This window comes from Heptranchias perlo, unplaced genomic scaffold, assembly GCF_035084215.1.
Source record: "Heptranchias perlo isolate sHepPer1 unplaced genomic scaffold, sHepPer1.hap1 HAP1_SCAFFOLD_44, whole genome shotgun sequence".
Taxonomy (NCBI): Eukaryota; Metazoa; Chordata; class Chondrichthyes; order Hexanchiformes; family Hexanchidae; genus Heptranchias; species Heptranchias perlo.
In genome coordinates, this window is record NW_027139453.1 from 3,905,544 (window position 1) to 4,049,722 (window position 144,179).

The 144,179-nt window shown below is 43.4% G+C and overlaps 2 protein-coding genes and 2 non-coding genes across 4 annotated transcripts; all 4 read left to right on the forward strand.

Annotated features, from left to right (window-relative positions):
• Nucleotides 1–34,033: 34,033 nt before the first annotated feature.
• Nucleotides 34,034–34,123, forward strand: trnar-ucg (transfer RNA arginine (anticodon UCG)). The gene is given in 2 exon segments: nt 34,034–34,070; nt 34,088–34,123. It is a non-coding gene; the product is annotated as a tRNA-Arg (tRNA).
• Nucleotides 34,124–39,157: 5,034 nt separating this feature from the next.
• On the forward strand, nt 39,158–39,230 carry trnat-ugu (transfer RNA threonine (anticodon UGU)). The gene has a single exon. It is a non-coding gene; the product is annotated as a tRNA-Thr (tRNA).
• An 8,612-nt stretch (nt 39,231–47,842) lies between these two features.
• Nucleotides 47,843–61,186, forward strand: LOC137312887 (probable G-protein coupled receptor 139). Its single transcript, XM_067979265.1, has 2 exons — nt 47,843–47,957; nt 60,276–61,186. Exons 1-2 carry the CDS (start codon nt 47,843–47,845, stop codon nt 61,184–61,186), a joined length of 1,026 nt encoding a protein of 341 aa, XP_067835366.1.
• A 23,888-nt stretch (nt 61,187–85,074) lies between these two features.
• LOC137312842 (probable G-protein coupled receptor 139) lies at nt 85,075–103,048 on the forward strand. The gene is made up of 2 exons (XM_067979243.1): nt 85,075–85,273; nt 102,150–103,048. Exons 1-2 carry the CDS (start codon nt 85,075–85,077, stop codon nt 103,046–103,048), a joined length of 1,098 nt encoding a protein of 365 aa, XP_067835344.1.
• Nucleotides 103,049–144,179: the final 41,131 nt, after the last annotated feature.

Consider the following 144,179-nt stretch of genomic DNA (forward strand, 5'->3'; position numbering starts at 1 on the left):
GGTCCCAGGTGATGGTCAATACGACGATGTTGGTGATGACGCTGAAAAGATGTTTGAAGCCAAATGTTGATTTTTGACTTAAAATGGTATCACAGCAGCGCTCGTGAGGGATTTAAACCCTTATTTCAATCAGTGAAAATACCGAAGCGAAAATCAAAACTCCTAATCCGATACGCACTGCTCCACTAGGATCCTCTGGTCACTGAGTAGCTGTTGAGGAGATTATGGTTTCCACCTGCTGACAAGGAGTTGCTGATGGACATGTTTGGGCTGGAGTGGGGGCCAATGGACGACGGAAGGTAACAGTCTATAGAGTGGGACAGTTGGGAGAAGTGGATAAGTGGGAAGTCGTTGAAGCGACTGGAAGTGGAGAAGAGATTGAGCTTGGTGTTGGGGCAGCTCGGAGTGGTGGGGAAGTGTGAGATGGAGCTGAGGCAGCTGGAAATGAAGGATACGTTGGTGTTTGGTTGGAGTTGATGGAAGTGATGGGTAGTGTGGAATAGCACAGGGGCGGCAGGTAACGGTGGATAAAGTGGAGGTTGAGGAACAGACGATGGGGAATGTTCATGGAACAGGGTGAACGACAGGCGTCAGATGGACTGGACTCTTTCTCTAATACTGTAACTGCAGCGGAATTGCCTGATGGTCCCAACTCCTGTAAAATCGAGAGTGTCTGCCTAAAGCTGGACCATTGTTCATCTATAATTCCGCTGCAGCGCTTTCTAACTCCTCCACCCCACGACTTCTCTTTAGCAGAACTTCAGCACGTGGAATCCAACTTGATCTAACCTGTGCAGCAAGTGTCTCAGCTTTATCTCTTTTCTCTACATTTATATTGAACTTTTTCTCTGCCTTCCCCTTTTCATCGTGTATTTCCATCGCTCTATCCTCTTGTTGCTGTTTATTTCATTCCTTCAATCTTTCTCACTCCTTTCTGAGACCATTATTGGACGCGGATCTCAGCCACGAACAACAATACAATTTTGGTTCCAACCTTCCTCGAGATCTGCAGAATGTCCTTTTTAATGTTCTAAACTAACTCAGTCAGGCACTTTGTCTTTCCCAGATGATCACTGATCCTTAGAGATGTCTCGCCATGATTCACCTAGTACACATCTATATATTCGCCCAGATCTTCCACATTCCCCAATCAGCTCGAAATGGGTCTGACTGGAGATGACCTGACCCAAATCAAACATTCAAATACCCAATGAATTCCAGTCCAGACAGCTCGCCAGTTTGGTTGGGTTTGTGGGATAGTCGTTGATCTTTACCATTAGTACAAATTCAGGGGCTAGTAAATAGTGTGACGTATGGTTAATATATTTTCATCATCAATTGAATGATAAAACCCATCTTATACCCAGTCCTGTTCATAATCTTACATTCCCACACACTCTCCAGATTACCTGGTCTTATGGCAATAGCATTTCTCATCGGTTCCTGTCAACTGTTAGTTAATAATGTCTGTCATACACGAGGCCCTGACCTCGTCCTGTATGTGACCTCCAACAGCTGCAGCAAAATTAGTTGGAGTGTGTGTGCTTTGCATCAGGAAATGCTCATTAGCGCCATTTGAGAAAGAGCGACTTGTATTTATTCCGCGCCTTTCACGACCGCAGGTCGTTCGACAGCGCTTCACAGCCAATGAAGTACTTTGGAAGTGCAGTCATTGCGGTGCTAATGTAGGAAACGCGGCAGCTAATTTGTGCACAACACGGTCCCACAGACAGCAACGTGGCAATGATCATGTTTTTTAGTGATGTTGGTGGAGTGATAAATATTGTCCAGGACTCTCCCCTGTTCTTCTTCGTTATCGCGCGGTGGGATCAATCAAGTCCACCTGAGAGGTTTAGCATCTCATTCAAAAGACAGCAGCTCTTGACAGAACAGAACTCCTTAGTACTGCCCGTCCGACAGTCCAACGCTCCCTCAGCACTGCCCATCCGACAGTGCAGCGCTCCCTCAGCACTGACCCTCCGACAGTCCAGCGCTCCCCAGCACTGACCCTCCGACAGTGCAGCGCTCCCTCAGCACTGCCCATCCGACAGTGCAGCGCTCCCTCAGCACTGACCCTCCGACAGTCCAGCGCTCCCTCAGCACTGCCCCTTCGACAGTGCAGCGCTCCCTAAGCACTGACCCTCCGACAGTCCAGCGCTCCCTCAGCACTGCCCCTTCGACAGTGCAGCGCTCCTTCAGTCCTGACCCTGCGACAATGCAGCGCTCCCTCAATACTGACCCTCCGACAGTGCAGCGCTCCCTCAGCACTGACCCTCCGACAGTGCAGTGCTCCCTGAGCACTGCCCCTTCGACAGTGCAGCGCTCCCTCAGTACTGACCCTCCGACAGTGCAGCGCTCCCTCAGTACTGACCCTCCGACAGTGCAGCGCTCCCTCAGGACTGACCCTCCGACAGTTCAGCACTACCTCAGTTCTGCCCCTCCGACAGTACCGCGCTCCCTCAGTACTGCCCCTCCGACAGTGCAGCGCTGCCTCAGCACTGACCCTCCGACAGTGCAGCGCTCCCTCAGTACTGACATTCGACATTGCGGCGGGGACTATCGGCTCGGGTGGAACATCAACCAGGATTGAATTCTGACGCTGGAAATTCTTCCATTCATCTCAATTTTTAATGAATTTACCAATTATAGTAATGGGATATTCCACCACATTCTTCAACTGCTCTCTGAATTTAGTCTGGGTCACTGCATAAATACAAGTGTTTGTGCAGCAACTCAGGAGTTGGAGCATGAATCCAATTTCTAGTACAAAAAGAGGTGGTTCGAAAGACATATAACCAAGATACCACATTCGCTGCGCTATCGAACACATCATAAATAGCGCCCATAACAGGATGAAATTCCCCGAGATAACGAACAGTAAAATGATGGATTTCATTCGGCTCACCATCTCTCGGTCTCTGGGGCTCTCCCCACTGTCCTGGCCCCGGAGTCTCCTGCGAGCTCTGCTGGCCACTAAAATGTGTCTGACGGTGAAAGCATTGAGCAGCAGAATCAGAACAAATGGGACACACGGATTGAGGATATAATGAAGGAGTTCGATTGCTGTCCATAATCCTGAAATCTTAACAGGGACGCTCACATAACAAAACCAGGGGTTATTATAAATCGTGTGCCAAGGTTGATACATAAAGTACCAGAAAATGTTATTTAAACAGCTCACCACAGTCACTGTTCCGAGAATCACAGCCGCCGTCTTCTCGGTGCAATATTTAGTTTTTAGCTTCTGGCAGCAAATGGCCACAAATCGATCAAAGGTGAAACTAACTGTGAACCAGACAGAACAGTCTGTGGCTGCGTATAGCAGGACGGCGTGAATATTACACACGGGAATGAATTGCACAATGCGTATTTGATGGTCAATCGGAATCTGCCTCAATATCAGATCGGTGATAACGACCAGTAGATCCGCCGCTGCCATGGCTACCAGATAGCGAGTGACACATTTGGAGAGTCCGCACGTTCCTTGACACATAATCTTGATCGTCACTAAGTTAACTGGTAAGATGAGAAATAAACAGACACATTAACAGAGCAGGATGAGAACGAAATCAGAGGTTTGATTGAGTTGGGGTGAAATTTCCAGACTTGTTCTTGCTTCCAATGATGGAATTGAATAACTTTCATTGTGAACGGGCTTTCAGCTGGAGAAAGGAATTACAATGAAAACTATAACTAACTGCTCAGTGATAAATTGTAAAACGAATCCGGGAGTGGGATTAAATCATGGAAACATAACACGGTGTCAAATTAACTGTTAATTAAACAGGACATTGCTTGAACTTCAACTCAAATCTGAAACTTCAAGTCCACTGAATGTAAAATATTTATTGAGAAACATTTAAAAACTCCTTCCAATCACAGAATCTTCAATCGACTTACAAACAATCTTCACTTTAAATAATGTAATGATATGACCAATCATGTTTTGAGAAGGGTCCACGTCCGAACTGGTGACTTCTCTCTTCTCTCTGCAGATACTCGGGGTATTTATACCGACAGGTGCTGGTGTATACTGTACAATCTGGAATCGGCCGCCCTTTATACACTCCGAGTCAATGAGTGGGAAACCGGCCATGGTGTACAATGTACAATCTGGAATCGGCCGCCCTTTATACACTCCGAGTCAATGAGTGGGAAACCGGCCATGGTGTATAATGTACAATGTGGAATCGGCCGCCATTTATACACCCGAAGTCAATGGAATGGAAACAGGCAGTGGTGAAAAATGTGCATAGAAGCATAGAAATATAGAAAATAGGAGCAAAACTTGGCCATTCGGCCCTTCGGGCCTGCTTCGTCATTCAAAATGATCATGGCTGATCGTCTAACTCAGTACCCTGTTCCCGCTTTTTCCTCATATCCCTTGATCCCTTTAGCATTAATAAATATATCCATCTCCTTCTTGAATACATGTAATGACTGAGCCTCTACTGCCTTCCATGGCAGAGAATTCCACAGGTTCATCACCGTCTGAGTGAAGAAATTTCTCCTCTTCTCTGTTCTAAATGGCATACCCCATATCCTGAGACTGTGACCCCTGGTTATGGACTCCCCAGCCATTGGGAACATCCTCCCTGCAGCAAGTCTGTCAAGTCCTGTTAGAATTTTATATATTTCGATGAGATCACCTCTCATTCTTCTAAACTCGAGTGAAAATAGGCCAAGTTGACCAAATCTCTCCTCATACGTCAGTCCTGCCATCCCAGGAATCAGTCTGGTATACCTTCCTTGCACTCCCTCCATGGCAAGGACATCCTTCCTCAGATAAGGAGACCAAAACTGCACACAATACTCCAGATGTGGTCTCACCAAGGCCCTGTATAACTGCAGTAAGACATTCCTGCTCCTGTACTCAAATCCTCTTGCAATGAAGACCAACATACCTTCCGCCTTCCGAACAGCTTGCTGCACCTGAATGCTCGCTTTTAGCGACTGGTGTACAAGGACACCCAGGTCTCATTGCACCTCCCCTTTTCCCAATCTATCACCGTTCAGATAATCATCTGCCTTTCTGTTTTTACAACAAAAGTGGATAAGCTCACATTTCTCCACGTTATACTGCATCTGCCATGTTCTTGCCCACTCACCCAACTTGTCTAAATCACACTGGAGCCTCTTTGCATCTTCCTCACAGTTCACATTCCACCCCAGCTGTTTGTCGTCTGCAAACTTGGAAATGTTACAATTAGTTCCCTCATCCAAATCATTGATATATGTTGTTTATAGCTCGGGTCCAATCACTGATCCCTGCGGTACCCCACTAGAAACTGCCTGCCACCAGGAAAAAGACCCGTTTATTCCTCCTTTCTGTTGTATGGAATCAGCCGCCCTTTATACTCCCCGAGTCAATGGATGGCAAACCGGCCGTGCTTTATAATGTACAATGTGGAATCGTCCGCCGCTTAAACACCGAGTCAATGGGTGGGAGAACGGCCGTAGTGTATCATGTACAATGTGGAATCGGCCGCCTTTTATCCACCCCGAGTCAATGAGTGGGAAACCGGCCGCGGTGTATAATTTACAATGTGGAATCGGCCGCCCTTCATACACCCCGAGTCAATGGATGGGAGACAGGCCGTGGTATATAATGTACAATGTAGAATCAGCCGCCCTTTAAACAACTCGAGTCAATGGGGAGAGACAGGCCGTGGAGAATAATGAGCGCGAATTCCAATTGCCCTTTTAGAACATCGCAAATGATTCACATTATAACCAGCTGTGTGAATGCAGATTTCGTTCTTTGTATTTGATAATAAGATGAATATAATTTACCACCTTGGGGTTTAACAAAGTATCTGAACCCGACTCGATCAGTTCTAATCTGTGGTCCTTTAACAGTTGGTGAGATGTGTTTAAGTGCCTGGACCCGACGAGAGCAGTTCTAATCTGGAGCCCTGTAATCCTTGGTGAGATTTGATTCTGTATCTGAACACGACTAGATCAGTTCAAACCTGGAGTCCTGTAACTGTTGGTGAGATTTGATTAATTGTCTGAACCCGACAAGATCAGTTCACACCTGGAGTCCTGTAACTGTTGGTGAGATTTGATTTAGTGCCTGTACCAGACTTGACCAGTTCTAATCTGGAGTCCTGTTAATGTTGTTGAGATTTGATTAATTATCTGAACCCTACGAAATCAGTTCTAATCTGGAGTCCTGTTTCTGTTGTTGAGATTTGATTAATTATCTGAACCCGATTGGATCAGTTCTAATCTCGAGTCCTGTAACTGTTGCGGAGATTTGATTAAGTTTCCAAACCTGACTAGATCAGTTCTAAACTGAAGTCCTGTAACTTTTGGTGAGATTTGATTCAGTATCTGAACCCGACCAGATAAATTCTAATCTGGAGCTCTGTAAATATTGGTGGGATTTCATTAATTGCCTGAGATAGATTAATTATCTGAACCCGATTGGATCAGTTCTAATCTCGAGTCCTGTAACTGTTCCTGAGATTTCATTTAGTATCTGAACCCGACTCGATCAGTTCCAATCTGGTGTCGTGTAACTATTGGTGAGATTTGTTCAATTGTCTGAACCCAACGATATCAGTTCACACCTGGAGTCCTATAATCGTTGGTGCGATTTGATTAAGTATCTGAACCCGACTACATCAGTTCTAATCTGAATTCCTGTAACTGTTGGTGAGATTTGAATAAGCATCTTAACCCGACTAAATAATTTTTAACCTGGAGTCCTCTAACTGTTGGTGTGATTTGATTAAGTGTTTAAACCCGAATCGATAAGCTCTAATCTGGAGTCGTGCAACTTTTGGTGAGATTTGATGAAGTATCTGAACCGGACGAGATAACTTCTAATCTGGAGTCGTGTAACAGTTGGTTAGATTTTATTCATTTTCTGATCCCGACTAGATCAGTTCTAAACTGGATTCATGTTACTGTTGATAAGATTTGATGAAGTGTCTGAACCCTACGATGTCAGTTCTAATCTGGTGTCTTGTAACTGTTGGTGGGATGTGATTAAGTGTCGGAAGCCAAATAGATCAGTTCTAATCTGGAGTCCTGTAACTGTTGGTGAGATTTGATAAAGTATCTAAAATCGACAATATCATTTCTAATCTGGAGCTCATTAAATTTTGGTGGGATTTGATTATTTCCCTGAACCTGACAAGATCAGTTCTAATATGGGGACCTGTAACCGTTGCTGAGATTTCATTAAGTGCCAAAACCCGACAAGATCAGTTCTAAACTGGAGTCCAGTAAGAACATAAGAACATAAGAACATAAGAAATTGGAGCAGGAGTAGGCCAATCGGCCCCTCGAGCCTGCTCCGCCATTCAATAAGATCATGGCTGATCTGATCCCAACCACAAATCTAAAGAACACAAGAAGTCGGAGCAGGACCCGGCCACACAGCCCCTGGGCCCTCTCCGCCACCCACAGGGCATTGACCGATCCGAACTCAGCTTCATGTCCAATTTCCTGCCCGCTCCCCATAACCCCTAATTCCCTTTACTTCTAGGAAACTGTCTATTTCTGTTTTAAATTTATCTAATGATGTAGCTTCCACAGCTTCCTGGGGCAGCAAATTCCACAGACCTACCACCCTCTGAGTGAAGAAGTTTCTCCTCATCTCAGTTTTGAAAGAGCAGCCCCTTATTCTAAGATTATGCCCCCTAGTTCTAGTTTCACCCATCTTTGGGAACATCCTTACTGCATCCACCCGATCAAGACCCTTCACAATCTTATATGTTTCAATAAGATCGCCTCTCATTCTTCTGAACTCCAATGAGTAGAGTCCCAATCTACTCAACCTCTCCTCATATGTCCGCCCCCTCATCCCCGGGATTAACCGAGTGAACCTTCTTTGTACTGCCTCGAGAGCAAGTATGTCTTTTCTTAAGTATGGAGACCAAAACTGTATGCAGTATTCCAGGTGCGGTCTCACCAATACCTTATATAACTGCAGCAATACCTCCTTGTTTTTATATTCTATCCCCCTAGCAATAAAAGCCAACATTCCGTTGGCTTTCTTGATCACCTGCTGCACCTGCATACCAACTTTTTGATTTTCTTGCACTAGGACCCCCAGATCCCTTTGTACTGCAGTACTTTCCAGTCTCTCGCCATTAAGAAAATAACTTGCTCTCTGATTTTTCCTGCCAAAGTGCATAACCTCACATTTTCCAATATTATATTGCATCTGCCAAATCTCCGCCCACTCACCCAGCCTGTCTATATCCCCTTGCAGGTTTTTTATGTCCTCCTCACTCTCTACTTTCCCTCCCATCTTTGTATCATCTGCAAATTTTGATATGTTGCACTCGGTCCCCTCCTCCAAATCGTTAATATAGATTTTAAAGAGTTGGGGACCCAGCACCGACCCCTGTGGAACACCACTGGTTACTGGTTGCCAGTCCGAAAATGAACCATTTATCCCAACTCTCTGCTTCCTGTTTGATAACCAATCCTCCACCCATGCCAGAATATTACCCCCAATCCCGTGATTTTTTTATCTTAAGTAATAATCTTTTATGTGGCACCTTGTCGAATGCCTTCTGGAAGTCTAAATACACTACGTCCACTGGTTCCCCTTTATCCACCCTATACGTTATATCCTCGAAGAACTCAAGCAAATTTGTCAGACATGACTTCCCCTTCATAAAGCCATGCTGACTTTGTCCTATTAAATTATGCTTATCTAAATGTTCCGTTACTGTCTCCTTAATAATAGACTCCAAAATTTTACCCACCACAGATGTTAAGCTAACTGGCCTATAATTTCCAGCCTTCTGCCTACTACCCTTTTTAAATAACGGTGTTACATTAGCAGTTTTCCAATCTGCCGGGACCTCTCCTGAGTCCAGGGAATTTTGGAAAACTATCACCAAAGCATCCACAATCCCTACTGCCACTTCCCTCAAGACCCTAGGATGGAAGCCATCAGGTCCAGGGGATTTATCCGCCTTGAGTCCCATTATTTTACTGAGTACCATCTCTTGAGTGATTTTAATCGTATTTAGCTCCTCCCCCCCCGAGAGTCCCCTGTTTGTCCAGTGTTGGGATATTCTTAGTGTCCTCTACTGTAAAGACTGAAACAAAATATTTGTTCAGCATTTTTGCCATCTCCATGTTTCCCACCATTAATTTCCCGGTCTCATCCTCTAAGGGACCTATGTTTGCCTTAGCCACCCTTTTTCTTTTTATATAACTATAGAAACTCTTGCTATCTGTTTTTATATTTTTTGCTAATTTCTTTTCATAATCTAACTTCCCTTTCTTAATCAATCCTTTAGTTACTTTTTGCTGTCTTTTGAAGAATTCCCAATCTTCTATCCTCCCACTAAGTTTGGCTACCTTATATGTCCTTGTTTTTAGTCGGATACTATCCTTGATTTCTTTACTTAGCCACGGGTGGCTGTCATTTCTTTTACACCCTTTTTTCCTCAGTGGAATATATTTATTTTGAAAGTTGTAAAATAACTCCCTAAATGAACACCACTGCTCATGTACCGTCTTACCCTTTAATCTATTTTCCCAGTCCACTTTAATCAATTCCGCTCTCATACCATCATAGTCTCCTTTATTCAAGCTCAGTACGCTTGTTTGAGAATCAACCTTCTCACCCTCTAATTGGATATGGAATTCAACCATGTTGTGGTCGCTCGTTCCAAGGGGATCCTTAACTAGGACATTATTAATTAATCCTGACTCATTACACAGGACCAGGTCCAAGGTTGCCTGCCCCCTTGTAGGATCAGTTACATACTGCTCAAGAAATCCATCCCTGATGCACTCAATGAACTCGTCCTCAAGGCTGCTCTGCCCAATTTGATTTGTCCAGTTAATATGATAATTAAAATCCCCCATAATTATGGCTGTTCCCTTATTACATGCCCCGACTATCTCCTGATTAAAACTTCTTCCAGCAGAGTTGCAACTATTAGGAGGCCTATATACTACGCCCACTAATGTTTTTTTTTCCCTTATTATTCCTTATCTCCACCCAAACTGTTTCATTATCTTGATGCTTTGTCCCAATATCATTTCTCTGTATTACAGTGATTCCTTCCTTTATTAACATAGCCACCCCACCTCCCCTTCCTTCCTGCCTGTCCTTCCTGATTGTTAAATACCCTGGCATATTTAATTCCCAGTCGTTGTCACCCTGCAGCCATGTGTCTGTCATGGCCACAAGATCATACCCATACGTAGTTATTTGTGCCGTTAACTCGTCCATTTTATTACGAATGCTACGTGCATTCAGATAAAGAACTTTCAAATCTGTTTTGTGACGCTTAGTTCCTGCTTTTTCCTTTTTTAACACTTTACCTATTACTCCATACCTTCTGTCCCTTCCTGTTACGCTTTCCTCTCTCTCCCTGCTCAGGTTCCCAACCCCCTGCCACTTTAGTTTAAACCCTCCCCAACAGCACTAGCAAACACTCCTCCTAGGACAGCGGTCCCGGCCCTGCCCAGGTGCAGACCGTCCGGTTTGTACTGGTCCCACCTCCCCCAGAACCGTTTCCAGTCTCCCAGGAATTTGAATCCCTCCCCCTTGCACCATTCCTCTAGCCACGTATTCATTTGAAATATCCTCCTATTTCTACTCTGACTAGCACGTGGCACCTGCAGCAATCCTGAGATTACTACCTTTGAGGTCCTATTTTTTAATTTACCTCCTAACTCCCTATATTCTGCTTTTAGGACCTCATCCCCTTTTTTACCTATATCGTTGGTGCCTATGTGCACCACGACAGCTGGCTGTTCACCCTCCCCCTCCAAAATGTTCTCTAGCCGCTCCGAGACATCCTTGATCCTTGCACCAGGGAGGCAACACACCATCCTGGAGTCTCGGTTGCGGCCGCAGTAACTGTTGGTGAGACTTGATTAAGTATCTAAACCCGACTAGATCAGCTCTAATCTGGAGATTTGTAACTGTCGTTGAGATTTGATAAGTGCCTGAAGCCGAATAGATCAGTTCTGACCTGGCGTCCAGTAACTGTTGGCGACATTAGATTAAGTTTCTGAACCCGACCAGACCAGTTCTAATCTGGATTCCAAAAACTGTTGGCAAGATTAGATTAGGTTTCTGAACCCGACTAGAACAGTTCTAATCTGGAGTCCTGCAACTGTCGGTGAGATTTGACTAGTGTCTGAAGCCGACGTGATCAGTTCTAACCTGGAATCAGTAACTGTTGTTGAGATTAGATTAAGTGTCTGAACCCGACTAGATAATTTATATTCTGGAGTCCTGTACTTGTTGTTGAGATTTGATTAAGTGTCTGAACCCGACCAGATCAGTTCTAATTCTGACTTCTGTAACTGTTGTTAATCTTTCATTAAGTGCCTGAACCAGACTAGATCAGTTCTAACCAAGAGTCCTATAACTGTTGATGAAATTTAATTAACTGCCTGAAGCCGACTAGATTAACATTAATAATAAAAACGGAAAATACTGGAAGTACTCAGCAAGTCACACAGAAAATACAGTCACACAGTTAAACAAGATTTACAACATGAATAGCAGGAGATAGTTCCTTACCCGGGATCCCGACAGCAGCCAGGATAGGGTAGTATATCTTCTGTACGGCATGAACGGCCGCAAGTATCTGAAACTCAAGGAACATTCTTCCCCTCTCCTTATAGCCGCTGCTCCCAGCTTTTGCTGAGGGTGAAGCTCTGACTGATACCATTGAGTAATACATTGAGGTAAATCCCTGACTTACATCAGAGGGAAACCCTCCAGTGACTCAATTAGGGTCCATGGAGACTGACATCAATTACAGTCACTGAACAAACACATTCTGTTAACCCGTTTTAAACCAAGCACTTTTTATATAACTAAATATAATTGTACAGAGGAACTGCCCCAGCACGATATATTAATATTAATAACAATGGGGAAGGACAAACAATGTGAAACCCACATTCTGATCGCACTGATTGTCACCTTGATTTCTTCGACCTTGCTATCTCCCGTGGCTTCTCTAATTCCATTTTCCCGGTCACATACATGGACATATCAGACCAATAACCTGCATCCCTCACCATCCACATCTCCAGTTCCATTCTAACCTCACTTCCTTCTGTGTCCGCCGCTGGAAAAAGTATTCTCTTGCCAAGTCATTTAGAGCGACACTTTAAAACTCCAAATTTACTCGCCTTTAGTTGTCCGTTTCCCAGGATATTTCTCCAGTTATCGATCTGGTCAGCCACTCACTCATCTACACCTTGATGTCCTTAACCCCAGTAAAACCCTTACCCTCTTCCACGCTGGTCAGTCCCCTGGCACATTCCTCATCTTCTCTCCCTTAAGCCACAGAGTAACGAATTGGTTCAGCCATCCATTGACAGATCTGCCTCGACCAGATCAAAACCTATCGGGCTTTGCTCTCCTCTGCTAAAACATCCCACTACTCCATGATTATCCCGGGACACAAACATAACCCTTGTCTTCCTTTCTCCACTGCCAACCGTCTCGTTAAACTTCTCTCCACTGCCCCTCCATCCTCCCCATTAACAACTGCAATTAACTGACGGGTTTCATTGTCACTATTCAGAACATCCATTCATCTGCATCTGGGACATCCCCCTTACCCATCATGAGAAACTTCCCCCAAGGCTTCTCCATCATTTAACCCTGAACCTGGCCCTTTCTCTCCTTTCTAATTCCACACCCTCTCCGTCTCATAATTCCCATGGGACCAAACTCCTGTACTTCAGATCACTAAACGTCGGACCACCCAACTTCCTGGCCCTCAAGTGAACAATTATTGTCAAAGGTTTCCTCTCCTCAAATCCAAGCCCGTCTGTGCCCCAACTCCCTGTTTGAATCGCTCCAATAAGATTGGCGCCCCTGCAGCAGGACTGAAACGGCCCAAATCAATGTTACAAATGATATCTTATGTGACTGTGACCGTGAAGCACTCTTCCTCCTCAGCCTTCTCGACCTGCCTGCAGTCTTTGACAGGCTCGACCACACCCTCCATCACCGACGCCTCCCCTCCGTTGTCGATCTAAGTTGGACTGCCCAAGTTTGGTTCCACTCTTGCCGATCCAATCATCTCCCGTGTATCTTCAGCAATGCATTCAATTCCCAATCCCGTGCCGATATATTTGGAGTCTCCCACGGATCTACCCTTCCCCCCATCGCCCTCATATGCACGCTTCCTCTGGTTGAGATCATGCAAACACATGGGCTCAGCTCCCACATGTACGCTAATGACACCGAGCTCTGACTCACCACCAGCTCTCTCGACCCTATGAACTACCTCTGTCTTGGCAGACTGCATGACCGAAATCGAGACTTGGATGAGCCACAATTTACTCCGATGGAATATTGGAAAGACTGAAGCCATCGTCTTCTGCTCCTTCTGCAAACTCCGTACGCTCGCCAGCAATTCCATCCCGCTCTCTGGTCATTCTGTTAGGTTGGAATAGGATTGTCCGCAATCTATTTGATGCTGGGATGAGCATCCGACCGCATATCATCTCCATCATGAAGGCAGCCTTCTTCCGCCTCTGTAACATCACTTGTACCTAAATTCGCCTCAGCCACCTGCTCCAGGATCATTCATCTCTGACACTGTCACCTCCACACTCGAATATTCCAACGGTCTCCAGGCCGATCTCCCATCTTCCACTATCCATGAACTCGAGCTCATTCATAACTTTGCTGACCATCACCCCTGTGCTCGCTGATCTACTTTGGCTCCTTGTCCCGTAAAGATTAAAATTTAACATTGTCATCCTTGTGTTTAAATCACTTTATAGCCTCACCCGCCCTATCTCTGTAAACTGTTCAACCCATACAACGACCTGATAAATCTGTGTTCCACCATCTCCGACGTTTTGTGGACCACCCCTTCCCGGCTACCCACCAATGGGGGCTGAGCATTCAGTCGCCTAGGCCACAGGTTCTGGAATCCCATTCATGAACCGTCCTTTCTCGTCACGTCGCTCTTCCACATTTGAAACTCCTTAAAATGGGTCTCTTTTTCCAATCATTTAGACATCACATCTTCTTCGGCTCAGAATCATTTTTTTTCTGATTATTTTTATGTGCTTCTTGACTTCACTCCGAAATGGCCAAGCTGTAATTTGAAGATTGTGCCTCATCGTTATTGATTCTAGGAACAGAGGAAATCGTTTCTCTGTATTGAATCTATCGAAGATTTTTAAAATTTTAATCAACTCCATCAGATCACAACTCAATCTTCTACACTCAAGGCAATATAAGACGAGTTAATGCAACCTGTTCTTGCAGTTTAAGGATCTAAGCTTGGTATCCTTCTCGTGAAACTGCTCTGCAACTTTCCAAGACCAATATTCTTGAGTGTTGTTTGACGCCAATCATCTCAGCCCCAGGATATTGCTGCAGGAGTTCCTCAGGGCAGTGTCCCGGGCCCAACCATCTTCAGATGCTTCATCAATGACCTTCCCTGCATCATAAGGTCAGAAATAGGGATGTTCGCTGATGATTGCAAAGTGTTCAGTTCCATTCTCAAACCCTCAGATAATGCAGTGGTCCGTGCCTGCATGCAGAAAGAACTGGACAACAAGTGCAAGGGCAGCAGGCACATGGGAACAACACCCCTCCAATTCACAAAACCGTCACGACTTGGAAACATATCGCCGCTGCTTCATCGTCGCTGGGTCAAAATTCTGGAACTCCCTTCCTAACAGCACCGTGGGAGAACATTTACCACGCGGACGACAGCGGTTCAAGAAGGCGACTCAACATCACCTTTTCAAGGACAATTACAGATGGGCAATAAATGCTGGTCTTGCCAGCGACGGCCGCATCCCATGAGTGAATTTAAAAAATATGTACATCCTGAGCTGCAGTGCCCAAAACTGAACGCAGTATCTCTTGATGAGGTCTGGCCAAGCCTCTATACAACTGAAGCATAGCTTTCTGCCCTTTGTATTCCAGGCCCTTGAGAGAAAGGCCATTCTTCCATTAATCTTTTTCTTTGCTTTTTGCACCTGCCTACTTACTTTTAATTATTTGTATACTGTTCGGTGCCTCGTTTCTCTCCATTTATACTCTAAGTTATCTTTCCCAGGTCCAAACTGACTTCACATTGAACTCCGTCTGTTATAGTTTTGCCCACTCAATTAATCTGTCTCTATCCCTTTCCAACTGTCTGCTCCCCTCCACACTACTTACTGTTCCACCGAATTTAGTGCCACCTCCAAACTTAAATATACAACCCTCTATTCTTTCATTCAAGTCATCAATAAATATGTCGAAAAGTTGACGCCCCGGAAGAGATCCCCAGAGATCACCACTTGTCACATTTTGAATATCAGAAAACAAACACTTTGTCTCCACAATATATTTCCGACATCACCAACAATTCCCAACCCAGATCGAAATGCCACTTGCAATTCCACAATCTCTCAATTCTGCGTATAATTTTTGTGTCGAGCTTTAATGAATGCCTTCTGGAAGTCCATTTACAAAACACCTTAAGAAACTCCCATGCCTATCTTATTAGTGAACTCCTCAAAAAATTAAATAGATCAGGCATTGGATGGACCATCAGTTGAACGAAGTAACCCCAACGCATTAAAGACTCTGATAGGAATTGGCTACAGATCATTGTGTAGTCGTAATTTAATGGTGGATGTATCAATAAGGAGACATGTGAAGCATGTAACGAAAGCAATGTTGTTATAAAAGGAGATTTACATTTTTACATAGACAGGTGTAAGCAAAGGTTTAAACATAGAAACATAGAAAATAGGAGCAGGAGTAGGCCATTCTGCCCTTCGACATGCTCCGCCATTTAATATGATCATGGCTGATCCTCTATCTAAATACCATATTCCCGCTCTCTCCCTATACTCCTTGATGCATTTTGTGTCTAGAAATCTATTTGGCTCCTTCTTAAATATATTCAGCGACTTGGCCTCCACAGCCTCCTGTGGTAGAGAATTCCACAGGTTCATCACCCTCTGAGTGAAGAAATTTCTCCTCATCTCAGTCCGAAATGACCTCACCCGTATGTTAAGACTGAGACACCTCGTTCTGGAACCCCCGGACAGGGAAACATCCTCCCTGCATCCAGTCTGTCTAGCCCTGTCAGAATTTTATACGTTTCAATGAGATCCCCTCACATTCTTCTAAACTCAAGGGAATACAGGCCGAGTCGAACCAATCTCTCTTGATACGACAGAACTGCCATCCCAGCGATCAGTCTGGTGAACCTTCGCTGCACTCCCTCTATGGCAAGTATATCCTTTCTTAGGGTAACTGTGAACAATACTCCAGGTGTGGTCTCACCAAGGCCCTGCATAACTGCAGCAAGAGATCCTTGCTCCTGTACTCAAATCATCTTGCAATGAAGGCCAACATACCATTTGTATTCCTAACTGCTTGCTGTAACTGCATGTTTGCTTTTAGTGACTGATGTACAAGGACACCCAGGTGCATTTGCACATCAACGTTTCCCAATCTATCACCATTTCCACAATACTCTGCCTTTCTGTTTTCCTTCCGAAGTGGATAACTTCACATTTATCCACATTATACTGCTCTGCCATGTATTTGCCCACTCACTCAACTTGTCTAAACCGCCGTGAAGTCTCTTTGCATCCTCCTCACAACTCACGATCCCACCTATTTTTCTGTCGTCAGCAAACTTGGAAATATTACATTTGGTTCCCTCATCCAAATCATTGATACATATTTTGAATAGCTGGGGCCGAAGCACTGATCTCTGCGTTACCCAACTAGCCACTGCCTGCCACCCGTGAATAGCTGGGGCCCAAGCACTGATCCCTGAGGTTCCCCACTAGTCACTGCCTGCCAACCCGTGATTATCTCGGGTCCAAGCACTGATCCCTGCGGTACCCCACTAGTCACTGCCTGCCAACCCGTGAATAGCTCGGGCCAAAAACTGATCCCTGCAGTACCGAAGTTTACTAAGACTGTCCTGCAGTCTGTTAATGTTGTCCTACTATTGACGTGATTTCATATTGTAAAAATGCTCAGCTTTAGCCCATACCTGTTCAGTGAGTAATTCTCAGTCAATTTGAAGTAACACTGGTCCATTGGGCCTGACTGACCCTACAGCAATGGTCAGTTTCAGGATGATGTATTAAGAGGTTTAATTAAAGACCGCCATTCCATACTGAAGCATTTGATAAAAGGGTGGGTAAACAGTTTGTGCTGCAAATGAAAACGCCTGGGTAAACATTATCCGAATGATGCACAAACAAAGGCAGACTTATAATTAATGGTTTCACATGCTAGAATGGCAATTATATGGATAAATAGCGAAACAACAGACACGATAACAAAGTAAGGCAGATATAGTTGTTAGTGCAACAGGAAAATGAGCTTGTTAAGTGAGGAAAATACAGATATTTTAAGGGATAAACGCAGAAGTTCTCCTTATATGAAGTTGCATTTTTAACTTTTATGCAATTATGTTATGCAGAATTTATGGATTGTCACGTGGACACAGTTAGAACCACGTACAAAACTGTCGGTGCGTAATGAGGGTTCGGTTCTGTAAAGGCCGAAGATACTGAGATCAGAACTGTAACAAGTTTCCAGTCACAGGTTTCTTAGTAAATATTGCCTTTTAAGAACAGGTTTAAATGTTATTGCTTGTACTGTATGATTACTGCATACCCTAGAAAGGATATGTTGAAATTGGAACGAAGTTAGCTCAGATTCACCAGAATGTTACCAGGTCTTAAAGGCTTAAATTATGAGACATTACATATACTGGACTAGGAATCCCAGAAATATAGAAGATGTTTGATTGAGACTTGTAGGATTTTGAAAGGCATTGAGTGGGTGCATCGAAATAAAATAATTTCTGCTTCTGAGGAAGTCTTGGAAAAAGGGACATAACTTTGAAATCAGTGCCAGGCCATTGAGGAGAGAAGTTTTGAAGCGCAAAAGCTGGCAGAAGTGTGGAACTCTCTCCGACAGAAAGCAGTCGATGCTAATTCGATTAATAATTTTTAAATCTGAGATCCATAGTTTATTTTTAGCCAAGAGCTTTGAGGGATATAGGTCCAAGGCGGGTGGATGGAGTTAGGATATACATGAGCCATCATCTCATTGATTGACGAAACAGGCTCGAGAGGCTGAATGGCCTACTCCTATTGCTATATTCCTCTGAGACAACTGGTTTTCAAAGATTAAGAAATTAATTGAGTTGCGCAGTACTTTATGAAAAAGAACACTTCATCAACCAGTTAATAGATAATTAGGCAATAATAGATAATGCACAGCCAAAAAAGTAATAGTTAATTGTTAAATCGGATATGATGAACAATTCAAAGCGGAATACATTTACAGTTCACTGCTAATTAGGGTATGATAACAAATACACAGAGAGAGGCAGTTACAGTTAATCGTAAAGTTCGATATGAAACGGGGGAATCAAGTTAATGTTAAAATTGGATATGATAATCAAAGAAGGGGTATCAAGTTATCGTTAAATTGGAAATGACAATCAATAGACGGCGATGCAACCTATTGTTAAATTGGATATGATAATCAATAGACAGCGATTCAAGTTATTGATAAGTTGGATATGGTAATCAATAGAAAGCGATTCAACTTATTGTTAAATTGGATATGATAATCAATAGACGGCGATTCAACTTATTGTTAAATTGGATATGATAATCAATAGACAGCGATTCAAGTTATTGATAAGTTGGATATGGTAATCAATAGACGACGATTCAAGTTATTGATAAGTTGGATATGATAATCAATAGACGGCGATTCAAGTTATTGTTAAATTGGAAATGATAATCAATAGAAGGGAAATCAAGTTATTGTTGAATTGGATATGGTAAGTAATACACAAAGTAATAATATTACATTTAACTGTTGAATTGAAAATGATAACCAATACACAGTGATACAATGAATGTCATAATCCACCCCTGTTTTCTTCCTCTTTGGGCTGGAAACCTACTGATAATTGAAGTTCCCTTCTACACCTTTCAGGAACTCCTCACCTTCTTTTCCTTTACACTGTTTGGTTATATTCGACTAATTGAAGTCTGCACATTATCACGACTCTAAAGTTCTTGAACGTTTCTACAATCTGCCTCTAAATTTGCTCCTCTGTCTCCTTCCCACTATTTGGTGGGCTCTAATATCCACTGAGCAGCGTAATAGCTCCTCTCTTGTTCCTTAATTCGAACCGAATAGATTCTATCTTTGAAATCTTAAATACATCACCCCTTCCTAGTGCTTTAATGATATATTTTTTTTCAATACTGCCACCCCCTGCTCCTTTTCTTTCCTTCCGTATTTTTCCTGAATACATTGTAGCCATGAATATGAAATGTTCATTCCTCCCCTTTTTTGAGTCAGGTCTCCGTTACAGGCACTAGTTTACAATCCCACGTGGCCCCTTGCGCCTGCAGGTCATCAACCTTATTTACCACATTTATGTACATTCACTTGTTTTCTGCACACCCCCCCCCCGCCACCCCCATCTGACCCCTCCTACCTTTGAACTACTATTAACTCGACTGCTGTTCGTCTCTCCCAGTCCTCTGCGCACCTTACATTTCCTCTCTTCATCCACGTGTTCCTCTCCCTGTCAAATTAGTTCCAGTGATTCCAATCCACGTGTTCAATTCTAAAGTTGCACCTTTGTGAGTAAAAGGTTCCCACTGCTCCTTTACATTTCCGTGACAAAATATGAATCAATCCTGGTATAAAAATTCAGCTGTTCCATGTGGTTCAGTTTTCCCCAGTGAGATAGACAGGAGGGAGCGAATCTTTCTGTGAGGAGGTTGAACCCGCCTCCCGGGGTAAGTTGCATTTTCTGCCTCAGCATCTGCTTCCCGCTCGGGAGCTGCTGAAACTTCTCTCTAGATGACAAACTGATTCTCGTTTGGAGCTAATCATTCAGGGTTGAGATTAAACACAGACAAGCAACACAGAAGCGCTTCTGGTTCATGGCTGTAATCCATAAACCTGAACTATTTTAGCAACGAGGTTAAAGAGCTGGATTCTAAATCGAATGGGAACCTAAGCACTGGTTTGACCCGATTTATACGGTTAATGAAGTGAAGTGAGCCTTCTGAATCCACTTTATCCCTTCATTTCTAAAAGTGTTTATTTTGAGTGACAGATTGAAACTAATTGAGATTTCAGTTGTTAGCTTTCCGATAACTTGGAAGCTGATGAAGAGACAAAATAAGGAGAGCGACAAAATGACACCAAAACTCGAATTAAAACAATCACCTTGTCTCCAGTTTTAAGGACCATTAATTCTCCCCAGTGTCCTGTCCAATATTTATCCCCACACCAACATCACTAAAACGGATTATCTGGTCATTATCACCTCGCTGCTTTTTTTGGATCGTGCTGTGCGCATATTGGCTGTCGCATTTTCCAAATTTCAACAGTGACTAAACTTCAAAAAGCACTTAATTGACTGAAAAGTGATTTGGGACGTCCTGCGGAGGTCAAAGGCGCTATTTTATGCAAGTCTTCCTTTTGGTGGCGCCATGGCCACGATTGCAGGTTGGAGCCCAGTCGCTTGCTGATTCAGGAAAACCTTAACCCACCATCCATTGCGGTCCGTGGTGGTACAATGGTTAGAATTCTGCGCCCGCGCCCCGGGCTCAATTCCCACATGGAAGATTATCTTTTTTGAGAACCGAATCAATTTTAAGGTAACCAATTAAATTCTGAATAAGTAAAAGTTTTTGCAGTGTCTGGTGGTTTCCTATGATTCAATGTTACTGAGAATTGAACTCACAATTCTTACACAGTTTTCCAAAAATGTGCATTTTTATTATTTATTTTTTGAATTGATTTCATGCGGTAATTTTAAACAGTTTATTCCGATCAAACATAATAATGTTGAAGCGGAGTATGCCATTCAGCCCCTCGAGCCTGTTCCGCCATTCAATGAGATCATGGCTGATCTGTATAATTTGTTGCAAGCACCCGCCTTGGCTCCATATCCCTTATTAACCTTGGTCAGCAAAAATCTATCGAGCTCAGATTTAAAATTATTAATTGAGCTCGCACCTACTACTTCTTATGGGAGAGAGTTCCACAGTTCTACCACCCTTTGTTCGAAGACAAAGTGTTTCCTAACTTCTCTCCTGAACGGCCTCGATCTGATTTTAAGGTTACGTCACGTTGTCCTAGAATCCCCCAGCAACAAAAAAGAGTTTATCTCTATCTACCCTATAAATTCATTTCAAAATCCAAAAAACTCAATCAAATCATCCCTCAACCTTCTATATTCCAGGGAAAATGAGCCTAGTTTATGTAATTTCTCCTCATAATTTGACCCGTTAAACCTTTGTATCATTCTGCTGAATCTGCGCTGAACACATCCCAATGCCAATATATCCTTCTGAGGTTCGGTCTCCAAAGCAGAACGCAAAACTCCAGATGGGGTCTGGCCAAGGCATAGTACAACTGAATCATCACTTTTGTACTCGAACCCCCTTGAGATAAAGGTCAATATTAACATTCAATCATGCTTTTTGATTGCTGTTTTAACCTGTCTACCGACTTTTAATGATTTGTGAAAATGGACTCCTCAATATCTTTGCTCCTCTATAGTCCTGAGCTTCTCCCCATTTAGAAAGTAGTCTGATTTATATTTCTTGTGTCCAAAGTGGGTGACCTCACACTTGCCCACTTGAACTCCATTTGTCATAATTTTGCCCACTCACTTAATCTGTCGATGTCCCTTTGCAATTTACTGCTCCCGTCTACACTACTTACTGTACCTCATCACTTATCCTCTTCTGAAAATATCGATATCCAATCCTGTATTCTTTCCATAGAACCATAGAACCATAAAAAAGAAACAGCACAGATGGGTGCCATTCGGCCCATCGTGTCCACGCCGGCTCGAAGAACAACAAGGTAACCATTCTAATCGTACCTTCCAGCACCCGGTCCGTAGCCCGAGAGCTTACAGCACTTTAGGTGTAGGTCCAGGTATTTTTTAAAAAGAGGTGAGTGTCCCTGCCTCTACCACCAATTCGGGCAGCGAATTCCATACGCCCACCATCCTCTGGGTAAAAAAGATTTTCCTCATGTCCCCTCGAATCCTTCCGCCAATCAGCTTAATCTATGTTCTCTCGTTCTTGGACTCTCCGCGAGGAGAAACAAATACTTCCTGTCGACTCCATCTGGGCCCCACATAATTTTGTACACCTCAATCAAGTCACCCCTCAGCCTCCTCTGCTCCAAGGAAAACAACCCCAGCCTATCCAATCTCTCCTCGTAGCTGCAATTTTCTTTCCGTGGCAACATTCTTGTAAATCTTCTCTGCACTCTGTCCAGAGAATTATGTCATTCCTGTAATATGGTAACCAGAACTGTGCACAATACCCCAGCTGTGGCCTTACCAGCGTTTTATACAGTTCCATCATTACATCCCTGCTTTTGCATTGCATACCTCGGATAATAACGGAGAGCATTTCGTATACCTTCTTCTCAACCTTATCTCCCTGGACTGCCACCTTCGGGCACCTGTGCACATGCACTCCAAGGTCGTTCACTTCGTCTGCCCCAATCCATATATTTCCTTTTACTGCGTATTCCATTTTACTGTTTGCCCTCTCTCAGTGCATTACCTCACACTTCTCCGGGTTGAACTCCATTTGCCACTTTCCCGCCGACTCCACCAACCCATTGATATCTTCTTGGAGTCCACAGGTATGCTCTTCACTATTAAATACACGGCCGATTTTTGTGTCGTGTGCAAATTTGCCAATCATGACCCCGACATTCAAGTCCAAATCATTAATATACACCGCAAACAGCAAGGGACCCAACACTGAGCCCTATGGTACGCCACTGGAAACGGATTTCCGTTCGCAAAGACACCCATCGACTTTTACCCTTTGTTTCCTGTTGCTGAGCCAATTTTGGATCCAATTCGCCTCATTCCACTGTATCCCATGGGGTTTAACTTTCTGACCAGTCTGCCATGTGGGACCTTGTCAAATGCCTTACTAAAATCCATGTAGACAACATCCACTGCACTTCCCTCATCAAACCTCATTCTCACTTCCTCAAAGAATTCAATCAGATTTGCAAGGCATGACCTTCCCTGAACAAATCCATGCTGACCATCCCTGATTAAACCATGCCTTTCCAAATGAGAGTTTATCCTATCTCTCAGTATTGATTCTAATAGTTTGCCCACCACCGAGGTAAGACTGACTGGCCTATAATTTTTCGGCCTTTCCCTCGTACCATTTCGAAACAATGGTACTATGTTTGTAGACTTCCAGTCCTCCGGTCCCTCCCCTGTATCTCGTGAGGACTGGAAAATAATCCGCAGAGCATCCGCTACTTCCTCCCTGGCTTCCTTCAATTGCCGAGGAAACTATCCATCCGGCCCTGGTGACTTATCAACTTTCAAGAATTCCAGTCCCTTTGGTACTTCCGCTCTCGTTATCTTCACCTTATCGAATCTTTCACATCTCTCCTCTTTCACTACTACATCTGGATCATCCCTTTCCTTTGTGAATACGGAGACATAATATTCATTGTTTCTCTGTATTCCTACACACATCCTCTGCTTCTACACACAAGTTACCCTTATCATCCCTGATAGGTCCCACCTTTTCCTTAACTATCCTCTTGTTCTTAATATACTGATAAAGTATTTTGGGTTTTCTTTAATCTTAATAGCAAATATTTTGTCATGGCCTCTCTTTGCTTTCCTTATTTCCTTTTTACGTCGTCTCTGTACTTTCTATGCTCCTCTATGCTTTCATCCAAGTCATTAATAAATATTGTGAACAGTTGAGGCCCCAGAAGAGATTCCTGGGGAACACAACTTGTCACTTCCCGCCAATCAGATAATAATAAACTTTATCCCCACTCTGTCTCCTACCTCCCAATTAATTTTCAACCCATGTCAAACGGTTACCTCAAATTCCGTTCCTCTCAATTTTGCCAAAACATTTCTTTCCTCTTTAATTAATTTCCTGCAAATTGAATATTACTAAACCAGCGAAACATTTCCTGTCGAAATGAAACACACGTTACAGGACATGTATCGAGTATATAGCAAGAACCCCGCGATTTTATTATTAAACAGCGAGAATACGGATGTTAACACTGAGCGCCTGATCTGGATCGAACCCATTAGCCCGAGGTGACGGGACCCACTCCGCGTTTATATTTACCAAAAAATGAAAATCAGAATTAGCGAACGTTCGTATTTTACAGGACATGAATTGGCTAATCGGCCCGTTGAGCTTGGATAGTAAATTCTCTCCACTCTGTTGTTCTAAGTGTAGAGTTTTATTGGATCAATTTGTCTTTTATTTTATTTCCTTTCTCTCTATTTTATGAACTCAGTGTGTGAAAGAGGTACGGTTTAAGGGCTAAACATTTAGATCAAGATTTGAACATTGTTTATTTTAATTGTAGCTTAATGAGAGACAAAGCGTGAATTTAGTTGCCAGTTTTCTGATAACGCAAAAGCTGAAGCTCCAATTTTATAAAAGAAAGAAAAAGTAAATGAACGATATCAACAGAGTGAAAGCAAGGGACAGATAAAACCAGAGTCTTTAATCACCTCGGCTGCAGATTTAAAATCAGTTTCTGAACGGATAGGTCAGTGGTCATGCAGTCTAATGGATAAAGCTTGTGACTCCGGTGTGAATCATGATGTTATCAGAAATTTGCAAGATTGATTCTGTCACGGTCAGTTCACAAACTGGGTGAAAACGCTTTCTTAATGGGTCGCAACTGTTTTACACCCGCCCATTTCTAACAGTCCCTCCTGATGAAACGGCAATATATTAAAAAGCCAAACAAATAGACAGGATATTTATATAAAGTTATAGCACGCTCCCAATCTGTTCATAGAAAATGAATTATATCTTAATTATGTTTTGAACAGGCAAAAAAAAATCAAACTTACTTTTGTGAAACTTATCAAAGGGTCAGTGTGAATGTAAGAATCACCCATCTTTGGGGCACGTTGTCTAAATTGTTTCCGGGCTGTCGAGTCAGGAGAAAGACTCAAATTAAACAAACTTGATAAGAAACGCAGTTTTGTGAGTTTCCCCTAAATCTTATTCCTGGGACAGACTGCATCATTGAAGGGAACAGTAGGTAGTTTATATAAAACCATCGGGAGTTGTCAGTGCTCCTCTGAGCCAATAATTCGAATCCACAAACACTTTCTAATCCCATGACACGGGTTCAGAGGTCAACCTGCAGGAATCAGCCGCTGACCACTGACATTCATTGTGGAGATGGGCCAGTGTTGGTCATTGGGAGATCAGCCGTTGACCATTGATATTTAGTGTAGAGAGGGGTCAGTCTTGGTCATTGGGACATCAGCCACTGACAACTGATATTCAGTACAGAGAGGGGTCAGTGTTGATCATTGCGTGATCAGCCGTTGACCACTGATATTCAGTGTCGAGAGGAGTCCGTGTTGGTAATTGGGGGATGAGCCGCTCTCCACTGATATTCAGTTTAGAGAGGGGCCAGTGTTGGTCATTGGGAGATCAGCCGCTCTCCACTGATATTCAGTTTAGAGAGGGGCCAGTGTTGGTCATTGGGGGATGAGCCGCTCTCCACTGATATTCAGTTTAGAGAGGGGTCAGTGTTGGTCATTGCGGGATCAGCCGTTGACCACTGATATTGAGTGTAGAGAGGGGTCATTGTTAGTCATTGGTGTTTCGTAATTGACTTCGTCACCGGCCACGCCAGATCTTCGGGATCAATGTCGGACAAACGCAAAACTTCAAATCTAAAATGTTATTCCATTTGCACAGAAACAACGTAATGCAAAGTCACTAAACGAAACGCAGAGCAAAAGAAATGTCAGTTAATTTTGGTATTTTCAAAAAGATGGTGAATCATTGCAGACCGCTGTTACTGCGGTCGCTTCATTTTCACAGTCAATTAATGGTTTAGCGTCGCAAATATTTCACCGTCTTTGTGGTGCAATCAATCAACTCGTTCGGCTATTAACTGACAAGTTTGTGATTCTAAGCCCACCCAGGGCCTTAAACAGAAAATTAATTGACTTGTCCGTTAGATTTACATTCTGAGACGTTCACTGTTTCAATGTGTCCTTCGACTGTAATATTGTCCTCATCACAGGGTGTACATTTGAAGTCGTCTGGTGCATTTTTATGACTGGTTTTGGACCAGATTATTCAGCTCGTGTAATAATTCTGTAAATACTGTTTCGGCTAAACAAGGATCGGAATAGACTGTTTACGATTTCGGTATGAAAACAATTCAAATAAATATATAAACATTCTAAATGAAAACTATACACGAATCGGGAGTTACACCCTCAGTATCATCGAATCTTTGAAATTCACATTCTGCGCAGGGCTTTAATAATTGCTTTTAGACTTTGATTAGTTCTCTTTAATATTATTGGCTTCTCTACTGTTTTGTAAGTAGTTTTTTAAAGTGGAATTGAACCCGGTTCACAGCAGTGAAAACACGGTGTCATAACTGGACCACCTGCGCAAATTCCGCCCAACTTTTCCTGCGTGAGCTGGTCGACAGGATTCTGATATGGGACCTGGCACATGGGGCCACCGAAAGAAAGAATGTTTTTTGATAGGGCCCTTCACACCCCATGACGTCCCAAAGCGCTTTACAGACAATGAAGCACATTTGGTAATGTCGTCACTGCTGACATGTCGGAAACGAGGCAGCCAATTGGCGCATAGCAAGATCCCAAACACAGCGATGTGACAATGACCAGATAATGTATTGTAATGACGTTAGTGGAGAGATGAATATTGAACGAGGTAGCAGGGAGGGCTAATTGCCCTGAAAGGTGAAGACAAGATGATTGTATCAATTCGAGTTTTGACCTTTGTAATGCTTTTCTTTCCTTATTTTTATCTCCTTCAGATTCCAACTGATCAGAAAACTGACAACTGAACTCTCAACGAATTTTCGAGCAATCTGTCACTCAAAATGAACAATGTTATAAATAAAGAAATAAACCGGATTGAGACGGTTCACTTCACTTCACTGAAACGTCTAATTCCGTTTAAACCGGCGCGGCGGAGTCACAGCAGCTCATCGCTGATCTGCACCTCAACTCCATTCAGCGAAATAGAAACTGGAAAACTCATGTTTCGAGACGAGTTTACTAATTTCCTGATAAATGAATATCACTAAACGATCAAAACATTCCCTGCCCAGATTAAACACACAGCAAGGGGATGTGTGGAATATATAGCAAGAAACCCGCGATTTTATTATTACACGGATAGAATCCCGTGCTCAATATTAACATTAACACTGAGCGCCATGTCTGGATCTGACCGGTTTACCCCGTGGTGCGGGACCCCGTCCGCGTTTATATTTACCAAAAAAAGAAAATCAGAAAATAATAATCACACCCAGCAGAATTGGGGATTGTTCGTATTTTGCAGGACAGGATGAGGCCACTCGGCCCGTCGGGCTTGGATAGTAAATTCTGTTCACATTCTCCGCTCGGTGTTGTTCTCCGTGTACATTTTTAGTTTACCAATTTGTCTTTTACTTTATTTCCCCTCTCTCTATTTTTCAGGCAAAGTGCGAAAGAGATTCGCTTTGGAGGCTAAACACTTCGATCAAAGATTTGAACATTGTTTATTCTGATTGTAGGTTTCTCAGTGTGTGACGTCACACTTGCCCACTTGAACTCCATTTGTCATAATTTTGCCCACTCACTTAATCTGTCTATGTCCCTTTGCAATTTACTGCTCCCGTCTCCACTCCTTACTGTACCTCATCACTTATCCTCATCTGAAAATATCGATATCCAATCCTTTCTTCTTTCCATAGAACCATAGAACCATAAAAAAGAAACAGCACAGATGGGTGCCATTCGGCCCATCGTGTCCACGCCGGCTCGAAGAACAACTAGGTAACCATTCCAATCGTACCTTCCAGCACCCGGTCCGTAGCCCTACAGCTTACAGCACTTTAGGTGTAGGTCCAGGTATTTTTAAAAAGAGGTGAGAGTCCCTGCCTCTACCACCAATTCGGGCAGATAATTCCATACGCCCACCATCCTCTGGGTAAAAAAGATTTTCCTCATGTCCCCTCTAATCCTTCCGCCAATCAGCTTAATCTATGTTCTCTCGTTCTTGTACTCTCCGCTAGGAGAAACAAATGCTTCCTGTCGACTCCATCTGGGCCCCACATAATTTTGTACACCTCAATCAAGTCAACCCTCAGCCTCCTCTGCTCCAAGGAAAACAACCCCAGCCTATCCAATCTCTCCTCGGAGCTGCAATTTTCTTTCCGTGGCAACATTCTTGTAAATCTTCTCTGCACTCTGTCCAGAGAATTATGTCATTCCTGTAATATGGTAACCAGAACTGTGCACAATACCCCAGCTGTGGCCTTACCAGCGTTTTATACAGTTCCATCATTACATCCCTGCATTTGCATTGCATACCTCGGATAATAACGGAGAGCATTTCGTATACCTTCTTCTCAACCTTATCTACATGGACTGCCACCTTCGGGCACCTGTGCACATGCACTCCAAGGTCGTTCACTTCGTCTGCCCCAATCAATATATTCCCGTTTACTGCGTATTCCATTTTACTGTTTGCCCTCTCTCAGTGCATTACCTCACACTTCTCCGGGTTGAACTCCATTTGCCACTTTTCCGCCGACTCCACCAACCCATTGATATCTTCTTGGAGTCCACAGCCATCCTCTTCACTATCAAATACACGGCCAATTTTTGTGTCGTGTGCAAATTTGCCAATCATGCCCCCGACATTCAAGTCCAAATCATTAATATACACCGCAAACAGCAAGGGACCCAACACTGAGCCCTGTGGTACGCCACTGGAAACGGATTTCCGTTCGCAAAGACACCCATCGACTTTTACCCTTTGTTTCCTGTTGCTGAGCCAATTTTGGATCCAATTCGCCTCATTCCACTGTAACCCATGGGGTTTAACTTTCTGACCAGCCTGCCATGTTGGACCTTGTCAAATGCCTTACTAAAATCCATGTAGATAACATCCAATGCACTTCCCTCATCAAACCTCATTCTCACTTCCTCAAAGAATTCAATCAGATTTGTAAGGCATGACCTTCCCTGAACAAATCCATGCTGACCATCCCTGATTAAACCATGCCTTTCCAAATGAGAGTTTATCCTATCTCTCAGTATTGATTCTAATAGTTTGCCCACCACCGAGGTAAGACTGACTGGCCTATAATTTTTCGGCCTTTCCCTCGTACCCTTTCGAAACAATGGTACTATGTTTGTAGACTTCCAGTCCTCCGGTACCTCCCCTGTATCTCGTGAGGATTGGAAAATAATCCGCAGAGCATCCGCTACTTCCTCCCTGGCTTCCTTCAATTGCCGAGGAAACTATCCATCCGGCCCTGGTGACTTATCAACTTTCAAGCATTCCAGTCCCTTTGGTACTTCCGCTCTCGTTATCTTCACCTTATCGAATCTTTCACATCTCTCCTCTTTAACTACTACATCTCGATCATCCCTTTCCTTTGTGAATACGGAGACATAATATTCATTGTTTCTCTGTATTCCTACCCACATCCTCTGCTTCTACACACAAGTTACCCTTATCATCCCTGATAGGTCCGACCTTTTCCTTAACTATCCTCTTGTTCTTAATGTACTGATAAAGTATTTTGGGTTATCTTTAATCTTACTAGCAAATATTTTGTCATGGCCTCTCTTTGCTTTCCTTATTTCCTTTTTACGTCGTCTCTGTATTTTCTATGCTCCTGTATGCTTTCATCCAAGTCATTAATAAATATTGTGAACAGTTGAGGCACCAGAAGTGATCCCTGGGGAACACAACTTGTCACTTCCCGCCAATCAGATAATAAAAAACTTTATCCCCACTCTGTCTCCTACCTCCCAATTAATTTTCAACCCATGTCAAACGGTTACCTCAAATTCCGTTCCTCTCAATTTTGCAAAAACATTTCTTTCCTCTTTAATTAATTTCCTGCAAATTGAATATTACTAAACCCGCGAAACATTTCCTGTCGAAATGAAACACACGTTACAGGACATGTATCGAGTATATAGCAAGAACCCCGCGATATTATTAGTAAACAGCGAGAATACCGATGTTAACACTGAGCGCCTGATCTGGATCGAACCCATTCGCCCGAGGTGACGGGACCCCCTCCGCGTTTATATTTACCAAAAAATGAAAATCAGAATTAGCGAACGTTCGTATTTTACAGGACATGAATTGGCTAATCGGCCCGTTGAGCTTGGACAGTAAATTCTCTCCACTCTGTTGTTCTAAGTGTAGAGTTTTATTAGATCAATTTGTCTTTAATTTTATTTCCTTTCTCTCTATTTTACGAACTCAGTGTGTGAAAGAGGTACGGTTTGAGGGCTAAACATTTAGATCAAGATTTGAACATTGTTTATTTTAATTGTAGCTTAATGAGAGACAAAGCCTGAATTTAGTTGCCAGTTTTCTGATAACGCAAAAGCTGAAGCTCCAATTTTATAAAAGAAAGAAAAAGTTAATGAACGGTATCAACAGAGTGAAAGCAAGGGACAGATAAAACCAGAGTCTTTAATTACCTCGGCTGCAGATTTAAAATCAATTTGTGAACGGATAGGTCAGTGGTCATGCAGTCTAATGGATAAAGCTTATGACTCCGGTGTGAATCATGATGTTATCAGAAATTTGCAAGATTGATTCTGTCACGGTCAGTTCACAAACTGGGTGAAAACGCGTTCTTAATGGGTCGCAACTGTTTTACACCCGCCCATTTCTAACAGTCCCTCCTGATGAAACGGCAATATATTAAAAAGCCAAACAAATAGACAGGGTATTTATATAAAGTTATAGCACGCTCCCAATCGGTTCATAGAAAATGAATTATATCTTAATTATGTTTTGAACAGGCAAAAAAAAATCAAACTTACTTTTGTGAAACTTATCAAAGTGTCAGTGTGAATGTAAGAATCACCCATCTTTGGGACACGTTGTCTAAATTGTTTCCGGGCTGTCGAGTCAGGAGAAAGACTCAAATTAAACAAACTTGATAAGAAACGCAGGTTTGTGAGATTCCCCTAATTCGTATTCCTGGGACAGACTGCATCATTGAAGGGAACAGTAGGTAGTTTATATAAAACCATCGGGAGTTGTCAATGCTCCTCTGAGCCAATAATTCGAATACACAAACACTTTCTAATCCCATGACACGGGTTCAGAGGTCAAACTGCAGGGATCAGCCGCTGACCACTGACATTCAGTGGAGAGGGGCCAGTGTTGGTCATTGGGGGATCAGCCGCTGACCACTGATATTCAGTGTAGAGAGGGGCCAGTCTTGGTCATTGGGACATCAGCCACTGACAACTGATATTCAGTGTCGAGAGGGGTCAGTGTTGGTCATTGGGGGATGAGCCGCTCTCCACTGATATTCAGTTTAGAGAGGGGCTAGTGTTGGTCATTGGGGGATGAGCCGCTCTCCACTGATATTCACTGTAGAGAGGGGCCAGTGCTGGTCATTGGGAGATCAGCCACTGACAACTGATATTCAGTGCAGAGAGGCGTCAGTGTTGATCATTGTGAGATCAGCCGCTGACCACTGATATTCAGTGTAGAGAGGGGCCAGTGTTGGTCATTGGGGGATCAGCCGCTGACCACTAATATTCAGTGTAGAGAGGGGTCAGTCTTGGTCATTGGGACATCAGCCACTGACAACTGATATTCAGTATAGAGAGGGGTCAGTGTTGATCATTGCGTGATCAGCCGTTCACCACTGATATTCAGTGTCGAGAGCGGTCAGTGTTGGTCATTGGGGGATGAGCCGCTCTCCACTGATATTCAGTTTAGAGAGGGGTCAGTGTTGGTCATTGCGGGATCAGCCGTTGACCACTGATATTGAGTGTAGAGAGGGGTCAGTGTTAGTCATTGGTGTTTCGTAATTGACTTCGTCACCGGCCACGCCATATCCTCGGGATCAATGTCGGACAAACGCAAAACTTCAAATCTAAAATGTTATTCCATTTGCACAGAAACAACGTAATGCAAAGTCACTAAACGAAACGCAGAGCAAAAGAAATGTCAGTTAATTTTGGTATTTTCAAAAAGATGGTGAATCATTGCAGACCGCTGTTACTGCGGTCGCTTCATTTTCTCGGTCAATTAATGGTTTAGCGTCGCAAATATTTCGCCGTCTTTGTGGCGCAATCAATCAACTCGTTCGGCTATTAACTGAAAAGATTGTGATTCTAAGCCCACCCAGGGCCGTAAACAGAAAATTAATTGACTTGTCGGTTAGATTTACAGTCTGAGACGTTCACTGTTTCAATGTGTCCTTCGACTGTAATATTGTCCTCATCACAGGGTGTACGTTTAAAGTCGTCTGGTGCATTTTTATGACTGGTTTTGGACCAGATTATTCAGTTCGTGTAATAATTTTGTAACTACTGATTCGGCTAAACAAGGATCGGAATAGACTGTTTACGATTTCGGTATGAAAACAATTCAAATAAATATATAAACATTCTAAATGAAAACTATACACGAATCGGGAGTTACACCCTCAGTATCAACGAATCTTTGAAATTCACACTCTGCGCAGGGCTTTAATAATTGCTTTTAGACTTTGATTCGTTCTCTTTAATATTATTGGCTTCTCTACTGTTTTGTAAGAAGTAGTTTTTTAAAGTGGAATTGAACCCGGTTCACAGCAGTGAAAACACGGTGTCATAACTGGACCTCCTGCTCAAATTCCGCCGAACTTTTCCTGCGTGAGCTGGTCGACAGGATTCTGATATGGGACCTGGCACATGGGGCCACCGAAAGAAAGAATGTTTTTTGATTGGGCCCTTCACACCCCAGGACGTCCCAAAGCGCTTTACAGACAATGAAGCACTTTTGGTAGTGTCGTCACTGCTGACATGTAGGAAACGAGGCAGCCAATTGGCGCATAGCAAGATCCCAAGCACAGTGATGTGACAATGACCAGATAATGTATTGTAATGACGCTAGTGGAGAGATGAATATTGAACGAGTTGGCAGGGAGGGCTAATTGCCCTGAAAGGTGAAGTCAAGATGATTGTATCAATTCGAGTTTTGATCTTTGTAATGCTTTTCTTTCCTTATTTTTATCTCCTTCAGATTCCAACTGATCAGAAAAATGACAACTGAACTCTCAACGAATTTTCGAGCAATCTGTCACTCAAAATGAACAATGTTATAAATAAAGAAATAAACCGGATTGAGACGGTTCACTTCACTTCACTGAAACGTCTAATTCCGGTTAAACCGGCGCGGCGGAGTCACAGCAGCTCATCGCTGATCTGCACCTCAACTCCATTTAGCGAAATAGAAACTGGAAAACTCATGTTTCGAGACGAGTTTACTAATTTCCTGATAAATGAATATCACTAAACGATCAAAACATTCCCTGCCCAGATTAAACACACAGCAAGGGGATGTGTGGAATATATAGCAAGAAACCCGCGATTTTATTATTACACGGATAGAATCCCGTGCTCAATATTAACATTAACACTGAGCGCCATGTCTGGATCTGACCGGTTTACCCCGTGGTGCGGGACCCCGTCCGCGTTTATATTTACCAAAAAAAGAAAATCAGAAAATAATAATCACACCCAGCAGAATTGGGGATTGTTCGTATTTTACAGGACAGGATGAGGCCACTCGGCCCGTCGGGCTTGGATAGTAAATTCTGTTCACATTCTCCGCTCGGTGTTGTTCTCCGTGTACATTTTTAGTTTACCGATTTGTCTTTTACTTTATTTCCCCTCTCTATTTTTCAGGCAAAGTGCGAAAGAGATTCGCTTTGGAGGCTAAACACTTCGATCAAAGATTTGAACATTGTTTATTCTGATTGTAGGTTTCTCCGAGATCCAGCGGGAGTTCGGTTGTCAGTTTCCTGATTCATCGGAAACAGTAGAGCCAACTTGCAACAAGAAAGAAAACAATAAATGAACAACATCAACAAAGTGAAAGTAAGAGAAAGATACAAGTTGAGTCCTAATCACACCTGGCACGGGTTTAAGATCTTCAGCTGAAACTTTGCAACAGCGACCGTGTGGCCTAATGGATAAGGCGTCTGACTTCGGTATTAGTCGTCGATGTTATCAGAAGATTGCAGGTTCGAGTCCTGCCGCGGTTGTTTTTGCATTCCTTCGAACGTGCGCCGTGACAGTTTTATCCCGGACCGTTCCTTGCAGTGGCTGACCTCATGGAACGGAAATCCGTAAATTCCTTTGCTTGCAGTAGTTGACCCAACACTTTCAACATTGTCGGTCTGGGTGCTCGGGCAGGACATAATGTAAAAGTGACTTTAGTTCTACAGTTTGGATTCAGAAATGTTCGAATAATCCATTGTGCTCTGTACGGACGGGTCCGAATCCCATCCGTGTCGTTATTGTATTGAACTTTCGTTGCGGCCCTACAAAAGTTTTCCACAATCAAAATGGGCTTGAATGCTATTATTATCAATCCAACACCGATGTTTTAAGTCTGTGTCCCCGGTTTGTTTCTATTTTGTTTAAATGGAGAGAGACAATTGGAATTTTTCACCTGATGTAATGAGATCGGAGAGAGATCTATCTGTCCTTCCTTGCTGCCTCTGGGGTTTACAGCGAATGAAAGATTAACGGGAATATCAAATGATAAGGGAGCTGGAACTTAAAGGGTTAACTTTATCAAAACTTTTTAACAATCTTGAACCAGTCCAGTTATTAGATTTGCACCAAGTCTGTACATTTTTCTGTTAAATTTATGTCCTCTACCCGGTCTTCATCAAGAAAAAATTAAATCTGGAGGGAAGTCCGGTCCAGATTTGAGCGCAGGATCTCTCTCATTGTTAACAGTCTCCCGTTTTGAACTCGAATCCCACCCATGGCTCGGTTCCCAGTAACTGCTGCAGAGATTGAAGGACTTCGGTCCCTCCTGCATCTCCTGCATTTTACCATCTCGCGATTATTCGATCGGTATTTGGGAACATGGGAGAAAGCCTGGCTTTAAATCCAGAACATTTAATTCCTCAACAATCCGTCTGTTGATCCCATTCCACGGTGTCTTTAGTTAACAATAACCTCGGGAGTGCAATAGGAATCCAGTCCGCAGTTTGCTTCCTTCTCTGTTCCTGTTCTCTCTCGGTGTCTCTGAAACACGATACACTGTTTGGATCAGGAACCGAGTTCTGATCAGACCTGTGACAGACAGGCAAGAATCCGTCACTGAAACCCCGAGACACAGGGAATGCTGTTCATTCTGTTCCAGGGACACTTCGTGAGTCGCTGAAACGTTTGAATTCCTATTCCCACAAAGGACGGAGCCAAGCGGAGGAGGGACGTGTTTCTCAATGATCGGACATTGGAGCCCATCGAAGTGTGAGTTCCGATGGTCGATGGGTGTCTGTTGAACGCCGTGAGGGCTTTGGTTTCCACCCTTAAACTTGGACCCTTCAGTTCGCTCTTTGTGTTCAGCTCTTTTTATTGGTGTTACTGAGTCAGGAATGTTGGACAAGACAGCGGGAGAATTCCCTGCGCTTCTTTCAGCAGCGCTGGGTAATCTTTAACATTTACCGACAGGTTCTCATTTAATCGTCTCTTCTGAAACCTCCCACCAGTTATCCCTCAGGACTGCCCTGATCTGGGTTCCTTTGCCAATCACCTTAAACCTGTGCCTTCTGGTTCCCGACCCTTCTGCCACTGGAAACAGTTTCTTCTCACACGCACAATTAAAATCGCTCATGATTTTGAACACCTCTGTCAAATCTCTTCTTAACATTCTCTGCTCGAAGGAGAACAACCTCAGCATCTCCAATCTCTACAAATAACTGAAGTCCCTCATCCCCGGTACCATTCTTGTAAATCTCTCCTGCACCTTCTCTGAAGCCTTGATATCCTTCCTCGAGTGTGGTGCCCATAACTGAACACAATACTCCAGCTGAGGTCTAACTAGTGTTTTATTCAGGTTTAACATAACTTCCTTTCTTTTGTACTCTATGGCTTTATTTATGAAGCCAAGGATCCCATATGCTGATTTAACAGCCTTCTGTACTGGTCCTGCCACTTTCAACGATTTGTTTACATACATCCCCAGATCTCTATGTTCCTGCACCCGATTTAAAATTGTACCATTTCGTTTATATTATCTCTCCTCATTCTTTAGGCCAAAATGTATCAATTCACAGTGCTTTGCGTTAAATTTCATCTGCCATGTGTCTGGCCATTTTATCAGTCTGTCTGTTTCGTCCTGAAGTCTGTTACTACTCTTTTAATTGTTTATCACATTGCCCAGTTTCGTGTCATCTGCACACTTCGAAATTCTGCCCTGTCCATCCAAGTCCATGTTGTACACTATCTGTTTCAATCCGACGCGATCAGACCTTCTTTACAAAAATCGTTCTCAATGTGCGCCTTGCATTATCAAGTAAGACTTTGCAGAATGTATTAGGTAAGAAACGACATTGGTGTCTGTATGTGCAACGTAATAAAGTGCTTCCTGATTTCACCGTGAAAATCCTAGCTCTAATTTTATGTTCCGCACCACCCCCACCACCAGAGGAAATATCTTCTCTGTATCTACTCTTCCAAATCGTTTTATCATTATAAATACCTCAATCAGATCAACCTTTCAAACTGAAGGGAATAGAATCCAAGTTTATGCAACCTGTTCTCATAATTTAAGCCTTTATGACCAGGGATGATTCTGGTGAATCTGCGCTGCACCCCCTCCAAGGCCAATATATCCTTCCTGAGGGGCGGTGCCCAGAACTGAACGCAGCTCGACAGATGTAGCCTGGCCAAGGCTCGATACAACTGAAGCATAACTTCCTCCTCTTTGTATTCCAGTCCCCTTAAGATAAAGGCCAACCATCCTTTTAACCTTTATGATTACCTTTTGTATTGTCCACTAGTTTTTAGTGATTTGTGTACATGGACACACAAATCCCTTTGCTCCTCCACTGTTCCTAATCTCTCGACATTGAGAACATTTTCCGATTGCTTGGATCCAAAGTGAATTACCTCACACTTCCCCACATTGAACTCCATTTAACACAGTTTTGCGAGACACTTAATCTGTCTCTGTCCCTTTGTAAGTTCCTGATTCCATCCACACAGGTAACTGTGCCGCCGATCTTACTGTCATCTGCAAACTTGGATACACAACTTTCCATTCCTTCTTCCCAGTCATTGATAAATATCGGGAGCACATTCCCGAGTGTTCACTGAAATCCGGGTCATTAACATTTTGAGGAATCCTTGAAAGCCCACTGTGTTTCCCCACAGAGGTTTCAGTGAGCGCTTCAGTAAATCTCGTCCACGGGACTTTATTGGAAATCGTCAGTTTTTGCTGTTCAATCAGAATTGTCTTTGCATCCCGTGCTGGCGAGTCAGGGATTAGTGTTCCAAGAATCAGGAATAGGATCTGGAACCAGATCTTGCCGACTGCGCTCCTGGAGAAATATGAGTTCGATTTTTGTTTTTGATCCGCTCGATCAGATTGAATTTGACACAGAAACAAGAAGCGGTTTTGGTGAAACTGATCAGAGGGTGAAGCGTGAAGGTGGTTGAAGCGATGAGCTGCTCAGTTTACACCTGCCACAGTTTATATCTGGATTCAGCACCAGGCAGAGAGATAGAAACAACTGTCTGGTGTTTATTGATCTGATCGGGAGGTTAATATCACCGACGGCTGATTCACTGAGATCTCCAGGCCTGTGCTCGGCTACCGTTTGGTTTCGTTCCCGGTTCGACGCGTGCTTTTGTCGGGTGAAGGAGACAGATTTTTGCTCTCCCCAAGTTGTTACAATACTGGACCGGCCTCATTTTCTGTGTGAATAACTGGGATAAGTGGACAGAGCAGGGACAGAGAAGGCTGTTCGAACCCGGAGTGGAAGAAGTTCGAACTTTTGACGGACGAGAATGATTTCACTTTCATTATAATCCTGCAATTGCTGGGACCTCGAGCCATAATGATGTATTCACGGCGTGCTCCGTTACCGATAGGTAAATATTGTAGCAAGTGAGATATGGCATGGCGTGATTTGCACATAATTTCTGGAACATTTGCGCCGCTCCTCCGAAAGTTTGAATTAAACGATAAAAGTTGCTTTCGTCGCTCAGCCCAACGTTGCCTTGAACGGCGATCGCCAAATCGCTGTATTTACGTCATTAATCGCGCCGCAGCACCTAACGATTGGACAAAAACAGCAAATGAAGTATGAGGCAGCAAGAAATGACTGAGAAAAGTCACAGACTTCAGCCTCTCAGTTTCTCACTCTCTTTCTCTCAGGCTCAGTCCTTTGTTCCTTTTCAGTCGTTCTTGCTTCTTCTCCTTCCTGTCTTCCTTACTTCTATCCATCACTGCCTTCTTTCTTTGAAAAATGGCGCTCCTGCCATCTGCAACAAGCGGTTTGATGATTTTTGACGAAGAACAAAATTCTAGTGATGCTTAACTGAGATTCGAAACCCGGATTTCTCATTTGGTAATCAGTGAAAGCCCCAAAGCCAGATTCACACCCGGAGATCAACGAACCATTGGCAATAGATCCACGCGGCCACGATAAAATTTCGCTGCCACCCACAGCCGATCAGCCATCCTTTCAAACGGTTCCTAGCCATCAAATCTCGCTTTCTATTCCATGTACAGCACCATCGATTTGTGCACTAATTATTTCAAGTGAGCAATATCACCAAATTTGAATGTACAACTTGTCTTATCCAGTAAGACGACCTAAAATTTAAATGCTCTGAATCCACATTGTCGTTTGTGTGAGAATAGGTGCACTAGGTAGACTAGCGCTAATACTCATTTCCTAATGTAAAACACACACACATTAAACTATTCTGCAGTCGTTGTGGGAGGTCACCCAAAGGAGTAGGTCAAGGCCTGGTGTATCACAGACATTACTCACCAACATTTCGTGGGAAGAGATGCGAAATTTAATAGGATAAGACCAGATAGTGTGGAGAGAGTGTGGGAATACAACAGGATGAATATGGCGAGAAATAAGATCTACTGCCAGGAGATAAGGAAGAGAGGGTCATGACTGATATCCATGGTTTCTCAAGGAGAGACCGATGAACAAATGATTGATGTTGTTGCGCAGACGAAATGAAGAGGAAGCAGCAACACAGTCGCTTGCAAAAGTATCAATACGATAACTTTGGAAAAAGCCGACATGCATGTGGGCGCCGTGGCTCAGTGGTTAAAGCACCTGTCTTGTAAACAGGGGATCCTGGGTTCAAATCCCAGCAGTGCCTTTAGCTCGTTTTGTTTCTTTGCTCCCATTTTCCAACCGTTGTGTTCCAGAGAGCAGCGAGAGCAACGTTTCCTCTTCCTCATTTGCTGCTTGCAGAAGCCCTTGGTTTGCTTCACAGCCTCTCTGTGTTGACTGCAGAGTTAAATTAGTTCCAGAGGTTCCCGTCCACGGGTTTACAAATGAGGTTAAAGCGCCCCCTGCTACTTTTATATTTCCATTAAATAATATCAATCAATTGCCGAATAAAAATTCAGCTGTTCGCTGATATTCTGTATTTTCCCCAATCGAGTAGACAGGAGGGAATGAATCTTTCTGTGAGGACGTTGGACAAACTGATTCTAGGGTAAAGCTAAACATTCATGGTGGAGATTAAACACAGACCAACACCGCGGGACCGCTTCTGGTCAACGACTTTAATTCTTAAACCAGAGCTGTTTTAGCGAAGAGGTTGAAGAGCTGGATTCTCAATCTAAAGTGATTCCGACCCGCCGGTTTAACCGGATTTACACGGTTCACTTCACTTCAATAGGAAAACATTCGACAATTTCAAAAGATTCATACCCTCATTCTCGAGACCGGAAAGAAAGTGAAACTTCAAATTGTTTCTTGCAGAAATAGCAACAAAGATTCTTATCAGGATTGACTTACATTCAGAGCATGTGTGAGCACCAGAGGACAGAATGTACACGGTTTATTGACGCAACGCACGTGGAGAAAATGTTGGAATGTTTCAAGATGATGTGCAGATAGAAGCTGAATGTTTATTTATCCAAATTCAGTTGATCTCATTGATGCAGAATGCAAAATGTGAAAACACAGACAAAAAACACCGGAGTGATAGGAATAGATTTCAAGCCAATTACATAATGTAAAAAACAATAGAACATTTATCGGTAGGGCTGCATCCAACTTGTAATACAATAGCGAGGAGAATGGGATTCGGACCCTGCGAGCGCACTGCATTAGCATCGCCTCATGATTTCGGCCACCTCGTCGCACCGGTAGCTTCAAAAGCCGTTTTATTTCCTTCTTTCTGAATCCAAACAGTAGAAATAAAGTCAACGTTACAACATGTCCTGCCCGTGCACCCAGAACGACAATGTTGAAATCGTACAGTCAGTAAGACAATGAATGTGTGTATTTACGTCAGGTCTGTCCTGAGTCTGTTAGAAATGGTCGGGTGTAAAACAGTTCCGGCCCATGTAGACTGTCGAGTCCGAGGGTCAATTGCAGTTATCAACACTGAGATAGATAGATTTCTGTTAGTTAAGGGTATCAAGGGATCGGGAGCAAAGTTGGGAAAATGGATTTAAGGCGAAGATCAGCCATGATCTAACCGAATGGTAGAACAGGCCCGACGGGTTGAATGGCCTCCTACTGTTCCTAATGTTCATGTTGTCCTTGGCGTGAACTATTATAATACCACAGAAAACATCAAAGTGAAACTCTCTGGAATGGATAATAATTGAAATTAATGAACGGAGCAGAAACTGGAATCCCCACCGCAGCCCACAGACTCCTGGGGATGTGGATTTCCGTAGAGCTTCTGCTTCATACTTGTCACAACCTATTCCAATATCGTCCAGGTCCCGATACCTCGGGTAGCGCTCTTCAAATAGAAAGGTGTCAGTTTCATCATCATCTGTAACCGTTAAAGTTCTTCATTTCAATGAAATCGACGTTATTTCAAGCCCTTGTCTATGGTTACATTAGTCCACCTGAAGTGTTCGGGCAAAGCCTTATGTCTTCCCGCCCGAAAGACATAAATTCCTAATTGAATAAAGAGCCTGAACGGCCACATTCAAACAGATGGATAAATGGTGCAAGAGGGAGGGCTTCAGATTCCTGGGACATTGGGATCAGTTCTGGGGCAGGAGGGATTTTTTCAAAATGGACGTGTTGCACCTCAACAGAGCTGGGACTAATGTCCTCGCGGGGAGGCTAACTAGTGAAGTGGTGGAGCGTTTGAACCAAATTGGCAGGGGCATGAGCATCAGAAGGAAACAATGGAGGGGAGAAGCAAAGAACACAGAGGATTGGGAAGGTCAAATAACACTAGTTTAAAAGAGAGTTCAGAAACAGGAGATATCAGACAGGGTCAAATCAAAAGCAGTCTAAGATGAGTTCGGAGTGCATGTGCCTAAATGTACGTAGCGTGGCAAAACAGGTTGGTGAGCGGCAGACTCAAGTCGCTTAATGGTTCTATGATTTTGTGGGAATAACAGACACCTTGCTCAATGAAGGGGAGGACAGTGTACTTAATATTCCCGGCCACAAGGCATTCAGGAAAGATGGGGAAGTGAAGGAAAGAGAGGCAGTATTGATCGAATGCACTAATATAGCACTGGAAAGGGATGATGTAGACAAGAGTTCAAAGACAGAAACTATTTGTTTAAAATTAAGATACAATAGAGAAGCTATTACGCAACTGGATGCAAACTGTAGACCACCAAATAGTGGGTAGGAGAGAGAGGAGCAAATTTGGGGGCAAATTACAGAACGATGCAAGAATTATAGAGTTCTGATAACGGGGGGATTCAATTGTCCCAATATAGAATGGGACAGTAAAGAGTGTAAAGGGCAAAGTGGGGAAGGAGTTCCTGAAATGTGTACAAGATAACGTTATGGGACAGGGTGTTTCCAGCCCACCGAGTAAGAATACAATGCAGGGTCTAGTTCTGGGGAATGAAGTTGGGCAGGTGGAGCATGTTACAGTGGGGCAGAATTTGGCGAACACTGATCATAATATCATTAGGTTTACAATAATTACGGGGAAGGTCAAGCAGGAGTTCCTTTCCGGTACAGACTGGACACATCACTGAGAGGTAGAAAGGAAGGGCATGGAAAGCGAGAGATCCACGCATGACTAAAGATACGGAGACTAAAATGAAACAGAAAAAGAAGGCTTATGACAAATGTAAGGATCATAAAACAGTAGAGAACTAGGCTGAATACAGAAAGTACAGAGGAGATCTAAAAAAGGGAATAAGAGGGGTAAAGAGAATATGAGAATAGATTAGTGGCTCACATAAAAGGGAAGACAAAAGTCTCATAATTGTATAAATATGAGAAGTCAAAGGAAGGGTGGGACCGATCAGGGACAATAAAAGGAGATGTTCTTGTGGAGGCAGATAGCATGGCTGAGGAACGAAAGGAAAACGTTACATCTGTCACACGTCTGATCACAAAGGGGGAAAAGAAGGCAATTGCAGGTCAGTCAGCCTAACGTCGGCGATGGGGCAACATTTAGGGCCAATAATCTGGGACAAACTTAATTATCACTTGGAAAAGGTTAATAAGATAAAGTCAGCACGGATTTGTTGAAGGAAATCGTGTTTGACTAACTTGATTAAGTTCTTTCATGAAATAGTGGAGAGGGTTGACGAGGTTGGTGCAATTGTTGTTGTGTAAATGGACTTTCAAAGGGAATTTGATAAAGTAACACATAATATACTTATTACCAAAATTAAAGCCCGTGCGATTAATGGGACACTTGCAGCGTGAATACAAAATTGGCTAAGAGACAGAAAGCAAAAAGTAGTGGTGAACGCTAGTTTGTCAGACTGGTGGGAAGAATACAGTGGTGTTCCCCAGTGGTCAGTATTAGGACCACAGTTCTTTTTGATATATGTTAATGACCTGGACATCGGTATGGATGTTATAATTTTAAAGTTTGCAGATGACAGGGAAATGTAGCAAACAATGTGGAGGATAGCAGCAGACTTCAGGAGGACATAGACAGACTGGTGAAATGGGCAGACTCATGGCAGATTAAATTTAACACAGAGAAGTGCAAGGGGATATATTTTGGTTGGAAGAATGAGGAGAGGTAATCAAAACTAAATGGTACAATTTCAAAGAGGTGCAGGAACAGAGAGAGCTAGATGTGCACATACACAAATATTTGAAAGTGGCAGGACAAGTTAAGAAGGCTATTAAAAGGCATAGGGGATCCTGAGCTTTATTATTAGAGGCATCAAGTTCAAAATTAAGGAAGTTATACCAAACCATTAGAAAACTCCCGTAATGCCGCAACTGCAATATTGTTTTCAATTCTGGGAACCACACTTTAGGAAAGATGTTAATGCTTTCGAGAGGGCTCTGAAGAGATTTCATAGATACTAGGGATGATGCATTTCAGTTATGTGGAGAGATTGGAGAAGCCGGGGTTTTTCTCCTTTGAACAAAAAAGGATAAGGGGAGATATCATAAAGGTGTTCAAAATCATGAACGGTCATGAGGAAATATTTTTTTTTACACAGCGAGTTTTAGTGGTCTTAACAGCAGTGCTTGAAAGGGTGGTGGAAGCAAGTTCAATCGTAACTATAAAAAGGGGAATTGGATGAATACTTGAAATGAAAACATATAGAAATGTACGGGGAAAGAATAGGGGAATGGGACGAAATGGATAGCTTTTTCAAAGAACCGGCAAAGGAACAATGGGCCGAATGGCCTCCTCCAGTGCTGAAACATAATATGACAATATGATACCACGTGTTTTCATCGCGGGGAGCAATGCAAACCCGTGAAGCATGTTTGAGAATTATTGGTATTGAGTCGGTGCATCGACAGGAGTGAACCGTGTCACAAAACAGGAGGGAAATTGAACCTCCTTCTGTTTAACGTGTTGCAGTGATGCTGTCAGAGTCCGGCTTACTGTATATTGTTAGATAGAAATATGAACATAATATTGCACCAATCGTTGGGCTGTTCCATTTGAAAATACTTGCAATATCCTTTGGAATTAATTAGTGCAGCACAAACATCACAGTGAAGGGAATTGCGGGCTGTCCGAATGACTGGAAGTAATGTCAATGCTGCTGTTCCCTGATCCCACTGGATGTTTCCCTCGATTATAAATAATGATTTTCTCTTAATCTCTCATCTCACAGAGTCAGTTGGAGCCGTGTGTCCAGCGTCAAGATTCACCATCACTTCTCTGACAGAATGAGAGTTCCATTCGCCGTGTATCCATTTACCGTGTTGCCGCCAATTATACAGACAGTAATGATTTACTATCCGATTATAGCAGCCATTGGAGTCCCCGGTAAGTTATTATATTCATTTCCTAAATGTATGATTCAGAATTTAACCGTATTACGACTCTTATCTCGGTAACTGTCCTTATTTCACTGTGTTTTTTCCAAGTTAAATCAAAGGCAGAAATTCAGTGACTGTATTTCCCGCTCTATCTTGTTCCTTGACTGATCATTCTATTGACAGTATAATGTTATTGTTCATCTCCATCAAAAGCTGCAGCTTATTTTGATCATCAAATGAGTTTCAAATTGGTGCATTTTTAACTGAGAATCCTTGCAGTTTGTGATACAGTGGATATATTTAGATTTAAAGTTATTTCCCGTGGTCCCAAAAGACTCCCTCTCCTCTCCTCCTTCCCCTCATCTAACACTCGGCAATATCCGTTCAATACCTGGACATATAACAGATTTCTTCTCCTCTGCTCCTTCCCCTCATCTAACACTAGGTAATATACGTTCAAGAACTGGACATATAACAGACTCCCTCTCCTCCCCTCCTTCCGCTGATCTAACGCTCGTTCATATCCGTTCTAAACCTGGACATATAACTGTGAATCCGAACAATCAGGAGTGGGATTTGTTCAATCCCATTAATCAGAACTTTCAGACTGTTTTCGGTCTTTTCCCACCAAAGTGTTGATATTATTCCTGGTGATCACAATCCATTCCCAGGGTGGGTTTGTGCTCCACGTAGAACACTGATTCTCACTCTGATCTTCTCCCATGAACGGTTGTCAGCCTGAAATCAGCCACCTCTTCAACCAACGGGCCGGCATTTTGCTGCCCTCTGCCGGTGGGAAGCAGCTAGTTTATGTCAGACCCCTTTCTGTCACGATGCAGGTGAGATTGGGAATCCAATGCAGTGATAGAGCGATTGAAACCGCGGAGCGGCGCTCCATGAAACTGTCCTGGGTTTGACCCGATTTGAGAAACCCGTTTCATCCTCCACCACCTGTATTTTACCCATAGCATCGATTAGATGCCGGGTTATGGCCCCTTTATACTAACCGGACACTTTTATCAGTTAGATCACTCACTTGCAGATTGATACACCTGCTGCACTTTTAGCAAGTCTGTCCGCCCGGTCAAAACGCTGCTCGATACAAATTCACCTTTAATATCACTCAGATCCTTAGAGTGAGAAGATTGTTCTGATCGCATTTTGCCGCCCTGTCCCCATATCCCTTCATCACCTCTTCCTCCATCCACCTGTGATCGGATAAACCATCAATATTTCGGCCGTTTGATTATAAAACTGTGAAGTCTGTTTAAAGATGTTGCTCAGTAAGAACCGAGTGAAGTGAGTTGCCTGACTGTCCCTCTGACTGTCACCAGTCTCAATGTCAATGCAGCCTAATACTCCCACTGGAAAATTCGCGCCTCTATTAATGAGGGTTTCTCTGAATATATCAACTTACAGGGTCAGTTGTAGCTCGGTGTTCCGCACCCAGAGTCACCATCAATTCTCAGACACAAATAAAGTTTAATTGATTGTATATCCGTTCGCCGTGTTCCTGTTCTCCAGGTGGTGTTTGATGTTTGATTCAGAACAATTACTTACTTTATGAATCAGGGTTTAAATAAATCAATGTTCTTGTTATGTGTCCGATAAGTTGTTGTTTATTCTGAAGCATTTGTGTTACTGTTTCTCTCTCAATGTCAAAATTTCATTGAATATCAAATCTGCGTTTCCCCCCACCTTCCTTTTGTGATATTTTCATTGGGATCATAATGTACTTGTAATGTCCAGCAAAAGCTCCAATCTGTTACAATCATTGAACGTGCTGTCAGCTGGTGTAATTTTATCTGAGAATATCTTCAGTACTGTGCGAAATGTTATATACCCCTAACTCCACATTCTCAAGTTATGCTACAATGTCAATTATTTCCGTGCTTTTGATAGTTTTCGCTCAAGAGAACATTAGCAAAATTGCGAACGTCTAGAATTGGAGTTAAATTGTGACATGAGTCGGTCATTGGTTGTGAGATAGGAGACAGAAAGTAGGGGTCGATGTTAATGGAATGTTGTCTTTTATCGCCAGGGGGTTTAATTGAAAAGTGTGGAAGTGCTACTTCAGTTGTACAGAGCTTTGGTCAGACCCGATCTGGAGCACTCTTTTTAGATTTGGGCACAGAATCTCAGGAAGGATATATTGGCCTTGGAGGGGATGCAGCACAGATTCATCAAAATGATACCGGGGCTGACAGGGTTCAATTATGAAGCCGGGTTGCATGAGCGTGGTTGTATTTCCGTGAGTTTAGATGGTTGAAGGATGATCTGATCTCGTTATTTAAAATGGTAAAGGGATTCGATGAGGTAGATGCAGAGAAACAATTTACTATGGTGGGGTCCTGAAGAAGAGGTTAAATTTAACATTAGAGCTCGGCCATTTTTGAGTGAAATAAGGTAACATTTTTTTCACAGTAAGGATTCTGGAAATCTAGAAATGAGCACTGAGATCGATAGATCATTGTTGGGTCAGAATATCAGTGGATATGGAGCAAAGGTGGGTAAATGGAGTTCGGTTACAAATCCGCCATGATCTAATTCAATGGAGGTACAGGCTCGTAGGGCTGAATGATCTCCTCCTGTTCCTATGTCCTTATATCCCGTATCTAGGACCATGAGCCATAATTTCTGAAATGAGAGTTGCATTCATCGTATGTCCATTTCCAGAGTAACTGAAACCTTCAGAGGTGCAAATTAATTCCTGTGTTAATCTTGGAACCCTTCGAGTTCCCGGTAAATCATAGAAACCGGTTCCTGTTCGTATAAATCCGGGTCTCACTGTGTCACTGCTGCTCTTGCGGGACTTGTCATTTGCTGTATTTGTCCTGAAGTGATTCTTTTGCTGATTTCGGGTGAGTGTCAGAAATTCAGAGAATATCACGACCTCCCTTTCCTCCAACTTTCTTGTGTGATATGTTAATTGATGTTATAATGTGTTTTTATTCTCCAACGAAATACATTGAATGTTTCAAGTTGATGCGGCTGTAAGTGAGAATGTGAGCAATATTCAGCCAGTGGGCTGTTGTCAGGTTATGAACACTGTATTTCTGTTAAGTGAATGGAAAAGCAGCATGTGGGAGTTTGTGGAGATCAGAGAGATCCCAGGCAACCACATATGTGGTAAGTGTCCACAGTTCAAGGCGATTCAGCTCAAAGTTGTTCAGCTGAAGTCCGAGGTGCAGACACTGCAATGCATCCGGAAAGGGTAGAGTTAACTGGACACTTTCATCCAGGAGACATTCACACCCCTTAGATTAGGTTGTAGTTTAGATTCGTTCAGTGGTCAAAAACAGGAGGGTGTGATTGCGAGTCAGGCTGTTATGGGGACCCTGGATGTAATGTTGGAGGAGCCACAGCATTTGACCTTGTCCTACAGGTACAAGGCACTTGCTACCTTTAAGGTTGAAAGCAAAAATTGCAGGTAGGATGGGCAAAGATACCACGGCACTGTGGCACAGGAGGCCATTCAAGTCGGGGGAGTAAATGAATGTTGTCGTGGTCGGGGATATTATATTCAGGGGGATAGACACAGTTCTCTGCAGCCGCGACCGAGATTCCCGTGGGATGCGTTGCCAACCGTTTGCCAAGGTTATGGATATCTCCTCGCGGCTGGAGAATAACTTAGGGCATGAGGGGGAGGATTCATTTGCCGTGGTCCATGTAGGAGCCAACGACACAGGTAGAAAGAAGAATGAGGTTCTGCTGAGGCAATTTGAGGAGTTAGGGTTTGAATTAACAAACAGAATCTCAAAGGTGATAATCTCTGTAATACTACCTGAGCCACGTGCAGATTGGAATAGGGACAAACAGGTCAAAGAGTTAAATGCGTGGCTCAAAGAGTGATGTGGGAGACAAGGGTTTCAATTCATTGAACATTGGCAACTGTACGATTGAAAGAGGGAGCTGTTCCATTAACGCATCAAAAAATAAGTTCAAAGTTTAGGAAATGATAAAAAGTTAAAATTAAAGGCTCTTTATCTGAATGCACGGAGCTTCTTAATAAGAGAGACGAATTAGTTGCAAAAATAAAGATAAAATGGTTTGACCTAATCGCCATTGGAGAAACATGATTCAAGGTGACCAAGGTTCGGAATGAAATATTCCATGGAACTTGACGTTCCGAAAGCAGAGTAGCAAATGAAGGGGTGTCGATCTGATAATAAAGGATGACATGAGGACAGTGGAGAGAATGGATCTTGGTTCAGAAGAACAGGAAGTAGAATCAGTTTGGGTGGAAGAAAGATTTAACAAGGAGTAGAAAACACTGGTGGGAGTAGGAGGATTCGAGTCCAGGAGCAGGGATGTCTTACTGCTGTTATACAGGGAGTTGGTGAGACCACATCTGGAGTATTGTGTGCAGTTTTGGTCTCCTTATCTGAGGACGGATGTCCTTGCCATGGAGGGAGTGCAACGAAGGCTTACCAGACTGATTCCTGGGATGGCAGGACTGACGTATGAGGAGAGATTAGGTCGACTAGGCCTATATTCACTAGAGTTTAGAATAATGAGAGGTGATATCATCGAAACATATGAAATTCTAACAGAACTAGACAGACTAGATGTAGGGAGGATGTTCCCGATGGCTGGGGAGTCCAGAACCAGGGGTCACAGTCTCAGTATACGGGGTATGCCACTTAGAACCGGGATGACGTGAAATTGCTTCACTCAGAGTGTGGTGAACCTGTGGAATTCTCTACCACAGAAGGCAGTGGAGACTAAGTTATTAAATGTATTCAAGAAGGAGATCGGTATATTTCTTCATGCTAAATGGATCACGGGATATGGGGAAAATGCGGGAGCAGGGGACTGAGTTCGACGATCAGCCATGATCATTTTGAATGGCGGAGCAGGCCCGAAGGGCCGAATGGCCTACTCTTGCTCCTATTTTCTATGTTTCTATGTTTGTGTTTCGATGGATAGAGGATTGCTTAACGGACAGAAAACAGAGTGCAGAGATGAACGGGACATTTACAGGTTGGCAGGCTGTAACTAGTGGGGTGTCGAAAGGTCGGTGTTTGGGCCTCAGCTATTTACAATCTCTATTAATGACTTAGATGAAGGGGCCGAGTGTAATGCATCCAAGTCTGCTGATGATGCAAAGCTAGTTGGGAATGTAAGCTGTGAGGAGAATACAAAAAGTCTGCAAAGGGATATACACCGGTTAAGTGAGTGGGAAAGAAGGTGTTAGAAGGAGTACAATGTAGGGAAATGTGAGGTTACTCACTTTGGTAGGAAGAATAGAAAAACAGATTATTTTTTAAATGATGAGAATTTATTAGATGTTGGTGTTCACAGAGATTTGGATGTCCTCGTACAAGGAACTCGAAAATAAACATGTTGGTCCAGCAAACAATAAGCATGTTGGCCTTTATTGCAAGGGGGTTGGATTACAAGAGTAAGGAAATCTTACTGAAGTTGTGCAGGGCTTTAGTGAGTCTTCACCTGGAGCAATGTGTACAGTTTTGGTCTCCATAGCTGAGGAAGGATATTCTTGAAGGCGGTGCCAGAATTTTCACTTCATTGATTCCTGCGATGAGAGATGTTCCGCTGAGGAGAGATTGAGTTGAATGGGGCTGTACTCTCTGTAGATTAGAAGCATGAGAGGTGATCTCATTGAAAAACATAATATTCTGAGGGCGCTTGACGGGGTAGATGCTGAGAAGTTGATTCTCCTGGCTAGACAGCCTAGAACTAGGGGGCATACTTACAGAATAAGCGGACGGCCATTTATGACTGAAATGAGGAGGAATTTCTTCATTCAGAGGGCAGTGGATCTTTGGAATTCTCTCCCCGAGTAAATCAATAAAAGCTGCTCAAGTTGATCAGTGGAGAGGACTGAACTGAATCTTTCATCTACATCTTTGCATCTCAGGCAATTCAGGCGGCCATGTGTGTACACATTGATTGGTATGGGGTGCTCGCACTGAGACCGAGGACAATCCATTACATTGAATATGCCACCGAACTTTCTGACCATCCATTACGACCGCCTCATATTTAACAATATTCTTACCAGTTTCAAAATAATTACACGACGTTTCACTGTGAGGTAAGCAGCTGAAAGTTCGACAACTACAGCTCCGTAATTGAGCAAGTTTTAAAGTCATCTTGGCTGGCCTGAGTTCGGGTTTCACCTTGTCCACGGCACGGACATTCTGCGATTCAACTGGCTTGGTGATCAGTTAGATACCCTCCCACCGGGTGGCGCTATTCCACCGACGCTCCGCTCACAGAACTTGTCGGTTGAGCAGAGAAGGATATTCGGCGGGAAACGCGCTGCAAAATTATGGCAGGTGGAGATTAATGTGGGCAAGTGTGAGGTCATCCATGTTGGAACTAAGAAAGATAAATCGGGGGATATTCTAAATGGTGAGCAACTCGGAAAAGTAGAGGAGCACTTTCCTTTTATATATCCTCTCTGACTTGTGCCTCAATACTGGAGTTTACATATGCTGCAACACCATCGCCCTCTCTCTTGACACGGTCTGCTGTAAACAATTTACACCCTACCAGATAGGTATACCATTGATTGGAATCATTCCACCATGTCTCTGTAATGAAACTAATGTCCAATCTATGAACCGCTGCAATACCTTCCAGATCACCCATCTTAGTTATCAGACTTCTTCTATTAATGCAAGCGCAGCTTTTTTAGCTTTCTGATTTTTGTCTTTCTCATTTACTTTATCAATAATTTTAGTTTGTTGACCTCCCACTATTGGAATTAGACTCATTAAGCTTTGATTTGTGTTTTCACTGGTACACATAAAAGTTGCTCCAATTTAACTGGTGTTCTCTTACACTGACCGCAAACGCCCCCGCATCCAGGTTAAACCCTCCCCCATCATTCCAGCTATCTTGCCTGCCAACACCTCTCACCCCAACCACCTCGCACCACCGTTATACAGGTAGAGGCCATCCGGTTTGTAAAGGCTCCCCCTATTGCAAAAGACCACAAGACCATAAGACCATAAGAGATAGGATCAGGAGTAGGCCATTCGTCCCCTCGACCATGCTCCGCCATTCTATCAGATCATGGCTGATCTGATTTTTACCTCAACTCCACTTTCCTGCCTATTGTCCATATCCTTTGAATCCCTTGCTGATCAAAAATTTGTCTCACTCAGCCTTGAATAGGTTCAATGACTCGGCCTTCACAGCTTTTTGGGGTAAAAAATTCCAAAGATTCACGACCCTCGGGGAGAAGAAATCACTGCTCATTTCCGTCTTAAACGGGCGACCCCTTATTCTGAGACTATGCCCCCTAATTTTAGATTCCCCCATGAGGGGTAACATCCTCTCAGCATCTACCCTTTCGAGTCCCCTCAGAAACTTGTAGGTTTCAATAAGATCTCCTCTCATTCTTCTAAACCCTAATGAGTTCACACCCCACCTGTTCAATCTTTCCTCATAGGACAACCCTTCCATATCCCGAATCAACCTAGTGAACCTTCTCTGAACTGCCTCCAATGTAAGTATGTCCTTCCTTAAATAAGGGCACCAGAACTGTTCGCACTACTCCAGGTGTTATCTCACCAGCACCCTGTACAGTTGTAGCATGATCTCCCTGCTTTTACACTCCATCCCCCTCGAAATAAAGGCCAACATTCCGTTTGCCTTCCGGATTACCTGCTGCACGTGTATGTTGATTTTTTCTGTTTCATGGGCGAGGACACACAGAACCCTCTGTAGCGCAGCATTTTGTAGGATTTCTCCATTCAAATAATATTTTGCTATTTGACTTTTCCTCCCAAAGTGGATGACTTCACGTTTTCCGACATTATATTCCATCTGCCAATTTTTTGCCCATTCACTTAACCTGTCAATATCCCTTTGCAGACACTTTGTGTTCTCATCGCAACTTGATTTTCCACCTATCTTTGTATCATCAGCAAATTTCCCTACAAGACACTCTGTTCCTTCATCCAAGTCATTGATATATTTTGCAAATAGTTAAGGCCCCAGCACTGAGCCCTGCGGCACCCAAAAGGTACAGATTGACATTTTCAAAATGACCCTTTTGATCCCGACTCTTTGTTTTCTGTTAGTTAGCCAATCCTCTATCGATGCCAATATATTACCTCCAACACCATGAGCTCTTATCTTGTGCAGCAATCTTTTATATCGCACCTTATCGAATGCCTTTTGGAAATCCAAATACACTGCATCCATTGCTTGCCCTTTATCCACCCTGCCCGTTACTTCCTCTAGGAACTCTAATAAATTTGTCAGGCACGATTTCCCCTTCATAAAACCATGTTGACTCTTCTTGATTGTATTATGAGTCTCCAAAAGTCCTGCTACTACTTCCTTAATAATGGATTCTAGCATTTTCTCAATTACAGATGTAAGGCTAACTGGTCTTTCGTTACAATTTTCTTTCTCACTTCCTTCTTGAATAGGGGTGTTACGTTTGCGGTTTTCCATTCCGCTGGGACCTTTCCAGAATCTCCTGAATTCTGGAAGATTACAACCAATGCATCCACTATCTCTGTAGCCACTTCCTTTAACATCCTAGGATACAAGCCATCAAGTCTAGCGGACTTGTCAGCCTTTAGACCCATTAGTTTACCTAATACTTTTTCTCCAGTGATAGTGATTGTTTTTAGTTCCTCCCTCTCCTTTGCCCCTTGATTTTCAACTACTATTGTTGTAATATTAGTATCTTCTACTGTGAAAACAGATCCAACATTTCTGTTCAATTCCTCTGCCATTTGCTTGTTTTCCATTATTTCTTCGCCAGTCTCATCCTCGAAGGGACCAATGTTTAATTTAGCTACCCTCTTCCTTTTTATTTACTTGTGGAAGCTTTTACTGTCAGTTTTTATGTCTTGATAGTTTACTCTCATAATTTATTTTCTCCCTCTTTATTATTCCTTTAGTCATCCTTTGCTGGTTTTTAAAGTTTTCCCAATCTTCTGGCTTACCAGTAATCTTTGCCATGCTGTATGCTTTTTCTTTTAAACTGATACCATCTATAACTTCCTTCATTAGCCTTGGTTGGTTCACCATTTTTGTGGAGTCTTTCGTCCTAACAGGGATATATTTTTGTTGCGAGTCTCAAAGTATCTTTTTTAAATGTTTGCCACTGCTTTTCCACCATCCTACCATCAAATCTATTTACCCAATCCACTTCAGCCAATTCCGCCCTCATTCCTTTATAATTGCCCTTCTTTAAGTTCAATACAATAGTTTCAGACATAGGAACATAGGAACATCGGAACACGAGTAGGCCATTCAGCCCCTCGTGCCTGCTCCGCCATTTGATAAGATCATGGCTGATCTGTGATCGAACACCATATACCTGCCTTTGGCCCATATCCCTAAATACATTTGTTTGACAAAAAGCTATCTATATCAGATTTAAATTTAGCAATTGAGATAGTATCAATTGCCGTTTTCGAAAGTGAGTTCCAAACTTCTACAAGACTTTCTGTGCAGAAATGTTTTCTAATCTCGCTCCTGAAAGGTCTGACTCTAATTTATAGACAGTGCTCCCGACTCCTAAAATCCCCAACCAGCGGAAATAGTTTCTCTCTATCCACCCTATCCGTTCCCCTTAATATCTTATAAACTTCGATCAGATCACCCCTTAACCTTTGAAACTCTGGAGAATACAACCCAAATTTGTGTCATCCCTCCTCGTAACTTAACCCTTGAAGTCCGGGTATCATTCTAGTAAACCTACGCTGCACTCCCTCCAAGGCCAATATGTCCTACCGAAGGTGCGGTTCCCAGAACTGCTCACAGTACTCCAGATGCGGTCTAACCAGGTTTTTTTTTATAGCTGCAGCATAACTTCTGCCCCCTTGTACTCTAGTCCTCTAGATATAAAGGCCAACATTCCATTTGACTTCTTGATTATTTTCTGCACCTGTTCATGTCACTTCAATGATCGATGTCCCTGAACCCCGAAGTCCCTTTGGACATCCACTGTTTTTTTCACTTTTTACCATTTAGAAAGTACCCTGTTCTATCCTTTTTTGATCCAAAGTGGATGACCTCGCATTTGTCTGCACTGAATTCCATTTGCCACAGTTTTGCCCATTCACCTAATCTATCAATATCACTTTGTAATTTTATGTTTTCATCTACACTGATTACAATGCAACCAATCTTTGTGTCATCGGCAAATTTAGATATGAGACTTTCTATGCCTTCATCTCAGTCGTTAATAAATATTGTGAATAATTAAGGCCACAAGGCAGATGCCTGCGGGACTCCACTTGTCATAATGTCACTCTTTAGTGTTTTTATTTTCTTCATTATTGTTGCTTTACTTATGTTAATTTTATCGAGTTCCTGTCCCCGATTCAATATCAGTTTTCTTGGGATTTCCGGCAGGCTATCCTCTTTTTCAACTGTCAATATCGACGCAAAGTAATTGTTCAACATGCCCGCCATTTCCCCATTGTCAATGACAATATCCCCACTTTCAGTTTTCAAGGGGCCAACACTGCTCCTGACCACCCTCTTATTCCTAATATAACTATTAACGTTCTTCGTATTGCTTTTGATATGCCTTGCAAGTTTCATGTCATACTTTCTTTTTGCAGCCCTTACTATCTGCTTTGTGACCCTTTGTTGATCTTGGTATCTGTCCCATTCGCCAGGATCTGTACCATTTTATGTCTTTTTGTCTGAACTTTCCTTATGCCTTATACTGTCCCTTACCTCTTTTGTTGTCCATGGCTGTTTTTTTTGGCAAGTAGAGTTCTTTCACCTCAGGCGTATAAACCAATTCTGTATCACGTTAAATGTTTCTTTAAACATTTCCCACTGATCATCAGACGTTTTACCCATGAACAGATTTGCCCAGTTTACTGTGAAAAGTCTCTGTCTCATCCCATTGAAGTCGGCCTTGCCCAAGTCTAAAATCTTAGCAGCTGACTCACTTTTTCCCTTTCAAACACTACATTGAACTCCATCATGTCATGATCACTATTGGATAGATGTTCACGCACAGTTAAGCCGTTAACTAAATCTGGTTCATTACTCATTACTAAATCGAGTATGGCTTGCCCCCTTGTTGCCTTTAGGACATACTGCTGTTGAAAACTATCCCGGACACTCTCAAGAAATTCACTACCTTTCTGACAGTTGCTAGTCTGCTTTTCCCAATCTATGTGAAGGTTGAAGTCCCCCATTAAGACCACTATGCCTTTCTTACACGCTTGTCGAATCTCTGCATTTATACAATCTAGCACTTCAGAGCTGCTGCCAGGGCCCCTGTGTACAACTGCAACTATAGTCTTAGATCATATCCTATTTCTCCATTCAACCCATAAGGTCTATGTTGGCTGCTTACCTGTCGTTATATCCCCCTTTATCATTGAAGTGATTTCATCTCTAATCATTAAGGCTACTCCTCCCCATCATCCATTTACCCTATCTCTCATGTAGACCTTATAACCTGGTATAATTAGTCCCAATCCTGACCATCCTGCAGCCAAGTCTCAGTAATATCTATCATGTCATACCCTCCAATTTGAATTTGAACCTGTAGTTAATTAAATTTATTCCTTATACTCCGTGCATTTGTAAATAGAACTCTTAGTTGGGCCACACACCCTAGCCTGACCTTCAGCTTTGCTGCCTTACGCCTTCTAGTTCTTATTTTATCTGTCGTGCCTCAAGTACACTTTCTTTCTGCTGCTCTACGCTTTTCCCTTTCACTTGTTCTTGAACAACTGTTTGTACTATTTCTATTGTAAATTTCCCCTGGATCTTCCCCTCTCTTGCTGCTCTCAACTTTATTCCCTTCTGACTCCCCGTTCAGGTTCCCATCCCCCTGCCACTCGAGTTTAAACCTTCCCCAACAGCACCAGCAAACACCCCCGCGAGGATATTGGTCCCGTTCCTGCTCGGGTTTATCCGTCCCGTTTGTACAGTTCCCAACTTCGCCAGAACCGGACCAAATGTCCCATGAATCTAAATGCCTCCCTCCTACACCATCCCTGCAGCCACGCATTCATCCTGTCTATTCTCCTGTTCCTATACTCACTAGCACGTGGCACTGGTAGTAATCCTGAGATCGTTACCTTTGAAGTCCTGCTTTTAATTTATCTCCTAACTCATTAAATTCACCTTGCAGAACCTCATCCCTTTATTTACCTATGTCGTTCGTACCAATATGGACCACGACTATTGGCTGTTCACCCTCCCCCTCCAGAATGCCCTGCAGCCGCTCCGTGACATCCTTGACCCGAGACCCAGGGAGGCAACATACCTTCCTGGAATCACGTTTCCGGCCGCAGAAACGCCTCTCTGTTGCCCTTACAATTGAATCCCCTATCACTATAGCCCTGCCACACTTCTTCCTCCCCTCCTGTGCAGCAGAGCCACCCGTGGTGCCCCGAACTTGGCGCTTGCTGCTTTCCCCTGATAAGCCATCTCCCCCAACAGTATCCAAAGCAGAATATCTATTTGAGAGGGAGATGGCCCCAGAGGACTGCTGCTCTACCTGCCTAGTCCTTTTACTCTGCCTGGTGGTCATCCATTGCCTTTCTGCCTGTGAAATCTTTAACTGCGGTGTGACCACCTCACTGAACGTGCTATCCACGATAGTTTCAGCATCGCGGATGCTCTACAGTGAACCCACCCGCAGCTCCAGCTCCGAAATACGGTTAGCCAGTAGCTGCAGCTGGACACACTTCCTGCACACATGGTCGCCAGGGACACTGGTAGTGTCCATGACTTCCCACATAGTGCAGGTGGAGCATATCACGAGTGCGAGCTGTGCTGCCATGACTTGCCTTAGACTCTCAGACTCTCCTTCCGCTTTCGGTCTCTCCTTTTATACTGTGCTCACCTCTCGGACTCTCCTGTCTCACCTGTGACGTTGCACAGTTCCTTTCTCTTGTTGCAGGTCTGTTGCTGCTTTTATTCCCTAATCTCAGTCTTCAAAGCTCAGGTCCACTGTCGCTCTGTGGAAAAAGTTAGGAAAAGCAAGGCAAAGCAGCACCTCCTTCCCCCACTTCACCGAACTCCCACCCTTACCAAACGCTCAGCAAGCCACTCTGTCCTGCCGCACTCCTTGCTGTCGCACTGACATGCCCCTGTATTTCTACAGTTTGTGACTCAGATGAGTCAGCCCTGCCCCACCTTCAGGTTCCAGTTTAATCTAGCTAACCAATTTACTTACTACAGCAGCTCTCTCTGCTGAAGCCTGACAGAAACTTAAAAATGTACACTTTAAAATTGAACTTAACCAGTTGAAAGCAGGACCCAAGATCCTCGCTCTCAAACTGGATGTGAAATTCTATCATGTTGTGATCACTGCTTCCCAAGGGATCTTTCACTTTGAGATCGTTAATTTATCCTGTTTCGTTAGCCATTGCCAGATCCAAAATGGTCTGCTCCCTGATTGGTACCCCGACGTATTGGTCTAAGAACCAGTCGCGAATACACTCTGTCAACTGCTGCTCAGGGCTATTTTGCCAATTTGATTTGTCCAATCTATGTGAAACATGAAATCGCCCATGATTTTTGCATTACATTTTTTTAGAAGCCCCCCTTAGTTCCTGATTAGTATTGTGCCCTGCAGTGTCGTTACTGTTAGCGGGCCTATATACTACTCACACCAGCGATTTCTTTCCCTTGTAATTTCTTACCTCCACCCAAATAGTTTCGAAACCTTGATCTTCTGAGCGAAGATCATTTCTCAATATTATACCAAATTCATCCTTTATTAACAGAGCCTGCCCACCACCTTTACCTTTTTTCCTATCCTTCCTAAATGTTAAATAACCCTGAATATTTAGCTCCCAACCGAGGTCACCTTGCAACCACGTCGCGAAAATGACCACGAGATCATACCCATTTGTTTCTATTTGTGCCGTCAATTCTTCGATCTTATTACGAATGCTGCATGCATTCAGATAAAGAAACTTTCAATTTGTCTTTTTTACCATTCTTTCCTACCCAGGCCCCATTTGCTAGTGCACTCTTATGTTTGTATGCTCTGTCCCTTCCTGACACACTCTGTTTATCTTTACCCCCATCGCTTTCCTGTACTACTTCCTTGTCTTTTCTTTTTATTAATCTAAACTTCATCCCACCTGAGCCCTCCGCCACTCTATTTAGTTTAAAGCCTTCTCTACCGCCCTTTTTATTCGGTTTGCCAGAACATTGGTCCCAGCTTGGTCCAGGTGAAGCCCGTCCTAACGGAACAGCTCCCTCTTTCCCCAGTATTGGTGCCAGTGCTCCAGGAACCTAAACCCACTTCTCCCACACCAATCTTTGAGCCACGCATTCTTCTCTCTGATCTGATTTAATCTGTGCCAATTTGTTCGTGGCTCATGTCATAATCCAGAGATTATCACCTTTGTAGTTCTGCTTTATAATTCAGTCTATAGCTGCTCAAACTCCCTCAGCATAACCTCTTTCTTAGTCCTACCTATGTCGTTGGAGTGCCACTGTTTGAGGAAACGAAAGCCTGAGTCCCGACCCCAGAGCCTTCGCCACGCGTTGGTGCCGAATTACCCTGTGTTTCTCTGCACTAGCACGTGGCTCAAATTTGTCCAAGTGCTCAGTCACTCTGTCCCTATTAACAGATTCTGGTAATTTTCCCACAACTGACTTTAGAGCGGCAGGTATATCGTGATATAGTTTCTATCTCCCACCCTTCTCAAATATTGGAGAGTCCATTGTAATTTTCCAATCCAACAGCACAATTAATGAATAATGAGATTTTGAAGACTATTTACGAAAACAGCTGCAATTTCCTCAATTACTTCATTCCAGACCATGGAGACAAATTCTTCATAACGATTTTTTGTCGGAGTGATATTACAGATGGATTCAATTCAGAGGTATGAATGTCCCAGACAATCTTTCTGAAGTTGAATCTCGGCAGGTACTTTGTTACCCTTGGTGGAACCACAGCCTCAATTGTCACTTTCACTGGTCTGTTCTGCGATCCGTGGACCTGGTCGAACGAGAGACTCTATTATCAATTGCACTGGTCTGTACTGTAATCCGGGGACCGGGTTGAACGACAGCCTCTATTGTCACTTGCACTGGTCTATTATTCGATCTCGGGATCGCTGCCATCACTTCCCTTTGAGGTCGGATTGTGTCCCTTGTTGCATCCTGTACTTGGAAGGTACATTTGTTTTTTAGGCATAATCGAACAAGATAAAGTTGTCCGTTGCTGCTCATTTCTAACCCTTTGCCCCTTGCGGACATTGTTGGAGTTTCCCCAAATGGTGTTGGACTGTGGAAGTTGTCGATGACAGACATGGGTTTTGCAGCGATGGAAAGTCTGTTGACCATGTGATCGGTTCAGCTGGGGTTTGTGAAACGAAATTGCTGCAACTTGGTCGAGTTCAAACCTGCCAAGTTCCCTTGTGTGATGATGTTTGACAGCAGAGTTTTGCTGCAATCTGTTGTCACGACCTCCAGTCTGAGAATAAAATCTGACAACTCCGAACGATTTCCGACCACCACCTGGTCCACTCCCCTCTCCTGCTCACGGGTCCAAACCCAGCCAGTTGAGATCACCCTTCGGGGTCCCCATTTTGCATTGACGCATTTTGAGCTGGCTTAATTTTCACTGCTCCGCACTGAATAAGTATCTCCCAATTTATAGTTGACAATTTATTACTTACTTGCAATCTATATTCTTACGTTTTCTTTCCATTATGTCATTTGCCCTTCTGACTTACAACTGATTGTAATTATTTATAACATATTATCTCGCTTTGTTTTGGCTAATGTTCATCAATGGAATTAAAAATCCTTGGTGCTGCGCCGGGTTTACACTGCTCCTCTGGCGAACTTACGGTGTCAGAGAGGGTGCAGTTCCGAGTAAATTCACAGAGAATATCTTCGATTCATTCCTTCCTCTTTACTGGGAATGTTTATTTGTTATTATTTACTCAGCACTCTCATATACTCTCATAAGATGTATGTTTCACACAAAATACTGTGAAATTGGCTCTTTTGCTGTAACCTGTTGTGTGATTCACTGTTTCTGTTTCTTTCCCTTTCACAGCTAACGTGATGACGATTGTGATCCTGTCCCGAGGAAAGTGCGGTCTCTCGAAATGTGTCACTCGCTACCTGGTGGCCATGGCAGCGGCGGATCTATTGGTCATTATCAATGACGTAATATTGTTTCGGATTAAGGAGTATTATTTCCCGACTAACTTCCTGTTCCTCACCCCTGTGTGCTCTTTCCAAACTGCCCTTAACCATGCTGTCTCAGACATTTCTGTCTGGTTAACAGTCGCTTTCACTTTTGATCGTTTCATAACCATTTGTTGCCAGAAGCTGAGGACTAAATATTGCACCGAGAAAACTGCAGCCGTGGTTATAGGAACTTTGTGCCCGCTGTTCTGTTTAAAAAACATCCCTTGGTACTTTGCATTTGAACCATACTTTATATTGGAGAACGTACCCTGGGGCTGTATTGTAAAACCAGACTTTTATCCTTCAGCTGCATGGGTCGCATTTACATGGATTCACCGCTGTTTGACTCCACTGCTCCCAATATTCCTGATATTGCTGCTCAATTCTCTGACTGTAGGAAACATTTTGGTTGCCAGTAGAGTCCGCAGGAGGCTCAGGGGCAGCAAGAGTGATGCGAATCACAATGATCCGGAGATGGAGAACCGAAGAAAATCCATCATCTTACTCTTTGCGATATCCGGCAATTTCATACTGCTATGGATGACGTATGTTTTATATTTCCTATCAATGCAAATTACGAACAGTTATTATTCCACAGGTTTCAATGACCCGATGTTTATCGCAGATCAAACCAGCTACATGCTCCTGCTTTTGAGCTGCTGCACAAACACGTGTATTTATGCAGTGACCCAGACTAAATTCAGAGAGGAGCTGAAGAATGGTGTGAAATACCCTCTCAAATTAATATTTATATTCGTTAAACTAGGACAATAGCGGCAGAATTCCCAGCATTAGAACTGTATTCCGTCTCATATCCCATCCTGTGCTCCTCGATTGGTTTCGTGGGTCCAAACAGGCGGGCTCTGCTTCCGGACGTTTCCCAAACACAACACTGGGAAATATGTGACACAGACCGCATGTTCCATACATTGGAACATAGGAACAGGAGGAGGTCATTCAGCCCCTCGAGCCTGTTCCTTCATTAAATGAAATCAGGGCTGATCTGTATCCTAACTCCATTGATCCACCTTGGCTCAATATCCTTTAATACCCTTTGCTGCACAAATCTCAGGTTTAAAGCTGTTAATTTAGCAAACAACTATTGCTTTTTGTGCGAGCTAGTTCCACACTTCTACCGCTCCTTTCCTAACTGATATCCTGAATGAATTGGCTCTGATTCAATTATTTTGCCCCCCTGTCATAGACTCTTCCACCAGCGAAAAATGTTTATCTCGATCTACTGCATCAATTCCATTCAAAATCCGAAAAAAATCTCAATCAAATCACCACTTAACCTTCTGCGCCTGTGTGAGAGCTCAAAGAGGATCTGCCAACATCTGCCAACATCGCGCCTGTGCGAGAGTCCCAGTTCCCCCTCCCTATATAAACGTTCTGATGTTGCTTTACTCTGTATGCACAACCTCCCTTAGACTCATTATCGTTTAATTTCTTAAATGCTCCTAATAACGCTTGCTGCGTTCCTTTACGTTGATCAATTATCTTCCCTTTGTCTCCAAACAAATCCCTTGCATTCTGTTCTTTTCATAACTCGCATTTTGTTCCATATTGTCACCCAGTAACATTGACCACTTGGCCCTTTATAACATGTTATTAGATCAGACCTCTCTGTTTATTCACGGATCTCTTTTTATGCAATACCCAATTATTTCCTATTGGAGAATGTTTAAGTTGTACTTCACTCATGTCTTAATTTTTGCCACTCTCTGTGCACATTTATCTCCTGGAAATGTCACTCCAGAGTTTATAACCTTTTCTTTAATCTTATTTTGTTACAACCTCCATGTTTATAACTGGAACCTCTGTCAGTGATGTCACCCATTCAGCCTTTAACCTGTTCTTTATCCATTTGGTATTTAGCCGGCCCCACAGCTGGACCCGTTGAATTTCCCTTCATTCCAGCCGATTAAATGGGGCCAGTTCTAATTTCAGGCGGGTCATTTCCTGTACAGTATCATTATCTTAAAAGCCCCCTTTCTTTATAAAGAAAGGTGGCATCATTGGGTATTACATTTCACTTTTGTCAGCAAATCTCTGCCGGTGTGTTTCTCCCATTCCGCTATCGATTGTAGTGCTATTCTACCGTTCGCTCCTTTTAACATTTATTCCTTTAAAGTGTCAGCCTTGGCTCAGCGGTTGAATTCTCGATTCTGAGCCAGACGGTTATTTTGTCAAAACGCAATCCAGAGATTCGAGCAGTTAATCTAGGCTGACACTTCAGTGCAGTGCTGAGGGTGTGCTGCATTGTCGGAAGTGTCACACTCCAGGGCCAAGTCTGTGAAAGATTTTGCTGGGAAGGGTGTCCCCATTCGAAAAGCCTTATTCAACAGACAGTCTGGTAGGTTAAAGATAAGACAGCTACGAGGATCTGAAAATCTGTGATGAGCTGTTGTGAACATCAGATGCTGTAATACACCATGGGAAAGTACCAGTTGCCTCTTTTGCACCAGCGAGAAGGATATAAAACCAACTAATTTAGTAATTTCGAAGTAATCTGTTTGGGAAGATTCTAAGATGGAAATTAAGAAGCTCCTCCATGAGATTAGTTACTTTGAAACAAAAAACTGTTCCGCGTGTCGAGACTACTTTTTTCAGTGAAAGACAAATGGAGGAGGAGGATTGTGTAGAACAGAATTGATGTTGTCGAATGGAGCAGCGTGACAATCTCAATCACAGCAAAAACTCAGCGCAAATTTCTTCCAGAAGACGTCCTTCTGTTCACCTGCTCAAATCTCCCTTCAGGTTTCAGTAGTGTTGCGGTTTTCACGTTCTCCTTACACACGGGAGTTACCCATTCAATCCCAAGCGGAAATAAATTTTTGAACATGTTTTAGATTAACCTCCAGGAGCGAATTCCTTCTCCTTTGAAAAAACGGCGAGAATTGACTGTTTCCTCATGCATTACAAGGTCGTCCGTTCACTTCACTAAATCCTTGGGAACATAGGATCAAGAGTGGCCCATTCAACCTCTCCAGGCTGTTCCGCCATTCAATTTGATCATGGCTGATCTGTATCTTATCTCCATCAACCCGACTTGGTTCCGTAACCTTTAATACCCATGCTTATCAAAAATCTATCCATCTGAGTTATGGCATTTTCAATGGACCTCTCCTCAACAGCTTTTGGCGGGAGAGAGTTCCAGATTTGCATTTTCCATTGCATGAAGCAGTGATTTCTGACATCACCCCTGAATGGTCAGGCTCTAATTGTCAGTTCTTCCTTCTTGTTCCGGACTTCCCCAACAAAGGAAATAATTTCCCTTGTCTACCCTCTCAACTCCTTCAATCACCTTAAACGCCACGATTAGATCAGCCCTTAATCTTCTATATTCATGGGAATACAAAACTAGCCTTTGCAAAATGTCCTCACAATTTAACTCTTTTCGACCAATATAATTCTGGTGATCATTCTGAGCTGCACTCCCTCCAAGGCCAATATATCCTTCCTGAGGTGCCGTGCCCGGAACTGAATACAGTATTCTAAATGGGGTATACGCAGAGCATTATATAACACGAACACAAATTCGAATCCATTGTATTCCAGATGCCCTGAGATAAAGCCCGATTTTCCATTGGCCTTTTAAGTTATTTGTTGTTCCTGTCCACTAGGTTTTCGTGAATTCTGTACTTGGACCCCTAACTCTCTGCTGCTGCACGGTTCCAATTTGTCACCATTTAGAAAACACTCTAACCTATCGTTCTTCGGGTCAAAGTGGATGGCTTCACACATTGAACTCCATCTATCGCTGTTTTGCTCATTTACTTACTAGATCAATGTTCCTTCGCTAGAAGATTTGAATTAAAAATTTCTTCCCTAAGGATAAAGCTGTGTTTCTGCTCCCTCGTGTTTTACTTTCCCGCTCCTCTTTCATTCGGTGTAAAGCCCAGAGGAAGGAAAGAAAGAAGGATAGATGGGATGGAAAGATCTCTCTCCCCAACGTGATCTTCATTCAATCTTCAGTCCAATAAAATTGCGGGAACAATTCCAATTGTCCGTCTTAATTTCAATAAAATATAAACAATGCGGGGAGACAGGACAGAAAGCATTGACAAGAAAAGGGCACAAGGCTTATATCATGTAAAAATCGTTGCAATGATGCATCAAACGTTTACATGGTAACAATGCGGATGGGATTCGAACCCACGCATGCATAGCATGTCTCTCCTCATAATTTAACCTTTGAATCCCTGGTAACATTTTAGTGATTCTGCGCTGCACTCCTTCTAAAGCCAACATGTCCTTTCTTAGGTGCAGTGCACAGTACTGTACAGAGTACTCTAGATGTGATCTAACGAGGGCTTTTTATAAATGTAGCAAAACTCCGTCCCCTGTCTTTATATTCTAGCCCGCCAGACATAAGGGATCACATCGCATTCGCCTTTTTGATTATTTTGTTGGACCTGACTACTACATTTTAGTGATCTGTGCACAGTCACACCAAGATCTCTTTGGAGCTCCACTGATCCTAACTTTTCACGAAGAAAACAATATTTGGATCCATTTTTTGGTCCAAAATGGATGACCACGCACATACCTGTGTTGAAATCCACCTGTCACAGATTTGCCCACGCACTTGCTCCATCAATGTCTCTTTGTAATGTTATCCTCCCGTACACAGTACCTCCTAGGCCATCCATCCTTGTTTCGTCGGAAATCTTGGATATATGACTGTCTTTTTTGTTATCAAACTCATTAATAAACATATTGAATAGTTCAGGCCCCGGCACAAATCCCTGTGGGAGAGCACGAGTCACTTCATTCCAATAAGAGTACATACTCATTATCCCTCCGCTCTGTCTTCTACCGCCTCACCAATCGCCTAAGCAGGTCACTGATTAGCTTCAATTCCATGAGCTTTAATTTCAGCTAATAGTCTCTGATGGGGAACCATATCAAATGCCTTCTGGAACGTCCACATAAGCTACATCCATACCCATTCCTCTGTCAACTACTTCAGATGATTCCTCAAGATATTCAGTTAGCTTTGGTAGACATGACCTACCGTTTACAATTCCAGGTTGGCTCTCTCTAATCAACTTAAATGTCTCTGAGTGTTCAGCCACACTGTCCTTAATTATATATTCCAATACCTTCCTCACATTAGATGTTAGACCAACGGGTCTATAATTTCCTGGTTTCTTCCTCAAAATCGTCTTTAAAAAATTAGTTCCATTTGCAATTTTCCAATTTAAAGAGACAATTCCTGAATGGAGGGAACTTTGGAAGATTATGGCGACATCATCTGCAATTTCCTCACCAATTCCTTGAATGCCTTGGGGTGGAACCCATCAAGTCCCTGGGATTTATCAACCTTTAGTGCCATTATTTTGTCTAATACTCTTTGCTTGCTTTTTCCTGTCGGCCTATGTTATCGCTCATCTATTGTGGTGACCATGGGTGTTTTTTTTGTTGCAGCGCTTGCTCCTTAGGGTTATTTACTGGCCTGTAATGAGCTAAATTATTTTTAACACCTTCCACTGCTCATCTGTAGTTTTACCCAAAAGCAGTTATGACCAGTTTGCTGTCTTCATTCCCTGTCTCATCCAGTTAAAGTTACCTCACCATAATCTAGAATCTTAGTTGCAGTTAAGTTTCTCCTTTTCAATCCTAATATTGAATTCGATCACATTATGACCAATGTTAGATAAATGTTGACTTGCTGTTAGATTATTAACTATATCTGGCACTTTACTCATTATTAATCTCGTGTGGCCTGTCCTTTTGTTGGTAATAGAACATGTTGCTCTGGAAAAATATATTGAATACACTCAGGAAATTCACTATCTTTCTAACTTGTTTACTCTGCTCACCCAATCTAAATGAACATTAATGTTTCCCACTATAATAGCTCTGCTTTTCGTGCAAGCCTCTCCAATCGCTGAATTGCATAGAATTAGGCAGAATGTACAGCACAGAAACTGGCCATTCGTCCCAACACATCTATGCCGGTGTTTTTGCGCCACACAAGCCTCCTCCCACTCTTCTTCATTTAACCCCATCAACATATCCTAATATTCCTTTATCCATCATGTGTTCATCTAACTTCCCCTTCAATGCATCAATGCTAGTCTCCTCAACTACTCTTTGTGGCTGAGAGTTCCACATTCTTACCACTCTCTAGGTAAATAAGTTTCTCTTGAATTTCCGATTGTATTTATTAGTGAATGTCTTATTTTGATGGCCAGGGTTTCTGTTCTCCCCCGCAATTGGAAGCATCTTCTCTACGTCTACCCTATCAAACATTTTCATAATCTTACAGACCTGTACAGGTCACCTACAGTCTTTTCTTTTGAAAAGAAAATATTCCAGCCTGTTTAATCTTTCCTGATAGGTGTAAGGCCTCAGTTCCTGTTTCATCCTAGTCATTGTTTTTCCACCTTCTTCAGTGACTCCATATCTTGTTTATACTATGAAGACTAGATCTATTCACATTACTTCGAGTTTGATCTAACGGAGGTTTTATACAAGTTTAACACAACTTCCCTGATTTTCAATTCTATCCTTTTGGAAATGAAGGTAGGAACATAGGAAGATAGCACGAGAAGTCGGCCATTTAGCCCCTCGAGCCTGTTCTGACCTTAAATAAGACCATGGCTGTTCTGTGACCTATCAACACATAGCCGCCTCAATCCATGTCTTATTACATTTGGTTAACAAAAATCTATCAATCTCATATTTAAAATTCACAAGTGAGCTCGCATTAACTGCCATTTATAGTGTTTCCTAACTTCACTCCTGAAATTCTTGGCTATAATTTTAGGTTATGTCCCCTGGTCAAGGAATCCACAATTAGCGGAAATTATTACCCTCCATGAACCGTATCAGTTCCCCTCATTGATCCTTTATTGCCCCCCTAATATATCTTCGATCAATTCACTCATTAATTTGTAAATTCTTGGGAATATAAGCTTGGCAATCTTGGCAATCTCTCCTTGTAATTTAACCCTTAGTGTCCAGGTATCATTCTAATAAATCGACGCTGCACTCCCTTCAAGGCCAATATATCCTTGATAACGTGCGGTGCCCAGCACTGAAGACAGAACTACAGTTGTGGTCTAACCAGGGCTTTGAATAGTTGTTCCATAACCTCTGCCCCCTTGTATTCTAGTCTTCTCGATATAAAGGCCAGAATTCCATTCGCCTTTTTAATTGTTTTCTGTACCCGTCCATGACATTTTAATGATTCATGTACATGGACCCCTAAGTCTCTTTGGACCTCCACTGTTTTGGGCTTTTCACCGTTTAGAAAGTACTGCGATCTATTCTTTTTTGTCCAAATTGGATGACCTCACAATTGCTGACAATGAAATCCATTTGCAACAGTTTTGTCCATTCAATTAATCTATTAATTTTTCTCTGTAATGTTACACTTCCATCAACATGAATAGCCTGGAGAAGCTGTGTTGTTCAGTTTAGAGCAGAGAACATGAAGAGAAGATTTGATAGAATTGTTCAAAATCATGAACAAGTTCGATGAAATACATAAAGAGAATCTGTTCCCATTGGCAATAGGATCGAGATCGAGACGACGCCGATTTAAGGAGATTGGCAAAAGAACCAAATGTGACATGAGGAAAATATTTTTTATGCACTGCACAGTTGTGATCTGGATTGCGCTGCCTGAAAGGGTGGAGGTAGAAGATTCTATTGTGGCTTTAAAAACGGATTGGATAAATACTTGAAGGAAAAATAAATGCTGGGCTCCAGGGTAAGAGTGTGGGAATGGGTCTAACTGGAAGACCCTTACAAAGAGCCAGAACTGGATCGATGGGCCGAATGGCCTCATTCTATGCTGTAACCATTCCATGATTCTATAATCTACACTGTTTACAATGCTGCCTATCGTTTTTTCATCGGCAAAATTCGATATGTGGCTCTCTGTCCTGTCATCTAAGTCGTTAATAAATACAGTGAATATTTGACGCCCCAACACAGATCCCTGAGGGACACCACTTGTCATATCCTGCCAATTTGAGTAACTGCACATTATCCTTACTCTCTGTCTCCTGCCACTCAGCCAAGCATCGCTACTTTAAGTGATTTGTGTATCAGTACCCCCATACCCCTGTGCCACTTCACTGCTGTTGTCTGCAGACCTGTAGACAACTTGAATTACACCTCAGCCCTAACAATAGAGTCCCCACTGATTGCTTTCGCTTAGCAATATCCCCTATTACTAACGTTGTAATACTGTCAATAATCAATGAGACTACCCCTCCTCATATTCCAGTTTCCCTGTCCTTTCTAAAGAACTTATATCCTGGAATATGTAACTCCCAATTACGATAATCTTGTACCCATGTCTCGTTAATGGGCACCATGTTTTACCATCGAAGCTGTATTTGAGCCCATAATTCATTCAATTCATTTCTTATGCTCCGTATGTAAGAATATAAAACTCTTGTTTGGGCAAGAGACCCTCGCCTGTCCTTGTGCCCTGAAGCTCTCTCACACCGTTTAACTTAATATGTTTCTTATTGTCACCCCTACTGCAACTACTTTAGTTATTTTAGTATTACCTTCACCTGCGGTATCAATATCACCAGGATATGGAACACCTCTATCATCCTCAGCGCCCCTTTCCCCCTGTACTCTATGTCATTACACCCTCCATCTGACCAATAGAGAAGAAAGAAAGAAATTGTGCAGGTGGATAACGAGTTAATACGAGCCCTTTCATTGCAGTCAAACGGGGTACGTAAAAATCCAATAGTTACACACGCCAAGACTATCGAAAGAGTTGAGAAGAAGTGCTGGAAATTAACAGTCCAGAATGAATTTCCGGGACCTTCGCTACACCGGGCTTGGATGAGGACACAGACAGTGAGCTTGAGACTTTGAATCAGTACAGAATTGTGTTACGTATCATGTATCATACTATCAAACAGGTACAGCACAGGAGGAGGCCATTTGGCCCATCGTGCCTTTGCCGTCCCTTTGAAAGAATGATCCAATTGGTCCCTTTCCTCTGCTCTTTTCCCACAGCCCTGTAAATGTTTTTCTTTAAGTATTTATCCAGTTCTCTTTTGAAAGTTACTGTCGAATCTGCTCCCACCACCATTTCAGGCAGTGCATTCCAGACAATTACAAAGCGCTGCGTTAAAAAAAAAATCTTAATATCGTCTCTAGTTCTTTTGCAGATCACCTTAAATCTCTGTCTTTCTGCCACTGGAAACAGTGTGTCTTTACTTATCGAAACCCTTCATGATTTTGAACACGTTGGTCAAATCTCCTTTTAACTTCGCTGTTCTAAGTAGAACAATCCCAGCTTCGCCAACCACTCTACGAAACTGAAGCCGCTCATCCCTGGTACCATTCCAGTAAATTTCTTCTGCACCCTCTCTAAGGCATTGCATTCTTCCAAAAGTGAGGAGCCCAGAAATGAGCACAATACTCCAGCTACGGCCTCACAAGGGTTTTATTAAGCTCTAGCCTGAAATCCTTGGTATTTACTCTATGCCTCTATTAAAAACGCCTTCTCAAATTGTTCTGCCACCTAATTCAAAGATCTGTGTACATACACCCGGGTCTCTCTGTTCCAGCAGTTCATTTAAATTGTACCATTTAATTTATATTGCTTCTCCTCATTCTTCCGACCAACATGTTTCACTTCACACTACTTTGTGTTAAATTTCATCTGCCATGTGCTTGCCCTTTTCATCAGACTGTCTATGCACTCCTGAATCCTGACAAATTTCTCCGCATCCTTGACTACATTTCCGAGTTTCATGACATTGCATCATAGCAGGTGCATCAAAGGAGGACGCCATTCGTCCCATCGTTCCTCTGCCAGCTCTTCGAAAGAGCTTTCCATTTCGTCCCATTCCCAATCCTCTTTCGCTATAGTCCTGTCAATGTTGTCCCTTCAAGTGTATATTTAATTCCCTATTTAAAGTTTGCTGTGAATTCAACTTACACCGCACTTTCAGGCAGTGAATTCCAGATTATTACAACTCTGTGGGTTTAAAAATCTTTCCTCATGTCACCTCTTTTGCCAATCACCTTAAATCTGTGTCCTTTGGCGACCGATCCTTCTGCCACTGGGAACAGTTTCACCTCATTTACTCTATCAAAACCGTTCATGATTCAAACACCTCCATCCATTCAGTGCAGAGAGGGGTCAGTGTTGGTCATTGGGAAATCAGCCGCTGACCATTGATATTCATTTTAGAGAGGGGTCAGTGTTCGTCATTGGAGGATCAGCCGCTGACCACTGATATTCAGTGTAGAGAGGGGAGACTGTTGGTCAGTGGGAAATCAGCCGCTGACCATTGATATTCATTGTAGAGAGGGGTCAGTGTTGGTCATTGGAGGATCAGCCGCTGACCACTGATTTTCACTGTAAAGAGGGGTCAGTGTTGGTCATTGGGGGATCAGCCGCTTACCACTGATATTCAGTGCAGAGAGGGGTCAGTGTTGGTCATTGGGGGTTCAGCTGCTGACCACTGATATTCAGTGTAGAGAGGGGTCAGTGTTGGTCATTGGGGGATCAGCCGCTGACCACTGATATTCAGTGTAGAGAGGGGTCAGTGTTGGTCATTGGCGGATCAGCCGCTGACCACTGATATTCAGTGTAGAGAGGGGTCAGTATTGGTCATTGGGGGTTCAGCTGCTGACCACTGATATTCAGTGTAGAGAGGGGTCAGTATTGGTCATTGGGGGTTCAGCTGCTGACCAATGATATTCAGTGTAGAGAGGGGTCAGTGTTGTTCATTGGGGGATCAGCCGCTGACCACTGATATTCAGTGTAGAGAGGGTCCAGTGTTGGTCATTGGGGGATCAGCCGCTTACAACTGATATTCAGTGCAGAGAGGGGTCAGTGTTGGTCATTGGGGGATCAGCCGCTGACCACTGATATTCAGTGTAGAGAGTGGTCAGTGTTGGTCATTGGGGGATCAGCCGCTGACCACTGATATTCAGTGTAGAGAGGGGTCAGTATTGGTCATTGGGGGTTCAGCTGCTGACCACTGATATTCAGTGTAGAGAGGGGTCAGTGTTGGTCATTGGGGGTTCAGCTGCTGACCACTGATATTCAGTGTAGAGAGGGGTCAGTGTTGGTCATTGGGGGTTCAGCTGCTGACCATTGATATTCAGTGTAGAGAGGGGTCAGTGTTGGTCATTGTGGGTTCAGCTGCTGACCACTGATATTCAGTGTTGAGTGGGGTCAATGTTGGTCATTGGCGGTTCATTCTTTGACTTCTTCACCGGCCACGCCAGATCCTCGGGATCAATGTCGGTCAAACGCCAAATTTCGAATCACAAATGTTATTCCATTTTCGCAGAAACAAGTTAATGAAAAGTCGCTAAACGAAATGCGGAGTAAAAGAAATGTCAGTTAATTCTGGTATTTTCAAATAAGTTGGAGACTCACTGCAGACCGCTGTTACTGCGGTCGCTGCATTTTCTCCGTCAATTAATAGTTTAGTGTCTCAAATATTTAACCGTCTTTGTGAGGCGATCAGTCAACGCGTTGAGCTGTTTGTTGAGAAGTTGGTGGTTTAATCCCACCCAGTGACAGGAAGTGAGAATTATTTTATTTGTCTGTAAGATTTAAAGTGTGACATTTTCAATGCGTTTTTCGGCTGCATCATTGCCTGATCACAGGGTGTACATTTGAAGTCGTCCTTTTCAATTTTATGACTGTTTCTGTACCAGATTATAGAGCTCGTGTAATAAGATTGTAAATACTGATTCGGATAAACAAGGATCGGAACAGACTGTTTACGATTTCGGTATGAAATCAATTCAAATAAATAAATAAAAATAAACATTGTAAATGAAAACTCAACAAACAATCGTGAGATCCACCCTCAGTATCATCCGATCATTGAAAATCACACGCTGCACAAATTTTAAGAATTGTTTTTAGGCTTTCATTGGTTATCTTTAAGAGTATTGCTTCTCAGCTATTTTTTTAAAAAAGTAAAGATTCAACCGGGAATCGAACCCAATGCACAACACTGAAAACAGTGAATTATAACTGGATCACCTGCTCAAATTACCACCGAACGGTTGCTGCCTGAATTAGTTGACAGGATTCTGATATAAGACAGGGAATATGGGGCCACCGAAAGAAAGAATGAATTCAGATCACGCCCTTCACCACGTTAAGACGTCCCAAAGCGCTTCAGAGTCAATGAAGCACTTTTTGAAGTGTAATCACCGCTGACATTTAAGAAAGGAGGCACAGCGACGTGTCAATGACCAGATAATGAATTGTAATGATGTTGCTGGAGAGATGACTATTGAACAGAGCAGCAGGAAGAAATAATCACCCTTAAAGGTGAAGAAAAGATGATTGTATCAGTTCCAGTTTTGACCTTTATAATGTTTTTCTTTCCTTATTTTTATCTTCTTCAGAAAACTGACAACTGAACTCACAATGAATTTTCTATAAATCTGTCACTTAAAATAAACAATGTTATAAATAAAGAAATAAACCGGATTGAGACGGTTCACTTCACTTCACTGAAACGTCTAATTCCGGTTAAACCGGCGCGGCGGAGTCACAGCAGCTCATCGCTGATCTGCACCTCAACTCCATTTAGCGATATAGAAACTGGAAAATTCATGTTTCGAGATGAGATTACTAATTTCCTGTAAAATGAATCTCACCAAACTAGCAAAACATTCGCTGCCCTGATTAAACACACAGCAAGGGGATGTGTCGAATATATAGCAAGAAACCCGTGATTTTATCATTACAAGGATAGAATACCGTGCTCAATCGCAACATTAAAAATGAGCGCCAGGTTTGGATCTGACCCGTTTATCCTTTAACCTTTTTGATTACCTTTTGTATTGTCCACTAGTTTTTAGTGATTTGTGTACATGGACACACAAATCCCTTTGCTCCTCCACTGTTCCTAATCTCTCGACATTGATAACATTTTCCGATTGTTTGGATCCAAAGTGAATTACTTCACACTTCCCCACATTGAACTGCATTTAACACAGTTTTGCGAGTCACTTAATCTGTCTCTGTCCCTTTGCAACTTCCTGATCCCATCCACACTGGTAACTGTGCCTCCGATCTAACTGTCATCTGCAAACTTGGATATAAAACTCTCTATTCCTTCATCCAAGTCACTGAGAAATATTGGGAGCACATTGCCGAGTGTTCACTGAAATCCGGTTCCTTAATATTTTGAGTAATCCTTGAAATCCCATGATGTTTCCCCACAAAGGTTTCAGTGAGCGCTCTTCCTCGGGACTTAATTGAAAACCCTCAGTTTTTCCTGTTCAATCAGAATTGTCATTGTATCCCGTGCTGGCGAGTCAGGGAATAGTGTTCCAAGAATCAGGAATAGGATCTGGAACCATATCTTGCCGACTGCGCTACTGGAGAAATATGAATTCGATTTTTGTTTTTGATCCGCTCGATCAGATTGAATTTGACACAGAAAAAGGCAGCGGTTTTGGTCAAACTGATCCGATGGTGAAGAGCGAATGTGCTCAGTGATTGGATTCAGCCCGTGTGTCTCGGGATCCCTTTCTGGTCTCGGTCGCCGACACTGTTTTCTCACTGATCGGTTTCCCTCCACTTTCACCAATTGCCCCACGAACCACCGTTTATATCTGGATTCAGCACCAGGCAGAAAGATAGAAACAATTGTCTGGTGTTTATTGACATGCTCCGGAGGTTAATGTCACCGACGGTTCGTCACTGAAATCTCCAGGCCTGTGCTCGGCCACCATTTGGTTTGGTTCCGTGTTCGACGCTTCTTCTCGTCGGGCGATGGAGACAGATTTTCTCTTTCACCAAGTTTTTACAATACTGGACCGGCCTCATTTTCTGTGTGAATAATTGGGAAAAGTGGACAGAGCAGGGACAGAGAAGGTTGTTGGATCCCGGAGTGGAACAATGTTTAACTGTTGTTGGACCAGAATTATTTCACGATCATTATAATCCTGCAATTGCTGGGACCTCAAGCCATAATGATGCATTCACGGTGTGGAACTGAGATACGGTATGTGGTGATTCGCCCATAATTTCTGGAACATTTGCGCCGCTCCTCCGAAAGGCTCGATGAAACGATAAAAGTTGTTTTCATCGCTCAGTCCGTTGCCGTCAACGGCGATCGCAAATTCGAGGTATTTACGTCATTAATCCCGCCGCAGACACTTACGATTGGAAAATAACGGCAAATGAAGTATGAGGCAGCAAGAAATGACTGACAAAAGTCACAGTCTTCAGCCTCTCAGCTTCTCTCCTGCCTTCTCGCTCTCTTTCTCTCAGGCTCAGTCTTTTGTTCTTTTTCAGTCGTTTTTGTTTCTTCTCCCGCCTGTCTTCCTTCCTTCTATCCATCACTGCCTTCTGTCATGGAAAAAGGCGATCCTGCCTTCTGCAACTCTGAAACAAGCTGACTTTTGACTAAAATTAAAATATAATGGGGCTTGTCTGCAATGTGAACCCAGTGAGAGCCTCAAAGCGCACCCGTAAACCAACGAACCGCTGGTAATTTAGCTCTGCAGCCACTGTAAAATATCGCTGCCATCCACAGCCGACCAGCCATCCTTTCAGACGATTCTTGTTCATCCAATCTCGCTTTCTATTCCGATGTTCAGCACCATCGAGTTGCATACTGATTATTTCAAATGAACAATATCAGCCTCTCTTCACCAAATTTTGAATGTACAACTTGTCTTATCAGGTAAGACTTTCTAAAATATAAATGCTCTGAAGCCGCATTGCCGTTTGTGTGAGAATAGCTACACCAGGTAGACTAGCGCTAATACACATTTCCTAATGTAAAACACAAACACATTAAAGTATTCTGCAGTAGTTGTAGGAGGTCACCCACAGGAGGAGGTCAGGGCCTGGTTTATCACAGACATTATTCAACTACTTTTCGTGGGAAGAGATGAGAAATGTACTAGGATAAGACCAGATAGTCTGGAGAGAGTCTGGGAATACAACAGAATGAATAGGGCTAGATATAAGATGTACTGACAGTGAAAAGGAAAAGAAGGTCATGACTGATATATGGTTTCTCATGCAGAGAAAAAGATAGATGTTATTGCGCAGACGCATTGAGGGAGAAGAGTCAACAAATTCGCTTGGCAAAAGTATAAATACCATAATGTTGGGATAAGACTGTATTCGTGTAGGCGCTGTGGCTTAGTGGTTAAAGTACCTGTCTTATAAACAGCGGGTCCCAGGTTCACAAAACAGCGGTGCCTTTTTTTAGCTCATGTTGTTTGTCTCCATGTTTCTTTGCTCCCATTTTCCCACCCGTTTTTCTTCAGAGAGCAGCGAGAGCAACGTTTCCTTCTCCTCATTTGCTACTTGCAGAATCCCTTGATTTGCTTCCCAGCCTCTCTGTGTTGAATGCCGAGTTAAATTCGTTCCAGAGATTCCCACTCACGGGTTTACAATTGCAACGAATCATTTCGTGAGGTTAAAGTGCCCCCTGCTCCTTCATACTTCCATTAAATAACATCAATCAATTAAAATAAAAACTCAGCTGTTCGCTGATATTCTGTATTTTCCCCAATCAAATGGACAGGAGGGAACGAATCTTTCTCTGAGGACGTTGGACAAACTGATTCTAGGGTGGAGCTAAACATTCATGGTGGAGATTAAACACAGACCAACACCGCGGGACCGCTTCTGGTCAATGACTTTAATTCTAAAACCAGAGCTGTTTTAGTGAAGATTTTGAAGAGCTGGATTCTAAATCGAAGGGAATTCCAACGCGCCGGTTTAACCGGATTTACACGGTTCACTTCACTTCAATAGGAAAACATTCGACAATTTCAAAAGTTTCATCCCCTCATTCTCGAGACCAGACAGGAAGTGAAATTTCAAATTGTTTCAGCAGTTTCAGCAACAAGATTCTTATCAATATAAGAAAAACGGAGTGTTTCAAACTGCAGGGAGTGAATTAACCGCAGATTCGGGGCCAGCGGTCTCCCGTGTGTTCTTATCTGTGACACTCATGCATCACTCTTCCCTTCCTCCGATACCTCTCAGGCTTTTAAAACTCAGTTTAATCACATCGACTTGTTACTTTCTCTCCCCTCTGTCTGTATCTAACGTGTTTTCCTCACATGTTACGACCCCGCCCACGCTCCATCCGTCTCTGTGTTCAGACAAACAAACTGGGTGAAGTGTCGTATAATCCCGGAGGATTTCAGTGTGTGACTGAGGCTTGCTCGGACACTGGATCCCGTTCAAAGAGTTTCATCAAGAGGTGTTTAAATATGGTGAGGTGATCTTTACTTCCTAGAGATTATAATGTCCAGACGGGCAGTGAGACTGAATGGGGACTGAGTGCAGAGATTGGAATGGGAGCCCAGCAGATTCACTTTGGTCTGGCCATGTTTTTATTTCTTCTCCATGAATCCCATGAGACAAGATCAGAGGGAATTAAGTATCAAGAAAGTCGAGTGGGTTTGGGAAATGCTGTCGAAGAAGCCTTGTCGAGTTGCTGCAGTGCATCCTGTGGATGGTACACACTTCAGCTACTGTGCGCCGGATGGTGTGGAGCTTCTTGAATGTTGTTGGAGCTGCACTCATCCAGGCAAGTGGAGAGCGTTCCATCACAGTCCTGACTTGTGCCTTGTAGATGGTGGAAAGACTTTGTTGAACCAGGAGTTGAGTCACTCACCACAGAATTCCCAGCCTCTGACCTGCTCTTGTAGTCAAAGTGTTGAAATGGCTGGTCCATTTACGATTCTGATCAATGGTTACCTCATTGATACAGAACCTTGGTCAAACCCCCTTGATGTAGAAGTTCAGCGGCCAAAACGAACTTCTTCAACACTCAGTCCATAAAATAGTGAGAGGAAAAGACAATTTCGACAAATTTCGTTAATTGAAAATCTATACACAGAGCAAAGAGAGGGAACAGAATTCAACTACTGACTCCGATGGGCCGAATGGCCTCTTCCTGTTCTGTAAAATACGGACATTCTCTAATTCCACCGGGTTTGATTATAATTTCCGATTTTCATTTTGTCGTAAAAATGAACGCAGAGGGGGGTCCCGGAACCTCGGGGTAATGGGTTCGATCTAGATCTGGAGCTCAGTGTTAATATGTGTATGCTCGCTGTTTAATAATTAAAACGCGGGTTTCTTGCTATAAACTCAACACATGCCCTGTAATTTGTGTTTAATTTCTGTAGGGAATGTTTCGTGCGTTTAGTAATATTCAATTTGCAGGAAATTAATAAAATGGGAAAGAACAATTTTTTTCGAAAAGAAGAGGGCACGGAATTGAAGGGAGCCATTTGACTTGGGTTGAACATTAGTTGGGATGTCGGAGGCAGAGAGTGGGGATAAAGTTTAGGTATTCGGATTGGCGGGATGTGACACGTGGTGTTCCCCAGGGATCTGTTCTGGGGCTTCAACTATCCACTGTAATTAGTAAAGACTTGGATGAAGGAATTCAAGGTTGGAAATCCAAGTTTGCTGTTGTGACTAAGTTAGGACGGAGAGTAACTAGTGAAGATGGGGCAGAAATTTGCAACGGAAATAACAGAGACTCAGCTCTTGGAATGAAAGGATTGGGTACTTAATATTCCTGGCTAAAAGTATTCAGGAAAGGAAGAGAGCCAATATTGATCGAATAAACTATTAAAGTATTTGAAAGTGATAATGTAGTTGAGAGGTAAAAGACAGAATCGATTTGGTTAGATTTAAGGTACAACAGAGGAGCTATTACGTTATTGGATGTAAGCCAATAATGTCGCCACCAAATAATGGGAAGGAGATAGAGGAACATATTTTCAGCAAATTAAAAAAGATGGAAGAACTATGGAGTCGTGATAATGGAAGATTTCAATTATTCCAATTGAGACTGCGGGTATAACATTATAAACATTAAAGAGAGGGAGGAATACCTGAACTGTGTGCAAGAGAACTTCCTTGATCAGTGTGTTTCCAGCCCAAAGAGGAAGGAAGCTGTTCTGGAGGATAGCAGCAGACTTTAGGAGGACAGAGACAGATTGGTGAAATGGGCAGGCGCATGGGAGATTAAATTTAACACAGAGAAGTGTGAAGAGATCTATTTTGGTAGGAAGAATGAGGAGAGGTAATTTTAACTGAATGGTACAATTTTAAATTGGTGCAGGAACAGAGAGAGCTGGAAGTGCATGTACACAAATCTTTGAAAGTGGCAGGACAAGTTGAGAAGGCTGTGAAAAAGCAGATGGGATCCTAGGTTGTATTGATAGAGGCATCGAGTACATAGGTAAGGAAATTACACCAAACCTTTATAAAACACCATTCATGCCTCAACTGGAATATTGTTTACAATTCTGGGAACCCCACTTTGGGAAGGATGTTAACCCCTTCGAGAGGGTTCAGAGGAGATTTAATAGGTACTCGGGATGAAGCACTTCAGTTATGTGTAGTTATTGGAGAAGCTGTTGTTGTTCTCCTTCGAACAGAGAAGGTTAAGGGAAGGCTTCATAGCCGTGCTTAAAATCATGAACGGTTTTGATAGAGTAAGGGAGGAGAAAGGTCAGGAGAGCAATAGTGAGAGGGGGTCCCATAGTTAGGCCTTTCTGCGACCGCAGACGTGATCCAGGATGGTACGCTGCCTCCCTGATGCCAGGGCCATGGATGTCGCTGAGGGGCTGCAGATCATTCAGGGGCGGGGGGCAGGGTGAACAGCCCAATGTCGTGGCCCATATCGGTAGCAATGGTATAGGTAGAAAGAGGGATGTGGTGCTGAGGCAGAGTTTAAGGAGTTTGGAAAGAGATTAACAAGTAGGACCTCAAGGGTAGTAATCTCCGGCTTTCTCCCAGTGCCACGCGCTAGTGAGTGTCGAAATAGGAGGATAGAGCAGGTGAATAAATGGCTGGAGAAATGTTGCAGGAGCGAAGGCTTTACATTCCTGGGGCATTGGGACTGGTTCTGGGGGAGTTGGAACCTTTACAATCAGGAAGGGTTGCACTTCATCAGTGCCAGGACCAATATCCTTGCGGAGAGGTTTGCTAGTGTTGTTGGGGAGGGTTTAAACTTGGCATAAGAACGTAAGAACATAAGAAATAGGAGCAGGAGTAGGCCAATCGGCCCCTCGACCCTGCTCCGCCATTCAATAAGATCATGGCTGATCTGATCCCAACCACAAATATAAAGAACACAAGAAGTAGGAGCAGGACCCGGCCACTAAGCCCCTGAGTCCTCTCCGCCACCCACAGGGCATTGACCGATCCGAACTCAGCTTCATGTCCAATTTCCTGCCCGATCCCTAGAACCCCTAATTCCCTTTACTTCTAGAAAACTGTCTATTTCTGTTTTAAATTTATCTAATGATGTAGCTTCCACAGCTTCCTGGGGCAGCAAATTCAACAGACCTACCACCCTCTGAGTGAAGAAGTTTCTCCTCATCTCAGTTTTGAAAGAGAAGCCCCTTATTCTAAGATTATGCCCCCTAGATCTAGTTTCTCCCATCTTTGGGAACATCCTTACTGCATCCACCCGATCAAGTCCCTTCACAATCTTATATGTTTCAATAAGATCGCCTCTCATTCTTCTGAACTCCAATGAGTAGAGTCCCAATCTACTCAACCTCTCCTTATATGTCCGCCCTCTCATCCCCGGGATTAACCGAGTGAACCTTCTTTGTACTGCCTCGAGTGCAAGTATGTCTTTTCTTAATTGTGGACACCAAAACTGTATGCAGTATTCCAGGTGCGGTCTCACCAATACCTTATATAACTGCCCCAATACCTCCCTGTTTTTATATTCTATCCCCCTCGCAATAAAAGTCAACATTCCGTTGGCTTTCTTGATCACCTGCTGCACCTGCATACCAACTTTTTGATTTTCTTGCACTAGGACCCCCATATCCCTTTGTACTGCAGTACTTTCAATCTCTCGCCATTAAGAAAATAACTTGCTCTCTGATTTTTCCTGCCAAAGTGCATAACCTCACATTTTCCAATATTATATTGCATCTGCCAAATCTCCGCCCACTCACCCAACCTGTCTATATCCCATTGCAGTTTTTTTATGTCCTCCTCACTCTCTACTTTCCCTCCCATCTTTGTATCATCAGCAAATTTTGATATGTTGCAATCGGTCCCCTCCTCCAAATCGTTAATATAGATTGGAAAGTGTTGGGGACCCAGCACCGACCCCTGTGGAACACCACTGGTTACCGGTTGCCGGTCCGAGAATGAACCATTTATCCCAACTCTCTGCCTCCTGTTCGATAACCAATCCTCCACCCATGCCAGAATATTACCCCCAATCCCGTGATTTTTTATCTTAATTAATAATCTTTTATGTGGCACCTTGTCGAATGCCTTCTGGAAGTCTAAATACACTACCTCCACTGGTTCCCCTTTATCCACCCTGTACGTTATATCCTCAAAGAACTCAAGCAAATTTGTTAGACATGACTTCCCCTTCATAAAGCCATGCTGACTTTGTCCTTTTAAATTATGCTTATCTAAATGTTCCGTTACTGTCTCCTTCATAATAGACTCCAAAATTTTACCCACCACAGATGTTAGGCTAACTGGCCTACCATTTCCAGCCTTCTGCCTACTACCCTTTTTAAATAACGGTGTTACATTAGCAGTTTTCCAATCTGCCGGGACCTCTCCTGAGTCCAGGGAATTTTGGAAAACTATCACCAAAGCATCCACAATCCCGACTGCCACTTCCCTCAAGACCCTAGGATATAAGCCATCAGGTCCAGGGGATTTATCCGCTTTGAGTCTCATTATTTTACTGAGTACCATCTCCTGAGTGATTTTAATCGTATTTAGCTCCTCCCCCCATAGAGCCCCCTGTTTGTCCAGTGTTGGAATATTCTTAGTGTCCTCTACTGTAAAGACTGAAACAAAATATTTGTTCAGCATTTTTGCCATCTCCATATTTCAACACCATTAATTTCCCGGTCTCATCCTCTAACGGACCTACGTTTGCCTTAGCCACCCTTTTTCTTTTTATATAACTATAGAAACTCTTGCTATCTGTTTTTATATTTTTTGCTAATTTCTTTTCATAATCTAACTTCCCTTTCTTAATCAATACTTTCGTTACTTTTTGCTGTCTTTTGAAGACAGCAAATCTTCTATCCTCCCACTAAGTTTGGCTACCTTATATGTCCGTGTTTTTAGTCGGATACTATCCTTGATTTCTTTACTTAGCCACGGATGGCTGTCATTTATTTTACATCCTTTTTTCCTCAGTGGAATTTATTTATTTTTAAAGTTGTAAAATAACTCCCTAAATGAACACCACTGCTCATGTACCGTCTTACGCTTTAATCTATTTTCCCAGTCCACTTTAATCAATTCCGCTCTCATACCATCATAGTCTCCTTTATTCAAGCTCAGTACGCTTGTTTGAGAATCAACCTTCTCACCCTCGAATTGGATATGGAATTCAACGATGTTGTGGTCGCTCGTTCCAAGGGGATCCTTAACTAGGACATTATTATTTAATCCTGACTCATTACACAGGACCAGGTCCAAGGTTGCCTCCCCCCTTGTAGGATCAGTTACATACTGCTCAAGAAATCCATCCCTGATGCACTCAATGAACTCTTCCTCAAGGCTGCTCTGCCCAATTGATTTGTCCAGTTAAGATGATAGTTAAAATCCCCCATAATTATAGCTGTTCCCCTATTACATGCCCCGACTATTTCCTGATTAATACATCTTCCAGCAGAGTTGCAACTATTAGGAGGCCTATATACTGCGCCCACTAGTGTTTTTTCCCCTTATTATTCCTTATCTCTACCCAAACTGTTTCATGATCTTGATGCTTTGTCCCAATATCATTTATCTGTATTACAGTGATTCCTTCCTTTATTAACATAGCCACCCCACCTCCCTTTCCTTCCTGCCTGTCCTTCCTGATTGTTAAATAACCTGGCACATTTAATTCCCAGTCGTTTTCAGCCTGCAGTCATATTTCTGTAATGTTTCTGGAGGGCGATGGGAACCCGAGAGGAGATTCAGGAGCGAGATTAACAAAGCTGGAAGTGGAAGGCAGAAATGTCGTAAGTGAAATTGGAAGGCAGCGGAAACAAAGGCCAGCAGCAAATAAGGTCAACATGGGAAAACATGTAAAAAGGCAAAATTAAATGCACTTTATCTGAATGCACGCAGCATTCACAACAAGGTAGATGAATTGACGGCACCGATAGAGGTAATTGGGTATGATTTAATTCCCACTACGGTGGCGTGGCTGCAGGATGACCAAGGCTGGGAACTGAATATTCAAGGATATTCGACATTTAGGAAGCATAGGTAAAAAGGAAAATGAGGTGGCATAGCGCTGTTAATAAAGGATGAGAGGAGTACAATAATGAGAAAGGATCTTGTCTCAGAAGATCAAGAGAGAGAATCACTTTGGTTGGAGTTAAGAAACTGCAAGGGGAAAAAAACATTGGTGGGAGTTGTTTATAGGTCACCAAAGAGTAGTGGTAATGTAGGGCACCATATCAAGCAGGAAATCAGAAGTGCATGTATCAAGGGTTATACAGTAATCATGGGGTACTTCAATTTACATATAGATTGGGAAAACCAAATTAACAGTAGAACTGTGGAGGACGAATGTCTGGAATGTATTCTAGATGGTTTTCTCGACCAGTATGTTGAAGAACCAATAAAAGGAACAGGCTATTTCAGAGCTAGCAGTGTGCAATGAGAAATGGTTAATTAATTATCCGGTTGTAAAGGAGCCCTTAGGGAAGCGTGATCATAATATGATAGAATTCTTTATTAAGTTTGAAAGTGACGTAGTTCAATCCGAAAGTATGGTCTTAAATTTAAACAAAGGAAATTACGATGGTATGAGTTGCAAGTTGGCTGTCGTTGATTGGGGAGCGAAATTAAAAGGTATGACGGTAGACAGCCAATGTCTAGCATTTAAATAATTAATACATGATTTGCAAAAAATATATATTCCGTTAAGGCACAAAAACCCAACAGGAAAAGTGTCCAACCGTGGCTAACAAGAGAAATTACTGATAGTATTAAATCAAAGAAAGAGGCTTTTGAAGTTGCCAGTACCACCTCTACCACCTTGAAGGACAAGGGCAGCAGGCACGTGGGAACAACACCATCTGCACGTTCGCCTCCAAGTCACACACCATCCCGACTTGGAAATATATCATCCTTCCGTCATCGTCGCTGGGTCAAAATCCTGAAACTCCCTTCTTAACAGCACGGTGGGAGAACCTTCATCACACGGACTGCAGCTGTTCAAGAAGGCGGCTCACCACGACCTTCTTAAGGGCAATTAGCGATGGGCAATAAATACTGGCCTCGTCAGCGACGCCCACATCCCATGAACGATTTTTTAAAAAAAATCTTCTGGGTACCGCACCTTCGGAAGAACATATTGACCTTGGAGGGAGTACAGCGTAGGTTTACCAGAATGTTACCAGGACTTCAAGGGTTCAGTTCCGAAGAGAAATTACACAAATTGGCGTTGTATTCTCTGGAGTTTCGAAGGTTAAGGGGTGATCTGATCGAAGTTTATAAGATATTAAGGTGAACAGATAGGGTGGATAGAGATAAACTATTTCCGCGGGTTGGGGATTCTAGGACAAGGGGGCACAGTCTAAAAATTAGAGCCAGACCTTTCAGGAATGAGATTAGACAACACTTCTACACACAAAGGGTGGTACAAGTTTGGAACTCTCTTCCGCAAATAGCAATTGATGCGAGCTCAATGGCCAATTTTAAATCTGAGATAGATAGCTTTTTGGCAACCAAATGTATTAAGGGATCTGTGCCAAAGGCAGGTATATGGAGTTCGGTCACAGAACAGCCATGATCTTATGCAATGGAGGAGGGGGCTTGAGGGGCTGAATCGTCTGTATCTGTTCCTATTTTCCTCTGTTCCTGTGGGAGGGTGATTCGATATTTACAGGGGTACTAAGTGGTGCACACATGTTGGGAGTCTACAGATTGTGTCAGGAAATTCGGAAGCGGACCAATATGCGTGTAATTATCCACAGCCTTTATTTTAGTCTTTAGAATTATTCACTGGTCAATCCATAGAATGCGTGAATTTTTACGGGAGAATCCAAGACTGTTCCATTATTTTCAGGTCGATCGAGAGACTGCGCCAATAATTACAAGGAGTTCCATAGCCTTGCCAATATTAATGAGGAATCCAGAGTTTGCACCAATATTGACAGAATGGTCTCCAAACTGACCAGTTTCCATCTTTGAGTTTAAACCAAACTCTTGAAATTAAAGGATTTCACTCAGAAAAAAATCTGCAATCTGTAAATGAAGCTGCTCTCCCTTCACGTCAATGCTGTCAAACTGGGTCTCTTAGTTTGTGTTCTTACAAATATCAATTACATAACACACTGGACTTTGGGTTTCCATCTGTGAGATATTTGGTTGTGAGATATGTTGTGATATTAGAATTGTTGGATTTAAAGTTGATAACTGAATCTGTTTGTTCAGTGACTGTAATTGCTCTCAGTCTCCGAGGGCCCTAATTGTGTCACTGTAGTGTTTCTTTCTGCTATAAATAAGCGAACTGTCAACGTGTTACACCATAGTGTGAGTGGAACCATCACCTTCGGCATTAACAGGGATCAGTGGCTTTACACAGAGGGAAAGCATAGATCGAAATCTGAGAGCAATAGATTGGAATGTTACAGCAATAGGTCAGAATATGCGATCAATAGATTGGAATGTTACAACAATGGCTCCAAATCTGAGAAAAATGGATTGGAATGTTACAACAATGGGTCGGAATCTTCTCGATTGGAGCAATCCATTCTGGGTTATACAATATCTGTATGAACATTATGATTCACTATCATTACATGATCGGATATATTATTCGCTTTTGGGTATAGAGGTAATTTACTACCCCGTCCTCGCTGCTATCGGTGTCTCTGGTAAGGTTCCATATCCAGCTACTGATTCTATAAACCATGATTCACTGTATTACTGTTCTTATCATTCTCTGCTCCACACTCTCTGTGTTCGAGTTGCTGGTAAGCTGTCAAATCTAGCTTAACAATTGGAGGGGTACCAGGGATGGGAGATGTATTGAAGTGGAACCAGGGATGGGAGATGTATGGAAGTGGTACCAGGAATGGTCGATGTATTGAAGTGATACCAGGGATGAGAGACGTATTGAAGTGGTACCAGGGATGGGAGATGTATTGAAGTGGTACCAGGGATGGGAGATGTATTGAAGTGGTACCAGGGATGGGAGATGTATTGAAGTGATACCAGGGATGGGAGATGTATTGAAGTGGTACCAGGGATGGGAGATGTATTGAAGTGGTACCAGGGATGGGAGATGTATTCAAGTTGTACCAGGGATGGGAGATGTATTGAAGTGGTACCAGGGATGGGAGATGTATTCAAGTTGTACCAGGGATGGGAGATGTATTGAAGTGGTACCAGGGATGAGAGATGCATTGACGTGGTACCAGGGATGGGAGATTTATTGAAGCGGTATCAGGGATGGGAGATGCATTGAAGTGGTAACAGGGATGGGAGATTTATTGAAGTGATACCAGGGATGGGAGATGTAATAATGTGGTACCAGGAATGGGAGATTTATTGATGTGGTCACACGGATGGCAGATGTATTGAAGTGGTACCAGGGATGGGAGAAGTATTGAAGTGGTAACACGGATGAGAGACGTATTGAAGTGGTACGAGGGATGGAAGATGTATTGAAGTGGTACCAGGGATAGGAGATGTATTGAAATGGTACCAGGAATGGGAGATGGATTGAAGTGGTACCACAAATGGGAGATGTATTGAAGTGGTGCCAGTGATGGGAGATTTATTGAAGTGGAAACAGGGATGGGAGATGTATTGAAGTGGTATCAGGGATGGGCGATGTTTTGAAGTTGTACCAGGGATGGGAGATGTATTGAAGTGGTAACAGAGATGGGAGATGTATTGAAGTGATACCAGGGATGGGAGATGGATTGAAGTGGTAACAGGGATGGGAGATGTACTGAAGTGGTACCAGGGATGGGAGATGTATTGAAGTGGCACCAGGGACGGGAGATGTATTGAAGTGGTACCAGGGATGGGAGATATTTTGAAATGGCACCAGGGATGGGCGATGTATTGAAATGGTAACATGGATGGGAGATGTATTGAATTCGTACCAGGGATGGGAGATATATTATAGAATCATAGAAGTTACAACATGGAAACAGGCCCTTCGGCCCAACATGTCCATGTCGCCCAGTTTATACCACTAAGCTAGTCCCAATTGCCTGCACTTGGCCCATATCCCTCCATACCCATCTTACCCATGTAACTGTCCAAATGCTTTTTAAAAGACAAAATTGTACCCGCCTCTACTACTGCCTCTGGCAGCTCGTTCCAGACACTCACCACCCTTTGAGTGAAAAAAATTGCCCCTCTGGACCCTTTTGTATCTCTCCCCGCTCACCTGAAATCTATGCCCCCTCGTTATAGACTCCCCTACCTTTGGGAAAAGATTTTGACTATCGAACTTATCTATGCCCCTCATTATTATATAGACTTCGATAAGATCACCCCTTAACCTCCTGCTCTCCAGGGAAAAAAGTCCCAGTCTGTCTAACCTCTCCCTGTAAGTCAAACCATCAAGTCCCGGTAGCATCCTAGTAAATCTTTTCTGCACTCTTTCTAGTTTAATAATATCCTTTCTATAATAGGGTGACCAGAACTGTACACAGTACTCCAAGTGTGGCCTCACCAATGCCCTGTACAACTTCAACAAGACATCCCAACTCCTGCATTCAATGTTCTGACCAATGAAACCAAGCATACTGAATGCCTTCTTCACTACCCTATCCACCTGTGACTCCACTTTCAAGGAGCTATGAATCTATACTCCCAGATCTCTTTGTTCCATAACTCTCTCCAACGCCCTACCATTAACGGAGTAGGTCCTGGCCCGATTCGATCTACCAAAATGCATCACCTCACATTTATCTAAATTAAACTCCATCTGCCATTCATCGGCCCACTGGCCCAATTTATCAAGATCCCGTTGCAATCCTAGATAACCTTCTTCACTGTCCACAATGCCACCAATCTTGGTATCATCTGCAAACTTACTAACCATGCCTCCTAAATTCTCATCCAAATCATTAATATAAATAACAAATAAAAGCGGACCCAGCACCGATCCCTGAGGCACACCGCTGGACACAGGCATCCAGTTTGAAAAACAACCCTCTACAACCACCCTCTGTCTTCTGTCGTCAAGCCAATTTTGTATCCAATTGGCTACCTCACCTTGGATCCCATGAGATTTAACCTTATGTAACAACCTACCATGCGGTACCTTGTCAAATGCTTTGCTGAAGTCCATGTAGACCACGTCTACTGCACAGCCCTCATCTATCTTCTTGGTTACCCCTTCAAAAAACTCAATCAAATTCGTGAGACATGATTTTCCTCTCACAAAACCATGCTGACTGTTCCTAATTAGTCCCTGCCTCTCCAAATGCCTGTAGATCCTGTCCCTCAGAATACCCTCTAACAACTTACCCACTACAGATGTCAGGCTCACTGGTCTGTAATTCCCAGGCTTTTCCTTGCCGCCCTTCTTAAACAAAGGCACAACATTTGCTACCCTCCAATCTTCAGGCACCTCACCTGTAGCGGTGGATGATTCAAATATCTCTGCTAGGGGACCCGCAATTTCCTCCCTAACCTCCCATAACGTCCTGGGATACATTTCATCAGGTCCCGGAGATTTATCTACCTTGATGCGCGTTAAGACTTCCAGCACCTCCCTCTCTGTAATATGTACACTCCTCAAGACATCACTATTTATTTCCCCAAGTTCCCTAACATCCATGCCTTTCTCAACCGTAAATACCGATGTGAAATATTCATTCAGGATCTCACCCATCTCTTGTGGTTCCGCACATAGATGACCTTGTTGAACCTTAAGAGGCCCTATTCTCTCCCTAGTTACCCTTTTGCCCTTTATGTATTTGTAGAAGCTCTTTGGATTCACCTTTGCCTGATCTGCCAAAGCAATCTCATATCCCCTTTTTGCCCTCCTGATTTCTCTCTTAACTCTACTCCGGCAATCTCTATACTCTTCAAGGGATCCATTTGATCCCAGCTGCCTATACATGTCATATGCCTCCTTCTTCTTTTTGACTAGTGCCTCAATCTCCCGAGTCATCCAAGGTTCCCTACTTCTACAAGCCTTGCCCTTCACTTTATAAGGAATGTGCTTACCCTGAACCCTGGTTAACACACTTTTGAAAGCCTCCCACTTACCAGACGTCCCGTTGCCTGCCAACAGACTCTCCCAATCAACTTCTGAAAGTTCCTGTCTAATACCATCAAAATTGGCCTTTCCCCAATTTAGAATTTTAACTTTTGGGCCAGACCTATCCTTCTCCATAGCTATCTTAAAACTAATGGAATTATGATCACTGGTCCCAAAGTGATCCCTCACTAACACTTCTGTCACCTGCCCTTCCTTATTTCCCAAGAGGAGGTCAAGTTTTGCCCCCTCTCTAGTCGGGCCATCCACATACTGAATGAGAAATTCCTCCTGAATACACTCAACAAATTTCTCTCCATCCAAGCCCCTAATGCTATGGCTGTCCCAGTCAATGTTGGGAAAGTTAAAGTCCCCTACTATTACCACCCTATTTTTCTTGCAGCTGTCTGTAATCTCCTTACATATTTGCTCCTCAATTTCCCGTTGACTATTTGGGGGTCTGTAGTACAATCCTATCAAAGTGATCTCTCCCTTCTTATTTTTCAGTTCTACCCATATAGACTCAGTGGGCGAACCCTCGGATATATCCCCTCTCACTACTGCCGTGATGTTCTCCCTAATCAAGAACGCAACTCCCCCTCCTCTCTTACCTCCTGCTCTATCTTTCCTATAGCATCTGTACCCTGGAACATTGAGCTGCCAGTCCTGCCCCTCCCTTAGCCATGTTTCAGTAATAGCTATAACATCCCAGTCCCATGTACCCATCCATGCCCTGAGTTCATCTGCCTTGCCCATCAGACTTCTTGCATTGAAATAAATGCAGTTTAATCTAGACTTCCCTTGGTCTTTGCCCTGCTTTCTCAGACCATCTGTCCGGTCATGTTCTGTACATTCTCCCTTCCTGCCTTTTGTTTCTGTCACCACTTTATTTCCCACTGACTTCCTGCATCGGTTCCCATCCCCCTGCCACATTAGTTTAAACCCTCCCCAACAGCACTGGCAAACACTCCCCCTAGGACATTGGTTCCAGTCCTGCCCAGATGCAGACCGTCCAATTTGTACTGGTCCCACCTCCCCCAGAACCGGTTCCAATGGCCCAGGAATTTGAATCCCTCCCTCTTGCACCATCTCTCAAGCCACGTATTCATCTTAGCTATCCTGTCATTCCTACTCTGAATAGCCCGTGGCACTGGTAGCAATCCTGAGATTACTACCTTTGAGGTCCTACTTTTTGTTTAACTCCTAACTCCCTAAATTCAGCTTGTAGGACCTCATCCTGTTTTTTACCTATATCGTTGGTGCCTATATGCACCACGACAACTGGCTGTTCACCCTCCCCCTCCAGAATGTCCTGCAGCCGCTCCGAGACATCCTTGACCCTTGCAACAGGGAGGCAACATACCATCCTGGAGTCTCGGTTGCGTCCGCAGAAACGCCTGTCTATTCCCCTTACAATCGAGTCCCCTATCACTATAGCTATGCCACTCTTTTTCCTGCCCTCCTGTGCAGCAGAGCCAGCCACGGTGCCATGAACCTGGCCACTGCCACCTTCGCCTGGTGAGCCATCTCCCCCAACAGTATCCAAAACGGTATACCTGTTTTGGAGGGAGATGACCGCATGGGACCCCTGCACTGCCTTCCTACTCTTCCTCTGTCTGTTGGTCACCCATTCACTATCTCCCTCAGTAATTTTTATCTGCGGTGTGACCAACTCACTGAACGTGCTATCCACGACTTTCTCAGCATCGCGGATGCTCCAAAGTGAGTCCATCCGCAGCTCCAGAGCCGTCAAGCGGTCAAACAATAGCTGCAGCTGGACACATTTCCCGCAGGTGAAGGAATCAGGGATACAGGAAGGAGCCCTGAATTCCCACATCCCACAAGAGGAACATGACACGGCCCTGGGATCTCCTGCCATGACTTAACCCTTAAATTAGCTTAAGAACAACTACAATGTCAAGAGAAAAAAAAAGGAAAGAAAAACTACTTACCACTCCCTTTAAGGAGTTTACTCCTTTAAATTGTTCTCAATTTAGAGAATGTTAACTACACTAGGGACCTTGATTCACTAAAAAATAAACGCTACTTCCTATAAGACCTACAGACCTTCCCTTTCCTTTTACTTCAGTTCCTGTCGATAAGTGGAAATACTCACCTGAAACTACTCACCAATCAGGTGCCTCCCCTGTGTCGCGTCCCGATCTGATTCCTGACGTCACTTCGAACTCGGCTCGGCTCCTCTCAGCGCTCTGAAATCCCGCCTTTTATCGGACGCTCCCTCCGCTCGGCTCGGCTCCTCTCAGCTGTTCTCAGCGCTCTGAAATCCCGCCTATTATCGGACGCTCTCTCCGCTCGGCTCGGCTCCTCTCAGCTGTTCTCAGCGCTCTGAAATCCCGCCTTTTACCGGACGCTCCCTCCGCTCCGCTCGGCTCCTCTCAGCTGTTCTCAGCGCTCTGAAATCCCGCCTTTTATCGGACGCTCCCTCCGCTCGGCTCCTCTCAGCGCTCTGAAATCCCGCCTTTTATCGGACGCTCCCTCCGCTCGGCTCCTCTCAGCTGTTCTCAGCGCTCTGAAATCCCGCCTTTTATCGGACGCTCCCTCCACTCGTCTCCTCTCAGCTGTACTCAGCGCTCTGAAATCCTGCCTTTTATCGGACGCTCCCTTCGCTCCGCTCAGCTGTTCTCAGCGCTCTGAAATCCCGCCTATTATCGGACGCTCCCTCCGCTCGGCTCCTCTCAGCGCTCTGAAATCCCGCCTTTTATCGGACGCTCCCTCCGCTCGGCTCCTCTCAGCGCTCTGAAATCCCGCCTTTTATCGGACGCTCCCTCCGCTCGGCTCCTCTCAGCGCTCTGAAATCCCGCCTTTTATCGGACGCTCCCTCCACTCCGCTCGGCTCCTCTCAGCTGTTCTCAGCGCTCTGAAATCCAGCCTTTTATCGGACGCTCCCTCCGCTCCTCTCAGCGCTCTGAAATCCCGCCTTTTATCGGACGCTCCCTCCGCTCGGCTCCTCTCAGCGCTCTGAAATCCCGCCTATTATCGGACGCTCCCTCCGCTCGGCTCGGCTCCGCTCAGCTGTTCTCAGCGCTCTGAAATCCCGCCTTTTATCGGACGCTCCCTCCGCTCGGCTCCTCTCAGCGCTCTGAAATCCCGCCTTTTATCGGACGCTCCCTCCGCTCGGCTCCTCTCAGCGCTCTGAAATCCCGCCTTTTATCGGACGCTCCCTCCACTCCGCTCGGCTCCTCTCAGCTGTTCTCAGCGCTCTGAAATCCCGCCTTTTTTCGGACGCTCCCTCCGCTCCTCTCAGCGCTCTGAAATCCCGCCTTTTATCGGACGCTCCCTCCGCTCGGCTCGGCTCCTCTCAGCGCTCTGAAATCCCGCCTATTATCGGACGCTCCCTCCGCTCGGCTCGGCTCCGCTCAGCTGTTCTCAGCGCTCTGAAATCCCGCCTTTTATCGGACGCTCCCTCCGCTCGGCTCCTCTCAGCGCTCTGAAATCCCGCCTTTTATCGGACGCTCCCTCCGCTCGGCTCCTCTCAGCGCTCTGAAATCCCGCCTTTTATCGGACGCTCCCTCCGCTCGGCTCCTCTCAGCGCTCTGAAATCCCGCCTTTTATCGGACGCTCCCTCCACTCCGCTCGGCTCCTCTCAGCTGTTCTCAGCGCTCTGAAATCCCACCTTTTATCGGACGCTCCCTCCGCTCCTCTCAGCGCTCTGAAATCCCGCCTTTTATCGGACGCTCCCTCCGCTCGGCTCGGCTGCTCTCAGCTGTTCTCAGCGCTCTGAAATCCCGCCTATTATCGGACGCACCCTCCGCTCGGCTCGGCTCCTCTCAGCTGTTCTCAGCGCTCTGAAATCCCGCCTTTTATCGGACGCTCCCTCCGCTCCGCTCGGCTCCTCTCAGTTGTTCTCAGCGCTCTGAAATCCCGCCTTTTATCGGACGCTCCCTCCGCTCGGCTCGGCTCCTCTCAGCGCTCTGAAATCCCGCCTTTTATCGGACGCTCCCTCCGCTCGGCTCCTCTCAGCTGTTCTCAGCGCTCTGAAATCCCGCCTTTTATCGGACGCTCCCTCCGCTCGGCTCCTCTCAGCTGTACTCAGCGCTCTGAAATCCTGCCTTTTATCGGACGCTCCCTCCGCTCCAACGATGGGCGATGTATTGAAGTGTTAACAGGAATGGGAGATATTTTGAAGTCGGACCAGGGATGGGAGATATATTGAAATGGTAACAGGGATGGCAGATATATTTACGTCGGGCATCAGGATTTGAGATTTAATTTACAATGGGTCCCTGGGAGTGAGGCTCCATTTAACTGTGCCTGGGCGTGCGCCGAAGAGAGTAGTAATATTTATAGGGGATGCAAAGACGGTACGAAGAAAATAGGAAAATAAGAAATGGGAGCAGGAGTTGGCCATATGGCCCCTCGAGCCTGCTCCTCCATTCAACCAGACCATGGCTGATCTTCGACCTCAACTCCACTTTATTGCCCGATCCCCAAATCCCTTCATTCCCCTAGAGTCCAAAAATCTATCCATCTCACCCTTGAATATACTCAACGACTCATCATCTACAGCCCTCTGGGAGAGAGAATTCCAAAGATTCAGGGCCCTCTGCGTGAAGAAATTCCTTCTCATCTCAGCCTTAAATGGCCGTTCTCTTATCCCCCCCTATCCCTTAGTTCAAAATCTCCAGCCAGGATAAACAACTTCTCAGCATCTACCCTGTGGAGTCCCCTCACAATTGTACATGTTTCAATGAACTCACCTCTCATTCTTATGCACTTCAGAGAGTATAGGCCCATTCTACTCAACCTCTCCTCATACGACAACCATCTCATCCCAGGAATTAATCTCGTGAACCTACGTTGCACCGCCTCCAAGGCAAGTATATCCTTCCTTGGATATGGAGGCCAAAACTGTACACAGTACTCCAGGTGCAATCTCATCAAAGCCGTGTGCAATTGTAATAAGACTTACTTTCTGTTGTACTCAAACCCCTAGCAATAAAGGCCAACATGCTATATCCTTTCCAAATTGTTTGCTGAACCTGCATGCTAACTTTTTGTGTTTCTTGTTCAGGGACACCCATGTCTCTCTGAACACCAACATTTACTAGTTTCTCACCATTTAAAAAATATGCTGTTCCACTATTCTTCCTAGCAGTGAATACCCTCATATTTCCGCATATTATACTCGATCTGCAATCTTCTTGCCCACTCACTTAACCTGTCTATATCCCTTTGCAGACTCTCTGTGTCCTCCTCACAGCTTACTTTCCCACCTAACTTTATATCGTCAGCAAACTTGGACATATTACACTCGGTCCAATCATCTAAGTCATTACGATATTCTGCAAATAGCCGAGGCCCAAGCACCGATCATTTTAGTACCCCATTACTTACAGCCTGCTAACCTGAAAATGAGCCGTTTATTACTATCCCCTGTTTTCTCTTCGTTAATCATAACTCAGTCAATGTTAATATGTTGCCGCCAACTCCATGAGCCCTTATCTTGCGTAACAACCGTTTTTTGGCACCTTATCGAATGCCTTTTGAAAATCCAAATATACGACATCCCCTGGTTTCCCTGTATTTACGCTGCTAGTTACATTTTCAGAAAAACTCGAATAAATTTGTCAAAAAACGATTTCCCTCTCATAAAAGCATTTGACTCTGCTTAATCATACTATGATGTTCTCAGTGCCATGTTGTCCCTTCCTTACTAATGGATTCCAGCATTTTTCCAACGACTGATGTAATGCTAATTACCCTGTCGTTCCCTGTTTTCTCTCTCCCCGCTTTCTTGAAGAGCGTGGTTACATTTGCTACCTTCCAATCCGCTGGGACCGATCTAGAATGTAGGGCAATTTGGAAGGTCATAACTATCTCTGAAGCCACCTCTTTTGGAACCATAGGATTTTGGCCATCAGTTCCAGGGGATTTTTCGGCTTTTAGTCCCATTAGTTTATCCTGTACTTTTTCTCGTTTGATATTAATTACTTTACTAGGTAGTGAGGGAGCACGGAATAGCAGCTAGCGACTGAGTCCGGTTTCGACAGAGTCTGTAATTGGCAATTTGGTGAGTGAGAGGATTCGGTGCAGTAAGGGGTGAGGGGCATTTGTTTGGACAGCGGAGAGGAGCGGGTCACAGCAAGAACAAAACCAAACTGCAGTGTGACGTCACAGGTAAGGCAGGTCGGTGGTTGGTGGTGAGTATCTCTTCTGTTTTCTTCTTTTTTCGGACTGTGGGTTAAGTGAATTACAGCATAAACATTTTAAAAAAAACTTAATTCAATAAATTAAACAAGGTCAGTACTTGATTCAACCTAAAAATAATTTGATTGGCATTGTAGTAATCAATTAAATAAATCAAATAGTTAGGACAGGGCAGGAGATATGTTGCAGCTGCTGTATGTGGGAGCTAATGGACAGTTTTGTCCAGGGCGACTACATCTGCGGTAAGCGTCTGCAGCTCGAGGAACTTCGGCTCTGAGTTGAGTGGCTGGAGTCCGAGCTGCAGACAATGCGAGGCATCAGGGAGGGAGAAAGTTAGCTGGATAATTTGATCCAGGGGGCAGTCACGCCCCTTAGACTAAATATTGGAGAATTGACACGTGGTCAGGTACAGGAGGGTGTTACTGCGAGTGAGGCAGGTATGGGGATCCAGGAGGTAGCACTGCAGGAGCCTCAGCCTCTGCACTTGTCCAATAGATAAGACGTTCTTGCAGCCCTTGTGGACGAGTGAAGGGACTGCAGGGAGGATGAGCAAACTGGCCACGGAACCGTGGAACTGGGGGCCATTCAAGTGGGGGAAGTAAAAACAATATGGTTGTAGTAGGCGACAGTATAGTTTGAGGGAAATACACTGTTCTCTGCAGCCTATGCGGTGCCAGGGTTAAGGACATCTCTTCAGGGCTGGAGAGAAACTTGGAGTGGGAGGGGAAAGATCCAGTTGTCGTGGTCCACGTAGGTACCAACGACATATGTAGGACTAAGAAAGAGGATCTGCCGAGGGAGTTTGAGCAGCTAGGGAATAAATTACAAAGCAGAACCACAAAGGTGATAATCTCCGGATTATTACCTGAGCCACGAGCAAATTGGCACAGGTTAAATCAGATCAGAGAAATGAATGCGTGGTTCAAAGATTGGTGTGGGAGAAGTGGGTTTATATTCCTGGGGCATTGGCACCAGTACTGGCACCAGTACTGGCACCAGAAAGAGGGAGCTGTTCCGTTGGGACGGGCTTCGCCTGAACCATGCTGGGACCAGTGTTCTGGCAAACCGAATAACTGCGGCGGTAGAGAAGGCTATAAACTAAGTAGAGAGGTTGGTGGCGGGGGGGGGGGGGGGGGAGGCTCAGGTGGGGCGAATATTAGATTGATAAAGAGAAAAGACAAGGAAGTAATACAGGAATGTGATTGGGGTAATGATAAACCGAGTGTGCCGGGAAGGGACAGAGCGTACAAACATAAGTGTGCACTAACACATGGGGCTTGGGTAGGAAAGAATGATAAAAACGACAAAATTAAAGGTTCTCTTTCTGAATGCCTGCAGCATTCGTAATGAGATAGATGAATTGACGGAACATACATAAACAAATGAGTATGATCTCGTGGCCATTACAGAGAAGTGGTTGCAAAGTGACCAACGTTGGGAGCTAAATATTCAGGGTTATTTAACATTTCGGGAGGATCGGAAAAAAAGTAAACGTGGTCGGGTAGCTCTGTTAATAAAGTATTATTTTTTTTATAATAGTGAGAAATCATCCGGGCTCAGAAGACCAAGATTTTGAATCAATTTGGGTGGAGGTAAGAAATATCAAGGGAAAGAAATCACTGGTGGGAACAGTATATAGGCCCCTAATAGCAGGGCAAAATATTAATCAGGAAATAAGGGGGGCTAGTAAAAAAAGGTAATGCAATAATTATGGGCGATTTTAACTTTCACATAGATTGGACATATCAAATTTGCCCTGAGGAGGTGTTCATAGAGTGCATTAGGGACTGTTTCTGAGACCAATGCGTCGGGGAACCAACGAGAGAGCAGGTCAGTTTGAATCTGGTAATGGGTAACGAAACCGGAAAAATGGATGATCTCAAAGTAAAAGATCCCTTGAGAAGCAGTGATCATAACATAATAGAATTTCACATCCAGTTTGAGAGCGAGGATCTTGGGTCTGAAACGAGTGTATTGAACTTAAATAAGGGCAATTATAAAGGAATGAGGGCGGAATTTGCTAAAGTGGGCTGGGCAAACAGATTAGATGGTATGATGGTTGATAAGAAGTGGCAAACATTTCAAATATATTTTATGACTCGCAACAAAAATATATCCCTGTTAGGAGGAAAGACTCCACAAAAGGAATGAACCAACCAAGGCTAACGAAGGAAGTAAAGGATTAATAGAAAAAAAAATAAAAACGGCAAAGATTACTGGTAAGCCCGAAGATTGGGAAAACTTTAAAAACCAGCAAAGGATGACCGAAAGAATAATAAAGGGAGGAAATAAATGATGAGAGTAAACTGGCAAGAAACATAAAAACTGACAGTAAAAGTTTCTTCAAGTATATAAAAGGAAGAGGGTAGCTAAAATAAACATTGGTCACTTAGAGGATGAGATTGGGGAAATCATAATTGAAAAAAAGGAAATGGTAGAGGAATTGAACAGATATTTTGTATCTGTCTTCACAGCAGAAGACACTAATAACATATCAATAAGAGTAGAAGATCAAGGGACAAAGGGGAGGGAGGAACTCAAAACAATCACAATCACTAGAGAAAAAGTATTAGGTAAACTAATGGGTCTAAAGGCTGACAAGTCCCATGGAACTGATGGCTTGCATCCGAGGGTCTTAAAGGAAGTGGCTACTGAGATAGTGGATGCATTGATTGTAATCTTCCAGAATTCACTAGATTCTGGAAAGGTCCCAGCGAATTGGAAAACCGCAAACGTAACACACCTATTCAAGAAGGGAGTGAGACAGAAAGCAGGTAACTATAGACCAGTTAGACTAACATTTGTCATTGGGAAAATGCGAGAATCCATTGTTAAGGAAGGAGTAGCAGGACATTTGGAGACTCATAATACAACCAAGGAGAGTCAACATGGTTTTATGAAGGGGAAATCGTGTCTGATAAATTTATTAGAGTTCTTTGAGGAAGTAACGGGCAGGGTGGATAAAGGGGAACCAATGGATGCAATATATTTGGATTTCCAAAAGGCATTCGATAAGGTGCCACATAAAAGATTACTGCACAAGATAAGAGCTCATGGTGTTGGGGGTAATATAGTGGCATAGATAGAGGATTGGCTAACTAACAGAAAACAAAGAGTCGGGATAAAAGGGTCATTTTCAAAATGGCAAGTTTACCTAGTGGGGTGACGCAGGGCTCAGTGCTGGGGCCTCAACTATTTAAAATATATCAATGACTTTGATGAAGGAATAAAGTGTCTTGTGGCCAAATTTGCTGATGATACATAGATAGGTGGAAAAGCAAGTTACGATGAGGACACAAAGTGTCTGCAAAGGGAAATTGACAGATTACTGATTGGGCAAAAAATTGGCAGATGGAATATTACGTGGGAAAAAGTGAAGTCATCCACTTTGGGAGAAAAAATTAAAAAGCAAAATATTACTTGAATGGAGAAATACTACAAAATGCTGCGGTACAGATGGATCTGGGTGTCCTCGTACATGAAACACAAGAAGTCAACATACAGGTGCAGCAGGTAATCCGTAAGACAAACGGAATATTGGACTTTATTTCTTGGGGGATGGAGTATCAAAGCAGGGAAGTCATGCTACAAATGTACAGGGTGCTGGTGAGACCACACCTGGAGTACTGCATACAGTTCTGGTGCCCATATTTAAGGAAGGACATACTTGCATTGGAGGTAGTTTAGAGAAGGTTCACCATGTTGATTCCACGTATGGAAGGGTTGTCTTATGAGGAAAGATTTAACAGGTTGGGTCTACACTCATTGGAGTTTAGAAGAATGAGAGGAGACCTGATTGAAACATACAAGATTCTGAGGGGACTCAATAGGGTAGATGCTGAGAGGATATTACCCCTCAAGGGGGAATCTAAAACGAGGGGGCATAGTCTCAGAATAAGTGGTCGCCCGTTTAAGACGGAAATGAGGAGAAATTTCTTCTCCTAGAGGGTTGTGAATCTTTGGAATTCATTAACCCAAAAAGCTGTGGAGGCTGAGTCATTGAATACATTCAAGGTTGAGTTCGACAAAATTTTGATCAACAAGGGAGTCAAAGGATATGGAGAAAAGGCGGGAAAGTGGAGTTGAGGTAAAAATCAGATCAGCCATGAACTCATTGAATGGCAGAGCAGGCTCTAGGGTCCGAATGGCCTACTCCTGCTCCTATCTCTTATGTTCTTATGGTCGATGTTCCTCACTCTCATTAGCCCCTTAGCCCACTATTATTTCTTGTATACCTTTATTGTCTTCTACAGTGAAGATAGATACAAAATATTTGTTAAACGCATCTGCCATTTCCTGATTGCAATTATAATTTTTCCTGTCGTAGCCTCAATGGGACCAACGTTTACTTTTACCACTCTCTTCCTTTTTACATACCAGTTGAAGCTCTGACAATCCGTTTACACTAATAATTAAAGACGATCCAGAGACGGTTCTAATATTTACAGGGGATCCAGAGATGGCAATAATATTTATAGGGGATCCAGAGGCGGTACTAAAATTTACAGTGGTATCCAGTGAAGTCGCTAATATTTACAGGGGATCGAGAGACGGCATTAATATTCACAGTGGGATGCAGAGACATTACTAATATTTGCAGGGGAACCAGAGAAAGTGCTAATATTTACAAGGGATCCAGAGACTGTACTAACATTTACTCGGTGTCCAGAGACGCTATTATGATTTACAGTAGGATCCAGGTAAGGTACTAATATTCACAGGGAATCGAAGAGTTGTTAAAGTATTAACAGTGGATCCAGAGACGGTACTAATAATTACAGAGGAACCAGAGGCAGTACTAATATTTAGAGCGGATGCGGAGACGGTATTAATATTTATAGTGGAACCAGAGACAGTACTAATATTTTCAGGGAGATCTGGAGACGGTACTAATATTTATATTGGAACCTGAGGCAGTACTTAAATTTGCAGGGAAAGCAGAGACGCTACTAATAATTATAGTGGAACCAGAAGCAGTAGGAATATTTACATGGGATGCAGAGACGGGTATGTATATTTACAGGGGATCCAGTCACTGTTCTAATATTTACAGTGGGATCCAGAGGTAGTATGAATAATTACTGGGGTTCCAGGGACTGTACCACTCTTTACATTGAATCCAGTGACGGTACTAATATTTACAGAGGGTGCAGAGCCGGTGCTATTATTTACAAGGATTCAGAGGTGGTAGTAATATTTATTGGAGAACTAGAGACAGACGAGGTACTAATATTTAAAGTGGAACCAGGCACTCTGTCAATATTTATAGGGGAACACAGTGAAGGTGCTAATATTTACAGGGGAATCCGGTGAAGGCATTAATATTCATAGGGTTCCAAAGGTTGTCCTAATATCTTCAGTGGGTACAAATATTAAAGGGGAACCATTGGCAGTATTAATATTTACAGGGAGACCCATCGGTGTTGCAAATAATTACAGGGGATGCAGAGACGGAACTAATATTTACAGGGGGATCCAGAGACGGAACTCATATCGAGGGGGGATGCAGAGAAGGTACTAATATTTAGAGGGGCTCCTGAGGCGGTACTATTAATTAAAGGGTGATCAAGAGAAGGTACTAATATTCACTGTGGATCCAGAGGAGCAGTAAATAATATTTGAAGGGGAATGAAAGACAGTACTAATATTTTCAGAGAGATACAGAGACGCTGCAATATTTACACGGATTCCAGAGACGGTTTTAGTATTTACAGTGGCATCCAGAGACTATTACTCTCTTTACATCAATCCAGAGACGGTTCTGGTATTTACAGATGATCCAGATATTGTACTAATATGTACAGAGGATCCACAGACGGTTCTACTAATTGCAGATGACCCAGATATGGTAATATTTACAGGGGATACAGGGACGGTAGTAATATTGAAAGGGGACCAGAGACAGTACTGATATTTTCAGGAGGATCAGAGACTGTATTAATATTTTCAGGTGGATCAGGCACAGTACTAATATTTTCAGGCGGATCCAGAATCGGTATTAATTTTTACGGGGGTTCCAGAGTCGGTACTAATATTTATAGGGGACCCAGAGACTGTTCTGATACTTAAAGGGGAACCAGAGACAGTCCTGATATTTTCAAGGCGATACAATAACGGCAAATATTTATAAGGAATCCAGAGACGGTACGAATATTTGGATGGGATGCAAAGACGGTACTAATATTTACTGGGAAACCAGAGATGGTACTAGTATTTATAGAGGATCCATGGTCGGTATTAATATTGAAAGGGGACCAGAGACAGTACTATTATATTCAGGGGTACCAGAGTCAGTATAAATATTTTCAGGGGAATCCAGAGTCGGTATTAATATTTACGGGGGCTCCAGAAACTGTTCTAATATTTAACGGGGAACCAGACACAGTACTGATATTTAATGGGGAACAAGAGATAGTACTGATAATTTCAAGGCGATTAAATGACGATATAATATCAACAGGGAATCCCGAGATGGCACGAATATTTACAAGAGATGCATAGCAGGTACTAATAGTTAGATGGGATGCAGAGACGGTAGTAATAATTATTGGGGTAACCAGAGACAGTACTAATATTGACAGGTTATCCAGGGATGATACTAATATTTTCATGTTGATCCGGAGACGGTATTAATATTTAAAGGGGAACCAGAGTCGGTATTAGTATTTACAAAGGGATCCAGAGACGGTACTAATATCTACGTGATTTCCAGAGACGGTACTAATATCTACAAAGGATGCAGAGACGGTACTAATATTTATAGAGGATCCAGGGACGGTACTAATATTGAAAGTGGAACCAGAGACAGTACTAATATTTACAGGGCGATCAGGGACAGTATTATTATTATAGGCGAACCATAGACGGTACTAATATTTATAGAGAATCCAGGGCCGGTACTAATATTGAAAGTGGAACCAGAGACAGTACTATTATTTGCAGTGGGAAGCAGAGACGGTACCAATATTTATAGATGATACAGGGTCGGTACCAATTTTGAAAGGGGAACCAGAGACAGTACTAAATTTTGCTGTGGGACCCAGAGACGGTACTAATATTTAAAGATGATCCAGGGTCGGTACTAATATTGAAAGGGGAACCAGAGACAGTACTAATATTTACAACGGGACCCAGAGTCGGTACTAATATTTATCGGGTTTCCAGAGACGTTACATATATTTATGGGGGATCCAGAGACTGCACTAATATTTGCAGTCGATCGAGAGACGGTACAAACATTTAAAGCGAATCCAGAGACGTAATTATTATTTACAGTGGACTTAGAGACGGTACTAATACACACAGGGCGCCCCAGTCTGATGTATATTTTCCCTCTTTATTTCCCTTCCATACAGTTAACTTATTGACAATTGTGGTCCTGTCTCTGCGAAATTGCGGTCTCTCCAAATGTGTCACTCGCTACCTGGTAGCCATGGCAGCGGCGGATCTACTGGTCGTTATCATCGATCTGATACTCAGACACATTCCAATTGTTTATCCTGCACAGTTTGATTTCAGGTTCTTCATTCCCGTGTGTAATATCCACGCCGTCCTGCTTTTCGCAGCCACAGACTGTTCTGTCTGGTTCACGGTCACTTTCACCTTTGATCGATTTGTGGCCATTTGTTGTCAGAAGCTGAAAACTAAATATTGCACCGAGAAAACGGCATCTGTGGTTCTCGGAACAGTGACTGTGTTGAGCTGTTTAAAGAACATATCCTGGTACTTTATGTTCACTGGTCAATATGTTCCGGGTAATTCCCCCTGGTTTTGCGATATAACAGACAATGTTCTAACTTCCCCGGTGTGGGGAGCAATTGAATTTATTCATAATATTCTCACTCCTGGAGTCCCATTTATTCTGGTTATGCTGTTCAATGCTTTCACCGTCAGACACATTTTATTTGCCAGCAGAGCCCGCAGGAGACTCCGGAGTCACAGCAGTGGGGAGAGTCCCAGAGACCCAGAGATGGAGAGCAGAAGGCAATCCATCATTTTACTGTTTGTTATATCAGGCAACTTTATCCTGTTATGGGCGGTGTTTATGGTGTTTACTATATGGCACAGGATGTGGTTTTTGGGTTTTCGGTCTATATTTCTACCTTTGTTTGTACAAGAACTGGGATTCATGCTCCAGCTCCTGAGTTGCTGCACAAACACTTGTATTTATGCGGTGACACAGTCTAAATTCAGAAAGCAGTTTAAGAATGTGGTGAAACACCCCTTCATTCTAATTGTTAAATTCATCAAATAATGAGACGATATGAAGATTTTCAAAGAGCAGAGCCTTTCTGTGTCATACGGTGTCTGATTCGCTCTCCACCAGGCCGCAATTCTACAAACAGAATGTGTGCATTCTGCAATCACTGAACCCTTAAAACCTGAGGGTATTTATGAAATTATTTTACAGCGTTTGACAAATTTTGTATTTCAAGTTGTAAAATAATATTTGGCTACTAATTGAACCAAATGTTTGACAATATTGAAACAATTAAAAGGCTATAAAATAAACAATACAAGTTGCCGGCAAACAGTGTGTTAAAAGAGCCGCAGGTTGGGGAGGTAACAAGACTGTAAGTTCCAGAGAATAGTGTGGAAATGGGGCGGGAAGCAAAGGAGATCCTGGCACTGCAGGTGCCAATGACCAGCGTGTTAATGGGCCGGAGATAGAACAGGGCCCGGGAGTGCAGGTGCCGGTAACCAGTGTGTTAATTGGGCGGAAGTTAGATGAGGTCCCGGGACTGTAGGTTCCGGTGACGAGTGTGTTAATGGGGAGGAAAGATGAAGAGATCCCGAGATTGTAGGTGCTGGTGACCGGTGTGTTAATGCGGCGGGATGGAAAGGCGATCCCGGGACTGCAGGCGCCGGTGATCAGTGTGTTAATGGGGAAGGAGGTGGAGGAGATCCCGGGTCTGAAGGTGCTGGTGACCAGTGTGTTAATGGGGCGGGAGGTCGAGGAGATCCCGGGACTGTAGGTCCTGGTGATCAGTGTGTTAATGGGGAGGGAGGTAGAGGAGATCCCGGGACTGTAGGTGCTGGTCACCAGTGTGTTAATGGGACGGGAGGTAGAGGATCTCCCTGGACTGTAGGTCCTGGTGATCAGTGTGTTAATGGGGAGGGAGGTAGAGGAGATCCCGGGACTGTAGGTGCTGTTCACCAGTGTGTTAATGGGACGGGAGGTGCAGGAACTTAAGGTGTGCACCTGTGCTCAGCACAATGTTGCAGCCAAAAGGCACATTGAAAAGGTGAAATTGTCAGATTGTGAACGATATAAATAAACTCGAAACACCCGTCCTTGGATGGGCTCGAATCACCAACAACATTTTTAATTAATAGCCCAACGCGCTGACGGATTGCGTCACAGAGACGATTGAACAATTCCGTCACTGAACATTTGCAGAGCTCTGGGGAAAGAGAAGGGGAATAGAATGGGATTAATTGGATCGCTCTTTCAAAGAGGCGGCACAGGTACGATGGTCCAAATGACCTCTGTCTGTGCTGTACCTTCTATGATAGTTAAGATATAATTCATTGTATGTGAAGCGATTCGGGTCGGGCCGTGGAGTTCCATAAATGTCATTGCTGTGTTTTTTCGGTCGATATTTTAATGTATTTTCGTTGCATCAGGTCTGGGACTGTTAGAAATGGTCGGGTGTGAAAAAGTTCCAGGCCATGAAAGACACGTTTTCACCCAATGTGTGAAACAGCCACGGCGAAACTCGAACCTGCAATCGTCTGATAACATCAAGCAATCAAACCGAAATTAGACTCCTGATCTATTAGGCCACGCGTTCACTTTTCACCAGTGGTCAGTAAATAATCTTAAACCCGGAGCAGTGATTAAACACTCCGATTCTATCTCTCTTGCTTTCAATTTGTTGATGTTGTTCATTTATTGCCTTCTCTCATCATTTCGTAAGTTGCCTCTTCAGCTTCCGAATGATCAGTTCACTGATAAATGAACTCCCGCTGTTTCTCCGCGAAATCGACAATCAGAATAAACAATGTCCAGATCATTCATTTAAATGATTAGCCGCCAAACCGTACCTCTTTCACACTCCGTCCGGAAAATAGAGAAGGAAGGAATAAAATAAAAGACAAATTAGTCACATTAAATTCCACACTTGGAACAGCACAGAGCTCAGAGAGTGAACAGAATTTACTGTCCAATCCTAACAGGCCGAGCGGCCTCTTCCTGTCCTGTAAAATATGAACATTTTCTAATTCTGATGGCTGAGATTATTATTTTCTGATTTTTACTTTATGTTCAATATGAAGGCGGACAGGGACCCATACCATCGGCTAACAGGTGCGATACAGATCGAGCTCAGTGCGAATAACTGACCTCTCGCCGCTCAATAAATAAACTTGCTATATTCTCGACACATGCCCTGTATTATATATATAATCTCGGCAGAGAATGTATCGCGGGTTTAGTTATATTCAATTTGCAGGCAATTAATAAAATTGAGGAAAAATCTGAGCAATCATTAAAATATTCTAAACTCCTCCAATACTTATATCGAGTCACATCGAGTGCCCAGCAGAGAAACAGGCCATTCGGCGTTTACTGTTCCACACGAACCTGTCCCCCCCTATTTTTTCTGACCCTATCAGCATACCCTTCTATTCCTTTCTCACTGGTGTGCTGATCTAGCTTCCTCTTAAATGCACCTATGCTATTTGCCTCAATTACTCCTTGTGGTAGCACGTTCCACATTACACCACTCTTTGGGTGAAGAAGTGGATTTATTTGTGACTGTCTTTTATTGATGACCTCTAGTTTTGGACTCCACCACAAATGGAAACATTTTCTCCACGTCTACCCGACCAAATCCTTTCATTATCTTAAAGACCTCTATTAGGTCACCCCTCAGCCTTCTCTTTTCTCGTGAAAAGAGGCCCAGCCTGTTTAGTCTTTCCTGATAATTATATACCCTCAGTCTTGGGATCATTCTTGAAACTTTTTTTCTCACTCTCCATTGTCTCTACACCCTTTAATAATATTTAGACTAGAACTATGCACAGTACTCCAAGTGTGGCCTAACCAAGGTTCCATACAGATTTAACATAACTTCTTTGCTTTACAGTTCAATCCGTCTAGAAATGAAACCCAATGCTCGGTTTGCCTTTTTTATCGCCCTATTAAGCTGCGTCGCTGCTTTCAGTTATTTTTTTACCTGTACCCATAGATCACTTTGCTCCACTGTTCCATTTCGACTCTTATTATCCAAACAATATGTGGCCTCCTTAATCTACCTCCCAAAATGCATCACCTCACACTTATCTATATTAAAATTAATTTGCCAATTACACACCCATTCTGTAAGTTTATGAATGTCTTTTTTCATGTTGACACTTTCTTCCTTTCAGTTAACTACACCTCCCAATTTTGTCTCATCCGCAAATTTTGAAATTGTACTTCCGATTCCCGAGTTAAAATCGTTAATATAAATTGTGAACAACGGTGATCCCAGCACCGATCCCTGTAGAATACCTCTTCCTACCCTTTGCTAGTCTAAGTAGCTACCCTTAACAACTACTCTCTGTTTTCAGTATTACAGCCAGCTTGCGATCCATTCTGCTACCTGTACCCTAACTCCACATGCACTGACCTTACTCATGAGTCTGCAAGGTGGTACCTCATCGAAGGCCTTTTGAAAATCCAAATATATTACATCTACTCCATTACCCTTTTCTAATATTTCTGTTACTTCTTCAAAGAATTCAATAAGTTTGGTCAACCATGAATTTCCTTTCTGAAATCTGTGCTGATTTCTTGATATTAGATTTTCTTTTTCCAGATTTTTTTTCTGTTACATCTTTGAGTAAAGATTCCATTATCTTTCCTACCACAGACGGTAAGCTAACTGGTCAAGAGCTCCTTGAACTTGTTCCATCTCATTTTTTTAAATACAGGAGAAACATTACCTGCCCGTCATTCCCCGGCACTATTCCCTTTACTAATGAATTTTTAGATATATGCAATAGTGCCTCTGCTATCTCTTCCCTAATATCTTTTAACATGCGTGGATGTAATCCATACGGACTGATGGTTTTATCCTCTCTAAGTTTGATTAGTTTATCAATTATCTCCACCCCCTTCTATCTTAGATGTCTTTCGATCCGTTTTCTTTAGTTTCAATTTAACCATTCGCTCGCTCTTCATTCATGGTGTTTCCTTTAATGTCATACCCACGTTAGCAGTTTCCCTAGTAAATACTGATGCAAATTATCTGTGAGCTTATCTTGTGCATCCCTTAGTGGCCCTACCCTTATCCTGGTTTATATTTTGTTATTTGTGTGTTTGTAGAATACTTTAATTATTTCTTTTTACATTCCTTGATACTTTAATTTCGTAGTTCCTCTTTGCTTTGCGAATTATTATTTGACATTTTTCCTAATCTCTTCTCATTCCCTTTTGTCATCTTCTCTTTTATTGTCTACATACTTAGAAGATGTCTTTTTTGTTCCTTTCAATTTTACACTTAGCTCTTTATTCATCCATGGTGTTTCATTATTGGCTAGTTGCGTTTGTTTTTCAGAGGAATATATTTCTCCTGGACTCCATTGATCACCGGTATAAATATTTCCCATTGCTGTTGTATCTCTTCGTGTTTCAACATTTTTTTCCCAGTTTATCTTCACCAGTTCCATTCTCATCCCCTCAAAATTTACTTTTTTTCCCAATCTATTACTTTGGTCTTTGTCTTACTTATGCCTTTCTCAATCATTCTTTTAAATCTTCTTATGATCTGATCGCTATTGCCTACATGTTCCCCAATGATCCGGTTCTTTTCCAATTCCTCGATCCAGCAGTGAATCCTCTCTTGTTGGGCTTCTCACATACTGGGTAAGAAAGGAGTCCGGTACACACTGCAAAAACAACATCTCCCTTTCCCCTTTCCCTACCTCTTCTTGGCAGTTTGTTTGGGGGTAGTTGAAATCTCCCATTATTATTATTTTTTGTTTTTTACTCATTTCACAGATTTGCCGACATATTTCTTCCTCCACTTGCCTTCCATAATTAGCTGATCTGCAATGTAGCTCTATTACCGTGGTCGATCACTTCTTATTCTTTGTCTCAATCCACATGGATTCGATTTCTATCTTAATATTAATAATGTCCCTTTTGTTCTATTGCCATTAAATTGTCTCTAATTATTGCAGCTACCGCTTCCTTCCCTATCCTTTCTAAATACGTCATATACTGCAATATTGAACTGCCAGTCCTGTTCTTTATGTAACCATGTTTCAGTTACCCTGAAAACATCTGGCTCCTCGCTCCGAATTATTGCCACCATTTCCTCTGTTTTGTTTTGGATGCTGTACGCAATGCTGTACAGGCAATTTAATATATTTTTAATATGTGTTACCCGTCCCTTAACTTTTTGCAGTCATTTAGTACTTATATTCCATACCTGTATTTGTTCCCTGACAGTTTATGTTATGCTCGTTTCGTACCTTAGTCTGATCATTATTCTCATATCCTATTTCTTTTATCTTCAGACTTATGTTATTTTGAAGAGATCCCTCCCCATTTTACTCGGTCGTATTCAAAGACCTTTTTATCCCTTCCAGTGGGACACTGGTCCCATTGCGGTTCAGGTGGAGACCGTCCTAGCGGTACAGCTCCAAACTGTCCCAGTATTGATGACAGTGTCACATGAAATGGAACCCCTCCTTCACACAACAGTCTTTCAGCCACGCATTCACCTTCCTGATCTGCCTATCCCTGTGCCAATTATTATGTTGCTTGGGTAGCAATCCCGAGTTTACCACCCCTGAGGTTCTGCTCTTTTCAAAAAGTTCCTAACTTCTGATATTCACTTAGCCGGACCTCCTCCATTTTCTTCCCGATGTCATTGGTCCAAACATGGCCCACGACAAATTCTTCCGCCTTCCAAGTTCCTATCAGGAATATAAGATGTTGAGAACAGTATTTAATATTCTGCAGGATAATGAATATAAACAGCAGGAATATTGTGTTCTGCTCCCACATGACGCAGATCAGCCTCAGCCTCTGCTACCTGCACGTCGATTGTTTCGGCGAGAGGTTACGCCATTGGATTCGACACTCACTGAGCCTTGGGACGTTTTACTAGGTTACAGGCGCTGTACAAATGCAAGTTGTTGAAGTTGTTTTTGTTTCCCGACTCAGTTTCCCGCCTGGTTTGTAGCGCGTTCTCTCAAAATGTTAAATGTCTCGGTTTAATTTTAATATTTTTCCTGCGGAGAACAGGATCTAAAAAACAACCAGAATTCGTACTGCGGCGTTTCATTAAACAATCTCACTTACATTTTGATACAAACCTTCGGAACATAAGAAGATAAGAAATAGGAGCAGGAGTAGGTCAGACGGCCACTCGAGCCCTCTCCACTATCCACTAAGATCATGGCTGATCTTTTGCCTTATCTCCGCTTTCCCGCCAGATCCCCATATCCCTTGATTCTCCCAGAGTCCAAAAATTTATCCATCTCAGCCTTGAATATATTCAATGACTCAGCATCTACACCCTCTGGGGTAGAGAATTCCAAACGCTCATAACTCTTTAAGTGAAGAGATTCCTCCTCAACTGTGTCTTAAATGGCCTCCTTCATATCCTGAGACATTCCCCAAGTCCTAGACTCGTCAGCCAGGGTAAAAAAAACCTCTCAGCATCTACCCTGTCAAGCCCCTTCATATTCTCATATGATCCAATTGGATCACCTTTCATTCTTCTAAACTCCAGAGAGTATAGGCCCAATCTACTCATTCTCTCCTCAGAGGACAACCCTTTTCTTCCCAGGAATTAATCTATTGAACATGTGTTGCACCGCCTGTAAGGCAAGTATATCCTTCCTTAGATAAGGAGACTAAAACTGTCTGCAGACCTCCAAGTGAGTTCTCCCTAAAGCCCCGTACAATTGCAGTAAGACTGCCTTACACTTTAAGGTGAATGGCAAAGGAACCAAAGTCGACTTGAGGAAGGAATGTTTCATGCAGCGAGTTGTTGTGATCTCGAATGCACGGCCTGAACGTTTGGTGGAAGCAGATTCAATAATAACTTTCAATGGGGAATTTGAAAAAACATTGCAGTGCTACGGAGAAAGAGCAGGGGAGTGCAGGATAGCTCGACCAAAGAACCGGTACAGGCACGATGGGCCGAATGGCCTCCTTCTGGGCTGTATGATTCGATAATTCTATGATATTGCTGTACATTGGATTAGAAAGTGAAATTGGATGGACAGAAGCGGTCTGGAAGGATTGACTTCTTGAAACAAATTTTAAAATGTGTTCTTTTTCGTGTTGCCCTCAGCAGGTGGTGAACCTTCTTCTTGTGAGTGTCTCGCCAATCCAGTTCAGAGACAATTAAACATCAAGAAAGACGGGTGGGACTGGACCCACTTGTATAACGGGAAGTGTTGAGGCGGCAGTTTCACTTCCCTGAAGGACTTGAACAAACCAGTTGAAGTTTTACAACAAAATATCACTGTCCAGCGCCGAAACCAGCTGGCCTATAATTCGACTCCAATGGGAATCGAGCTCACAACTTCTAAATGTCTATTTCGGCTCTGATCCAGAAGCCAAATACGCCACAGCAGCCACGTTATGGTAAAAAAAAAACGGTTCGAAAGCAAAGTGGCATTTATGAAGTGAGGGTGCTCAAATCTGCTGAATAATCTTCACACTACAGTTCGTGTTTGTCCGTTACATGGAGCATTCTCTATCTCCCTCTAAATCTCACGGACAAACATTCTCTCTCTCTCTCTCTCTGTCTCTCTCCCTCTCTTCTGATGCCGGTTAGGAAGAACCAATGCTTTTGGACCCCAAGTGTCTACAGGGGGGAAACTGCAGTTGAAACAACTAAAGTCCAGTAGCAACCAGCACGCAGCAGAGGTAAACTTCCCCATTCGTTGTCAGGACAGGATCACCGCTCCCCATTAGGGGCTGAACTTGCAGTCTACCGGCAGCGCGATGGGAAATAGTCGGCAGTTGAACTTCACGGCAGAAACGTTTGGAAGCAAAGAGCATCGGAGCAAAAGTGGGAGCAGAGAATGAGAGTCGGTTCAGGGGAGAGAAAACAAACCAACGAATGAAAGTACAGAAACCGCAATGTATCAGGATGTGGGAGAGACTAATGTTTATGTTTAAAGTGCTAATTAATTGAATGTCCTTCGTGTCCCAGATCAGGGCAGTCCTGAGGGATAACTGGCGGGAGGTTTCAGAAGAGACGATTAAATGAGTCCTGTGGGTGGATGTTAAAGATTCCCCAGCGCTGTTGAACGAAGCGCAGGGAACTCTATGCTGTTTTGACCAACATTCCTGACTCAGTACCACCAACAAAAACAGCTGGACACAAAGAGCGAACTGAAGGGTCCAAGTTTAAGGGAGGAAACCAAAGCCCTCACGGCGTTCCATAGACACCCATCGACCATCGGAACTCACACGTCGATGGGCTCCAATATCCGATAATTGAGAAACACGAGCCTCATCCGATTGGCTCCGTCCTTTGTGGGAATGGGAATTCGAATGTTTCAGCGACTCACGAAGTGTCCCTGGAACAGAATGAACAGCATTCCCTGTGTCTCGGGGTTTCAGTGACGGATTATTGTCTGTCTTTCACATGGCTGATCAGAATTCGATTCCTGATCCAGTGTAGCGACTTTCAGAGACACCGAGAGAGAACAGGAACAGAGAAGGAAACAAACTGCGGACTGGATTCCAATTGCGCTCGGGTGGTTATTGTTAACTAAAGACACCGTGGAGTGGGATCAACAGACGGATTGTTGGGGATTTAAATGTTGAGGATTTAATCCCATGCTTTCTCCCATGTTCCCAAATACCGATCGAATAATCGGGAGATGGTGAAATGCAGGAGATGCAGGAGGGACCGAAGTCCTTCAATCTCTGCAGCAGTTACTGGGAACCGAGCCATGGGTGGGATTCTAGTTCAAAACGGGAGACTGTTAACAATGAGAGAGATCCTGGGCTCAAATCTGGACCCGACCTCCGTCCAGATTTAATTTTTCTTGATTATGAGCGGGTGGAGGTATTACATTGAATGGAAAAATGTGCAGACTTGGTGCAAATCGAATAACTGGGCTGGTTCAAGCTTGTTAAAAAGTTTTGAAATTAGATTTCTTCCTGATGGATAAAGTTAACCCTTTATGTTCCAGCTCCCTTATCATTTACATTTCCCGTTAATCTTTCATTCGCTATAAACACCAGAGGCAGCAAGGAATGACAGAAAGATCTATCTCCGATCCGTCCTCTCCACTCGACCTTTATCCCATTACAGCAGGTGAAACATTCAAATTATCCCTCTCCATTTAAACAAAATATGAACAATCCAGGGACACAGACTTAAAACTCCGGTGTCGGATTGATAATAATAGCATTCAAGCCCATTTTGATTGTACAAAACTTATGTCGGGCCGCATCATAAGTTCAATACAATAACGATGAGGATGGGATTCGGACCCATACGTACAGAGCACAATGGATTAGACGACCATTTCTGAATCCAAACAGTAGAAATAAAGTCACTTTTACACTCTGTCCTGCCCAAGCACCCAGCGTGATGCCCTGTTACCACGTGCCCAATGACTCTTGGGCAGGTCGGACGCAAGATTCAGCTAGCCCGAGGACTCAAATGCAATCAGCGTTCTTTTTCGGGCCTTGCACGAGGAATCTATGCAATTCGCACTTTCCACCGCCTTGGGGAGCTCAATCTCTTAAAAGGATGTGGAGATGCCGGTGATGGACTGGGGTTGACAATTGCAAACAATTTTACAACACCAAGTTATGGTCCAGCAAGGAGGATGTTTCTCAGAAATGGAATAAATATAGCTGGGACCTGTTATTTGCTTAAAATAGCAGTCTACTGTCCAAACGGAGTCTGAACGGAGATCAGACATTGTACACTTAAAACACAGATGCAGGTTCCATCCCAATGTTTGCACACAGATTAGTTATGTTAAAACATTGAATATAAGTTGTGCACTATTAAATCCCACATCCTCCAATCTGCACACCAGACCTCACCAATCTACCGATCTGAGTTGGTACCAGGCCTGGAGGGTGCATGCACCAAGGTTTTCTGCGGATACTGAGAGACTGTGGTGCAGGAGGTGAACAGAAGGAGGAGCATGCTTTATCTGCAGGGGTGGGCGCGGGCAAGAGGCCCTCCAGACATATATCCAAAAGGCAGTAGGAGGCAGCGGGGGACGAAGTCAATGCCAGGTGCTCAGCATCACGAACATGGATGCAGTGCAGGAAGAAGTTCAATACTTTGACGTGAGTGGTCAAGGTGAGTGAGGGCAACTCTCAAGTGGCATCTCCGCCCAAATGCACCACGCAATACAACCCCCATCCCCCACATCCTAACAAACTCTTTCTATCAGTACTCAACTCTTGTAACCAGAGGCTTCCTCTCACTCTTACACATTACCACTGTTGCAAGCCGCCCACCCACAACTCATAGGTCACACACACTGGCAGCTATTTAACCATGACAGGTACATCACTCAGCCACACATCCCGCTTTCTTGCAGGTGAAGGTGGCGCATATCAGGAGGCAGCAAGTGGCAGTGACACTTAGCCCGTCGAGCCTGTTCCACCATTCAAGGAGATCATGGCGGAGCTGTGAACTAACTCCATATACCCGGCTTCGCCCCATATCCCTTAATACCCTTGTTTCACAGAAATCTATCAATCTCAGATTTAGCATTCACAAGTGAGATACCATCAACTACCATCTGCAGAAGATCGTTTCAAAACGTCTCCCACCCTTTGCGTATAGAAGCCGAGGTGAAGTGAAAGCAACACGCATGGAGAAAAGAAAGTGTCTCAAGATGTTGTGCAGATTGAAGCTGAATATGAATTTATCACAATTCATGCGATGTCCATGAATGCAGAATGAAAATGCTCCTGCATTGGGCGTTAATCAAACCCTTGTTTCGTGTGTGGCAGGCAAGAATTCGATTACTAAAACACCAATGCCCAAGTGGCAGGTGGCGGCATGTGTCCACTTGGAAACCTGCCTGAAAGAATATGCAGTCTTACAGGCCAAAAATGAGTGTGTTTGACGAGACTATAATATAACGCGACTCCAGTGGTGCAATCGGTTAGCACGCGGTACTTATATAACAGTATTCAGGCTCGAGAAGTTGTGAGGTCGAGCGTCACCTGCAGCAGTTTAACCTTTTGCTTTTAACATTTCGCACCGGAGGTCAAGGGACAGCTGGTCTGTTACATGAAGCATCTCCTTCTTCGTGTTCTCATGTGTGCACTGTAACATAAGGGTGAACTCTATGACATATCACAAGTGTTGTCAGCAGCTAAATGTGTTTACAACGCACAAGACGCCTTAAGCCACCAACTGTTTGACCTGGCCGTCCGCCACAAATGCACTTGTTTATGCCCCAGTATACTATCGGGGACTTTCCAGACTCTGAGGACTTCACCGAGGACTGCAAGTGCAAACGGTGCCTTGGAGAACCACAGGCTCAATTACCAGCCGTCGACTTCAGGGGTCCCGGACGGGCAGACGCACGTGAGCTTGTGATTGATTGTTTGTTTGTCTGTTACAGTACTTGTACAGTTATAAGTGTTATAATAAAGCAGTAACTTTTACTTTCGCCTGTGTATTATGTTGTCTCAGATCCAGAACCTGTGTTTAAAACAAAACACTACACAATACGACAGTGTAACCCTGCGATGAAACAATACCTGGATTCTAGATAGAACTTACAGAAACGGGCCATTCGGCCCAACTGTTCTCTGCTGGTGTTTATGCTCCACACAATATTCCTCCTACGCCACCTAATCTAAATCTATCAGCATATCTTTATTTTCCTTTCTCTCTCGAGCGTCCCCTTACATACTTCTGGGATATTTGCCTCAACTACTCCATGTAGCAGTAAGTTCCACATTCTCACCACTCTCTGAGTAAAGATGTTTCTCCTGAATTCCTAATTGAATGTATTCGTGACCAGTTTCTACTGATCACCCGAAAATTTCGACTCTCCGCAAGTTGGAACATCTTATCTATCCCCACCTTTCAAACGCTTTCATAATTGTAAAGACCTCGACCAGGTCACCTCTTAGTCTTCTCTCTTCTAGATTAAAATGTCCCACACTGTTCAGTCTTTCCTGATAGGCATAACCTTTGAGATCTGGTATCATCCTCGTGAATATTTGTTTTCGTTCACCAGTGCCTCTATATCCGTTTCCCTAATATGGAGACCAGAACAGTAGAGTCCTAAAACGTCATCTCTGGTTCTCTCCCCACAGTTGCTGCCTGACCTGCTGAATTTGCAGCATTTTCCGTTTTTATTCTCAGCCTGGTCTAAACAAGGTTCTGGACAAGTTTAACATAACTTCTCTGCTTTTCAATTCTATTCCTGTACATATGAGCCCCAGTGTTTGGTTTGCATTTTTCTTGGTCTTGTTAACGTGTGTTGCTTTTTTTTAATGATTTGTGAATCTGTACCCAAGATCCTTCTGTCTCCCTTACCCCATTTGCACTCTTATTTTCGACAGTATGTGGCCTCCTTATTCCGAATACCAAAATGAATTATATCAGACTTAACTCTATTGAAATTCAATTGCCATTTACACGCCCATTCTGCAAGTTTATTAACGTCTTCTTGCATTTTGTCGCAGTCCTACCTGCGATTATCTATACCCCTCAATTTGGTGTCATCTGCAAGTTTTGAATTTCTACTTCCAATTCCTGAGTCCAATGGTTCCCGCTGATAATCTGAAGTGTACTTTCATGTTTCTGTACTGCCCCATATCTAACAATACGATAGTAACATTCCGGGATTTAAAAATACATGGATTTAACATAGAAACTAAATAGAATTTAAAGGATAGAAACAGGCAGTTCGCCGCATTAGTTACTCCAGGTGCTAAAACTCAACACGAGATTCCTCCCATCCCGATTCATCTAACTTTATTAGTGCATCGTTGTATTCCTTTCTCCCTCATGTAATTATTTAGCTTCCCCTTAAATGCATCTATGCTATTCCCCTCAACCACCCCATTTAGTAGCAACTTCCACATTTGAACCCCTCGCTGGGTAAAGGCGTTTGTCCTGAATTCCTTACTGGATTTATGAGTGACTATTTTATATACTCACCCCAAGTTGTGGACTCCCTACAGCTGGAAACATCTTCTCTACCTCTACTCTATGGAATCTCTTCATAATTGTAAAGACCTCTATTAGGTCACCGCTCAGTCTTCTCTTTCCTAGAGAGAAAATCTAGAACAGCCTGCTCTCTGGTTGGCTCTGGAAGGTGATGCTCTAAGAAACTGTCCCGAAAGCACTCTATGAACTCACCTTCCAGGCTACCTTTGCCAATCAGATTCTTCCAATCTATATGTAGATTAAAATCACCCATGATTATCGCTGTTCCTTTCTCACAAGCCCCCATTATTTCTTCCTCTATTATATCCTGCATTATTAATTCAGTTTCTTTCTGTCACACACCCTGGGCAGACTGCAGTATTGAATGTTGCCTCGCTCTCTCGCACACCCTGCAATATTAGTTAATTTTCCCTTTCTTGCACCCTGGAATATCCTATCATATTAATTCAGTGTCTCTCTCTCGCACTGTGGAATACCCTGCAGTATTAATTCAGTCACTCTCTGTCTCGCACACACCCTGGAATAACCTGCATTTTTAATTTAGTATCTCTCTCTCTCACACCCAGTAATATTATGTAATATTAATTCAGTGTATCGCTCTCACACACACACTGGAATATCTTGCAGTATTAATTCAGTGTCTCTCTCTCCGCACACGTCCTGCAATATCCTGCAGTATTAATGTCAGGCACCGAGAACTCAATATTGTAGAAAAAATAGAGGACTATAAAAAGTGGAGGGGTGAGAGAGGAAATGTTAAGGGGATTAGCATTTTTGAAAGTGGACAAATCGCCACGCCCTGAACAAATATATCCGATGCTCTTAAGAGAAGCAAGGGAAGACATAACAGAGGCTCTGACCATCATTTTCCAATCCTCCCTAGATACAGGCGTGATGCCGGAGGATTGTAGGACTGCCAACGTTGTACCATAGTTTAAAAAGGTAGAAAGGGATAGACCGAGTAATTATAGGCCAGTCAGTCCAACCTCGATGATGGATACGTAACTGTAAAAAATCTGAGGGACAGTATTAATCGTAATTTAGAAAAGCACGGAATAATCAAGGATAGTCAGCATGGATTTGTTACAGGAAGATCGTTTCTGATTGAATTTTTTGAGGAGGTAAAAATGATGGTCGGTGAGGTTAGCGCATTTGATGTAGACTACATGAATTTAGCAAGGCTTTAGACAAGGTCGCACATGTCAGATAGGTCAGAAATGTAAAAGCCCATGTGATCCAGGGGAAAGCGGCAAGTTGGATCCAAAATTTGATAAGTGGCAGGAAGCAAAGGGTAATGGCTGACGGGTGTTTTTGTGAATGGAAGGCTGTTTCCAGTAGGGTTCCACAGGATTCAGTACTAGGTCCCTTGCTTTTTGTGATACATATTAATGATTAGGACTTAGGTGTAGGGGGCATGATTAAGAAGTTTGCAGATGCTACAAGAATTGGCTGTGTGGTTGATAGTGAGGAGGAAAGCTATAGACTACAGGAAGATATCAATGGAATGGTCAGGTGGGTGGAAAAGTGGCAAATGGAATACAATCTTCAGAAGTGTGAGGTATTCATTTGGGGAAGGCAAACAAGGCAAGGTCATACACAATAAATGGTAAGATACTGAAAAGTGCAGAGGAGAGGGGGACCTTGGAGTGCAGCTCCACAGTTCCCTGAAGGTAGCAGGACAGGTAGAAAAGATGGTTAAGAAGTCATATGGAAAACCTTCCTTTATTAGCCTACGCATAGTATATAAGAACATGGAGGTTATGCTAAAACTGTATAAAATATTGGTTAGGCCACAGTTTGAATACTACGTACAGTTCTGGTCACCCCATTACAGGAAAGGTGTGATTGCACTAGAGAGGGTACAGAGGAGATTTACAAGGTGTTTGCCAGGACAGGAGAACTTTAGCTATGAGGAAAGATTGGATAGGCTGGGGTTGTTTTTTTTTGAACAGAGGAGGCTGAGGGGCGATTTAATTGAGGTGCATAAAATTATGAGGGGCCTAGATAGTGTGGATAGGGAGGACCTATTTCACTTAGCAGAGAGGTTAATAACCAGAGGGGCATAGATTTAAAGTAACTGATAGAAGGATTAGATGGGAATTGAGGAGAATTTTTTCACCCAGAGGCTGGCGGAGGTCTGAAACTCATTGCATGAAAGGGTGGTGGAGGCAGTAACCCTCATCACACTTAAAAAGTACTTGGATAAGCACTTGATGCACCGTAACTGGAAAGGCTCCGGACCAAGAGCAGAAAAGTCGGATTAGGCTCGAATACCCTTTTTCGGCCAGCATAGACACGAGGGGCCGAATGGCGGATTTCTGTGCCGTAAATTTATAAGATTCTATGATTATATACAATATATATACATATATTTGTCCATGACATAGAATACAGTTCGGCACAGGAACAGGCCATTCGGCCCATTTCGATGTAGAAGTTTCGCCTGAATTCCTTATTTGACAACAACAAATTCTTGTATATATAATATAATATATATTTTTATATTTATTACGTAGAATACAGGACGGCACGGAAATAGACCAATCAGCCTATCTGGATAAAGATGTTTCTCCGAGATCTCCTGCCTGACAACGACGACGACGACGACAGCAACAACAACAACAACAAAGAACATCGACATATGTACCAATGTGAGGAATCTTACAACACCACGTTATAGTCCAACATTTTTTTTTAAAATCACAAGCTTTCGGAGATTATCTCCTTCGTCAGGTGAGTGAATGAATGAGATGTTCTCAAATCCCATATCTTATATTAGACTGGGACACCATCACACCAATCAAAGTTGTCGTTGGTGTTCAGACAGGTTAGCCACGGAAAACAGTAGGTCCCAGTATACTGAATACACAATGGGTTAAATGACACATACAGAGAGAAAGAGACCCGACAGGCAGAGAGAGAGAGAGAAATTCAAGTTGCATTAAAAACAGCTAACTTTTTTTCCCCTGCTGGTGGGGTTACGTGTAGCGTGACATGAACCCAAGATCCCGGATGAGGCCGCCCTCATGGGTGCGGAATTTGGCTATCAATTTCTGCTCGACGATTTTGCGATGTCGTGTGTCTCGAAGGCCGCCATCGAGAACGCTTACCCGAAGATCGGTGGCTGAATGTCCTTGACTGCAAAAGTGTTCCCCGACTGGGAGGGAACCCTCCTGTCTGGCGATTGTTGCGCGGTGTCCGTTCATCCGTTGTCGCAGTGTCTGCATGGTCTCGCCAATGTACCATGATCCGGGGCATCCTTTCCTGCAGCGTATCAGGTAGACAACGTTGGCCGAGTCACAGGAGTATGAACCATGTACCTGATGGGTGGTGTCCTCTCGTGTGATGGTGGTATCTGTGTCGATGATCTGGCAGGTCTTGCAGAAGTTGCCGTGGCAGGGTTGTGTTGTGTCGTGGACGCTGTTCACCTGACGAAGGAGATAATCTCTGAAAGCTTGTGATTTTAAAATAAAATTGTTGGACTATAACCTGGTGTTGTAAGATTCCTTACATTTGTCCACCCCAGTCCATAACCGGCATTTCCACATCACGACACATATATAGTTTTAGATGCTACATAAAATTTCATAGAACGTACAGCAGAGAAATTTGGGCCGTTCAGCCCAAGTGGGTATTGAAGTAGCCCATGGTATTTCCACAGAGTCCCAGTGATCCCACGGTTCACCCATTGATCCCACAGTGTACCCAGTAATCGCAAAATAATCGCACAGTTGCCCAATGATCCCACGATGCTCCCAGTGAACCTATTATGCCCCACTGATCCCACAGTGTTCCAGTGATCCCGCAGGGTTCCAGTGATCCCACAATGATGTCACAGTATCCCAGTGATCCTGCAGAGTTCCAGTGATCCCACGGTGATCCCACAGTGTTCCAATGATCTCACAATGTTCCAGTGATTCCCCCTGTGATCCCAGAGTGTCCCAATGATCCTACAGTGTCCCAATGATCCCACGGTAACCCAGTGACCCCAGATTGCAGCCGGTGAGCCCACAGTGCAGCCAGTGATCCCACAGTAACCGAGTCACATGAGCCCCATTGGGAGCAGCATGTGGTGAAAGTCTCGGTCGGTTCTCTCAGGAGAGAAAGCGTCTTGTTCAAGGATTCCTCCCCCTCCCAAATTTTCTCTTTCCACATCTTCATGTATTTCAACAAAAAAACATTCATCAGGAGATAAAGAGAGAGCGAGAGAGAGAGAAGGAATTGATTGAAAACAAACACACACACACACACACACACTCTGTTAAACAGGCAATCTCCAGGCAAACACCATTGGCAAACAAAATCCCCAGTTACAAAGCAGAGAATCTAAAGAGAAGAGAGAAAAATTGGGAGATTGAGAGAGAGAGACAGAAAGACAATCAGTACAGACTGAAGAGCACATTTTGCTTCTCTTTCTTTCTCTCTGTCCAGTACAACTTTACAGGGTTTTCTCTCCTGCTTTGCCGCTCCTTCCCCCTGAAAAGTTTCGGTTTGCATCTGTCTGTTTGCCTGTCCTGGTCGGTGTTTGCTGCAGGTTCCAAACTGCCCCCGTGTTCGTTTCCCTTCTATTCCTGGAGCAGGGGAGGAAAAGTCTGATTATTTATTGCTACTTCACCACTTTTTGTTGCAGATTGCAAAGGGTGAACGAACTTTCCCCTTGCTCTTTTCTCTTGTTTTAATCAGCAGTGGACAAAAAGCCTGTCGTTTGTGGTCAACTTACAATTTGTGGCTTTTTCCAATTAGCCAAATAGTTAAAACAAATTAATGACATTTAAAAGAGCCAATGCAAAGAAATGTAAAAAACACATGATCCCTCACTCAGTTACGGGGACAATCTCTCAGCGACATTCATTGACACAGAAACAAAGCCCAGTTTCTAAAGTAGATGGATCTAAAGAGTAAAAGATTGAGAAACAATCTTTATCGTCAACAACATGAATTTCTATATTATATTACAACAACAATATATGTTTATAATTTACATAGAATACGGCACAGCTCAGAAACAGACCATTAGGCCCAATAGGGGAAGAATGTTCCTCCTGAATTCCTTATGTTACATCAATAGCAGCATCAACTTGTGAATATAATATATCTTTCCAGATTACAACTATCACTACAAGGCTCCCATAAGGGCTATGGGGAAAGACCTGGAGGCAGGGGAGATGACACTAATTGGATAGCTTTTTTAAAGAGCCGGCGCAGGCATGATGGGCCGAATGGTCTCCTCCTGCGATACGATGGTACTGTACTTCGATGCCTTGAACCTGGAAAATGGCCGCCCGCCCTGAAAATGAAACAAAATGGCTGCCATGAACTTGAATCAAACTGGCTACCCAAAAACAAAATGGCCACTCTCAAACAAAATTGCCGCCAGTAAGATAATCTTACTGAGGGGTTAGGCGGCGAGATATAGAGTAAGTTCATTTGCTGTTCCTGTTAAATCACCATTACACTATAGTTCAAGAAAAAAATGGAGTGAGAATGGCACTCACACACTTCCTCACCCACTCAGTCACACACTCGCTTACACAGGCAGGTTATCTCTCAGCAAACACCATCGACAAACACAATTCCCCAGGTACAAAGCAGAGAATCTAAAGAGAGGAGAGAAAAGTTGGGAGAGAGAGAGGGAAACAAACACCGAGGACAGACTGGGGAGCCAAATGTTTTATCTCTCGCTCCAATAATAGTAACCAGACCAGTTTGCCCACGTTATGTCTCTTGATTTGCCAATCCCTCCCTCCCTTCCTCCCTCCCTTCCTCCCTCCCCCTAAAAGGCACCAGTTTGCTTCTGTCTGTCTGTCTGTCCTGGTCAGCATCAGCGAACAAACTGCCCCTGTTTTTTTTTCTCTCCTGTTCCTTGAGCAGAGGACAGACAGAAAGCTTGTAGTTTGATGCTACTTCTGTCATTTTTTTGTTTTTTTTATTCTTTCATGGGATGTGGGCGTCGCTGGCGAGGCCAGCATTTATTGCCCATCCCAAATTGCCCCTGAAAAGGTGCCAATGAGCCGCCTTCTTGAACCGCTGCAGTCCGTTGCAGTTTGGAAAGGGTGAATGAAATTTAACGAAGGTCTTTTCTCTTGTTTTAATTAGCAATGGACAAAAAAACCTGTAATTTGCTTGTGGTTATCTTACAGTTTGTGACATTTCCAATTAGTCAACGACTTAAAACAAATTCATGACATTTAATAGAATCAAAGCAAATACATTTATTCATATTTTCTTTAATCTGAAACAATAACAGTATTTGTAACAGTAACAGAGCAGGACAGTGCGGAGGGACCCTGTCCAGTTTGGTAACACAGCAGAATGGGGAAGAGTACATTGTGATTTATTACAGAATCCAGCAGCTCACTGGGAAAGTTACACATGGTAGAAATGGAGGAGCAAAACGATGCAAAGAAAGTTCATACTTTCATTTGTGGCCACGCTTTGTTACCTGCATAAGGTTTAATTTTACATTTAACTTAATGGACGCTTTTTCCAAAAGAAATTTCAGGCATAAACCGTGGCTTTATAAAGAAAACAATCATTTATTATTCGTAATACACTAGTAAAATTGTCATTCGTCTCACCCAATAACGAAAGTTATATCCACATGGTTGTCTCAAGCTTTCCGGGAAGATTCCAGGTATTTTAATGGATACCGCTGTAGTGTAGCTAGGTCATCTGCTTCACAGGCTATCTGTAAACCTGTATCGAGGCATCAAGCTTTGGGTAGCGAGTAGTCAGGAAGATTCCAGGTGAGGTGGTGCTGCAAGGAAGCGAAAGGCGAGGTTGGAGCAGTCGTGGTGGATCTGCGTCTCTCCACACTCAACTTCTGCCCATTGTTTAAAGACCTTTTTAACACAGAACCACACCTTTTGGACGGTGACTTGTCAACAATAGGTTCGTACAAATACAACCCACGATTGATTGACACTTCACTTGTTTTCGCTCAGTGTCCACAACATAACCAAGTTAAGTCGGCAGGTGTTCAAACTACCTCCGCACATACTGGAATCGTTCTTGTTGCGATGGTAATCTACCCTCTGCTGTGTTATCTTTTACAATGTGTCATTAACAATCTTTTTAACAATCTTTCCACCTTTTAGAGTCCTTTTCCTTCAGGCATGCTGAAGCCTATTAATGATCAGGTTTTCGTTTTTTCGGGTGAATTTCACGACACAGAGCAGCTGTGAAACATCTGCAGTAAGTAATGGTCAGTGTCAGGTAAAGAAGACTTTATTGTGCAGCCTCCAGGCATCACCTTTAGAAGCGTCAAAATTAAATCCACAGGGGTGTTACCCCAGAACAAACATGAACTGCCTGACAGCTTCATCTGCTGCTGTTCTGCTGGTCAGCACTCTCATACAGTCCAGGCTGATTACAGTTTGTTTGTTTTTTTCATGCTTTCTGTGTTCTATTCTCACTCCTGTCTAGACCCTCCTTTCACTGTATGTTTGTCCGTCTTTCATTGTATCTGTTCTCCGTGAACATCGTGTATCTGTTTATTTTCTGTGTATTTTTCGATCTCGTTATTTCCACTTCTACTTCTATCATTTTGTAATTCGTTGTCAGTGTCTGTCTCTCGTTCCATCCATGTCGGCTCTCTCTCTCTCTCTCTCTCTCTCTCTCTATATATATATATATATATATATATAAGCTTTTGTTCACTCCTTCTTTCTCTCTTTATTTCTCTCCGACCTCGAGTAACTCTGTCTCTGTCCCTCTTTGTTTCGATCTGTCTCTCTCACACACACACTCCTTCCCTTTTGTGTGAACCTGTTTTAATATTCTACACTTTTTTAATCGTTACCATTTTTTTTGTCGCTGTTCTCTCTGTCCCTTTCTCTTTCCCTTCGTCTCCGTCTCTGACTCTGTCCCTCTCTCTCTTTCTCTCTCTCGCTCTCTCTGTGTCGCTTGCTCTCTGTCTCTCCCTCTCCCTCTCTCTGCATCTCTCTCTCTCCCTCTATCTTTATGTCCTTCTCTCTCTCTTTCTCTCTGTCTCTCTCTGTCGCTTGCACTCTTTATCTCCCTCTCCCTCTCTCTGCCTCTCTCTCACTCTCTCTGTCTTTCTATTACTCTCTCTCCCTCTCTCTCCACCTCTGTCCGCTTCTCTCTCTCTCTCTCTCTCTCTCTCTCTATTTATGTGCAGTACACCCATTCTGTTCAGACCCACAGCAGTGACTTTAATCAACAGCTTTGGCCAATTTGCCCGGCTGCCATTTATTTAAAGTCCAGCTGAGCTCTTTACTGCCGTCATTTTTAGCAACAATTCACGTGCCGTCTGCAGAGTAAATCAGTCCATAATAGGTCAGGTTATCAATACAATATATCACAATCCGATTTAAGGTCATTTCATGGCTCTGTGCTGCTAATATAACATGTACGTTCCGTCCCCTGGGGAGTGTAGGGGATGGAGTATGAAATGGGATTCAGTTCTCGTGCTTGCAACCCTTCAGCTCTTTCTATGATTTCACTAACTTAACAATTAGATTGAATGGGTATTTGACCGCGTTCATCAGCTCCTCTCTGAATTTAGTCTGGGTCAGGACATAAATACACGTGTTTGTGCAGGAACTGAGAAGCTGCAGCATCTTTGATATGATTTGTGTGATATAAATAGGGTCAGCGTCGGAGTAATAAACTCGAATGTCTGCAATTCGCAGATAAATGTAAAAGACAATCTTTGTCACCCATAACAATATAAAACTGCCCGATATACTGAAGAGTAAAACGATGGATTTCTTTCGATTCTCCCTCTCTGTGTCCTTGTGATTCTCTCTATTGCTGTGGCCCCGGAGTCCCCTGCGGACTCTACTGGCCACTAAAATACGTCTGGCCGTTAGAACATTGAGCAGCAAAATCAGACAGATCGGGACACAAGGGGTTAAAATTAGGTCAAACATGTCAAATGCGGCCCATGCAGGGGAAGTGCGGTAGCTCTGTATAATCTCACAACCCCAGGGAACATTATCAATTACATCTCGAGGTTCATATACAAAGTACCAGGGCAGACTCTCCAAACAGCCCAGCACACTGACTGTTCCCAGAGCCACAGCCGCCGTTCTTTCGGTGCAATATTTAACTTTCAGCTTCTCACAACAAATGGCCACAAATCGATCAAAGGTGAAAGCGACTGTGAGCCAGACAGAAACCCCCGTGGCTGCAACACTCAAGTAGAAAATAAAACTACACACGGGTGTAATGTCCAGGAATGACATTGGGAAATAAATCACTTTAACCCTCCTCAATATCACATCAGAGATAACGACCAGGAGATCGGCCGCTGCCATTCCCACCAGGTAGCGACTGATACATTTAGAGAGTCCGCACTTTCCTCGTGACAGGATCACAATCGCCACCAAGTTAACTGTAAGAGAGACAAAAGAAGCAGAGAAATTACTGATCAGACCTGGAGCTAAAGCAGCAGTTTGAGAGGATCTGGGGTGAAATTTCCAGCTTTGTTGCTGCATCGAAGGATGGAAAGTGATTCATTGACCTGTGCAGCGCTTTCGGGCAGCGATGCTTTTAAACACAATGTTCAATAATGAATTGGGAAATCGATACAGAAAGTGAATAAAGTGAGCACCGGAGCCACTGGAAGGGTTGAGTGAGGGCGCAGTGTCGGTGGGGAAGGAAGAATGGGTTTTACACACCGGAAATCCAGCGAATTAAAGTCGGATTTGGGGTGCAGACGGAAGGGGAAAGAGTGCGAAGTGTCGGGAAGGTGAGGGGACAGGGGGAGTTGCAGCTGTTTTTTTTGCGCTGGTTTAAGAGAGCCGACAGGGGCTGGAACTAAACGAGAAAGGCAGCTGGAGACCGAGCCAGTGAGTGAAATTGGGAGGGAGACAAGGAAAAGGACATGAAGGAGATGAGTGGGAGTCAGGAGCAGATGGTTTGGAAAAGCGGATAAACTGAAGCAAGGGATGAGGAGACAGAGGATTCAATGCAGTGGGAGGAAAGGCTGGGATTCCACAGGGAGAGAATGCAGCAGAGTGTGAGAGAAAATCTAATCTTTAGGTCCTACCAACAAAAAACAATTAATAAATTCAACAGTTCATTTCTGTGGTTATTGATGTTGGGAACCTATGTTGGGTATCAAATGTGTTCAATAAATTTACTTTGTACATTCAATTAAAATTAAATTGAAAAGTATTAATTAATTCAAACTCGTTGTTCATTGAATTCAACCAAGCTTTATAAATACAATATGGGAATAATTCATCAGGATCAAGAAATTACTGATTCTATTCTTGAAGTAAATTTTTATTATGTTTAGTGTTAAGTTGGAAAAAAAGGAACATTCACAAAAACAGGCTGAGGACCTGACAGGGATATAAACATGAGGAGCGAGTCACACAATAAAAACTCACCCAATCTGACCACATCATAATAACACCGTCAAGTCTCATTTTCAATATTTAGTTGTACTGGACGTTTCAGCTGGTCATTCTGATGAATTATTCACACCACAGCCTCGCGCTTTCCCTCTCAGTCGCCCTCTCTGTCACTCACTCTACTTTCTTTCTCAAGTCCATTATCATATCCGATTAAATCCTATCATTCTGCCCCCGCATTCTCTTCACCAGCCCCGTGTTCCACCGATCCTATTTTCAGTGTCAGTTTGTTGAATAGTGAAGCGTCTGTTGAATAGTTTAATATTTCTACAGACCATTGAATCTCCACCTGTTCACCTACACTGTTCACTTCATCTTCAAATCATTGAATAAACAGAATCAAGTGCCTCTTCCAGACAGATCTCACAATGATTGAGATTCCTTACCCTGTAGTTATAAAGTATAGGGAGAGATGGCGGGACTGTCCAATTAACAATACGCCAACATCAGAATTACAATCTACAAATAAATAGAAGACTTCCTGATTCCAACAGATACAATGCAAACTGAGACAACATGACATCAAAACATTTCATTTTACAATGAAGTCCAGTGACAGTCAGTAAATGCATCCACAGTGAAGCAGAGGAGGAGATGTGAAAGAATCAGCAGCAAACTCCGTTCAGTGACCAGACATCTGAAGCGGCGTCAGATACGTACATAATGAGGTAACATTTCATAACAGTGATAACCAATAAATACATTGAAATCCCAATTAAACTGAACCATGTTAATGGGGAGGAAGGACATTGTACTGCCTCCTTGTAACACTGAGACCGTGAGCTGTCTCCTTATCAATCATTGAAAACACATCTACGAAACAATATTCTAGAACAGTTTAGTTCCACAACATGAAAGTGTTAACAGCTCCTGTTGGTCTGATACCAGCCCTTAGGCCAGACAGCTGTTTTCATTACAGAGAATAATCCAGGAGCAATGTCAGGTGTGTATATATACAAAGGTAACTACAGATTAAATGTAACTCCTACAATACCGAACGTTTAGAAGCTAAGGACATACTATTATTCCACAGTACATTCAGTACAGAGAATAAACCAGTAACAATGCCAGGGTTGGATATACAACGTTCGTTACGATCATAATGCAGCTGCCAACATACCGAAAGAGCAGAGACTTAACACATTCCATCATTCAACCGATAAAACAGAATAGGCGACTGTGTGAAACATGCAGGGAGAAAAAATAATTTGCCAAATACAGCAGCAGAGTTAACACCGATTTACAACATTAACAGCTGAGATAATGGCTTACCCGGAATTCCAACGGCTGCAAGAAGAGGATAGTAATTCCGTTGTATCTGATGAATTACTGGATATCCCATTCCTGTAAGAAGCACTGACTTCTGTTGGCCTGTAAATTACAGCTCCGGCAGACACTCTGAGCTGATGCAATCACACAAGCCCTGATTTATACAGGGGAAAAGTCTCCACTGTCACGGTTATACTCCTGATCATTGCTATTAGTTACAGTCAGTGGAACAAACACATTACATCAGCAGATTTGACTCCAATGGAAATAATGTGGTGGATATAACACAAGCAGCTCTAAGTCCAGCACATTATCTGAATCAATTCTCTCTCAGCAATAAAGTTATAAGCTGTTCTCATACGCGACGAATCCAATAATAATGAGCGGCTTCATTTACAGTTTTTCTATAGTTGTATTGACCATGTTCACTCCTGGTGATTCATTTATAATTTAAACCGACTTCCCCGCAGTATTGACTGAATCCAGGGACACAAGCAGACCTGTTTGATTCTGCTCCTGCAGTTTCCCAGTTAAAAGTCTCTGAAACGGGGACAGTTAAAGGGCAGGTTGAGGATCATGGAATCATAGAATCATAGAAGTTTACAACATGGAAACAGGCCCTTCGGCCCAATATGTCCATGTCGCCCAGTTTATACCACTAAGCTAGTCCCAATTGCCTGCACTTGGCCCATATCCCTCCATACCCATCATACCCATGTAACTATCCAAATGCTTTATAAAAGACAAAATTGTACCCGCCTCTACTACTGCCTCTGGCAGCTCGTTCCAGAAACTCACCACTCTTTGAGTGAAAAAAAATGCCCCTCTGGACCCTTTGTATCTCTCCCTCTCACCTTAAATCTATGCCCCCTCGTTATAGAATCCACTACCTTTGGGGAAAGATTTTGACTATCTACCTTATATATGCCCCTCATTATTTTATAGACTTCTATAAGATCACCCTTAAACCTCCTACTCTCCAGGGAAAAAAGTCTCAGTCTATCCAACCTCTCCCTATAATTCAAACCATCAAGTCCCGGTAGCATCCTAGTCAATTTTTTCTGCACTCTTTCTAGTTTAATAATATCCTTTCTATAATAGGGTGACCAGAACTGTACACAGTATTCCAAGTGTAGCCTTACGAATGTATTGTACAACTTCAACAAGACATCCCAACTCCTGTATTCATTGTTCTAACCAATGAAACCAAGCAGGCTGATTGCCATCTTCACCACCCTATCCACCTGTGACTCCACTTTCAAAGAGCTATGAACCTGTACTCCTAGATCTCTTTGTTCTCTCACTCCCCCAACGCCCTACCATTAACGGAGTAGTTCCTGTCCCGATTCGATCTACCAAAATGCATCACCTCACATTTATCTAAATTAAACTCCATCTGCCATTCATCGGCCCACTGGTCCAATTTATCAAGATCCCGTTGCAATCCTGGATAAACTTTTTCACTGTCCACAATGCCACCAATCTTGGTGTCATCTGCAAACTTACTAACCATGCCTCCTAAATTCTCATCCAAATCATTAGTATAAATAACAAATAACAGCGGACCCAGCACCGATCCCTGAGTCACACCGCTGGTCACAGACCTCCAGTTTGAAAAACAACCCTCTACAATCACCCTCTGTCTTCTGTCGTCAATCCAATTTTGTATCCAATTGGCTACCTCACCTTGGATCCCGTGAGATTTAACCTGATGTAACAACCCACCATGCGGTACCTTGTCAAAGGCTTTGCTAAAGTCCATGTAGACCACGTCAACTGCAGAGCCATCATCTATCTTCTTGGGTACCCCTTCAAAAAACTCAATCAAATTCGTGAGACATGATTTTCCTCTCACAAAATCATGCTGACTGTTCCTAATCAGTCCCTGCCTCTCCAAATGCCTGCAGATCCTGTCTCTCAGAATACCCCCTAACAACTTACCCACGACAGGTGTCAGGCTCACCGGCCTGTAGTTCCCAGGCTTTTCCCTGCCGCCCTTCTTAAACAAAGGCACAACATTTGCTACCCTCCAATGTTCAGGCACCTCACCTGTAGCTGTCGATGATTCAAATATCTCTGCTCGGGGGCCCGCAATTTCCTCCCTAACCTCCCATAACGTCCTGGGATACATTTCATCAGGTCCCGGAGATTTCTCTTCCTTGATGCGCGTTAAGACTTCCAGCACCTACCTCTCTGTAAAATGTAGACTCCTCAAGACATCACTATTTATTTCCCCAAGTTCCCTAACATCCATGCCTTTCTCAACCTTAAATACCGATGTGAAATATTCATTCAGGATCTCACCCATCTCTTGTGGTTCCGCACATAGATGACCTTGTTGATCCTTAAGAGGCCCTACTTTCTCCCTAGTTACTCTTTTGCCCTTTATGTATTTTTAGAAGCTGTTTGGATTCTCCTTTGCCTTATCTGCCAAAGCAATCTCATGTCCCCTTTTTGCCCTCCTGATTTCTCTCTTAACTCTACTCCGGCAATGTCTATACTCTTCAAGGGATCCACTTGATCCCAGCTGTCTGTGCATGTCATATGCCTCCTTCTTCTTTTTGACTAGGGCCTCAATCTCCCGAGTCATCCAAGGTTCCCTAATTCTACCAGCCTTGCCCTTCACTTTATAAGGAATGTGCTTACCCTGAACCCTGGTTAACACACTTTTGAAAGCCTCCCACTTATCAGACGTCCCTTTGCCTGCCAACAGACTCTCCCAATCAACTTCTGAAAGTTCCTGTCTAATACCATCAAAATTGGCCTTTCCCCAATTTAGAATTTAAAATTTTGTGCCAGACCTATCATTCTCCATAGCTATCTTAAAACTAATGGAATTATGATCACTGGTCCCAAAGTGATCCCTCACTAACGCTTCTGTCACCTGCCCTTCCTTATTTCCCAAGAGGAGGTCAAGTTTTGCCCCCAATCTAGTCGGGCCATCCACATACTGAATGAGAAATTCCTCCTGAATACAGTCAACAAATTTCTCTCCATCCACGCCCCAAATACTATGGCTGTCCCACTCAATGTTGGGAAAGTTGAAGTCCCCAACTATAACCACCCTATTTTTCTTGCAGCTTTCTGTAATTTCCATGCATATTTGCTCCTCAATTTCCCGTTGGCTATTTGGGGGTCTGTAGTACAATCCTATCAAAGTGATCTCTACCACATCATTCTTATTCTTCAGTTCTACCCAATTAGACTCAGTGGGCGAACCCTCGGACATATCCCCTCTCACTACTGCCGTGATGTTCTCCCTAATCAAGAACGCAACTCCTCCTCCTCTCTTACCTCCTGCTCTATCTTTCCTATAGCATCTGTACCCTGGAACATTGAGCTGCCAGTCCTGCCCCTCCCTTAGCCATGTTTCAGTAATAGCTGTAACATCCCAGTCCCATGTACCCATCCATGCCCTGAGTTCATCTGCCTTGCCCATCAGACTTCTTGCATTGAAATAAATGCAGTTTAATCTAGACTTCCCTTGGTCTTTGCCCTGCTTTCTCAGAATATCTGTCCGGTCATGTTTTGTACACTCTCCCTTACTGCCTTTTTTTTCTGTCACCACTTTACTTCCCACTGAATTCCTGCATCGGTTCCCATCCCCCTGCCACGTTAGTTTAAACCCTCCCCAACAGCACGAGCAAACACTCCCCCGAGGACATTGGTTCCAGTCCTGTCCGGATGCAGACCCTCCAATTTGTACCGGTCCCACCTCCCCCAGAACCGTTTCCAATGGCCCAGGAATTTGAATCCCTCCCTCTTGCACCATCTCTCAAGCCACGTATTCATCCTAGCTATCCTGTCATTCCTACTCTGACTAGCCCGTGGCACTGGTAGCAATCCTGAGATTACTACCTTTGAGGTCCTACTTTTTAGTTTGACTTCTAACTCCCTAAATTCAGCTTGTAGGACCTCATCCCGTTTTTTACCTATATCGTTGGTACCTATATGCACCACGACAACTGGCTGTTCACCCTCTCCCTCCAGCATGTCCTTCAGCCGCTCAGAGACATCCCTGACCCTTGCACCAGGGAGGCAACATACCATCCTGGAGTCTCGGTTGCGTCCGCAGAATCGCCTGTCTATTCCACTTACAATCGAGTCCCCTATCACTATAGCTCTGCCATTCTATTTCCTGCCCTCCTGTGCAGCAGAGCTCGCCACGGTGCCATGAACCTGGCCGCTGTCACCTTACCCTGGTGAGCCATCTTCCCCCAACAGTATACACTGCCTTCCTACTGTTCCTCCGTCTATTGGTCACCCATTCACTAGCTCCCTCAGTAATTTTTATCTGCGGTGTGACCAACTCACTGAACGTGCTATCCACGACTTCCTCAGCACGGCGGATGCCCCAAAGTGAGTCCATCCGCAGCCCCAGAGCCGTCAAGCGGTCAAACAGTAGCTGCAGCTGGACACACTTCCCACAGGTGAAGGAACCAGGGTCACAGGAATAGCTGCTCCTCGACACCAGTTCTTCTGCTACCCACTGTTCAGTGGAGGTGACTGAGCCGACTTCTCCCAGGATGCCCCTCTGTCTCCTCTGCTGGATTGCAGCCGAGAAACGTCAGTGGGTGATATTAGTGGACTGAAACTGAACGTGGTTAAGGGCAGGTTGATTATTGCAGCATCGAAATGAATGTGGGTGATATTAGGGGACGGACACTGAACGTGTTAAAGGGCAGGTTGAGGATTACAGCCTAGAAATGAATGCGGGTGATATTTCGGAACGGACACAGAACGTGTTAAAGGGCAGGTTGATCACTGCAGTCTAGAAATAACTGTGGGTGATTTTAGGGGACCGACACTGAATGTGTTAAAGGGCAGGTTGAGGATTGCAGCCTCGAAATGACCGTGGGTGTTATTAGGGGACGGACACTGAACGTTCCCCATTGACATTCCTCTCTCCGCTATTTTACTGCAAATGTTTACCTTTTTATTGTACAATGGTTAACGGCTCCAGTAAAATTTTCGCCATGGAACACAGAGCTGAGATCAGGACCCGATTTAACGTCCATCACAAAGAACCTCTGATTCCCTCAGCCTCCTCCATTCCTTCCTCGGCCCATTGCCATTGAACCCACATCAATGCCTCTCTCCCCTCCAGGCTCCATTCCTCCAATGCACTCCGGGCCGGCCACACAACCTCCACCTTCCAACCACCACCAAGTCCTGCTCGATCTCACTAACACTCACTGGTTCCCAGTTCCATACCCATCAAATTTAAAATTCACTCACATCCCTCCATTGCCCACCCTCCCCCATCTCCACATCTACAGCAAACCGACCCGTGACCTCCTCCTTCAAAATAATGGTACGGTAGCATAGTGGTTATGTTACTGGATTAATAATCCGGAGTCATGAGTTCCAATCCCGCTACTAACAGCTGGGAAATTTAATTTCAATTAATTAAATAAAATCTGGAATAAAAAAAACACTCGTATCAGTAATGGTGGATATGAAACTATTCTTAATCACTCTCTGAAGTGGCCTAGAAAGCCACTCAGTCGTGTAATCCCGCTACATAAAAGTCATAATAAGCAAAAAACCGGACGGACCACCCGACATGGAGGCACTGGGCACCGGACACGAAAAAGGCAAACCAAATCCAGAACACTCTGCAAATCCACCTCACTAACTTCTGGGTATTTGTACCAAAATTGGGAGAGCTGTCCCACAGACTAGTCAAGCAACAGCCTGCCATAGCCTTACTCACAGAATCATACCTTTCAGCCAACGTCCCAGACTCTTCCATCATCATCCTTGGGTATGTCCCATCTCACCGGCAGGACAGACCGACTAGAGGTGGCGGTACAGTAATATACAATCAGGAGGGAGTGCCCCAGGAATTCCTCAACATTGACTCCGCACCCCATGAAATCTTAAATTATCAGGTCAAACATGGGCAAGGAAACCTCCTACTGATTACCACCTACCGCCCTCCCTCAGCTGATGAATCAGTCCTCCTCCATGTTGAGCACCACCAGAAGGCAGCAGTGAGGGTAGCAAAGCCGCAACATTTCCGCTGGATAGGGGACTTCAATGTCCAAGAGAGGCTCGGCAGCACTAAGACTGGCCGAGCCCTGAAGGAGATTGCTGCCAGCATGGGCCTGCGGCAGGTGGTGAGTTAACCAACACGAGGGTAAAACCGACTTGACCTCGTCCTCACCAATCCACCGGTCGCAAATGCATCTCTCTCTGACAGTATTGGTAGCAGTGACCACCGCACAGTCCTTGTGGAGACGCAGTCCCGTCTTCACATTGAGGACACCATCCAACGTGTTGTGTGGCACTACCGCCGTGCTTAATTGGATCGATTGAGAACAGATAAAGCAGCTCAAAACTGGCATCCATGGGGCGATGTGGGCCATCATCAGCAGCAGAACTGTATTCCAGCACAATCTGTACCCTAATTGCCCGGCATATCCCTCACTCAACCATTACCAACAAGCCAGGGGATCAACCCTGGTTCAATGAGGAGTGTAGAAGAGCATGCCAGGAGCAGCACCATGCGTACCTAAAAATGAGGTGCCAACCTGATGAAGCTATAACACATGACAACATGCATGCTAAACAGCGGAAGCAACATGCTATAGACAGAGCTAAGCGATTCCACAACTCACGGATTAGATCAAAGCTCTGCAGTCCTGTCACATCCAGTCGTGAATCGTGGTGGACAATTAAACAACTAACGGGAGGAGGAGACGCTGTAAACATCCTCATCCTCAATGATGGCAGATTCTGCACGTGAGTACTAAAGGCAAGGCTGAAGGGTTCGGGTTTGGATCTTCAGCCAGAAGTGCCGAGTGGTTGATCCATCTCGGCCTCCTCCAGCCAGCACAGAAGCCAGTCTTGAGCCAATTCGATTCACTCCACGTGATTTCAAGAAACGGCTGAGAGAACTGGTGACAATAAAGGCTATGGGCCCTGTCAAAATCCCGGGTGTCGTGCTGAAGTCTTGTGCTCCAGAACTAGCCGCTCCTCTCGTCAAACTCTTCCACTACAGCTATAATACTGTTATCTAGCCGACAATGTGGAAAATTGCACAGGTATATCCTGTTCACAAAAAGCAGGACAAATCCAATCCGGCCAATTACCGCCCCATCAGAATCGTCAGCACAGTGATGGAAGGTGTCGTCGACCGTGCTATCAAGCGACACTTATTCACCAATCACCTGCTCACCGATGCTCTGTTTGGGATCCCCCGGCCATTCGGCTCCAGACCTTAGCCTTGGTCCAAACATGGACAAAAGAGCTGAATTCCAGAGGTGAGGTGAGAGTGACTGCCCTTGACATCAAGGTAGCATTTGACCGAATGGGGCACCAAAGAGCCCGAATAAAATTGAAGGCAATGGAAATCAGGGGGAAAACTCTCCATTGGCTAGAGTGATACTTAGCACAAAGGAAGATGGTAGTGGTTGTTTGAGGCCGATCGGCTCAGCACCAGGATATTGCTGCAGGAGTTCCTCTGGGCAGTATCCTGGGCCCAACCATCTTCAGCTGCTTCATCAATGAACTTCCCTCCATCATAAGGTCAGAAATTGCAAACGGCGCCCACATCACATGAATGAATAAAACATGAATGTGAAGTTTCAGAATGCGTTTATTAAAGTACCATATGATAGACTTGTTCGCAAAATTCAAGCCCATAGCATTAAAGGGACAGTGGCAGTGTGGATAAAAAATTGTCTGAGGGAGAGAAAGCAGAGAGCAGTGGCGGACAGTTGTTTTACAGGCTAGAGGGATATATACAGTGGTGTTCCACATGGGTCAGTATGAGGGCCACTGCTCTTTTTGATATATATGAATGACTTGGACTTGGTTATAAAGGTATTATTTCAAAGTTTACACATAAAACTAAACTCAGAATTGGAGTAAGCAACATGGAGGATAGTAGATAGAGGACATAGAGAGACTGGTGAATTAAGCAGACACATTGCAGATGAAATTTAACGTAGAGAAGTGTGAAGTGATGCACTTTGTTAGGAAGAATGAGGAGAGCCAATATAAACTAACTGGTACAATTTTAAAAAGATTGGAGGAACAGAGAGACCTGCGGGTGTGCATACACAAATGTTTGAAGGTGGTAGGATAAGTTCAGAAGCCTGTTAAAAAAGCATATGGGATCCTGGGCTTTATTAATAGAGGGAAGGAAGTTATCCCAATATAAAGTACTGATTAGACCTCAGCTGGACTATTGTGCTTAATAGTGGGCAACACGCATTAGGAAGGATGTCAAGGCCTTGGAGAGGGTGCAGAAGAGATTTTCAATAATGGTTCCAGGCATGAAGGATTTCAATTATGTGGAGAGACTGGAGAAGCTGGAGTTGTTCCCCTGAGAACCAAGAACGTTAAGAGGAGATTTCTTAAAGGTGTACAAAACCATGAACGGTTTTGACAGAGTAAATAAGGATGAACTATTGCCTGCGGTAGACCGGTCGGTTACCAGAGGACACAAACTTAAGGTCCTTGTATGTGGACAATGTCACCAAAGGGCAGCATGAAATGAGGAAGGGGAGGGAGCCAAGAATTGAAACTTTAGAAACATCAGAGATAACGGTGATAGGTTGGAAAGAAGCTTCTCCTGGCTGCGATCTGATACGTGAGTGGAACCAACAGAGGCTTATTTATAATTCATTCATGAGATGTGGGCGTCGATAGCGAGGCAAACATTTATTGCCCATCCCTAATTGCTCTTGAGAAGGTGGTGGTGAGCCGCCTTCTTGAACCGCTGCAGTCCGTGTGGTGAAGGTTCTCCCACAGTGCTGTTAGGTAGGGAGTTCCAGGATTTTCAACCAGCGACGATGAAGGAACGGCGATAGATTTCCAAGTCGGGATGGTGTGCGACTTTGAGGGGAACGTGCAGTTGGTGTTCTTCCATTGTGTCTGCTGCCCTTGACCTTCTAAGTGGTGGTGGTCGCGGGTTTGGGGGGTGCTGTCGACGAAGCCTTGGCGAGTTGCTGCAGTGCATCCTGCGGATGGCACAGACTGCAGCAACGGTGCGCTGATCGTGAAGGGAGTGAATGTGTAGGGTGTTGGATGGGGTACCAATCAAGCGGGCTGCTTTGTCCTGGATGGTGTCGAGCTTCATAAGTGTTGTTGGAGCAAAACTCATCCAGGCAAGTGGAGGGTAATCCATCACACTCCTGACGTGTGCCTTGTAGATGATGGGAAGGGTTGGGGAAGTCAGGAGGTGAGTCATCGCTGCACAATACGCAGCCTCTGACCTGCTCTTGTATCCACAGTGTTTATGTGGCTGGTCCAGTTAAGTTTAATGTCGTTGAATGGCAAGGGGAGGTGGTTACACTCTCTTTTGTTTTAGATGGTCATTGCCTGGAACTTGTCTGGCACGAATGTTACTTGCCATTTATCAGCCCAAGCCTGGATATTGTCCAGATCTTGCCGCATGTGAGCACGGATTTCTGCATTATCTGAGGGGTTGCGAATGGCACTGAACAAAGTGCAATCATCAGTGAACATCCCCATTTCTGACCTTATGATGGAGGGAAGGTCATTGATGAAGCAGCTGAAGATGGTTGGGCCTGGGTCACTGGCCGGAGGAACTCCTGTAGCAATGTCCTGGGGCTGAAATGATTGGCCTCCAACAGCCACTAACATCTTCCTTTATGCTAGGTATGACACCAGCCAATGGAGAGTTTCCCCCCTGATTCACATTGACTTCAATTTTACTCGTGCTTGTTGGCGCCACACTCGGTCAAATGCTGCCTTGATGTACACATCAGCAACAGCATTACTCTCACCAACCCTCTCAGTTATTTTAAAAAGAGCTCAATCAAGTTAGCCAAACACAATTTTCCTTTTACAAATCCGTGCTGACTTTCATTTATTCGCCCAGACTTTTCCAAGTGCCAATTAGTTTTCTCCCGGATTATTGCCTCCAAAATTTCCCCACCACCGACGTTCAGCTGACTGGCGGGTAAGTTTGGATTGATCCCTCTCCCCTTTTTTGAACAAGTTTGTAACATTTGCAATCCTCCCGTCCTCCGGCACTATCCTCTATAATCTAAGGAGGATTTGGGAAATTGTAGCCAGAGCCTGCGCAATTTCCATTCTATCTTCCCTCAGTCACCAAAGATGCATCCCATCCTGACCGGGTAACTTTTCTACTTTGATTCATGCCAATCTTTTAAGTACTCCTTCTTTATCTATTTTCATCCTATCCAAAATCGCTGCTCCCTCCTCCTCCTGTTCTCTCGTGAAGACCGATGTGAAGAATTTATTTAGTACCTGAGCCACGCCCTCTGATTTCATAAAAGGATCTCATTTTCTGTCCCTAATCCGACCCGCGCTGCCTTTGACTACCCTTTCACTACTTATATTTTCGTTAAAGATTTTGAGTTCCCATTTATGTTAGCATTAATCTATTCTCACATTCACTCTTATGAATAGAAAATGTACAGTGAATGTGTAGGGTGTTGGATGGCGTACCAATCAAGCGGGCTGCTTTATCCTGGATGGTGTCGAGCTTCATAAGTGTTGTTGGAGCAAAACTCATCCAGGCAAGTGGAGGGTAATCCATCTTTTTCCCCTTTTTAGACCACCTCTGTACATTTTCTATTCAGCCTGGTTCGGTACAATGTTGTGAAGCTGAAATTTGTCATAAGCCTCCGTTTTCTTTTTCATTTTAATCTCTATATCTTTAGTCATCCAGGGAGTTCTAGCTTTGGATGTTCTTCCATTATCCCTCATCGGGATGTTTCTATTCTATACCCGAACCAACTCCTCCTTGAAAGCTTTCCATTGTTCAATTGCTGTTTTGCCTACCAATTTAGATTCCAATCCACCTGGGCTAGATCCCCGTTACACTAACTGAAATTGGACCTCCTCCAATTAAGCATTTTCACATTTGATTGTTCCTTTTCCTTTCCCATAAATATTCTAAACTTAATAGCATTATGATCGCTGTTCCCGAACTGCTCTTCTGCTGAAACATGCTCCACTTATCCCACTTCATTCCCCAGAGCCAGATCCAGAACTGTTTCCATCCTCTTTGGGCTGGTAACACACTGTTACAGAAAGTTCCCTTGAACACACTTCAGGAGTTCCTCCTCCTCTTTGCCTTTGTCTTGAAAGGCGATCAATAAATGCAAGTTCTTTCCTTCTTTCACACCTGACAGCAAACTCAACTCTTGCTTCAAGCTTTTCCCATCCTTCCTAATATCTCCTTCTTTAGCCGGGGATCCATTTGATATCTAATTATGTCTCACTGAATCGCCTTAGGCTAATTATCTATGTTAAAGGCGCTATATAAATGCAAGTAGTGATTGTTATATTTTACTATCCTCCACTCTCTTCATCCCTCCACTTTTGGCCATTCTTTCAGACATTTAAATTCTACTCTCGATAATCAACCTTCTTATCTCCTTTTCTCCAATTTCATCTCCTCCTTTGACACACGCCTTAAACCAAATCGCTTTTCCTCACTCCTCTTAATCCCCTTGGGAATTTTTATCATACTAAAGGCGGTCTATGAATGCACGTTGTTGTTGATTTTCATTGTAATTCGTTCACTAGTTGTCCATTGTTGGAGCAGAAGTGATTTCTGCGCTACTATTCTTGCACCAGAAAGTGGTTAATATCATCGACGGACTTGTTGAGATAAATTAACATTGGAAACTACTCGTGCGCATCTTTTCGTTCGAACAGCATAACTTGGCTTATCTAGAGAGATCCCGTTGAAATAGGTCTGCACAACTATGAGGCAACTTTCAGGGAATCCTCTTTTTAAGATGGGAGCAGCAACAGTGACTCGGATGATACTTTATTCGATATTTGTCTTTAATCTGTTTGGTTCGAGACAGTTTTACTGCTCTCTGGGGATGATGGCCATGATGAATCTGTTATTGTTTTTCCCTATGGTTAAAGCCGGTCGTTCCAGAATATTGTGTCCAATTTTGTTGCCCAATTATAGAAGCAAAATTAAAGCAATCGAGGACACAATGTAGAATCATTGGAATGAGGCCAGGGAAGGGAAAGCGACTATCAAAGACTTGAATAACCAGGATTATCTCCACAGGAACTGAGAAAAGGAGACTCCAATTTAATATTATGAAGGTGGCTGATAGAGTAATAGAGATTTACCGTATCCTCTGATTGTTAGGAACAGTGAGAATTTTAGCTCATCGTGAATGTGTTTAAATGTAATTTCTTCAATCAGCGGTTTTTGGAGCATGGAATGTTTTACTACGGGGAATGGAACAAACAGAAAATAGATCATTGCACCTTTAACCATTGCATCGTTTAAGAGCAAATGGAATAAATATTTTAATTGACAAAAATTAAAGGCTTTTGGAAGGAAGTTTGCCATGGCATACGTTTTGAATTGCTTTAACCCAGGGATGTAAAAATAGTATCCCTGATAATCTGAACGTGATATTCGTGTTTCTACATTGTCCAATATCGAACACTACGAAAGCGTAAACAGGGATGGAACAATATATAAATTTTACATAGATTCTAAATAGAATTTACAATACAGAAACAGACCATTTCCCCCCACACCACCTCATCTAACTCTATCAGAATTTAATAGTTACTCCCAGAGAGTAGTTATGATATGGAATGCGCTGCCTGAATGGTTGGTGGAAGGAGATTCAATCGTGGCTTCCAAAAAGGAATTGGATAAGGGAAAAAATTGGAAGAGCTTGGGAATCAGACTAATTGGCTTGCTCTTACAAAGAGCCGGCACGGGCTCGATGGGCTGAATGGCTTCCTTCCGTGTTATAACTATTCTATGATTCTTTGGTTCTATACATTTATTTAGCTTCCCCTGAAATGTGTCAATGTTATTCTCCTCAACCATCCCATACGGAGGCCGGTTCCACATTCTAACAACTCTCTGTGTAAAAAAGTTTCTCTTGATTCCCTTATTCGATTGATTAGTGACAATTTTATATTGATGAAACCAAGTTTTGGATTCTGCACAAGTGTAAACGTCTTCTCTACTTTCACCATATCAAAACCGTTCATAACTGTAAAGACCTTTATTAGGTCACCCTCTCTTTTCTAGGGTATAAAAGTTCCAGTATGTTGAGTTTTTCATGATGGTTATAAACTCTCGGTCCTGGTATAGTTCTTGCCTGTCTTTTTTGCACCTTCTCCAGAGCCTCTGTATTCTTTTTATGGTATGGAGACCAGAACTATGCACGGACTTGAAAGATTAACTCTGTTCCTCCCTCGACAGAAGCTGCCCGACCATTTGAGTGTTGCAGCGTTTTCTGTTTTTATTACAGTATTCTAAGTCTGGCCTAACCAAAATTCTATACAAATTTAACATAACATCTCATTTTTTCAATTTTATTCCTCTCGAATTGAACCGTTTTAATTTGTTTGGATTTTATGGCCCTGTTAACCTTCGTTGCAACTTTTAATGATTTTTCAATCTGTACCACTCGATCTCTTTGCTCCTCTGTGCCATTTACACTCTTGTTTTCCAGAGTATGTGGCCTCCTTATTCCTAATACCAAAATGTACCACTTCACACTTATCTCTATTGAAATTCAGTCACCATTTTCACGCCTATTCTGTAAGTTTATTAACGTCTTCTTGTATTGTGTCGCATTCTTCCTCAATATTATCTATACCCCTCAATTTGGTGTCATCCGCAAATTTTGAAATTGTACTTCCAATTCCCGGGTCCAGTAGTTCGCCCTGCCGATATGAACTGGATATTCGTGTTTCTGCAAGTTCCAATATAAAACTATACCATTGGGCAACCCAGGAATGTAACAACAATATCCTTTGAAATCTGAACTGGATATTCGTGATACTGAAGTGCCAAATATCTAACAATTAAATAGTGTAACCCATGGATGTAACATTACATCGATTTTACGTAGAATATAGAGCACAGAAACAGGCCATTCGGCCCAACTGGATTATGCCGTGCTTAAGCTCGACAAAGTTTCCCCCCACCCCTCCTCATCTAAAGCGATCAGAAGAACTTTCTATTGCTTTCTCCCTCATGTACTAATCTAGCTTCCCCTTGAATGCATCTATGCTATTGGCCTCAAGTGCCACATTCTAACCACTCTCTATGCAATGAAGTGTCTCCTGAATTTCTGATTGCATTTATTATTGACTATCTTATATGTGTGACCACTCGCTTTAGACTCAACCAAAAGTGCAAACATCTTCTCCACCTCTATCCTATCAAACCTTTTCACGATTTTGAAGCCCTCTATTAAGTCACCCTCCGCCTTCTCTTTTCTAGAGAAACAATGCCCAGCCTGTTCAGTCTTTTCTCAGTTTTGGTATCATTCCTGTCAATTTGACTTGCACCTTCTCCAGTATGTCTATATCCTTTTTATAATCGTGTGACCAGAAATTTGTTCAGTATTCTAAATCAAAAGCAAAATATTGCGGACGCTGGAAACCTGAGATGAAAACAGAAATTTTTTGAATAATCAGCAAGTCAGGCAGCAACTGTTAAGAAGAAACAAAGTTAACGTTTCAGGTGGAAAACCTTTCGTCCAAACTGGAAGAAGTTAAAGGTTTAACAGTTTTTAATCAAGTAGAGAACAAGGAAATGGGGTGAGGAAGGGGATGGCAGGAAAGAATAAACGGGAACGTTTGTGATAGGGTGGAGGGCAGGAGTAACGACAAATGGGATGATGTTTTAAGGCAAGGAAGGTGGTAGTTGGACAAGTAAAGAAACAAAAGATGGGTCTTCAGCAGCTGTAAACGGCAACTGCAGGACCATTACCAACACCTGCTGTCCAACAAAATGGGAGCAGTGGTTCTGATTTCTTGAAGTCAGTGTTGAATCCGGAATGTTGTAAAGTGCCGAATCAAAAGATTAGGTGCTGCTCCTCGAGCAAAGGGTGAGCTTAATTGAATCGATGTAGCAGGCCAAGGACACGCAGGTTGGAGTGGGAGAGGGGCGGGTATTTAAAATGATAAGCGACGGGAAGATCATGGTCACTCTTGAGGACTGACCGGAGGTGGTCAGCAAAGCGATCAACCAATCTCCGTTTGGTCTCCCCAATGTAGAGGAGACTGCATCGTAAGTTATATATAGTTTTTGTTGTAATAAATAAATACAAGTTGTTGTTGTCTATAAAGATTGTCTCAATCTTTTACTCTTCGGATTGATCTGCTTCATAAACTGGGCTTTGTTTCTGTGTAAATTAATGTTGCTGAGAGATTGTCGCGGTGACTGAGTTAGGGATCTTTCTAAAGCATTTGCTTGTTTTAAAACTTATTTGCTTTGACTCTTTTAAATGTCATGAATTTGTTTTAACTCGTTGGTTGATTGAAAATAGCCACAAATTGTAAGCTGACCACAAACTACAGGCCGTTGTTGTCAACTGATAATTAAAACATAAGAAAATTACAAACTTAAATTTCTTCCACCTTTGCAAACTGCAACAAAAGTAGTGAAGTAGCAAGAAACTACAGTTTTTTTTCGTCCCCTGATCCAGGAACAGAAGTGAAGACGAACACGGGGGCAGTTTGGGCTCTGCAGCAAACACTGACCGGGACAGGGAGACTGACCGGCACGTTTTAGGGGGAGTAAGTGAGTTCGTGAGTTGCAAAGCAGTATAGAAAATCCTGCAAACTTATATTAGACACACAAAGAGAAGCAACATGTGCTCTTTAGCCTGTCCTGGGTGTTTTTCTGTCTCACTCTCTCCCAACTTCTCCCTTTTTTATATTCTCTGCTTGTAACTGGAGATTTTGTCCGTCAGTGGTATTTGCTGAGAGATTTCCTGTTTAACGGAATGACTGAGGGAGGGAGTGTGAGGGAGTGTGCGTGATCTCTGGGCTCTTGCTTTGCCGTTTAATATCTTGCTTTGTTTTTAATCAAGTCATTTTCTCTCGCTCTCCAGATGAACTTTTTGGTGGAAATACTGCAACATGAAAGAAATGGCGAGATAATTTTTGGGAGGAGAAGGAATCCTTGGCCAACACGCTTTCTATCCAGAAGAGACTGACCAAGGCCTTGACCACAGGCTGCACCCAATGGGGCTCACGTGTGTTCAGTCTACTGTGGGATCACTGTGGGTTCATTGGGTCACTGTGGGATCACTGGGTAAATGTGAGATCACTGCTTCATTGTGGGATCACAGTGTGATCTCTGTGGGATCAATAGATCACTGTGAGACCAATGTTGAATCTCTGCAGATCTGTGGGATCGCTGCGGGATCACTGGGGCAGTGAGACACTGTAGGATGACTGGGACACTGGCGGGCATTTGGTTTCAGGTTCATGGTGTTACAGGGAAAACTTCTTTACCTACTTTACCTATTCTATGTAATGTATAAAATATAATGTATATATTATATATAAGTTGTTGCATATAAAAATTGTCTCTCGGCCTTTTACACAAGTGCAGCTTCAACTCTTGGATCACTGGGAGCGCCGTGGAATCACATGAACACTGTGCAATCACTATGGAATCACTGGAACACTGTGCAATCACTATGGAATCACTGGAACGCTGTGGGATCACTGTGGCTTCACTAGGAGATCTGCGGGATCGCTGTGGCATCAACGTGGGATCACTGGGACACTGTGCACACACCATGGGATACTTATTTATCCAGTTGGGCTGAAAGCCTGTTTCTGTGCC

Excerpts from the sequence above, each read along its gene's own strand:
- LOC137312887 (XM_067979265.1), top strand. The coding sequence starts at position 47,843 with ATGCGTTGCCAACCGTTTGCCAAGGTTATGGATATCTCCTCGCGGCTG. Across the intron at positions 47,958-60,275 it reads TGTAGGAGCCAACGACACAG|CTAACGTGATGACGATTGTG; the intron begins GTAGAAAGAAGA and ends TCCCTTTCACAG.
- LOC137312842 (XM_067979243.1), top strand. The coding sequence starts at position 85,075 with ATGGCTCCAAATCTGAGAAAAATGGATTGGAATGTTACAACAATGGGT. Across the intron at positions 85,274-102,149 it reads CGCTGCTATCGGTGTCTCTG|TTAACTTATTGACAATTGTG; the intron begins GTAAGGTTCCAT and ends CCTTCCATACAG.